At 42.3% G+C, this 144179-nt stretch overlaps 2 protein-coding genes and 2 long non-coding RNA genes across 8 annotated transcripts; 2 read left to right on the forward strand and 2 right to left on the reverse strand.

Annotated features, from left to right (window-relative positions):
• Positions 1 to 5502: 5502 nt before the first annotated feature.
• Positions 5503 to 10709, reverse strand: LOC127785789 (uncharacterized). The gene is made up of 2 exons (XM_052313184.1): positions 9173 to 10709; positions 5503 to 5830 (listed from the first exon to the last, which is right to left on the reverse strand). The coding sequence occupies exons 1-2, from the start codon at positions 10549 to 10551 to the stop codon at positions 5824 to 5826; spliced, it is 1386 nt and encodes a 461-aa protein (XP_052169144.1). The 5' UTR covers positions 10552 to 10709; the 3' UTR covers positions 5503 to 5823.
• A 36206-nt stretch (positions 10710 to 46915) lies between these two features.
• LOC127759851 (uncharacterized) lies at positions 46916 to 50889 on the forward strand. The gene is made up of 2 exons (XM_052284070.1): positions 46916 to 48463; positions 50553 to 50889. The coding sequence occupies exons 1-2, from the start codon at positions 47205 to 47207 to the stop codon at positions 50557 to 50559; spliced, it is 1266 nt and encodes a 421-aa protein (XP_052140030.1). The 5' UTR covers positions 46916 to 47204; the 3' UTR covers positions 50560 to 50889.
• Positions 50890 to 77989: 27100 nt separating this feature from the next.
• On the forward strand, positions 77990 to 102379 carry LOC127760552 (uncharacterized). Of its 4 annotated transcripts, none has more exons than XR_008015099.1 (5): positions 77990 to 78102; positions 78189 to 78434; positions 78525 to 78624; positions 79739 to 79804; positions 102167 to 102379. It is a non-coding gene; the product is annotated as an uncharacterized LOC127760552 (long non-coding RNA). The 4 variants fall into 4 exon arrangements; XR_008015103.1 differs by lacking the exon at positions 102167 to 102379 and adding an exon at positions 82549 to 82854; XR_008015102.1 differs by lacking the exon at positions 102167 to 102379 and adding an exon at positions 86100 to 86621 and having other exon boundaries at positions 78525 to 79804.
• On the reverse strand, positions 81100 to 83377 carry LOC127760551 (uncharacterized). Of its 2 annotated transcripts, none has more exons than XR_008015097.1 (7): positions 83241 to 83377; positions 82812 to 82951; positions 82061 to 82117; positions 81895 to 81958; positions 81684 to 81797; positions 81506 to 81587; positions 81100 to 81349 (listed from the first exon to the last, which is right to left on the reverse strand). It is a non-coding gene; the product is annotated as an uncharacterized LOC127760551 (long non-coding RNA). The 2 variants fall into 2 exon arrangements; XR_008015098.1 differs by having other exon boundaries at positions 81895 to 81972.
• Positions 102380 to 144179: the final 41800 nt, after the last annotated feature.

Consider the following 144179-nt stretch of genomic DNA (forward strand, 5'->3'; position numbering starts at 1 on the left):
TTATCTATGACCAAAGGCCTGTAGTTCGGGAAAACACCCCCTGGTAAATAAACTGGTCCCGTAGTTTGATGCTCAGCTATTGTGCCATCGACCACAGTCTTCACCATGTTCGTCAAGGTATTAACTAGCACTCCAGATTGGTTGACCAAAGCATGTTGCACAGCGTAGTCACTCCGATCTTGGAAGTTATTGAATTGTATTTGCTCTTGATTACCATCTTTGCCTAGATCCTCGACCGAACCGTCTTGAAGTCCATCACCTTTATCACCCGAGCCAACCTCAACACCTTTATCACCTTGGGATGAGCTTGAGCCAACCTCATCGGCTGCAACCACCTTCAGCTTGTACTTCTGTACGATTGTTCCTTTATGGGTTTCCTGGAAGGAATTCATGAACTGATCCTTCACGTTGCTCATCATCTGTTCAAGCTCGCCCCTTTGCTCAGCCGTCAATTTATCCAATGTGATTGGAACGATGTTGCCGGGGTCCACTTCAGATGACGGATTTTTGGCTCCCGTTTTAGTCACGGGTTTCTTGACTCCTGTCCCTGGTGACGGCGGTGGTTTCTCAACCATCGGGAAGAAGTCGTTAAAAGCGGTCCCACCGGGCGTGCCAAAAGCGTGTTGATGCAAAAAAAACACGAGTCCTGGGAGATCTACTTAACTCCAGTGCAGATCCAAAACCTTGCCTTTAGGTTCGTGAGCGTGCCAGTTGATTTGATCCTGCAATCAACAAGAAATAAAGACAAAGAAACAGCGGTTAAATCCATAAATGATAGCCAATCAGCCAGCTGCCGATGACATATCATTTATCTTTGAGCGATGTCATCTTTGCATCGATCGGCAGTTATGAGTAAATAAGAAAGAGCTAAACCTATTCGATCGGTTGTAGATATTAATGCTATATAGTCTCTATGTTGATATATACTTAAACCAAGTGATTGGGATAGATCGGTTTCATGCCGAGACAGTATAAATCACATAAATTGAAATATATATTAACAACAAGATTATAGACATTCATAGCATAGCCGATCAGATAGATCTGGCGTGTATCGGCTAATACTCCAATACTACTCAATATTAAGATATTAAAGCAAGCAAAATACATCAAACATGAAGCTTAACACATCTAAATGCAATAAGATCTTAATATAAAGGTCAGATCTAGCATATCAATTAAGCACATGATATATAAGGCTAGATCAGGTAAGATCGGCTGAAACCCCGATACTACCCTAATCGGTAACCAAAGGCAGGCTAGAGATTGAGATTGGAATCACGACTTACAAAGTAAAACTCAACTGATGCAGCTGTAAGTATGAAAAGATGGACAATATCTAGACAATCAAACCGTTGGATGTTTCATAAGGTGGTGGATATCATATGTAATCTAAGTCAACATTGGTATTTAACCTAATCGGCTGCCTTCTAGCGATAGATGTTAGCCGGTTGAAGGTTAAATAACAATATTGCCGAAGATTATATAAGATATATGATAACTTGAAAACTTACATAAACAAGATTAGAGTATCATAAAGATAGAAGCACTAATCCCAAGAACGCAAGCCGTCATAATAAGTTTTACCTCTAGTTGAAGATCGAAACCGATACAGCTCAACCCAAAAGCAAGAACTCGTCGAAAACAAATGAAAGTAAAAGGGTGGCGATGCGCCGAGATTGTATTTGAATGTGTGTTAATTGATTACATGGGGCTCGGGGTCTATTTATACCCGAGATTACAAAATATGTCCATGTCGGACACGACTCTTATCTCTAACAAACTCTAAGATACCATAAGTCTTTGCAGCAGACTTTTGAACAAGCTTATCTCTAAGGAAATTATATAAAATATCCTAATTAATAGACACAAATGCCTTCCCAGGACTCAATCCATGTGTGGCAATCCATATGAAGTACATTAACTCAACCCGACAACATGTACCGAGTCGTATTGTCGGAATCGGCTCGATCAGCTAACCTTGTCCGACTCGAACTCTGTCGACTCTGGTCGTAGCCGATTCGGACTTCAGCCAATTCTTGCTCTGTTTCCGGAACAATCTATCTCTTAGATTCCGCTTCAGTTTTATCTTTATCTCTGATACTGAATTTACCAAATTTGGTCGTTAACACTAGTACTGGATGGGACTTTTCCTAGTACTACGAATCCAGACAAGCAGCCTGTCCAGATTCATAGTACTAGGAAATGTTCCATCCAATCCTAGATTCTTATATTTTGGGATGGAGGGAATAGTGCTTTGCCTTGCCTGCTCGGGGATTTTAGGGTTTTGTTAGTCTTGGAATTAGGTTGTTGCGTTGGGCCAACCTGACTATTGGGTTTTTCTTGGTTACGTAGGCCTCGGAGTGAACTCCTGGTCCTGGTGTTTCTCGAATTTTTTTCATTTTTAGTTTTTTTAATATTTACAGAAATAATTTATCGGCGCAAAAAATTACAAAAATGATCTATCGGGCCAAGCTGACGTGGCAGACGGCGGCTCGACGGCGCCGTCTGCCGCCGTCTGCGAAAATTGCATTTAGCCCCTTGCCGCCCTTACAGAGAGCGGCAAGGTGCTAAATGCAATTTAAAGGGCGGCAAGGGGCTAAATGCAATTTTCGCAGCCCTAAAGAGCATTTGGCTCGTACTTTTTGCATCTAGGCCCCTTGCCGCCCTACTAGGGACCCAGATGTAAAAAGTACCAGCCAAATGATTTTTCTCTGTTATGTTAATAATAATTAAAGAATTATTTATTGGTAAAACTTGTTAATAATGTTTTAAAAATGTATTGAAGTTGGTTGTTTCGTAATTTCATATGTTAAGTAAGATATTATTTTGTAACTTATTCGACGTATTAGTATACAAAATTGATATAGGCCTATCGCGGTCTCGGTCGTAGAAACATTATATAGACTTAAACAAGGAGAATTATGTAACATGAAGAAATAGTAGTAGAATTTGAACATGATACATCTATGCGAAGGTGACCCTAGTACGGGTGACCCTAGTACGGGTGTGTGGCTGGTACCAGCGTAGGTGGGCCTGGTACGCCTCCTCGGTCTGTGGCTCTCCCTCGTGCTCCACGACCTCCTCGGTTGCGAGCAACCAGTCCTCAACAAAAGTCACTAACTTGGCAGGCGTGGCAAATTGTCATATGAGGCTTCGTAAGTTCCAAATCTCATCTCTATTATTTTCTGTTTGGTCCTCCACGCCTTGGCATAGCTAATAGTATACTTGTATGTCTCTTCGATATGTCGGATTATTGACTTTGGTTCATATGTCAGATTATTGATGACATGCGCATACATCTCAGATGCAACAAATGCACATGTAATGTTCCTGTGGTATTTCTGAACACCAGGTAGAAAACATGTATGCTTGGTAACGATTAACACTATCCAATAATCCTTCCATTTTCCCTTATAAGCGTGCACTCTCCAGGGACACCCATCTTTTTCCTTAACACACCGAACTTCATATTGCGACCGGTTGGACTTGGCAACCCAAAACTCTCTATGAAGTGACACTGCAAAATGCTTTACCGCCTCCTCATATCTTCTGCTCTAGTATAAATCGCTCCCTGATTAACCTCATTTTCTTTGTACTCCCATCTCACACTATCCTCTTAAGAGACGACCAGACCAGAAAAATCCTAACTAACCCATTCGGCTGGATTAATATCTGTCTCCTCATCATCTGACGAATCACCTTCCTCTACACGCTCGTTGTCAGAATCCTCTCTCTCCATTTCATCCACAATGTCACCGACAGTCTCCCCCTCGTCGGCCACTCCACCGGGTTGAATGCCCACTGGAGCTACTACGCCACCTTCCTCTGGTGCGTTGACCTCTTCCACATAAGTTTCATTTACTTCAGCACTTGGTCTCTCGCCATCATCCATGTTTATCTGCACACCTGGATCCTTCGGGTGAACAAACGGAACCATAGCTAGAGGCCACCCGCGTTGCAATGCATTCTCCACATACCATCTCCACATTCGAGAGTTTTGAACTGGCATTAGTTCCCAATAAAAACCCTTAGTTGCCCGACTTACTATAACATTGATTGTTATGTCACTTGTCTGTGGATCAACTCTCAAGCCCCTCATCAACCATCCTTTTATATAAGGTACACTCCTCTCAGCCGGTCTATCAATTCCCTTTGTTGTTATAATAAATTCTGACAGATCTACCCCAGTTGGCCCGTAATAGACGTTTCCTGGGCCATGGTAAACTTGAAATATATGTTTGTTCGACATATTTGTCAACGAAATAACTAGATCCTATTATTCTTTCATGTAATAAACACCTACAACGTAATATCTTCTTGTGTATGCTAATGTAATGGTAAACTATTGATTTCAAAACTAGCAGATATACGTAGTTACTGATATCTAACAATACGCGGTTCTAGATTAGTACAACTAAAACCCTAAAAATATAATGCATTTATTCAAACAAAGTTTTAAAAAATACACAGTAGTTAACTCAATAGTCACATATAGGATCTATGAATATTACCTGAAATCGGCGTCTGAATCCGGCAGGGCTTCGCCTCTTCTTCTCTTCTCCTCCCCTTCTTCTTTTTCTTTTTTACTGGAGGTGTGAGGGGAGGAAATGAGGGCAGGGGGCAGGGCGGCAGGCCTTTTATAGGCAGCGAGGCCTGCCGCCCGGCCAGAGGGCGGCAAAGGGAAATAAAATTTTCTCTTAAATTACTCATCCGATTTATAATCCGATTACACCGTTGTGTTCGTAATAATTAAATCTTTACAACAAGATCTCACATGATTATATTTTGATGAAAAAGCACAAATTACTTTTATGATATGTCTAAATTACTTTTAGATTTCACTAAGTTACTTCTTAGACATATAAAAGTACATTTAATAAAGCCTAAAAGTAATTTACATATATTATATATAAGTAACTTATAACAAAAAGAAAGTAACTTTAATTAATGTCTTTTTTCATTGAACAAATTATCATATATATTATTTACTTTTAGATTTGATTAAAATACTTCCTATACATTCATAATACTCTGAGGTGATTACTTTTATTATTGTTTTTAGTTAATTCCATAATTTGTGCTGATTAATTTAATTTCTAGATAGAGTCATGTTTTTATCTCTAGAACAGATTTACTTCAAATGACATGCCAAAGTTACCTTCGTTTTGTTCTAAGTTACTTCTATAATATATATAAATTACTTTTCGGCTTTACTAATTTATTTTTATATATCTAAAAAGTAACTTAGTAAAATCTAAAAGTAATTTAGACATATCGTAAAAGTAATTTGTGATTTTTTATCAAAATATAATGATGTGAGATCTTATTGTAAAGATTTAATTGTTACGAACACAACGGTGTAATCGGATCGTAGATCGGATGAGTGGTTTAAAAGAAAATTGTATTTGAAGTATAGATGGATGATGTCTATTATAGATAAAGTGTCAGCTACCACTTGCTGTATAGTTATGTCCAAACAACTACTCAGTACGACACCACTGACAGCATCCACACTACATAACAAACTAATAACAAACAACTCCTCAGTACAACACCACTAACAGCATCCACACTACATAACATACTAATAGCAACCGCACTACATGAATATGGCGGATCTATAGATTTAACTTAGCATAGCAATAGGAATACAGGATAGCCTGAGGGTATACAAGCTGTTCCAGACACAGTAGGATTTGAAGTACAAAATGTAGTAGTGCCCTCCCGCCTCCGGCGATTAGCAGGCATCATTCATTCCCAATAAACAAGTAGAACGTCGAGGTCCTCGAGGATTCAGGCTGCTTGTTATTCCCATGGCCTTCATTTCCTGACATAGATGAAAGTAAGTTGAATAGTGGACATCGACAATATTAAAATTTATACCAATAATGCTTGTCTATATTAGGAAATCAGCACATGACTATTAAGCAAAGATTGCAGTAATTGTAAAAAAGAAAAAGAAAAGTAAGTGTCATGGTAGCAGTGGCCGACATCTTAAAAGCATAAGCTGGTTTGAGTTTCTCAACTTGTGTATTTCCAGGAGCAGATATGGTTATAAAGACTGCCTGTGAATGTCTTCTTGTTAAACAAGATGCCCACTAAGGCTACTCTACAAAACAGCCTGCCGTGAAGCATGGGAAATCATGATACAATTGATGGTCAAAAGAAGAATACTTTGAGATGGCAACTAATCGATTATATACTGTCCAATTAGATGTCATTCAAGGATATAGCCTCCTCCAGAATCTAGATGCCAACTGATAAAATACCCTCCTGTAGTTACAGCTCTAGAGTCTAAGATATCTAGAGAGAGGAAGGGGTGGGGGGAAGAAGAAGAAGAAGAAAGGGTCATATTCTGCCAGCTAACCTGATTTTATTTGTTTTAAATATATATAACAAGCAGCAGCAGCAGTAACAAAATATATGCCTTTGAATTATCTGAACAAACATTGGTTACGACTCGCAAGTCAGATCAGCCAAACATACATGCAACAAATTTCTCTAGCACTAACAAAGGCATACTACCATGTTTGGCAAAAAGTCACAAAAGATCTTGACTAAACTTCTATCGCAACTAGATTTTTCCACACCCCTGGAATGGATTCTTTTCTATTTTCCCCCTCCCCCATCCATCGTTGCAACTTGCACGCCCCCTTCTCCCCTGCACTCCACTTTGCCGCCCTCTCCCAGGCGCCACACCGCCGCCGCTGCCTCCTCATCTTCTCCGCTGCACCATCCAAGCCACCAGCACCTCCCTATCAAAGCCGCACCGTGTCCATCGCTAGAGGAACTCGGGGGTGCCAGATCCGAGCAAGACGACGGCAGCCCAACACTTACTCCACTGCGAGCGCTGGCACTGCATCTCCCCCATCACCAATCCAGGCCTTAGCATCCTTTCCTCCTCATTCCCGCCACCGCGATAGGAGACGCTGCACCACTCAGCCATCACCCTCCGAGACTGAGGGAGCGAGAATGGCGAAAGAGAGGAGATAGAAGGGTTCAGCACGCGGCGCTGCTGCACTTAGGGAAGTGACACCGCCAATCTCCACCTCCACCTCCGCCTCCTCTCCAGCCACACCACCCGTTCCCCCCTGCCCAACGACATTCCATGTGTGTCGTTCACATTCCCGTTCCTCACCTGTCCGTCTACCACTCCACCTCTGTGTGTGTTCACTCCTCCACAGCCGCAGGTCTGCATTCTTTTCACCCCTACAGCTACAGGTGACGGCTTCTCATCCAAAAGGTTGTTGTGCAACGTATTGAGGAAATAGTGCATTCGGTAATATTTGTTAGTGCATATGATTTGTGTTCATAAAGAAAGGTAAGGGGTTACATTCAATCAATTTCAATTGTAGGGTTGAATAGACTGAACCGCATGATTGCATCCATTTTTATCCGGACTACATGTCGTTGACATCTGATTTTCAGCCGGTTTAAAATATGCTAGAAGTATGAAATTTCACTATATGGCAATGATAAAATGTACAGCACCAATGTTAATGTAAAATGGATTGTTCATGGCAGTTTGAACAGATCGAATTCCTGATTTTTCATATCATTTTCAGAATCTTAAGTATCTTTAATTCTGTGATGAGTTAATCGTTCATACTGCTGAACATCAAGGATCTTAAAGCAGTAATGGTCATCAACATTTCCTAGAATATTAACTTTGTTTCACGAGATTTGCAACTTTGTTTCTTAAACATATTACAATGTAAAATTAACGTCCTTTCTTTTTGTTCTCATCATGGCTATAAATTATGGTTGGTATTATTTTTCTGAACATTTTAACAGATTAAGCCTAATATACTGGCATTTAATGGATTGATTATCTTAGATTGCATAATTACATTAATGTTAACAAGTAATAGATTTGAACTTGCAATTTTTCATCCAACATTTGCTTGCCTGTTGTACCTTTGGTACTTATAGTGTTATACATGTATACTGAATATGCTAATAATCTGATCAAATTGCTCGTGGTTTAAACAATCATTGTCTCAACACTCGGATGATTAACAAGGCTCTTTGACTTCTATTGACTGCACAAATCGTTGATACTACTAATCCTATAGTCTGATTGTGTGCAAACAATGCAACCTTTATTTTGCAGTATAGAAATTAATTTAATTTGTTCTCTAATTGTAGCGTAGAACATTTTGTAGCAACCAACAACATAATTCTGCACTCTAGACATGTTTATCTTTGGTATGCCTGCTATTCTTAATTTGCACACTGCATATATATAGCTTCAAACCGATCAAACTTGGTACTATTTAAAATTTGCTGGACTGTCCTAAAAGTTTCCACATAATGTATGTGATATCTCAAGTGCTGCGCTATTTTCACGAGCACTTGATAGTCTGTGTATTATAGTTCAACAATACTAAATTACCGACCAAATTTCCTATAGTTATGGTTATCGTGTTTGCTCATTACCTGGTGTTAATTTCACATATTAGATGGAAACCAGAATTCAAAATTTCAATTAACAAAATAAAAACAGATATGGGTGGTACCTACTGCTATTGAAAGACTGGTCTTGCTTGATGGGTGTATCATGTAGTCTTAACGGCAATTATGTACTATATGATTCATGTCAGATTATACGTCACAATTAATGTTTAAGTTTGAACTGCTTTCGACTCTATCTCCGACAAAAGAGAAGCTGAGGAAGCTTTTCTTGTTGCTAGAAATAGTCCAATAATGAATAGTATGAGCGTAATATAGCACCACTACAGGATGATCAAAATCTACAATTGCTGATCAGGCAGCTTGAAGAGCTTCATAACTAAGAGAACAAGTGTCTCGATTTTCTAAAGTAGTAAAGGCTGGTTAGTCATTGATCTTTACTTGACAATGGCATGTCAGCCTTAGCTTCACTTGGAGTAATATCCTTTTCAATGCAGTAAATAAGGGAGGTAAATGAATATCATTTCCAATTCGAGTGTATGAAATTGAAAATGCTTATACTTTTCAATGCTTGCAAAGCACAGGATGGATAGAGTGGCGCAAATGCGCGACTTCATAAACTAGTGTATATGATCTACAATGGCAACTGATTCCAATATATTGACATGAAAGGAAATACTTAGAAGGATTAACACGACTAGCCAGTAAACAATGACGCACAGCCAGGAAAAGTTAAAGCACGAGAGCATATCATTACCTGTTATAAGCAAAAGGTAGGAATGGCTCGTTGGAGAAGAGGTTGCAGGAGGTTGTACTGTCACCATCGCCATGCTCCAAGGTTAATCTTAACGTATAAGAGTTTTGCACGCCTAGTGTCTTCCTTTGCATGTTAACTGCAACGAGGGTTGCCTTAAAATTAGAACCTTGTTTCTGGGACAATGCGAAGTAGATGACATTGGGATCTTCCCAGTCCACAAGGGGGAATGTTGGAACAATGGAAGGAAGATGTTCGTTGTTGGCAAGGGAGAAAAAAGCATCAGCATCTAGAGAGGCATCCTTTATCCACGACAGCTGATTGCGCCGACTGCGGGTCAATGTCCAGGAGGTGATTGTGAAAGGAGTAGAACAGCTTTTTAGGTTGCCTGAAAACCAAAAGTTTTTGGAAGCCACATCAACAAACTTCATGTCTCCATTTTTTGTCACACACACGCTTCTAAACATATGCAGGGATCCCCTCATGGCAAGCTCTTGATCATAGGAACCTGGGTAAGGATTCACAGGCAGCCGGACATAGCGGAACTCAGGGATTGGACTGAAAACATCACAGAACAATATGCCCCTCAAGTAATCCACCCAGCACAAAGAATCACCGAAAGGCACAACCAAGTCAGTCTCCCACCAGCACAAATCCTGGTCTTCACCCGCAGCATGACCGATTCGCAACCAATTAGTGCCCCAGAAGCCGCCAACATACTTGCACAGCTCAGCCGCCACTGGGCGAGGGATCGGCAGACCCGAGCCACCATCTCCTACTGAAGTCATCCCTCCAAGGTGAGCCACAACAAACTCTCCATTGTTGCGGCACAGTATCCCAGTGTTCCTGCTCCCGTCAATGTTGATGACGCCATGATAGCAAGGGGGGAGCCTCGTGAGATCAACCGCGCCAGCAGGCTGGTAGATGAACAGCTCTTCACGGAGGGAGGCAACGTACGGCGTTATTGGGTCCCTGACGTTGAAAATGCAGCTCAGGAGGACGGAGTTGCCGTGGGCCGCTATGACTCTGGCATCCTTCAATCCACCAAATTTGGCGGAGGGATCGCCCTTGTCTAATGTACCTCCTTCGTCGGACTCCGAATCCGAGGTCTGCCTGTTCTTGTTTGGATGTAAGGCGAACAAGAGGCGGGAAATCGCCGGGGGAGCAGCCGCGCTGAAGGCAACGGTGATGCCGTCGCCGGTGGAGGTGGTTCCTTTTGCCACGGTGATTGCTCCAAGGTCATCGTCCCCGCTCATGTCGCGGACGCGGCAATCGAGCATTACCCAGCCGGGATGGGATTCCCGGCGGATTCGAGCTCGCTTTACAGCCGATGGCATCCGGGGCTGCAATCCCTCCAGCGAGGCTGCTTCACATGAGCTCATGATGAATCGCGGCTACGGGACGGGAGGATTTCAGGGTTTCGGAGGCAGAGGAGGCGGCGGCGGCGGCGGCGGCCGGGGGAGAGGGTTGGGATCGCTTTGGTGGAGGATTTCTTAGGGTTTGCGAAGGCCGACGCTTTCGGGTGGGGAAAGTGGATATGGTCGGTCGGTCGCCACTTATGAAGCTGTCCTGAAGGAGAAGTAAAAAAAAGTCCACTCTAGGTTCCTCATATTAACGTTAAAGGAATAAGTTCATTTAAGCTCCCTTAACTTGTCAACAAATCTGCTTTTCGTCCTTCAACAGGAAAACAAGATACAACGGGTCCTCAACTATCAAAACCAGTCCTTTAACCGAAAAACCGATACAACGGTTCCTCAACTATCAAAAACAGTGCAGATGAGGTACCTCGGTGGTTTGGATGGCGGTTTTGGCCTACGCGTGGCTAATTTAACTTAGTCTTCCCTAGTAATTGGCCCATGCTAACGCTACGGAAACATTTGGAACAGCTGGCTATTAAAACCACAAATTCACAGGCAGCACTTAAGTAACATAGCAGCCAAAGAAACCAACCAAATTGGTGGTATACAACATAAGAAGTTGAGATGAAAATTCATATCGATATTGTGTTTGAGTGCATACAAAGATTATCACGAAGTTGGACATTGCCGTCCTACTACATTTCATCAAACCTACTTCGAAGAAAAAACTTGTATAGCAGGCAACAAATATGATGAACAGATGATTTTAAGCTCTTGTCTTGTCCAAGTCGCTCAATATGGTAATTGATGGCTTCGGTGAATTCTTTGCCCTCCCTTTATGAGATCAAGTCACAAGCAAGCATAAAAATCTGGGTAAACAATTTTAAAGGATTAAAAAAACACAAAATTAAACCAGAGCGATGTGACATTCCACTTAGTTTATTTCTGGCACTAATATGGATGGCTTGTTCAGAATACTTGAAACACATCTGCTCACCCGACCATCACGTAACAATATAATGTTCGGCCCCCGTGGGTTCACAAAAATGGGAGATAAATTGAAAGCTTTAGGTGCCATCACATTGGGGAAGGCAATGTTTTATTTGATAATCAAATTAAAGTCCCGCATATGCTTCATAATATCAGCATATATTACTTCTATTTTGAAATATTTAAATATTTGGAATGAGTAGCAAATTGGTTTAGCAATGTTCAATGGAACACCTCCTAGGCAAGAAAAAGTATGTACAGCCAAATTAGAACTTGATGCTAATCGAAAAACTCATGGGAAAAAATGATTGTCTACAACAATATAACAACTTGCGGCTAAGACAAAATCAAAGAGAGAAGAAATCACTTGACCAACATAGTAAGAATTCTACAAAACATGGTCAGTACTCATCCAACAAACTGGCCAAAATGATCTAGCATCAGCAAGGTCTGGTAAAGTAAACATAACTTGGAGAAACACTACATAGTCAGTGATTTTATGCGTGGCTTCTTGAATATTACACCTTTAATTCCGTACGGTACAAACCTGGAGAAAAAATATATGTTCAATAGGATCTCTTTGATTTATGGGTTCATAACATAGGTCACCCTGGAATAGAAATAGTCAAGGTATGTTGGCTTTTTAGAAAACAAGAATAAAATGAATGACTGGCTTGAACAATTTCTTTTTCATTTAAATCGCATATATATTCTTTGAAAAAATCACCATGAGGTCATTCCAAGAACTGCATTCCTAACGATGTGAAAAAGGCAGGCCTTAATCATGTGCCATTAATCCTGGTAACTTTTGAAATACAAGAAATTTGCAATAGCTGGTGAATGATCTCAGGGCTCTAATCAGCTGGATTTGAAAGAAAAAGTAATGAGTGCTTGTCTGCACCAGAGGAGCAAAGGATATGCAGAAATATACATCTGAGCAACAAAGGCCATACCTTGGTATATAATCTGACCCTATCAGAAGCATGCAAAATGGCATAGAAATGAACTAAAAATTGGATTGAGAAATCATAGCATTTAATTGGAATTGATAGCATTTCAGAGCCGCATATCAATTCAGAGCCCACTGTACTGTAGCATGTAATCAAAATTCGCACTATGACCAAGAGATAGATAGGATAAATACCTTGGGGGTGTGGAAGAATGGCTTGAGGGCAGTGGTTTATAAAGAAGTGAATGGGAACATTGTGGTTGTCAACAAGGGGAGGTAGCCCACCATACAAGGGCAGTGTTGCGGCTGGGCGGCAGAGTGAACAGATCTGCTCGACCACTCGATCAAATCAAATTAGTTATGCTATCTCATACTGCCATTGACCATCCAGAGGAGGCTCTACCAAGTATCATGTAGCGGCTAGGTGGCAGAGTGAACGGATCCGCTCGACCAACGATCAAGTCAAATTAATTATGCTATCTCGTACTGCCATTGACCATCCAGAGGAGGGATCAGGATCATTTGCAGTCGACTGCACCGTGCCAGTGTCACTAACATGTGGGCCCGATGTGTCGTGGGGCTCACATGTCAGTGACAATGGCATGGTGCAATCGACTGCAGAGGATCCCAATCCCTAGAGGAGGCTCTACCAAGTATCATCAAAATGTCAACTTAGTTCTCACTGGCATCCATCAATGGAACCCATCTAAGTCACAGAAATAGATAGAGCTCTAGATTAGACCTTAAGTTAGCTCTAAACAGATATAGCTCTAAATTAGCAAGAGCTGCAGAAGTAAGACCCTCAAGCCAAAGAACAATGCACAGATATAATTGTGACATAAGGCTTGTTGCAACTAAAAAACAATCTTCTTGATTTGAAGTAGTCGGTGCCTATCAATAAAGATAATGCAAACTTTAGGTGAAATTTTTAGTTCTGACTTTCAAGGACAAAAGTGCGTAATCTACAATTTCCATTATTGCAAGGAAAAAGGGTCTACAGAATAATATATTTGAGGGTAAGTCGAAGTCCGAAACAGAATCAACAAATGGTTGTTAGACTTAATTCTCATGATCTAATTTGCTTAGCTTAACACATGATCAACAATTCTAAATGCGGAATTGAGATGATTACTGACCGGATAAGTTGAAGCCATAAGCTTTACTAATTCTTCTGTTTTCCTCCTTCTTTTAGAGATGCCTCACGAACCTCTTCCAGTGTCTAATCGATCGGACGATTAGCTTAGGGTTTTTAGAGTTAGGTAGAGTTCGGTCGTCGATCTGCCTCCCTCCTTCTCTTTCTTTATATAGTGACACTGGTGGGGCTCGGGGGTTTATCTCAATCTAAATTAATCTATTTTGTACCGATCACACAAAACAGATTTATCTATTATTTGGTTTCTTGTTAGGATAGGAAAGCCGGTGGGATTTTATCCTTATCCTAACTAACCGGCATTAGCCGATAAAATCAACCAACATTCTCCCCTTGATTTTAAGACTAACTGACGAGTCTACTAAATAAAATAGCTCCCTAAGGCAATGTGTCACAATAACATTATGTGTCACTAAGACAACAAGATCTATAGCTCATTATATTACTCAAATAAACTCAAGCTTAACTTAGTGGATGTTGATTGAAAAATTAAGTCCCCCTCATCCAAGATCTTAGTTAGGCTCTAATTTACACATGTCCTGGCCAGAAAATAATCTTATTTAATCTTAATTTATGAGCCTTTAGAGTATGGATCCATGATCACAAGCTTCATTTAATAATTCGATCCTGGGACATATCTTTCACAACCATATCAATGTGTGAGGCAGAAAACACACAGCATGTTGCTACTAGAATAGAAAACTGTGTTTAATTAGTGCACAATTTTTAACACAGTATGTTATCAAATCAAGAATATGAAAAAAAAACCAAGGTTAATTATTAAAATAGAAAGACTAAAATTTGCATTTTGCAGTGATTTGTCTAGTATTAGGATAACTTCAGATAAGGTTTGTCTGAAATGATATAAAGCAATATGATTTGTTCAACTTAATAGGCTAACTTTTACATCTCCTGTGTATCATCAGCTATGCGACCACACTGTAGAGCAGAAGTACTGAGAGATCACTGGGGTGGTGTTGACCTTCATGGCTCCAAGGTTCTACTGGACACCAACATGCTATTTTGACAATCCTAATAGACTGTTTTCCCTCAAGTTTTTTAATATGACAAGCAATAGTTGAATATTACTGGAGTGATGGCGGTGAAAAAATATAGGAGATATTTACTGAATAAAATCCCAAACATGTTTGGCAGTTACAAGAGATCTAACAAGAAGCTAAGACTGTGTTCAGCACTCCTTTTTCCCAACCCCTCTCTCGTTTTACACGCGCACGCTTTTCAAACTGCCAAACGGTGCGGTTTTTTGCAAAAAGTTTCTATATGAAAGTTGCTTAAAAAAATCAAATTAAACAATTTTTGAAAAAAAATATGCGTGCGTACTGTTCTGGTTGGGAACTAGGAATGGTGAACACAGCCTAAATGTATAAACTGTAAAACCAGGTTATGTCGGGAAAGTGAATATTAGGGGTTATTTTACCTAGAAAGAATATATAGAGTTGCTGCACTAAGAACACCCAGGATGGCTGCAGCCTGCAAGAAGATGGGACAAAGCAAATAAATTAGACATAAATGTTCTAAATTCAAAATAACTGTAATGAACCAAATACGATGTATAATAACCGTCAAATTTCATACGCTGGCAGCAATCGACATTATATGGTGTACCCTAATACAAATACAAAGTATCTTAACATAATATCATGCGCAATTCATAGAATGTGGCCGGAATCAGAGCAAAGAAGTGGATCAGTTAAAATAAATACAGAGTTTGAGAGAACAGCAAGTTGGTGATCAGTTACGTTTAAAAGTGATAATTAAATTAATATTTATAACTTCTATTGAGTCTTCCTTGGCATAAAATTCACTCCTGTAGAATAGTTGGCCATCTAAATAACTTGAGCAATATATCACTATAATTATAATTCCCAGTAGAATATTTTAAATCTTCATCTAGAGATGTCGAAGCTTCCCAATTATTTCAGTTTTGGAACAATCCAATATAAAGCAAATTCATTTGGGGAGGAACAAATAAATAATACTTAGATGAATCAAAGAAATATTTGGATAGAAAACACGTCATCGTTGAATTCACACAATCTGCACAAGTCTGGCCCTTCCCATTTTCTCTTTCTTGTTTCCTTTTCTTTTCTTTTCCAGCTGTCACTATTCATTGTCCACCACCTGTTCGACCTTGGCCCAGCCCAATCCAAACTCAACACAGCAGCCGACCAGTATGTCATACACCACCACCAGGATCGATCCATCGTGCATGGAACCGAGCCGCCTTCCCTACTCGTGCGCCGCACCAAGCGTGCCCGTGCGCCGCACCGCGTCGTGCCACGCTCGCGCGTGGGCCCGCCGCCCGACCAGGCCACTGAGAACCCGCGCTAAAGACTGCACCGCCACGGAAGCGCGCGTCAGCGCCGTCGCGTCTCCCATCGCCTCGGAGGAGAGGGATAACGGCCGCGACGCCTCACCGCGTCACCCCTAAACCCTAGCTATCCGCCTCCACCCGAAATCCCGTCCTCACTAAAACGCCGCCCCCATGTGCGCGCACGGCGCCGTCGCATCTGTGACGCTGTGCAACGCCAGATGGGCCCGCGGTCAGCCCCGGTCAAGCCGACAATTTCGCGGATTTGCTCCTTCGAGGACCGAGGAACGAAACCGGGAGGAAGAGAAGAATGCCGCCGCCACGTACGCGCCTTATCCGACCGCCATGATGGCCGAAGCCTTCTCCATTGCAACCAGCGGTTAAAACGGAGCCCTCTCCCTCCCTAGCACTAGAACACCCAGTCTATAGGCTGTAGAAGCGATGATTAAGCCTCAGAAACCTAATGGAGAAAGAGGAGAAACCTTAGCCGCGTCAACCTTCCTAAACCTAGGCCGTAGACAGGCATTGAGCGCGCCTATCATCGACCTTATCCTCCACGCCATCCTGGCTTATCCCCAAGCCAAGCCCCCATAAAAACCCCATCACCCTCTGCCTTTTTCATCAAATACATTTCGTCGAACACCTTGTGTGCGTTCCTCCACTGACATTAGTTGAAGCCGGAGCCCGTGCCTTGACCGCGGGAGCTATGACTCGGGCCTCCTCTACTTCTTCTGCTGCCTTGGATCAACGCCGGGAGCCGCTGGATGTCGGGAACCACGCGTCGAACATTTTCGGGCGTCGCAGACCGCTAGCCGTCCCTGTTTCGTCCGCACTGAGCCGCGCGCCGCGGTACTTCGTCATCCCGTCGTCTCTCCGTAATACCTCGCTCCTATAGCTCCTCCTAGTCACGCAGAAGCTAAATCCCCCACCAATTTTGGCGATTAGCGCCCTTCGGTGTGCCGTCCCGGCCGCCGCTTCGCCATCGACGGGCTCGCCGTGGGTAGGTCACCTCGAGCGCTCTCCTTCCCACCTAGCTAGCAAAACGGAATCACCATAAGCTGTAGAAGCTCGTGCGCCAAACTAAATGGTTAGAGACCTCGCCATTCGCCGAGTCCCCTTGCACCCCGGAGCTCGTCCATGGCGGCCATGCCGCGCCGCTCGCCTCCGCGTCGCCACGCGCTGTGGCCGCCGACGGGAGATCGCTGGAGCTCCTCCGCGCCTCCCCCGGCCGTCGCCGAGCCGCCCGCCGCCGTCCCGGCTCGGGCCGGCCGCGCCGAGCCGTGCGCGCCGCGCCTCTGCTCGTCGCGTGCGGGAGGAAGAAGACGATGGGAAAAAAAGAAAGAACGAGAGAGAGAAACCGTGTGGGGCCCACATCTAGTTAGCGCACAGTAATCCTCCACCTAATGGTGATTAACCCACTCAATGACTTGTGGGGTCCCTGTTATTAAAATCTAAGAAAACTTAATTATAGATTTTGTGCCCATGACAGGTGGGACCCACCGGTGATTATATGGCCGGCTTGACCTCAGTCAACAGAGTCCGGACCCACCTGTCAATAGCACATCTCATTTCCTTTGAAAGAATAAAGATAAAGAAAAGGAAATAAGAATGGACCCACCTGTCAGCCTCTGAAGCTTGTGGATAAGGTTAGAATAAAAACAAATCACGTGCGCACAGTACACTTTCACAATTAGTTGAATTAATTCAAACTTGAATATTTAAACTAGCATAACTCACTCATTTTAACTCGGATTCGAATGAAACTTGAACCTAAATTCATCTAAAATCAAGATCTAATTGTTGGTAGCACTTTCTAAATTTACTTTGTACTGTTTGAATTTTTGGTGATTTTATTTGAATTCTAATTGAATTCAAATCAAATCATTCGCATGTACATATAGATTCCGAGATAGTGGTTGAGTTGACTGCAGAACAGGGACAGCAAGACAGTGAGCAAGGCAAGTCATCACTAATCTTTGAGCATGTTGGACCTATTGCGAACTTATTTTGATTTAAATAAAGTTTGCATGCTATTTATATGTGAATGTCCTAATTTGTTATATGCCATACCTTTGATATTGATTACCCATATAATCTTTGTAATCCATGATATCGTGTGTCTTTAGTCAATATCTGACAAATGCTTAGCCCATGCTAATTTAGATCCATGCATATTCATATTTATCAAAATGCTTTATGCTTGAACAATTACCTTATGGAAGGTAATTGAGATACGGCATGTGGAGACATGAGCACCACTTTGCCATGATATTGATGACATGATTTGTGAAAGGAAAAATAAAACTAAACAACTGTTTTCGACTGGGGCGGCTGGAGGACTTGGGTGGTGTCCGGTAAAGGCTAGTGTCGTCCCTGGTTAGTTAAGGACCGAGCCATGGAGCTAAGCATGAAACGACCTCAGTACAGCCATACTTCTCGAATGGGTATAGACCTAGTGGAGTAGATAGCCGTGGGGAGGCAGTATCCCTGCATAGTGGTTTCACTTAGGTGTGTGGACGAACAAGCAGTCTGCTGGCGGATACCCGATACGGATGGCTAGAGACTGACTTGTCAAGACTACAAGACTACAAGGAGATACCCAAAAGAGGACAGCATGGATTGGGTTCAACTACAGGATGCAATGTTAGGCTTGCGTGAGTTTTTCCCCCTCGGGAGCGCCAGAACTCCTCTCACTGCTAGAAACTTATGACGCCTAGAGTGCATGAGGATGTAAGTTCATGGAGCGGGTACTGCCAATGTGAGGTTATTGAAAGGCTTTGCCGTGGCAAGTCTCATTCGTTGGGACGTAGGCTAATTAATCTATCATTAGCAAATGTTTACTATAGCGCCACATTGTCAAATTATGGAGCAATTAGACTTAAAAGATTCGTCTCACAATTTACATGCAATCTGTGTAATTAGTTGTTTTTTTGTTTATATTTAATACTCCATGCATGTGTCCAAACATTCGATGTGTCATGGCAAAAAAATTTGGTAGGGGATCTAAACAGGCCCTCAGCATCAATATCAAGTACAACCCATGGAAAATCACTTCACCAGCACATCACATATATAGTAGTCCCTTCCAAGCATCAAATAGAGCAGTTGTTGAAGTTCATAATTATCAAGTACCAGGCTACTGGACTTGAATTGTATTACAGCAGTTCAATACTCATAATTATCAAATACCAGGCTACTGGTCTTGAATTGTCTATTACAGTAGTTCAATACTCATAATTGTCAAGTCCCAGGACACTGGTCTATTACAAAAAATTAAACTTGTCAACTACCAGCTCGGCTTGTTGTTTCTACATCTCTAATACAACAGTACTAATAAGCAGTAACTTCAGTGGCAACACAAAATAAAATGCAGCAATTAGTGAGATATGGCATGTACATCTAATAACACTGACATGTATCATATAACTCCCCCCATCTACAAGTAACCCCAACACATGCATACTTTAAAACCTCCAAAAAAGATGTCCCCATCTACAAGTAACTTCATCACAGAATTGACTTAAATCCATCAAAAAGGTGCCCCCATGTACAAGTAACTCCCTCACATTGATAATACTTTAAAGCCTCCAAAAAGGTGCCATTGCACAGCAAATCAAGTCAGTACCCTGCAGCAAACAATCAAATCAGCACCAATGAGACAACAAATGCCAAGATTTGCTGGAAGCTCTTGCATTTACTTACCCATCACTCCACAGTTGCCCCCTTGCCCCAAAGCTGGTCTGAAATGAGTGTACATGCCTTGATATGCCCCTCTCTAGCCCATGGCTCCATACGGCTGGTGTCCACAGCAATCATCTGGGTGAACTTCTCCAGTAGTTTGGTCTGTTGGTTAATGAGTTTGGCCTTGGTCTTCTCTTGAGTAGCTTGCAGCAGCAGGTTGGCTGCCTCAAGCTTCTCCTCAGAAAGCTTCTTTTGGAACTCTGTGATCTCCGCTGTTTCATCTTCTTGCCTTGCATAGGGACTTGATCAGCTCTTTGACCTCAGAAGAGCAATTAGCTTGCTTGCCCTTCTTTACCCTCTCGATACCCATAGGTCTCACCTAAGCCAGTTGCTCCTCAACCGGTGGTGCATTCACATCGAACTCGGCCCTAATCTTCCTAGGACCATGACCAAGCAAGGAAACATGAGCATTCCACTTGGGGGAATCACACATGGCCTTCCACCAGTACACCAGGGTAAATGGCTGACCCACTCTAGTTTGGTACATTTCCAAAGCTTAGTCCTGTCGACGTTTGAGATCACGACTATGGTATTTGGATGGTACGGGGATTATCGGTACCAGGGTATATGTGAGATTGAGGTAAAAAAGATGGAGATATGGATTTTTATACAGGTTCGGGCCCTTTATCTCACAGGTAATAGCCCTACTCTTGTTGACCGAAGCCGGTGTTGCTCTTTTATTCATCTAAGTCACACAAGTACAATAAATGGGATAACTCATCTAACTGTCGTCGACTTGGCGGCTAGATAACCAACTCGTAGTCGACAACAGGGTAGTCTTCCTCCTCGAATCCGCACTCGGCGAGATCAGAGATGGCGCTAGATCCCTTTGCCGGCCTTCATAGGCACTGGATGGGGTATGCCTAGGCTAATCTCTGATGTCGATATCCGACGGCTTGTCTTGGCATGTGTTGGCTTGTGTGTCGATTTGTATGTCTTGTGGCTTATCCCCTCTCCTCTTATGGGGGCTTGTATTTATACCCATAGATGCCCCCTTGTCCAAGTAGAACTAGGGAGACCAATATGGATACAATTCGGGTAGTCCTTGTCGTTTCCATATAGAACTCTATTTGTTCTTCCTTATCCGGAACTCCTTCTATATACGAGGTTTGTTTCCGTATAAGATATGGTATGTGGTGGGTCCTGCCGAGCTTAGTCAACTACTATTAGGTATGTGGTATATATAACCCTGACAGTAGCCCCTAACTTCAATGCAAATGAACGAGTTCATGTTCTCCACCGAAGACTTTGGAATAACTGTTGTCATGCTCACTTGACCGTTCTCGGTGAGATCAGAGATAGCGCTAGATTCCCCTTATCGGCCTCCGTAATCACTATATTTGATGAGGACAACCTCCACTTTACCTGCTAGCAAAGATACAAAAGTCGGGCGGCGACCGTGTGAGCCTCTGAATAATCCCACCTTGCTTAGCTTGGGAGGAGGAAACCACCTTGAAAGGGAGAGCCACCCTTCCCCTATTGGATTAGTCTTTTAGGGCGATTGGGCCTTTCCCTGAGTGGGTGTGCCTAAGAACTGTTGGGGTCCGGGCAATCTTAATTTGTTAGGCCTCGGCCAACCCTACTTGGGCCGGATCCTCATCAATTGGTATCAGAGTGCGGTTGCCCGTTAGGTAATTTATCTTCCCATAACCAGAAAATTGCCACACAGAAATATTTATTTTTTACCTAGACAATTTGAGCCGTTGCATTGTTCTACTAGATTTTGCTTTTTTGAATTCTAGATTGCATCGTTGTGTCAAGTGCTGGTTTAGTTTTAGATTTATTTACCTAGACAATTTGAGCCGTTGCATTGTTCTACTAGATTTTGCTTTTTTGAATTCTAGATTGCATCGTTGTGTCAAGTGTTGGTTTAGTTTTAGATTTATTTTTTAGTTTTGAGTATTGCATCTGTTCATCACTTAGGTCTAGGGTTCATCAGTCAAGTCTGTGTGAGTTGTATGTCAGTTTTGGGTCAAGTTTTGCATCTCGTCAGTTGTTGCTGGGACCTTGAAAAATTGAATCGTCTCGTCGTCGAGATTCCGGTTTTATACTTTTAAGACGTTTTTGTCGGTCAAGTTTGGAGTTGTGGCTAGGGTTTGCGCTTCTGCCGAATTCCCCTTTGGCTGAACCCCTCCCCATCCGCAACTACCACCTCCCCCCTCACGGCAATTTCTCCCGTGCCGCTTCCTCTATTATCAGATTGTTAGGTATTTTGGTGGTTGTAGATTTGAGATATTTTTATAAAAATGGAACCTATGTGATGTGAGCATTCCATTTTTGAGGTGATGCAATTTTAGTTTCACACTTTGTGTTTGAGTCCCTGTAATATTCATATTTACATTTGAGTCCCTGATCGAGGTCAGTGGTTAGTTCTTTTTAAAAAATGTAAAAGTAAAAACTAAATAAAGAAAGAAAAGGCAGAAAGGTGCAAAGAAAAAAGAAAGAAAAAGCCGCACCTAAAAAAAAAGAAAAAAAGCAGATAGGTGCTTAAAAAAAGTTTTACCAAAAAAGAAAAAAAACAATCATTCATCCTTTGAGTATGTTTTCAGAGTGCAGAGTTGTGCATTGATTCATATATAGTCCTTAGTGTTGTCGGGTGTTTGCTTGATTTAGAGTTGAGTCTAGGCTAGACCAGCACATTGACTAGTACTTTGAACTATTATTCAACTTTGCATTTTCTGATTAGTATAATTGCGTTCCTTTGCTACTAAATATTGTGCCTTCCAAGCTCCACATATGTACTTCTAGTCAGCACCGTTTTGATCCTTGTAATCGCCACATCACGTCCTTCAAGGTGTCACAAACCAGCCATCGGTTGTACCATCCTTAGCATCGCTGGTGAGACATTTGTAAGAGCTTGGTAAGACGCTTCCATTTGCTAGCCTCCACTACAATCCATGTTTTGTAGTTAATATGAACAATATTGTTATGTTGTTCTCTCTTTTCTACTAACAATGGCAGGTTACATCTCTTATGGATATGAGATAAAGTTGGATGGGAGACAAACCATAGCTGCTACATCACTTTCCACATATGCACGTAATGAAAGTACTTTGGTGCAACAAGTGCTAAGTTCACAAATAGAGAAAGTGGAGCAAAGGCAGTATCACGAATTATTTGAAACAATGTTTGTGGTTAAGGATAGAGCATGTCGTGTTATAATCGATAGTGAGAGTTGCAATAACTTTGTGAGTTCAGATTTGGTTGAGAAACTCGAGTTGCTTATACAACCGCATCCTCATCCATATTACATCAAATGGTTCAACTCGTATGGTAAGTTCAAGATAAATAGAATTGTGAGAATAAAATTTTCGATTGGAAGTTACCATGATATTGCAAATTTTAATCTTGTCCCTATGCAAGCATGTTCTTTGTTGTTTGGTCAACTAGGGGTGGGTATTCGGTCTAACCGAAAATTTCGGTCTCGGTCTTCGGTCTTTCGGTCTTTTCGGTCTTTGAAAAGTGAAGACCGAATTTCAGTGCAAAAATGTCAGGACCGACAAATTCGGTCTCGGTCCTGACCGAAATTCAACAATATTTTCATATATGCAAAGAAATAATGGAAACTTTCAACTCAAAAATCACAAAAAAAATTCGTAAGTACTTATGAGTAAAGACTCTTATTAGGTTGCATGCCTAGAAGAAGGTGAGATGTGAAAATTAGAGTTTAATCCTATTAAACATAGTGGATTGTAGGTTGTATTTAGACATTTTTTGGTAATTCGGTCTTTTCGGTCTATTCGGTTACCCGAGGAGACTAACCGAATTGACCGAACAAAATTCGGTCTTTCACTACCTAGGACCGAATTGATAACCGAATTTCTCGGTCTCGATCTTTTCGGTCTCGGTCTCGGTCTTTTCGGTTCGGTCTTTTTCTGTCCACCCCTATGGTCAACCATGGGTATATGATAATAATGGTTTGCGCAATTTTATTGCTAATACATACACATTTAGACATAATGGTCAAAAAATGAAATTGGAACCAATGAGTTTTTCTGAAATTTTCGAAGATAATCTTGAAAGGGTGAAGAATGGAATCGAAGAAATTTTCAAAGATAGTATTGAAAGGACGAAGAATAGACTCGATGAGATTTTCAGAGATACTGGGAATAATACTAATATTGTGATGCCTTCAACTTAGTTTGAGTTATTACAAAACGAACGTAATGTTGTGCCTATTGCTTTGGATACTAATATTTCGCAGGCATCTGAGAACAACCAAGGTAATGAGGAAGAGTAGAAAGACGGAGAGGAAAAAAACCTATCTATAGTTCCATGCATGCTGGAAGAATGTTCAATTGACCAAGCGCCTATAATTTCTAAAGAGGAGAATAAAGGTAATGATAATGATGCTACAACTACTCAAGGTATGCATAGTTATGATGTGCCAACTATGTCCACTACTTATGCTACATTAGAGCAACCCATAGTGGAAACAATTGCTGAAATACCTTTATCACAAAACAATTTGCTTGATGTTTCTTGTGATAAAGAAGAGTTGTGCGATGCTTCATTTATATCCATGCCACAACTAGTGAATGAACATGTTAGTTCTACAGTAGAGCCACCATGTGTTGAGTTTGAACATATTATTCACATTGCTAGAGAGAATGAAGAGCTTAAATTGATATCTTTTCTAAATACTTCAGGTTATATTCAATTTGATGATTTTTGTCCACTTAACTGTTTAGAAAAGAAATTATTTGCTAGATTTAAATTGCCATACCCTTCTGATGTGATTTTTCATATTATTAGCAATTATGATAGTAAAGGAAAATATAATGTGCATCAAGTATATATTTGTTCGAATTTGACTATACCTCCTTTTCATGATGAAATGTATTTTCTAGAGGACCGCATGCGTATAAGTAATTCTCTATCTAGTTCCTCTAGTTGTTTAAATGAGTTACATGTTGGTTTGCAAGAAGGGGAGTGTTGTGCTTTTTCGACGACAAAGAATTTAGGATCCAACCATATGGCCATCAAGAAATGTTCCTCACTGGATGTTGTGATAGATAAATATAAGTTCAATATGTTCCATGACAAGGTGAAACCGAGGACGGTTTCCAATCAAGAAGGGGAGGATGATGAGGACACAACTAGCTCAGATATAACCATGACTACCTTATGTATTAATCAACCAAAGGTGCATATGTTCTATATTAGAATTACATGTTATATATTTGAACAAACGTTGTTACACAATGAGTAATGAGTTTCGTGTGTTTTTGTTTGCAGAGGTACTTGCTTGGGCGAAGGATAAGAGACCGAGCGTAATGAATGCATAAATGATCAAAGAAGTTCATTGGGGACCAAACCAAAACCTTCTCCAAGTCTACTTCTACCTCACCACGTCACTTTTGGTCCATAGAAGACAAGAGATGAAGTTCTACACGTTTTGGATTCGGATTCGGGCCTCCTGATAGCATCAACTTCAAACTGACCTAGCCGCTGATCTAGAAGGAATTTCAGAAAGCTTATGGAGTCTACTTCAGATGGTTTTGGTCCCATGTTAAAATTCCTACCGAGCTGCCAGGAATCTGCAAAACAAGCCACGTATCTCATCCAGTCCGAATCTGATTTGGGTTTTGGGCCTTGTAATTGTGTCGTAGGCTTAGCCTAAGGGGGTGTGCGCCCTAGGGCAATCCTAGGACATCCCTAATCATTTTTATTCAGTAGCCGTCATTGTTTATAGTCGGGTTTTGCTTAGATTATTTTGTCGAGAACAGATTCGCCGCTAGATCGGTTTGTAAGACCCCAACTTGTGAGCTTAATCATTCATCTGCAATTTCGGTTATTCTATCTTGTTCTTATTTGTGTTCTTCGATTGGTGAATAGGGATTAACCTTCTCGGTGAGGTCATCCGCGTTTCGACACGGGTGATAACCAGAGGAGATGTGGTACTGCGATTCGGAGCTCAAGAGCGTGCGTGTTCAAGAAGCCGGATCGATTTGTGTCGTGACTCCGCCCAAATAGTTGTTTATCAGAACCTTTCGGAAGATTCGGAACCCTAGTGCACATCAAGTGGTATCAGAGCTGGGCCCTTGTTTAAGGGGGTGGAATGATGAGGACATCCTCCACTATTACCCGCTGGTAAAGACGCAAAAGTCGGGCGGCGACCGTGTGAGCCTCTGAATAATCCCACCTTGCTTAGCTTGGGAGGAGGAAGCCACCTTAAAAGGGAGAGCCACCCTTCCCCTATTGGACTAGTCTTTTAGGGCGATTGGGCCTTTCCCCAAGTGGGTGTGCCTAAGAACTATTGGGGTCCGGGCAACCTTAATTTGTTGGGACTCGGCCAACCCCACCTGAGCCGGATCGTTATCATTTGGTAAACACCTGACTCTAAACGATGATGGCTACTGAATAAAAATGATTAGGGACGTCCTAGGGTTGCCATAGGGCGCACACTTTCCAATAAGTACTCATAGGCCCCAAAATTCTTTCTAGATCAGCGGCTAGGTCCGTTTGAAGTTGATACTGTCAGGAGGCACGAATCCGAATCCAAAACGTGTAGAACTTCATCTCTTGTCTTCTATGGACCAAAAGTGACGTGGTGAAGTAGAAGTAGACTTGGAGAAGGTCTTGGTTTGGTCCCCAATCAACTTCTTTGATCATCCATGCATTCGTTATGCTCGGTCTCTTATCCTTCGCCCAAGCAAGTACCTTTGCAAACAAAAACACACGAAACACATTGTGTAGAACCGTTTGTTCAAATATATAACATGTAAATCTAATATAGAACATATGCACCTTTGGTTGATTAATACATAAGGTTGTCATGGTTATATCCGAGCTAGTTGTGTCCTCATCAATATTGGGTTTGTCTAGGTCCCAATGTCGACCGAGAAGGTATGGAGCATGCGACTAAGTCTCCCGTCTTGCTGTAATCGAGAATTTCGATTGGAGTCAAGAAATTCCATATCGGCAGGTACACCATCGCTTCGTTCAATATTCCTTATCGAAATCCAACAACCGTTCTCGGATAATCGAGAAGGCGCAAAGTTTGTGACAAAGCCTTGAAATATGACTTTCCTGAAATCAATACTCAGAATAGATTGTTAGATACAAATAGCCCCCGAGCGAACGCTCAAAGGGTAACTTGTTATAATATGTATGGAAAAATCGAAAATGATTTGAATCTGTGTGTGATAATAAAAGAGTATACTCGCTAGAGTTGCCCTCGGCAAACAGAGTTTGATACTCTTCCTTGCCCCCAGCTGTTTTTATGGAAAAACCATTTTCCACAAAGGCAGCTTAAATCTTATAACAAACCATGCTGAAGCTGACAAATCCTAGCCCCTGTTGATGGTCGTTAGCGATCAGTTTCGACCATCAATATTACCAAAATAGAGGATAACTAGTTATGCTTGCAATGCATATTCATGTTAGAATACTAATATTCCACTAGTATTAGGTCTACTAAATTTTTGCAGAGAATAACCATGAAGTGGAGGAGAATCGACATCAAATCAGACGATAAATCAATCGGACGATGTCAAGAATCAGACTTATGAATGAATGGGCCAAGAACTCAGAAATGACACGACCAATTGGGCCAAAATTCACAAGTTTGCAAAGAGAGGAAGTCTAAGAGGCCGCCAGCCAAAAATGGGTTGGATTGGACCAGCCCATGGTTGGACCGAACAAGGGGGTTCGGCCGAACCCCCATCTGCTCCGTTGGATGCAGGGTTTGGCGTGGACGTACAGGATTGCTCCCCAATGACGGTTAGAGGGCATTTCCGACCATTCCAACTGCCATAACCGTCATTGGGAGGCTATAGAAGGAGCTCTCATCCTCACTCTCTTCACACACCTGAAGCAAAGCTCTCTCATATTCTCTCAAGTTTAGTTTAGTGTTTATTAAGCTAGTGGAGTAGGAATAGAATAAAAATCGGAGTCCGGAAGCCTTTGGAAGAGTACGGGTATGGCTCTAGTAGTTTTCCTTTCCTCTTTTGTAAGCTTTGTACTTTTATTAGAATACTCTTCTTTATACATTTATGGTATTGAAATACTTTCCGAGTATATGAATGCCAACTTTATTTTATGTTTGTGTTATACTGATTTTGGAACAGGGATCTACGTAGTACGACATCAAAACAGACAAAAGACAAGGATTATACTGGTTCAAGCCCCTTATCAGGTAATAGCCATAGTCTAGTTTATATGGGATTGATGATAATGAGAACAGATTACAAAGAGAGTACCGAACAGACGGTACTGATGAGATCGTAGTCGAGGGATTCGACGAGATCTCCCAGCGAGTTGGCTCCGTGGACTCCGGCTTCGTAAACTTTGGTGGGTGTGTTGGCGATGAGATGCGATGCCCTTTGCTCTCCCTAGGGGTCCCTTTTATACCGTGTGATACCTTGACCCTCAATTAAGACTTGGGGATATGTAAACCGACATGATATACTAGAGATTTTACTCTTTTCCAGTAGGACTTTTGTGATTCCTTAACTTCGTGGAGATATCTTCCATAATCTGGGACAAACTCCTTACGGCGTATACGGAAACCAACCGTATTCGTGAAGGTATACCTTATCAGTATATTCCGTAAGTCGTAGGATAGAGGGTATGCCTTATCCGTAACCCTGACAGTAGCCCCCGACTTCAACTTAAATGAATTCATGTAACCGTAGAGATATAGAGTTATCGATAATGCTTTTCAGGGAGCTTATCTGTGCGGGTTTTGAATTTAAATTGAAGTCTGAACAACAATCCTCAACGAGCCTTAGGATTTTTCGGCGGCAATCTCTCTCCTTTCCTCGAAATACGAATCGTCAGGTAGTGCGCCTATTTAATGGGATTTTGGGATCCATTTCGAGTCCGCATGCCAAAAAACCTTCACTGTTCCCCAGCTTCTTCGGACTATTCATTTCCCCAATCTTCGACACCTTCCTCCGGCGATCCTCTCCGACGATCTACACTCGATGGCGGACCTCGACCAATTCTCCTCTGATGCGGCTGCGCTGAAGAAGCTCTACAAGGAGGGAGCCATCCTCCGAAGTAGACCTTGGCCAGGGAAGCAGGAGGTACTGATCCTTCTCCCGTTCTAGGTCGCATGGTAGCGGTAGAGGATTTCGTCCGGTGTGGCTTCTTGCCTCCTCCTTTCGAATTTCTTCTATTGATCTTAAACTTCTACGGCATTTCTCTTCTGCACCTAAACCCCAACTCCATTGCTTTCTTGAGCATTTTTGCTCACCTATGCGAGGCCTACATTAGGGTAGTGCCTTTCCTCGACCTCTTCCGCTTCTTCTACGAACTCCGGTGGATGGAAGCCAATAGGGTTTCGGGATGCTGCGGGTTTCGCCTCCTTGATGGCATGAAGGCGAAATACATCCCTTTCCAATGCCATACATCCCGGAGCAAATGGAGGTCGAGGTGGTTCTACCTCGAGCTCAAAGAACTCAACACGTTTCTTATCGTGCCCGAGGTCCAATCGGAGTGTTCCGAGGACTGGACCTTGAAACCACCCTTGACCGCCCCTCTCTCCAAGATTTTGTCGATGCCATGAGCGATCTCCGCGAGCGAGGACTGACCGGCTACGAAGTCGTTGAAGATTTCGTTAGTCGTCGGATCCAACCACTGCAAGCCCGAGCTCACCCTGCATTCGACTACGCCGGAACTGAGGACGTAACTCGGATTTCTTCGTGGGGTATTCGTCCTTGCATTGACCTTCTTTTTACTCCTGAAGTTGAAGTTGTAGACAAGATCTAACCACACTTATTTCCATTTTTGCTTGTTTCAGATCTTCCTGACGACACGGTGGTGCAGCGGGTCAGGGAGGTCTGATCAGCGTGCCCTCCACGGCCGAAGAGGTTTCGGCCCCGCTTTGCGACAAGTCAGCGGCCGAGAAGGCTGCCGTCATCAATGTAAGCGAGAACTGGGATGCCTCATATCTCTTATTCCTTTGAAGGGCCAAAGTGACTTCAACTATTGCAGACCTTGCCATTGACAGATGTAATCGACCCTCTTGTCGATCACCAGGCCTCTACCTCGCTGAAGGAGAAGGTCGACGCGGAAGTCGCCAAGGTCTCCTCCATCCCCGCTGCCGCCGGGAGTAGCGGCACCAAGCGGAAGCCGTGGGCAAGATCGAGTGCTCCCACCGGTTCTCGGCAGAGATCTGCCGGCTCCGAGGTAAGACGCACTGTCTTCGCTCTTTAACTTCCTTTCCGAAGATGTCGATAATGGGACCACGATTTGCTATCTTACGCAGGACATGAGCAGTTTGGCCCCTCCTCCGAAGAGGAGGACGTTGAAGCTGCCCGCCGGCAGGTAAGTGAAATTCTTGACCGATTTTGCTGTCGTGTTTTTGGTCCTCGCTGACGACGTCCGTTGAACTTGTCAGGAAAGCGGTAGTCTCCTCTCCAAGCGGGAGTGAGGTGGCAATAAGTGGATCTCCTGCCGCTGTCGCTCCTCGCGTGGAGGTTGCTCCCGTCGTTGCCGAGTCTACGGGGCCTGCTGCTGCTCCTGTGGTCGCGGCACCGCATGTCGTGACCACTTAGTCTGACATGGTGGCGGAGTGCCACCGCCTCCTCGACAACAGCTCCCGGGCGGTGGCGGCCTAGATAGATCGGGCGGAGGCCTGCGCGATGGCGGCGGACGGAAGGGTGGCTCAGCTAGAGGCGCAGCTCGAGGTCACCCGTGAGGACCTTCAGAAGATGAAGGAACTCGTGGCCGGCAACGAGATGCAGTGCCAAGGTTTGGAGAAGAGGATGAACGATACACAAGACATCCTCCTTTCCCTTCGCGATGCCCTCCGCAAGAGCTTCACCAGGCTGCACCAGCTGGCGTTGTCGTGCGGGGCGATGTCTTCTATCCCGACGCACCCCGACGAGACATCGCTGACGTCGGCGTTGTCGGAGCTCGCGGGCGAGATGGAGACCATCTCGTCGCGACATGCTGCCCACGTCGCGGAGGAGATCTCTAATGGGATCCACACAGGGGCGTGTCACGTCCTCGCGTGCGTGAAGCTGGCTCTCCCTAACGTCGATCTCAAGGAGATCTTGGCGAAGGGGGTAGCTGATACTACGCGGGAGAGCGTGATGGCCAGCATATCGGATCTCGGGGAGAGTGTCGTCCCCCTTTTTGAGGAGTAAATTTCTCCCGTCTTGTATTATGGTCTTTGTAAAAACACTTTCGTTGTTCTGCAGCAGCTTCTCTTTATGCGTCGTTTGTTTACTTGTCGCGTTCCTTTGCCTTCCGTAGCTGTGTAGATCCCGAGGACGTCCAGCAAGGCGGACATCCTGCTATCGAGATGGTTGATTTGCCTTCCTCGAGCGATGCTGTCAAGGACGGGGGATTAGACACGACTCACTGCCCGCCCGAGGACGGCGAAGTCGGTTCCCCACGCGAGAGTTCGGGTGTGATGTCTTAGAGAAGTTCCTGTTTTAAACTTGCGAGTTTGTTTTTAGGAGGTAGCAACTCTCACATCTTCTACCGTCTGCAGATCTTGACCGTGTCATCGCTGAACGGGATAGGCGTATCGACTACTGGAGGACGAAGTTTGAGGTCGCTGAACTCGAGCGATCACTCGAGGCCGTAAACAAGGACTAAGCCGTAGAGGCTCTCCGAGGTCGCGAGGTCTGGGTGAACTCATATCTCAAGAGCTGCTGCAGTGCTATAGCTGATATCTACCGTCAATTGAAGGTTGACCACCCGGAGCCCGAGGAGAATACGGCCGGCTACTTGTCTTGGATGAGGGGGGTGTGTGCTTAGCTCGAGGGCATAGGACAGCGTATCGACATCAGCCTAAAGGAGGAGTGTCGTCGTGCCAGCCGCTATGCCGGAGGCCACGTCCTTGCCTGCGTCCAAGATCATCGCCCGTAGATGGATCTCAGGTTCCTGCGTGGGGGTTTTTGCCGTTCTCGGTTGTCGGCGCGTGAGGTTGACCACTCGGCGCGATCCCTTGCGCCTTTTGCCAAGGAGGTGTTTGCTTCCATGGACTGGCAATGGCCGTCGTGGTAGATCTTAGTCCCTGTAAAAGAAACACCTGGCAAAAACTTTGTAATATATTATTATTGTTAAGAATTTGTAATCGGAAAGACCCTATCTACTGAATGCGTAAACAGGTCATGTCATGTGTGGGTACTACTCTTTTTACAGGCTGTCCCTGGCCCGTTGTCGAGTAAGTTACCCTCCCTAGCCCCCAGCCTTGTCCTCGGGGAAGTCCGTTCTCGCAGGGGAAGGCTCAATGACCCGTAACTTGCCTATCTGAAATTGCGATTTGCCTAGCCCCCAGCCATGAAGTTGGAAAAACCAATTTCCGATTACACGGCTTAGTTAATACACCTTTTGAGCACTCTTACATGACCAGGTCTTACATGGTTCGTTCGGCTCTTCGAATCAGACAAGCCCTTATCTGCTCTGGGCGTCCCCAGCCGAAATTCCCGTAGGTATGTCGGAGGTCTTGTCAAAACGACGTAAAGGGTCAATAGGTTCGTTTTCAAGAGTAGGTGTTATCGTGGTAAGGGATCTCCGGGAAAGACACTGATATATAAGAAGATCAAAATACCTTTAGATATTTGATTTGTACATGTTTGGGATACATTGACTTTATACATAGAATTTACGTAATTGATCAATGTTCCATGAGTTGGATAACTCGCGGCCATCGCCATCTGCAATCTTGAACGCACCCGGTCGCAGTGCTTGAACCACCGTGTACGGTCCTTTCCACTTAGGCGAGAGTTTGGTATGCCCTGCCTGGATTTGAACTCATCGGAGGAGGTAATCGCCGATGGAGAGTGTGTGAGCTCTAATGCGCTTCTCATGATATCGGCGAAGGGCCTGCTGGTATGCGGCTGCTCGGACGGCAACTCGTTCACGATGTTCCTCGAGAAGATTCACATCATCGCTTCGCCTTTCGTCCTGTTCCTCATCGATATACTTCTGTACGCGTGTACTCTGATGTCGTAACCCCGTTGGGAGCATGACTTCAGATCTGTATACGAGAAAGAAGGGTGTCTCCTTGTTGGATGTAGTTGGCGTGGTTCGTACGGCCCATAGGACTGAGGGAAGTTCCTCGACCCACTTTTTATCATAGGCCATGAGCCTATCGTGGACGCGAGTTTTAATCCCTTGTTTTACTATTCCGTTGGCCCGCTCGACTTGTCCATTGCTCTGAGGATGGGACATTGAGGCGAAGCAAATTTTGACCCCGAGTTCAATGCAGTAACCATTGTAGCATTTCACCCGAGAGTATTCCAAGGGTATCGTATTTATTTTATCACGTGGGAAGATCATGTAGAGAGAACTTGACTAATAATTTATATATTGCTTGTGATAATCATATTCTAAGAAGGGGTTAAGATAATCCAAGGGTAGAGTGACACACAAGCATTAACTACTCATTCTCATAATATATTATCTAAGCTAAGTGGAAAGAAAAGAGGAAGATAATCTATTCCTATACTTCTAATATACATAGTATACATACATTCTAGTTAACCGATATACTAGGTAATACCCTCTATCCGATGCTCTCCTGGTACTTCGAGAAGCCACCCCTAACTACCGAGTTCCTTACGACAGCCCGTCATGACCATACAATCGGGGCTAAATACAGAGGAATACCCTCCCCAGGGAATTAACTTAGGATTATATACCGGCGCGGAGGAATACCCATACTGAGCTGTCACCATCAGCGGCCCATCTCTCATCCGCAATATATAACCCCAAATAATGATATCCTGTAATCTAGACACCATGTCTAAACTAGCAGATACTACTCTAATATCATCGTCATGGCATAGAGTAATTGCATAAGCAAACACTATACCCGCACCAAAGCATCTCCCAGATAAGCTAGCCGTATATTCAGTATAACATGAACATAATGTAAAGTAGGTACTCATATACTCGGAAAGTATTTCAATACCATAAATGTATTTAGAAGAGTATTCTAATAAAAGTACAAAGCTTACAAAAGAGAAGAGAAAAGCTACTAGAGCCATACCCGAACTCTTCCAAAGGCTTCCGGGCTCCTAATTTCTACTCTATTCCTATTCCACCAGCTAGATACTACTAAACTAAACTTGAGAGAAATGAGAGAGCTATTGCTTGAGGTGTGTAAGTGAAGTGAGAAGAGGAGCTCCTTTTATAGGCAGGTAATGACAGTTGTGACGGTTGGAATGGTCGGTAATACTCTCCAACCGTCATTGGGGATCAAATCCAGCCGCCCATTCAAACCCTGCATCCATCAGCGCCACGGGAGGTTCGGCCAAACCCTATGGTTCGGCCGAACCATGGGCTGGCCCAACCCAGCCCATCTTCGGCTGGCGGCCTCCTTTGTTGTCCTCCTTCGTAGACTTGTGAATTTTGGCCCAATGTGTCATGTTATTTCTAAGTTCTTGCCCCATTCAAACATAAGTCTGGTTCTCGACACCGTCCGATTGATTTATCGTCTGAGTTGATGTCGATTCTCCTCCACTTTATTGTCATTCTCTGCAAAAGGTTAGTATACCTAATACTAGTGGAATATTATTATTCTAACAGATATATGCATTGCAAGCATCACTAGTTTTTCTCTATTTTGGTAATATTGACGGTCGAAACTGATCGATAACGACCGTCAACAGTGCTCAACGATTGTGCCGTCAACCAAAGACTTGATCATATTAGTTAAGGTGTTAACAAGCACTCCTCATTGATTGATCAAAGCTTGATGGACGGCGTAGTCAACTTGATCCTGGAAATTCTTGAACTCCAAGGGTTCTTCTTCCTCTGATTTGTCATCCTTTGGTTCATCATCCTTGGTCTTATCACTTTTAGCCTTACTATCCTTGGCGCTTTTGTCACCCTTAGATGTTCTTGACTCAGAATCATCACAGCAACCACCTTTAGCTTATACCTCTGCATGATCGTACCTGAACAAGTCTGCTTGAATGAATGTAAGTACTGACTCTTCAGATTGTTCATCATTTGTTCAAATTCTGCCTTCTGCTATGGCGTCAGCTTATCCAGTGTTATGGGGATGATGTTCTCAGGGTCAACCTCAGATGGCGGCTTAGTTGCTTGCTTATTGTCCACCATGGTGAAAAACGTCAAACCCGTGTCCCACCGGGCGTGCCAAAAGCGTGTTGATGCGAAAAACACACACTGGCCTGAGAGATCTGCTTAACTCTAGTGCAGGTCCAAAATCTTGCTTTCGGGTTCAAGGCGTGCCAGTTGCTTTGATCTTGCAATTAACAAGAAGAAAAGACAGAGAAAATAAGATTAAATCCATAAATGATAACCGATCGGCCGATAGCCGATGACGTATCGTTCATAATCTAGCCGATGTTACGCAAATCAGATCGGCCGTAATATATAAAATAGAATAAAGCTAAATCTACTTGATCGGCTGTAGATATTAACTATATATAATCTAGATCTCAAAGTATATTTAAATAAGTGATTGGGATAGATCGGTAGCGTACCGAGAGAGTATAAATCACTTATGTCTAAAAGTACTTTAAAACATAGATTAGATATGTTTACAGCATAGCCGATGTAGTAGATCTATACTACATCAAACCAAGATACTACTCCGATACTATTCAGATATTAAGATATTAAGATGCCTTAATAGATTAGTAACAAGCTTAATGTATCTCATCACGTCAATATCTTGATATAAAGGGCAGATTTAGTATATCAATGAAGCATATATTAAGTTAAATAACTAAATCAGGTAAGATCGGCCGAAACCACGATACTATCTTCATTAGTAGTCATAAAACAAGCTAAATATTGCAGTTATGGATATTACTTAATAGATCAAACTCAACCGATGCAGTATTAAGCATAAGAATAAATACAAGATTTAAGCGAGATGATGAAAACCTCAAAAAGATGGTAGATATAACTTATAATCTAAATTAACGACAACATCTAACTCTATCGGCTATATTCTAATGATATATATATTGGTTGGTTTAGGGTTAGACTATGATATTAAAATAGATTATAAAGGATATATGATAAGTCGATGATTTACATAAACAAGATTAGAGTGCCATAAAAATGTAAGCACTAATCCCAAGAACGCAAGCCGCCATAACAAGTTTTACCTCGCGTTGAAGATCGAAATCGATGCAGCTCAACCTAACAGCAAGAGCTCGTCGAAACAAAGTAAATAGAAAAAGTGGCGATGCGCCGAAAGTGGTATTGAACTGTTGTTGTAAATTACATAGGATCGGGTTATATTTATACCCGAGATACATGATATGTCCTTCTCGGACATGACTCTTACCTCTAACAAACTCTAAGATACATATGAACCTTCACGGCAGATTCTTGCCAAAACATATCTCTAAAGAAACTATTTAAAATATCCTAATTAATAGATACAGTTGCCTATCTGCGAGCTTATCTCTATCGTGGCAATCCTTGTGCAGCACGTTGATCAATCCCAGATACAGTTACAGCACTTTATCCACGAAATCGGCTATACCGGCTACATTGGCTATCTTCTATCCTCCAGCCGATGCCATCGCAGCCGATACGCACTCTATTCTTCAAATACAGTCCTCCGTAAAATCCACTTTGATTCCGATGTTGAACCGAGTTCATATCTTACCAAATTTGGTCGTTAACACAGGTCTAACTCAAACACTTGGCCAACAAGGTCCAACTCAAACAAATAGCATGACATGTATGTACTAAACTACAAGTGCATGCACATTAAAAATAGTAACCAGATTTAAATATAGAAATACTATTAAATAATATGGGATGCACGCTCCTCCTATTCCAACAAGAATTATGAATTAATCTTGCGTAGCTTTTCTTTAGATCGATAAATATCCAGCCAGAATGCTAATTACGTTGGCAGCATATCATCAACGTGCACTTGCATAGCTCCAATGTAAATATATTTTCTCTGCTTCTTTTCTTCCCTTTTCTTGTGAAAATTAACGCCTCTGAAAATATATTTGATGATAGACCAGCGCTAGTAAATTTCTCCATATTTTTACCATATTTCTCATCAAAATAAACAGCTCCAAATTGAAGACCAGATGATATTAGAGAATTACCGGCTACTATATTTGAATTATCGCTAGACATGTCTCCATGAATATCTTAAGGAGCTATGTGTTCATCATCCTGTCCTCCTTGAAACAAAGCCGTCCTCGGCTTTGGATTATCCTTAAATGGCTTCGTCATTTCAGCAATGATTATATTTTCATCATTCTTCCCACTTTCAACTCACAGATGTAGATAGAAAGCTAGACTGTAAAGATGGTTTATTAGCAACGGTCTTTGCTATTTCAGACCCATTGCAATAACGTTCAGAAACATTATCTAGAGAATTAATCATCACTATATCTTCATCTTCCTTACTAGGGATTTTATAATTACCGGCCATAATTTTAGGATCATTGCATGTGGAGATTATGGGTACCCCATACCCACACGGCATGGTTATCCGACTGGTTATAGGGGATAACTTATATCTATGAAATATGTAACGGATCATGACTTGGGTATTATGTTTCCATGTATATTATAAGATTGTAAAGTAGATTTAGGAAATCGATACCGTATTGGTTAAGGTTTCTATCTTGTAATCCTGCCCCCCATCCTATATAAGGTGGGCAGGAAGCCTTCTATGGGGCATGAGACACAACTAGATCGTCATATCTATACTACACCCGGCAGATTCAAATCCCCAAACAGGAGTAGGGTATTACCTCTCATTGAGAGGGTCTGAACCTGTCTAAATCCTTGTCTCCGAATCCATCCACTTTTAGGTCTCGTGCGCTACCCCTTTTTATTATTGCCGAATTCATGTTTCGACAGTTGGCGCGGCAGGTAGGGGTACATCGAGTTCCTATCAAAGAAGTGCGATGGAATCAATTCCAAAAGAAGCGTCGAGATTAATCTCAACAATTTCGACCACTCCAAACGTCTACTGGTTTGTCGTTTCAATATATTGTTAATCAGATTGATTTCTAATCATGGATTGCTCTTCTGTGAGACGCTTTGTTTGTGTGCATTCCCTGGTGGCTGATGAGATCTGTTGATCGCCTCCGCATAACCGTAAGCACCATGGCTTGGCGCTGGCGGAGAGCTTCTGCGTCCGATCTTGCCCAACGATTTGGCTGAAGTCGGCCAACATTCAACGGCTGATCTAATAGAGATCTATAATGAGATTTCGGATAGCATCGCCGGCTGCCGTGTCGAGTTCTCAACCGATCATCTGCCCGATTACAGCGATCATATTAATTAATTAATTACTATTTTTCACTAATCACAAGTTAATTTGTGATATATCTTTTTGCGTGTCTAATGAACGGTTGAGTCCGATTCATAAGAAGACAAGCTTCCTGACTACGGAAACATGGATTGGTCGGGTGATGTGTGGATGCATATCAAGCGTTCATGCTACAGGAGATTCATTGGCCAATCAATATATGCGAGCTGCATATACGCATTGATAAATGCAAACATGCATACACAAGCTTCTTTATACCCGTATTTATTTTATGTGATACTAAACAGATTAATCTGTTAATTGATTTATTTTACATGTACCCACGCCAATTGCCTCTGTCGCCGCTGCTGGGCATCCACATCTTCAGCAACCGGCCGCCTCGTCTGCCGCCGCCGACTGGTGTCTCCGCCTGCACGGCTAGTTTGTTATGCCACCGTTGTAGGACGTCTACATCTTCTCCGACAGGCCACCTCGTATGACGCCAACTGGTGCTATCGTCTTCACGGCTGGCCACGTTGCGGCCACCGCAAATAGGCGTCAGCATCTTCAACACAAGCTATCTACGTCTGTTGCCGACTGGTTTCTTCACTTCCATGGCTGCATGATTTTGCCACTAGTTATTGGCCTTATCGTCTTCACCGCCGGTCGTCTCGTCTGATGTTGATTGGTGTCCTCGCCTCTACGACTGGTTTATGTCGCTACCACTACTGATGGACGTCATCGTTTTTATTGCTGGTCGCCTTGTCTGATGCCTACTAGTTTGTTCGCCTCCACGGCTGCACGTCTTCGTCATCATTGACTGGCGTCATCATCATCGCTGGTTTGCCTTTGCCGCCGCTCAAGGACGTCTTCATTTTTGTTATCATTCTACTTCTTCCGTCGCCGACTGGTTATGCCGCCATCGACTGGTGTTTTTATCTTCACAACTACGCGTCTTCGCTACCGGTTTGCTTCTGTTGCCACCGACTTGTGTTCACTTCATCACGGCTGTGCAACTTTGTCACCATGGTAGAGCTACTTCATCTTCATTATTTTCGGCACCGACAAACTCTATAGCCTCTACTTCGCATGATTTGCCACTTCACCAACCACGACGTCTACAAGAGCCTCGACATCTCGGCATGTGTCACGAAATATGATGCCGTGTTATTTTACTACAACAAGTGGTGTTCCAATCTTCAGTATTTCTACTCGAACATCTTCAACACGTATCTTCATTCAAGCAATGACTTCTCAACGACAAGAAGCTACAGTTCTCGACTTTATGTTCAGTTGTTTCTCAACTAACCAAAGAGTCGGGGGCTACAGAAATACAAGACTCTCAAAATTCGACAAGCTTTATGTCAAGATGAAGCAATCAATCAATCAACAAGTCAATTCGGGGAGTTATTATCTTCATCTTCGCTTTAGAGCCGACATTTAATTTCAGCGACTCCAATTATTACACCGGCAATTTTGGCTTCTTCATGCCGCCACAATCTACTCCAAATTTTTCCAGTATCAAGTTTGAGATTTAATCTACATGTTCGGGAGTTTGGAGTTATCAACCAATCAGCTCAGTTTTGACGAGTTGGACAACAGCATCAACTCTCCTCCAAGTGAAGCATCTACAACAGCTATAACATTAATATGATGGATTATTGTCACTGACATCATCACCAGCACCTCTGCTTCATTGGCCCTGACATCCCCGCTGTTGCTAAAGGATGACTATGTGTTCGCCGACTTATTATTTCACCTTCACAGTTGACCTACTACACAAATGCTGATGAGCGTCTTCTTCATTATCATTGGCTGCTACACCGCTATTGACTAGATCGCCGACATCGTCATCTTCATCAACATCCTATCAAGCCATTTCAACATAGCCTACTCTGCTGCCGTTGATGGGCAACTTCGTCATCATAGCTGGCTATTTCTGTTGCCACTAATCATCATTACCGTCGGATGCGTTTGCCGTCGCCGACTATTTTCTTCATCTTCATGATTGGTGGATTTTGCCATCACCGTTGATTCGCGTCTACATCTTCATCGTCGGCTTGTTTTCATCGCCACCGACTGCTCTGGCGTTGTTTTTGGGCGCCTTCATCTTCACTGCTAGCTGACCTGACTGCTGCCGACTGGTTTCTTCGTCTGCATGGTTATGCGACTTCATCACCTTTGATTGATGTCATTATCTTTACCACCACCAACATCTTCGTCACTTCTGACGGGCGATATCATCCCCATGTTAGTCATCTTGCCTTCATGTCGACTGCATCAGCTATTGCCAATGGACAATTTTGACTATGACAGAAGGATAAGCTATATATGCTCAGGGGCTTATCAAACACAAGGATCATACCTTCAATTTGGACTTGTTCTGGATATATTCAACATGGATTCCTTGTCATGAGTCGATTTCTCATGCTCAACGACTGGACCACTCATTATTCCCCGTGAGGACCATCAGCTGAGTATATGCGCCAGTCGGGATTCAATTATCACATTTACTTTGGTATTCTCTACGAGGGATAATTACTCGGATCAGAAGCCATTCATATGAGCTACACTTGGTCTATATCACCCGGAAGATTTATTACTCGGGACATGTTACATGCGTCATCCTTTAAAGGGTGTCGAAGACATATTTTTGGCCTAGGCCTAATATGTCTGCAGCCCATATTTTCAGGTGTGGCCTGTCACGTTCTTTTAGGGACTTACGTATTTTTTGCATAGGCCAAAGTGCGCGTGATCAAGTGCCCAATACCTTAAAATCTTTTTATACCGCAGTTACTCAACTTTTTAGGAGTTGGTACAATGCATCTTAAAAGGTGTCAAACAGTAAAGCTTTATATAGCTGCCTCACTGACTTTTTTATTATATAGTCAAGGCGCTGTTTGATTTTATCAAGCAATTGATAGGATATAATATCGTTGCTTTTCTGCCACGTAAGTGTGCATTTTTATTGACCAATATTATGGCTTAGACTGATTATATGTTGTGGTTATTTTCCAGGCGGTTGGTAAATCCTTGATGAGTTTATTTACTCGGATGTTACACTACATATGCCATATATTTCCAGGTGTGGTGAAACCATGTGTCTTTTAGGGACTTAAGCACATCTGTTAAAGCAGTGTGCGCATGGTGAGTGCCCAATACTTTGGAAATTTCTTTATTCACAGCATTCAAGCTTTTTTATAGCTGTTTTGCTATGTGACTTTTTAATGATGTTGTCAGCTTTAGGTTGCACGCATTATATTTTACAAAGCTGTCGGTATATCACTCGGATCATGTTATTCGGAGATTGACACCGCATATGCTATATATTGATATCAAGTCACTTGGTTGACTATAATTATCGAAAACCACTCAGTTGGTTGGATTATTTATTCCTTGACTATATGCTTGGTTTGTTCAACTAACCACATAGTCGGGGGCTACACCTATTAGGTGCATCTAGTCGATGCACCTAAGTCTACATTCAATTATTTTTCAGCCCTCCACAGTCTTTGGATTTGGTAAAAGTTCTTGGGAGATCATGGCGAAGATGATTGAAGCACTCGGCTTTGGAGTAATCAAGTTCGAGAGAAGATTATCTTTTCGACTGTGAAGGTCTCAGGGGCTACTGTGGAGATTATGAGTACCCCATACCCACACGGCATGGTTATCCGACTGGTTATAGGGGATAACTTATATCTATGAAATATGTAATGGATCATGACTTGGGTATTACGTTTCCCTGTATATTATGGAACGGCTTAAAGTCCTAGTTTGATAAGATTGTAAAGTAGATTTAGGAAACCGATACCGTATTGGTTAAGGTTTCTATCTTGTAATCCTGCCCCCCCATCCTATATAAGGTGGGCAGGAGGCCTTCTAGGGGGCATGAGACACAACTAGATCGTCATATCTATACTACACCCAGCGGATTCAAATCTCCAAACAGGAGTAGGGTATTATCTCTCATTGAGAGGGCCTGAACCTGTCTAAATCCTTGTTTCTGCATCCATCCACTTTTAGGTCTCGTGCGCTACCCCTTTTTATTATTGCCGAATTCATGTTTCGACATTGCATAAATTCCCAGGTGAAATAATTCCAGCACTTATAGTCACATCATTCTCTCCCACTTGAAGCAAAGCCGTCCTCGGTTTTGAGGTAATTTCAGGAGCCTTTTTCTTGACTTTCACATCAGCAAATACCTCAGCATTAATAGCATTTTCAGGCATTGGTTGGAGCACATGATGAACTCCCTTGTGCACAAACGAATAATTTTTTTATTAGAACGACCACCATGAGTAGCATTAAGATCAAATTGCCATGGTCGACCCAACAACAAAGGACAAGCACTAGTCGCCGGTGCGACATCACAGTCCACTATATCAACATATTTTCCAATGGAGAATTTAACTCTCGCTTTATGAGTAATTTTGAGTGCACCACTTTGATGCATCTATTGGATATAACGCGGCATTGGAAGCCTCCGCGTAGACAAAGACAAAGCATGCACAAGATCTGTACTTATTGCATTTGTGAAACTTCCACCATCAATAATGATTTTGCATACCTTCTCTTAGAATTTTGCATGCAGACTGAAATATACTAGATCGCTGCCCCTTCACAGCAACAACAGATCCATCACTATGTACTTCTCGTGCCATCTATATCTATACTAATATATAAAGGAGGAGTTGTCTTCTTGCAATCGTACAGGTGAAATCAATGTAGTTAATCCCATCCGTCCATCTGCATATCTGATCTAATCTCATCCGTCCATCGCTATCTCATCAATCCCACCTGATTCCTCTCCAATGCTACAGTCAAATCATCAATACCCCACACCCTAACGTCGCACGGCATTCCCTCGGTCCCACTCCCACCTCCCACCAAAATCAATCGCGTGATTTCCTCCCAACCCCCACCACGCGATTTTCTGATTTCCTCCGCCTTCATCGCCGCCTCCTTCCCACTCCGCCACTCCGGGTGGTGCCTCTCTCACATCGGCTCCTGTGGCCGCTCCCGTCTTCGCCGCCGCCGCCGCCCGCCGGTGCCTCCCTCCACCACCACCTGGGCCCCGCCTCCTTGCCGTTCACGAGCAGGAGTTTCGGCGGGTTCGTGCGGGCGCCGTCGCGCCGCCACATATCGAGACTCGCTGTCCGTTTGCCGGGTAGCCCGCCTCCTCCACGGCCGTCCAGTCTGCCGCCCTCAACGCCGATCGTGCTGTCCAGTCCGCCCGCACCCTCCGCCGCCATCTCCAAAAGGTATAGATCCCCTCCTCCTACCCCTTCTCTCTCTTCCCCCATCTCTAATATGTTCTCTCTATCCATCAGTAGCCCTGCCGCCGCCACGAGATCCAGGTGAGCATGATGGAAGACGTGGATGCGGCTCCAGTGGTTGATTGGGTGGCAACGAGGATGAACCGCAGCTGACTGCACCCATGCACAACCGCAACCAACTAGCTAAAGGTACGACTACTAGTCCTTCGAGCAGCTAACCACCATGACGCAATTCCGTTTGAGCGGTGCTCCATGTGGCTTTCTAGTAGATTTGACCCCCAAATCGATATGATGTAGCATCAAATGATGTGAATACACTTCATGAGTTTTGCCTTTGATCGAGACGAACTCCTGATTATAGCGTCCTAAGCCCCATATGGTGCATGTCGGCATCCCTTTGTCTGTTCTAGGCCAGAAATTGGTGAAAGGTTTGTCAAGCGGTCTACTTTTGATTGAAAACATGGCTACTTAATTACTTATATTAATGTTGTTTATATGTGTGACTGATGTTCTACAGCTACATTTTGGTTATCTAATATAACTATTTTTTCTTTTAGTTTGGATAGATTTGGAGATGAAGCTTATTAATTTTTATATTTTGGTTCCGAAAAAGAAATAGAAATAATACATGTTGTTTTTCACGATCATTTTACATTGAAACAGAAATAAACTGACGACATCCTTTGTTTACATCAGATGTGATCTTTCTAAAAGATTATGTGTTTATGCTGTTATTGCACTTGTCATACATGTTAGAATAAGACTAAAATCAGGCCTCAATTTTTGACATCCAACTATTTGTTTTGTCTGTATAGCAACGAAGCCTATTCTCTTCAAAAAAAAAATTGGCATAAATATGCTGAAAATGAGCTTATGCTAATCCTGAGATAAAAAGGGGCTGCAGGGATGTTGGGGCTTTGGTCCTTGAGATCATGCATATTGCAAGAGAAACATAATCTGAGTTTCAAAAGTGGATGGTGCAGCTGTTCCGTTTGATTGCAAAATGCCCGAATAGCTTTGACTTTCAAGTAAGTTTCTTTCCAAATTCAGAACTCTAATTTCATATATGCCTTGATTAATATTTGTTCATGATCCTCTATGTATCATGCTCTGCATTTATGTTTGCAACTATCCAGTATCCGCTTCATGATTTAACAAAGGGTTTGATTATGATTGGTTACTATCAGGTGTTTGGGGTCAAGTCTGTAGTTTGCAAGGAGTGAACCTCATTGTCCGTTCGTTGGGGAGACCTCCTCCTCCACCGCTGTCCAGTCCGCTGCCCCCAGTTCGCACGTTCGAGGGGGAACATTGATTTGTTCTTTAGAAATTCAATAAATAGGCATTTGTACGTGTGGCATCCGATGGTTATATGCTATGGTCATTTTTCATTAAATGTTGACTCAACTTTGTGGTATGTTTTCAGTTTCATTTAGCCATTAAACTCTGGAGGAACTACAGAATAAACTTGTAGATGCAGAGGCCAGAATGGATTTGTAAGAGGCAATGGATTTTTGTATTCAGTAATCTTTGATTTCAGGTAAATTAAAGATCATTGCACAATCAAGAAATATATTTTGTGAATGTTTGCAATAACTTGCATGGTGGTAACCTTCTGTTTCAGCTTGTCAATTTGATGCGTAACCTTCTGTTTCAATTTGTCAATTTTTTGTTCATCCTTGTTTTTATTATGATCCCAAAGATCACCACTTTGTCTGGCATTTGAGATGGAAGAAAGTTAACATTAGGATTATCATTTTGTATGTTGTCCTAAACTGAGCACAATGGCTGATTTCAGATAGAAACAACACCTTTTGTCAGTTGCCAGGCTGAAGCATTAGAAGGGGTTTGTCTTATTTTTAATATTGAAGCCCAACGGGTAGATCTTGGAAGATTATTTGGGGCTTTCCAAAAAGAACTGTTTGAAAAATATTTTGATTTTTAGATTAGAGACATGAAGCTGTCTTGATCAGAGGCAATTCTCCAAGCAGTTTGGATTAAGATGCTTTGATAACCTGCCTGCAAATCTCTAATACCGAAGCCACCTTCAGAAATTGGCTCTAGCTACCAATGTCATTCCAATATTTAATATGCATACCTCCATCCTTTTGAATGCCAGTCCAGAATTTTCTAACGATAGCTGTGAGCTTTGAAATAAGGGTTTTGGAATGAAGAAATGTCAACATGTTATAGGTAGGAATGGAGGAAAACACATATTTTCTGAGAGCTAACCTTCCAATACGATGTCTAGAGCATGTTGTTCTATAAGGACTTATTGGTGGATTGCTATAAAGTTGTACATTACAAACTAGGTTACTGGGCGGGTGATGTACTCCCTCCGTTTCCCAATGTAAGTCATTCTAGCATTTCCACATTCATATTGATGCTAATGAATCTAGACACGGAGGAAGTATATACTTATGTCGTGAGCATTAATATGAAGAAAAAATGTGTTATTTGAAACTTTCCAAACTCTTAATTTGGCATATTCCAAACATTTTTACTTCCACCAGTGTATATATAAAAATTTTACATGATATAAGCTAACATTTGGCTTTTCCACGATTGGCCCAAATTCAATAACAGTGTGTTTGATGCAATTTCCTTGAAATTGAATTTTCAAAATTATGCAATATGGTAGATTTGTACGTTAGTTGGAGGCAAGTATTTTTGGAATTTATATTGGTCATGACGTGCATTGCACATGCACGATTACTAGTCATGGATAAACCATCACATCCATGCAGGTCAGGCACTTCACCCTTTAGCAATATTTGAGAATCTCTTCTTGGATTTCTGTAGAACGATAAATTGGCTTGGTAGCTAGAGATTGTAGGACAGCAGCAGCAACAACCTTTTCCAGTGAATCAAGTGAATAAACAAACTTTCGTCGCAACACACACGTCATATCTTCCCATGTCCGACAAGGGTCATCCACATGAAGCCACCATAGCAATACATCTTTATCAAATGTCTCTTCTGCATAATACATCTTTACCACTAATTTAAAACCACGACCCTCAAAAAAATTCTCCATCTTATGTTGCCAATCAAAATATTCAAGAGGACGTGTTTCTAAAGATAGCTTTGGCATAAATTTCATTTTCTCGAGCAAACAAAATTGATCCATCTTAACAAAGAAGCCAAAAGAAATACCAAGCTGTATCGTGAGCAACCCAAAAACTGGCGCCACTGTTGGTGATGGGGTGGAGGTGGGTTTCCGCGTAGGTTGCAACTGCTTCTGGACAATGGCTGATTGGAGACACGTAGCAGCATGCGCATAGTCACGTGTAAGGCTGACGCCCTCCTCTACCGCCGGCTGCCACTGCCTCTCCGTTGCGAGAGAGGAGAGGGGAGATAGTTGGAGGGAGATGGGGAGATGAGGAACAAGAGGAGGGCTGAGAATTACATGTGGGCCTCACGTGGGCTCACCTTTTAAAAAATAATTTATATGTGAAACTGACATGTGGGTCCCACGAGGTTTATTATTTTTCCAGATCAAATTGCCACGTAAGCGCCACGTCAATGCCACATCAAATGAAGACTAAGTCAAATTAGACACATAGGCTAAAACCGCCATCCAAACCGTCGAAGGATGAAAATCGGATTTGGTTTTGACAGTTGAAGACCGTTGTAGTCTCTGGTTCTGGTTTTACGGTTGAAGGATGAAAATCGGATTTGGTTGACAAGTCAAGGGAGCTTAAATGAACTTATTCCTTCAACGTTAACATGAGGGCAGCTTCATAAGTGGCGACCGACCGACCACATCCACTTTCCCCACCCGAAAGCGTCGGCCTTCGCAAACCCTAAGAAATCCTCCACCAAAGCGATCCCAACCCTCTCCCCCGGCCGCCGCCGCCGCCGCCGCACCCTCCTCCGCCTCCGAAACCCTAAAATCCTCCCGTCCCGTAGCCGCTGATTCATCATGAGCTCATGTGAAGCAGCCACGCTGGAGGGATTGCAGCCCCGGATGCCATCGGCTGTAAAGCGAGCTCGAATCCGCCGGGAATCCCATCCGGGCTGGGTAATGCTCGATTGCCGCGTCGGCGACATGAGCGGGGACGATGACCTTGGAGCAATCACCCTGGCAAAAGGAACCACCTCCACCGGCGACGGCATCACCGTTGCCTTCAGCGCGGCGGCTCCCCCGGCGATTTCCCGCCTCTTGTTCGCCTTGCATCCAAACAAGAACAGGCAAACCTCGGACTCAGACTCGTTGGACTCGGACTCGTCGGACTCCGACTCCGACGAGAACGATTCCTCCGCCAGAGGCAGTCATAGCGGCCCACGGCAACTCCGTCCTCCTGAGCTGCATTTTCAACGTCAGGGACCCAATAACGCCGTACGTTGCCTCCCTCCGTGAAGAGCTGTTCATCTACCAGCCTGCTAGCGCGGTTGATCTCACGAGGCTCCCCCCTTGCTATCATGGCGTCATCAACATTGACGGGAGCAGGAACACTGGGATACTGTGCCGCAACAATGGAGAGTTTGTTGTGGCTCACCTTGGAGGGATGACTTCAGTAGGAGATGGTGGCTCGGGTTTGCCGATCCCTCGCCCAGTGGCGGCTGAGCTGTGCAAGTATGTTGGCGGCTTCTGGGGCACTAATTGGTTGCGAATCCGTCATGCTGCGGGTGAAGACCAGGATTTGTGCTGGTGGGAGACTGACTTGGTTGTGCCTTTCGGTGATTCTTTGTGCTGGGTGGATTACTTGAGGGGCATATTGTTCTGTGATGTTTTCAGTCCAATCCCTGATTTCCGCTATGTCCGGCTGCCTGTGAATCCTTACCCAGGTTCGTATGATCAAGAGCTTGCCATGAGAGGATCCATGCATATGTATAGAAGCGTGTGCGTGACAAAAAATGGAGACATGAGGTTTGTTGATGTGGCTTCCGAAGACACTTGGTTTTCTGCAGGCAACGACCTAGAAAGCTGTCCTACTCCTTTCACTATCACCTCCTGGACATTGACCAGCGATCGGCTTTCGTGGATAAAGGATGCCTCTCTAGATGCTAATGTTTTTTTCTCCCTTGCCTGCAATGAACATCTTCCTCAGATTGTACCGGAATTCCCTCTTGTTGACATGGAAGATCCCAATGTCATCTACTTCACATTGCCCCTGGAAGAAGGTTCTAATGATAAGGCAGCCTTCGTTGCACTTGACATGATAAGGAGGACTCTAGGCTTGCGAAACACTTATACGTTAAGAAGCACCTTGAAACCTGGTGACGACAACAGCTCAACCTCCTGCAACCTCTTTGGCAATGAGCCATTCCTACCTTTTGAATTCTCCAACTACCTGAATTTGGATGCAGCTTACAGCAGGTAATGATGCACTTTTGTACTTTAACTTTTCCTGGTTGTGCATCACCTCGCTGTCTAATGGCTAGTTGTGTTAATTTTTCTAGGTATTTCCTTTCATGTCAATATATTGGAATCAGTTGCCATTGTAGATCTTATACATTCTGTATCCTCTGGACAAGCGGACAGTACAGATGTATATTGGGTGGACCGGCCCAGAGTGAAACTAAAATTGCAGCCCTTAGTGTAAGATAAAAAATTTGTTGCTCGGTGGACATGACATGATACCAAGTACAGGCTAATAATAGAAAAAAAAAGTACATATTAGCGGTCAAACACAAACTCATTAATACAAAATGATAAAAAATATCAGATTAATTAAAACAATCTTACCAATCATTATGTTGAACTAGCAAATCGATCACTCACTATAGTATGTATGATTGTATGCTTGATTAATCAATTCATCCCTTGATGACTTATTGTAATTATGTGAAAAACAGATTAATCATCCCTTAGTTTGGAACTCTCACTAGAGGACACTGACCCTTTTGGGTTCCTAATCCCGTCACCCTGATTATCACATATATGATTAGCAATCCCCAACATGAAGTAATGAAATGGAATTGAAATTCGACTCACTCTGCAAGATTAAAACACTGACTACATGTAGACAAAATGAAGAAGCGAGATTATTGTTTGGAACCTTGGACGTGGCAGCCGGGCAGGGCTTGATCATTTAATCCCAGGTATTCCACAGGGGGACGAGGAGCTTGATCGCGATTCAACCGGCAGGGTGGCACAGAGTTGTGATGGCCTATGCTGTCATGTGGCACGGTGGAATTGGGAACGATGCGTGCAGCACTCAAGGCGCAAAAACCTACTACACGCTGCAAGACAATAAGGCCCTAAACTTGTTGATCTGACGACCTGCGCTAGTACTAGGTGGGCCCCCCTGATTTCTGGGGGGCCAGAGTGGGTCCCCCTCTTGCCCCCCTCAGGGCTGGGCTGATATCGAGTCATGTTATTTGGCACTCGCATGGCCCTACAGCACTATGCTGCTTGGCTCCTCAAGATTCTTTGGTGGTGCTACATTGCTTTCTTGCTTCTCTATAGTGCTTCTTAAGTGATCTCTTCAGAGAGGGAACATTTTTTTGGGTAGTCTGTGGATTGTTGTTTTGGTTCTATACCGTATTTTGTTAACCTATAGGAGGTGAAAATTATGTATACAAAGTAAGGAAAAGAACAAAAAGATCTTCCATGAAACATACTTGCGGTTTTCCCCATCACAATTCACTTCTTATGGCATATTCCCATTAATAAATGGTAGTATGCCTTTGTTAGTGCTAGAGAAATTTGTTGCATGTATGTTTGGCTGAGTCATAACCAATGTTTGTTCTGATAGTTCAAAGGCATATATTTTGTTACTGCTGCTGCTGCTTGTTATATACATTTAAAACAAATTAAATCAGGTTAGCTGGCAGAATATGACCCTTTTCTTCTTCTTCCCCCACCCCTTCCTCCCTCTAGATATCTTAGATTCTAGAGCTGTAACTACAGGAGGGTATTTTATCAGTTGGCATCTAGATTCTGGTGGAGGCTATATCCTTGAATGACATCTAATTGGACAGTACACAATCGATTAGTTGCCATCTCAAAGTATTCTTCTTTTAACCATCAATTGTATCATGATTTCCCATGCTTCACGGTAGGCTGCTTTGTAGTTAGCCTTAGTGGGCATCTTTTTTAACAAGAAGACATTCACAGGCAGTATTTATAACCATATGTGCTCCTGGAAATACACAAGTTGAGAAACTCAAACCATCTTATGCTTTTGAGATGTCGGCCACTGCTACCATGACACTTACTCTTCTTTTCCTTTTTTACAATTACTGCAATCTTTGCTTAATAGTCATGTGCTGATTTCCTAATATAGACAAGCATTATTGGTATAAATTTTAATCTGATCGATGTCCATTATTCAACTTAGATTACATTATAAGTACTAGGATGTAAAACATATTCATTCTTCTAGTTGATAAGACATGATTGGTGACAAAGCTAGAATACGTTTTTAACTTGATAATTCACCACTTACTTTCATCCATGTCAGGAAATGAAGGCCATGGGAATAACAAGCGGCCTGAATCCTTGAGGACCTCGACGTTCTACACGTTTCTTGGGAATGAATGATGCCCGCTAATCGCCTGAGGCGGGAGGGCACTACCACGTTTTGTACTTCAAATCCTACTGTTGTGTCTGGAACAGCTTGTATACCCTCAGGCTATCCTGTATCTCTATTGCTATGCTAAGTTAAAACTATAGACCCCCATATTCATGTAGTGCGGATGCTATTTGTAAGTTATGTAGTGTGGATGCTGTAGCAGGCGATTTTGAGCACGATTCGCTGGGGAAAATTTGGGGGAAAGGAAGAGATTAATTATTCCCAATCAATTTGGAATGGTGGCAAATTATTTGGCCGATTTAGGGTTTCATGGGGGAATAAGTCCACTTTGACTCCCTTAAAATTGACGCGAATCTAATCCGTGACCCTAAACCTCAAAACCAAGATATCTTGATCCGTAAATTGGTAAAATCAGTGCAATTTGACTCTCTCGGAGGTATTGGAGAGCGGTTTCGTTGACATGGCGTGCACGTGGTGGTGTTTACCTGGTCTTCGTTCGACGTGGCGCATATAGGCGGCATTAGAATTGAAAACATATACGTGGGACCTATTCGTCATTCTCACACAAGAAAAATTTCTAGGGCCCACTAACATGTGGGACCTACATGTCAATCTATCCCTTCTTCCTCCCTCTCCCTCCTTCGTCGGGTAGGGGCTAGTGATGGCGGCAGGTGGGGGTCTGGAGTGGTTGCGGCGACAATGTGGGACCTACCTGTTGGCAGCTTGACGCGTGCGAGGCCAGCACCTTGCTCCGCCTACCAAATCCAACAACGAGCCCATTTGCTGCGTACGCTGCTAGCTTATCCTCCTCCAGTTGGCTGCTCCCCTGTTGTGAGCCATCGACAACAGAGAGAGTAGTGCGGTGCTTGCCATGGATGCGAGCCGCCATTGTTGATTGGGGTGGGCCAGGATTGGGGATTGGGGGAAGAAATGGAGGGATGGTGAGAGAGAGGCGGCGGTCAAAGGGAGGGGCTAACATGTGGGTCCCACATAATTAGTGGGGCCCACAATATTTTTTTAATGACAAATAGGTCCCACATATATTTTTTTAATCCTAATGCCATATGAGCACCGTGTCAATACCACGTCGGACGAAGACCAAGTTAACACCGCCACGTAGACCGTTAGTGAAACAACTCTCTAAAACCAACGAGGGAGTCAAATTGCACCGGTTTTAACAGTTTACGGGTCAAGATATCTGGTTTTGCAGTTCAGGGTCATGGATTAGTTTCAGGTCACTTTTTAAGGGAGTCTAAGTAGACTTATTCCTTTCACTGGAGAGAGGTGGGAGATGGGTCCAATAGGCGAGCGGCGCGAGGGGGGGCGTGGGCCGGTCGTTTGCTGAGCGAGGGATGGAAGTGGCCAAGGAAAGTGGGGCCACGGCGCAAGGTGGGCTGAACGGAAGGAGGAGCAGGCCGGGCCGGGGCAAGCCGATGAGGAGGGTGGGAAGGAAAAGTGAGGAGGGGGAGATGGAGCTCGGACCGGGACAGTAGAAGGAAGAAGAGGGATGGGAAAGGGACTTTGGTCTTTGGCGACGGGCCGAAGGAGGGGACTTTGGTCTTTGGGTCATAGTGGGAGGAAAAGGACGATGCCCGGGAAGGAGGGAAAAAGAGGGATGGGGAGGAGACTTTAGTGTTGTTCTGGGAAGGGAGAGGGGGATAACTTTGGGCCAGATTTGGCTGAAAGGAAAGAGGGGAGTTCGTTTTATCTTTTTCTTTTTATAAACTCTATTAATTATTTTTATTGCTTAATAACTATTTCCAATGCTCTGAGAATTCAAGTAAAAATTGAGAATGTATTTTGGACCATGCTCGGCGCCACTGCCGGTGACAGAGTGGAGGTGGGTTTCCACGCAGGTTGCAACTTCTTCTGGACGACGGCTGCTCAGAAACACGTAGCAGCATGCGTAGAGTCACGTGAAAGGCTGACGCCCTCCTCTACCGCTGGCTGCTGCTGGCGCTACCTCTCGTCGCGAGAGAGGAGAGGGGAGAGAGTTGGAGGGGGATGGGGAGAGGAGGAAGAAGAGGAGGGCAGAGAATGATATGTGGGGCCCACGTGGGCCCACCTCTTTAAAAATAATTTATGTGTGAAACTGACATGTGAGTCTCACGAGGTTTATTATTTTTTCAGATCAAATTACCACGTAAGCGTCACGTCAATACCACATCAAATGATGTGATGGAAAAGTTGGAAGTTTGAAGAAAAATTTTGAAATTAAACACGGCGTTACTAGATGTAGGGGCACACCATTGGCACGCCTCCTGTACATAGTTTGGAATTAATAATAAGTCTTTCAGTCGGTACGAAGTAAACCGCAATCATACAGCCCATAAAGTAAGCACGCATATGCAACTGTAAACACCGCGAAAATAAAAGGTAGGGACCTCAGATTGACCAATTAACAACACACCATACTCACAATCACACACCGTGTCTCTTAAGGAGCAAGCAGACACCACCCATGGAAGACGGAACACAATATCATAAAAATACCAATGTAGAAACAAACCAAGATTTGAAAGTGCTTAACCTGCCTAAGGTGGGGACAAGTTTCATTTGCATGTCCGTCTTTACGACATCCATCCATGATAAATGAAAGAAAGAAATAAGGCAATTGCTAACCGAATGTTTATAGGTACAGAACCTGCAAACTTGAGTTGTTGCTTACTCAGTTGCACTTGCTAATTAAAGCAATTTGCTTCAACTAAACCTGTGTGACATGGGCCCCTTTCTTTTCTAGATTTCTGTTTGCTGATGTATCAAGCTGGATATTGTGAGATGTCAGAAAGCCTTCTGCCAAACTTAGGAAGGAAATGAAATTAATTAATTATGAACATAAAAAACAAGTTAGCATGAAATAGAACACCAACAATTTTGGAATGACTAATTTGAAGAGGAAATACTCCTCTTTTTTCTCTGAAGTAGAATATGGTTTCTATTTCACAGTAAACTTGGCAATAATATATGGATATATAGAAATATTCTGAATCAACAAAGATATAAACTCCAATCCCTATCCTTCGTATCATGTGCAGTTAAGAATGTGATATCACGTTATGACAATAACCCCAGTGATTGCAATTTTGGAAATTTCAGACCCCACCAACAAGTCAATATATTGACCAAAAATTTTGGATTTTCTCGATTCTTTGTTGTATTTGGTCAAAGTTTATTCAATTCTAAAAAGGAGTCCAAAAAGTTTCAAAAATCATGAAATTTCATAAATTCCGGTCCTACCAAAATTCGCAACGAAATCAAAAGTGCAAACCCTAACCTAATTTGTATTTCACATTATGAATAGCAGACCACACATACGACAGCATTAAAATAATGGCCAGCATTGGTATATGGATAATGGTCAGAATATTTGCTGAACATTAAGAACACCATCTTCTATATGTGTGCTTGAAATGAAAAACCTTCAACATGACAAAATAGTTAACCTTTTATCTACTACAGATAAATTACCAAAATATTTGATTTTTACTGTCTAGACAGATTTGAGTTCCTCAAAAAGTTAAGACGATGGTGCACTGCTTGATTGCTAACTCAGGCTGAGTTATTTTGGTCACTTTCCCAACCCATCTCTCTCATTTTCTGCTTGCACACTTTTCAAACTGCTAACAATGTATTTTTTTGCAAATATATATATATATATATATATATATATATATATATATATACACGAAAGTTGCTTTAAAAAAATTATATTAATTCATTTTCAAGTTTTTTAGCTAATACTTAATTAATCACGCGTTAATATATACATCATTTCGTGTGCCAGAGACAACCCCTCCTCACCGAACATAGCCTCAGTGACTCTAGTAGTCTAGTTTCATACTCCAATTGTTTCATAGGTGAAACCGTAAAAGAGGTGTACAAGGCAAGAAACCAACATAACAGTAGTAGAGCTCATAAAAAATAACACAGTAAAACAATATGCCAAGACATCTGAATGGATTGGAGAACAAGACGATGTAGAGGAGGGGCTGCAGGAAGTTACCATGAAACTTATCTTTAATCTGGCAATTCCCGAGTAAACCTGCTTTGTGGCTGACCATGTCGTTAATTTACATCCACTGTCTCGCAAAGCGTGGGCGTCACTATGGCTGCAACAGTCATTGTCGTTCCTTGGGATAGGGGTGGATATCGAGCTGGCTCAGCTCGGCTCGACTCATTAGGATAACAAGCTAGCTCGGCTCGGCTCGTTACCAAGCTCGAGCTAGCTCGTTTAGCTCGCGAGCTTGATCTAGCAAGTGTTGGGATTGCTCACTCACAGCTACAAGTGTTAATCACAAACACTTTTGTCTCTCTTTGGTGGGAAATCACTTCCTCTCTCTCTCTACCGTGTTTTTGCCACAAACACACACGCACAAAGGCTTCTCAGGTGGACACACACAAGCAGCACAAGATGTAAGTTTCTGTTGATTCAACCACCCACGGCCTCATCATTTTTCTCATTATATATAGACTCAAATTACATGCAAAGGATAACAACCAGCCAATTCTCTTGACCGGGACTCACGCCATGCACTAACAAACCAAACCTCTATTCAAGGCTGCATGTATACCTACATGCAAGCTAACAACCAGAACGTGCATCTATCCACTATTGCGTGCATACTGCGTTTCCACGCCAACGAATGACACAGCCATCTCGGTCACTTCGCGAAGTCATGGCGCACGACGTTCTCCCGCAACATCTCACGTACCCGGCTGTCTTGCACGGCTTCTCGGCCATCTTCGCGTACGCATCTCGCATACAACCACAAGCTTCTTCGGGTACCATATCCTGCTACCTATACATTTATTTTCTACATGCGACCAAAGTAAACATGCTAATGCTAATGACAAGATTATTTCTAACAGCAACAACACGCCCAGTCGCGTAGAACAGCAGGGACGAGCGAGCAGCGCAAGTAGATAATCAGCAATCAAGCAGGAGGACGATGCACCTAGTGCCACAGCTGCGCCGGCGGATCACCTCGTGGGAGTGGCGGGTTTTACGGCACCGCATCTTGTCATACGCCACACTATGCTGCCTTGGATGCATGGATGGGAAGAATAGGTACGACGGGCGGCGAACGCCGGCGGCTTGACCGGAAGGAGATGGAGGAGTTGTCTTGCCCAGGCGAGCGAGCTGGTGATGGTGTCGAGTGCTTGTGGTGCCGAGAGTCGTCGACGCCAAGGGCTTGTGGCATTGAGCTGCCGGCTGCTGCTACGTACTATGGGCGGTCGGCCAGTGGGCGGAGGTGCCTCGACGTGGCGCTTGTTGCCGTGGTGCGGATCCGCGCGGGCTGCTCCAAGCTGCGCTGCTGCCGCTGCCGTCGTTGGCCATCCATGGCTGGCCACCAACTTGCGGCCGTCGTTGGCCATTCATGGCGACGGCTATGTGGTTGTTCAGTGCTTTGACTGCTTGTGCAGTTGTGGCTTTGCTTGTCTTTGCCTGTGACGATGTGAGGATAAGGTTTGGTGTGGGGTCATGGCATTGAACTGAGCTGTTGCGTAGCACATGCTGTGTGGTGGGCTACGGTTTGATGTATGCTCGCCTCAGCTCGTTTGGCTCGCGAGCTAGCTCGAGCTGGCTTGTTATTTCTAAGCTCGTTAGGAAAATACAACGAACCGAGCCGAGCCGAGCCGAGTTAGTCATGAGACGAGCGAGCTAACGAGCCATGAGCTTTTCGTCCACCCCTACCTTGGGAGCAGGGATAGCTGGGCCCTGCTAACGGCGCTGGCACCCCTTGCAGTGGCGAAGCATGCAGTACCAACCGATGCCCTCGCCATCACAAGAGGATCATGAGAACAGCCCATATTCGTGGAGTTGGACAGTAGAACAACTCCCTGCAGTCCTGCACCTAGGGACGGAAGCGGAGATGAGCAAGCTGAATAATTATGTTTCAATTAATCCCAAGTAAAACCATAAAAAGAAAACTACGCTGCAATATGAAACAAAACATACATATGCTAAATACAGAAGTATCCAGTATCATGTTATGTTTACAGGGATCCTAAGGACCCAGGGTAAATTATTAAATTCTAGCTAAATTACATAATGTTAACTACTATATCGGTAAATAGTTACATAATCACTATGTAATGGATTCATGGTATTTTTTTTCAGGGTTCGCTGCTGAAAATATCTATTAGCACAATACAAGCAGGTGGAAACTGTTGGCAACTTTTTATGACAAGTTGACAAGCATGATCGCAACACCTAACGCTTTGCGGTGATCTCAGCGTCGCCAACCACCTAAATCTAGCAAAAGCTAAACCAAGATGGGTTTTGATAACTAAACCGGCTAGCGGAGCCGATTCTAGGATAACTACCCGTCTCGTGGACAAAACGGAAGGTTTTCAGGACAAACCTACAAAGAGGTGTCGCACTCTCGCAGCGGCGGCGGATGATTTACGGCGCAAATCGACAAAGATGGACAAACTAAACTAGAACTAGAAGTAAAAGTAAAAAAAACGATTCGATCGATTGATAGATTACAATTGAACCGGCCTTACCCCCTTATATAAGGGTTGGTCTTGCCCTCTACAGGCCCTCCTCTACATCCAACTCGGGATAGAATCCAAAGGAAACCCGAAACATGCCTTCCCGAGTAAGGAAACCCGAGACCCGACGAAAACAGACCTGGACTCGGACTTTGCCGTTCAAACCGGCAATACACTGTCGGTCTTATCGGCCCTCTAGCGGCGGTCTGACCGGCCAACATATGGCAGTCAGACTGGCCCACCCTGGAGGAAACCGGCAGAACCCTAAACTCTGGCAATTTTTCCTATTTCGATCCTAGGTGCCAAATTTGGGTGTAAACACATGCCCCTTGCCTTTTTGATGAACAACTTGAATCTAAAAGCATAGAACATGTTTTGGACTTAGGGCGATAATCTAATTACCGGCCATAGAATCTCCTGAGCATCTATAACATCCTGAAAATTCCTGACAATAAAAATCACTAAAATTTTGAACTTTTTAAAACTTTTTCATCATGCTGGTTGTTATGATTGCTATTGCTTGCCAATCCGTAAATGATCACAAAGAAAGTAAAGAAAGGATCTACATTTAAGCAATAAATATAATTTACGAGAATATGTTATTTATTATTAACCATACAAATATTAGTGCGCAAGAAAGCAAGCCAAATCAAGTATAAGTCAAATATTAATTTCTATTATAAATTACAAATCAGACATTAAATATTCGAACCATGATTGATAGCTTGATGTCACAATTAGCTTAAGAAATAGCAAGATTAGATCTAATTCATTTGAATCCAATCTCACATGAAATATAAGAACACATGAAATGATGATCACCACTATAATGATCGTGTTTATAAATAAGTAATTCACCGGAATATATAGGTTGATACTTACAACATTTCGCCGAGTTCCTCATGACATGAAAATCACTCATATAAAATAATGGTCATATAAACAAATTAAGCTTTATATATAAATAAGAATGCGTTGGTGTTTAATTAAACAATTATATTAATGTTGTACTGAGTCTCAATTTATGTTTATAAAATAAATAGATTCAACCTATCCGTGTAAAAAAATATTGCTATGCAAATAAGTTCAACCAATGTGCTATTATGTCAATATGGATCACATTAAAATATTTTAGTTAATTCTATAACTATCAAAGCCTAGGAGTTATATAGGATAATTCTAGGATAAATTAATTGAAAGCAAATTCATTTAGGATGAAACAAACAAATGAATAAATAAATAAATATTCAAATAAAATATTTGAATGCCCAAAACCAAAATGTATAGATTGCATCTCAAATCAAAATTCCAATCCAGCAATTTTTCACTTTGGACCCTCCATCTTTCCCTTTTTCCTTTTCTCCTTTTTCCCTGATTTTCCAGCCGGTCACTGTTCGTCGTCCGCCATCTGCTCGATCTGGGCCCAACCCGACCCAGCCGCATCCGCTCTTGCCGCGTCATGTGCCACATCGCGCCCCGCGCGCGCCGTCGCCGTCGCCCTCGCCGTCTGACGCCGCGCGGCCCGCCGTCCCGTCGCCGCGCCGTTCCATCGCCGCGCTGCGCGTTGCGCGCCGTCGCCATCGCTGTCGCCGCACCGCGCCACTACCACCTGCCGCGCCGCGCGCCGTCGCCGTCGCATCGCCGGTCGCCGTCGCCGTCGCGTCATCTCGCGCCCCGCGCCAGTGCGCCGCTCGCCCGTCCCATCGCCGCCTCGCGCCCCACGCCCGCGCGCCGCTCGCCCATTCCATCGCCGCCTCGCGCCCCGCGCCCCGCCGCGCTGCACGCCCGTCGCGTCGCCGCCTCGCGCCCCGTGCCTGTGCCGCGTCGAGCCCCGCGTCGCGCCACCCCGCCCGACGCCATGAGGCCGCCGCCTCTCCCCGCGCCCTTATAAAGCCGGCTCCTCCCCTTCTCCACCCCACACCCATCCCCCTCCATTTCTTCCCCTCTCCTCCTTCTCCCCCGCGCTGCCGCCGCCGTGCCGCCGCGCCGACGCCTTTGTGCGCCGCGCCGTCACCTTGAAGCCGCCGCGCCGTGCCAAGGGTGGTGCCGAGCGCCGCTGCCTTGAGCCGCCACCACCGCCGTCACCGGTGAGCCGTCCACTTTTTTCCCCTCGCGTCCACCGCCGCCGCCGCCCGGGTGGGAGGGAGCCGAGAGAGAGAGGGAGGAAGGAGCCGGGAGGGAGAGAGAGAGAAAAGAAAAGAAAAGAAAAGAGATAGAGAAAAGAAAAAGAAAAGGGAAAGAGAAAAGAGAGGAGAGTTTAGAGTGGGCCCCACCTGTCAGTCACTATAGCTTGTGGATAAGGTTGTATTATAAATAAATGAATTAGGAACAGTACCATTTCACAATTATTAGAATTAATTCAAATTTGAATCTTTACACTAACGTAACTTAGTCATTTTAGCTCCGATTTGAGTGAAACTTGAACCTAAATTCATCTAAATTCATAAGCTTTCCAATGGTATATAATTCACTATTTAATAAAATATATTTATAATTATTAAACAATTAATATCAAGACAATGCATAGTGGTGAACTTAAAAGTGTGCTAATATATAAAATTGGTATTGTACGATAGGGTAGATATAATAATATTGGTCTTTAACATGTTTTGTCACTGTAGCAACCACATAAATTAATTATAATAAATGTTTCAAATTAATAGGTGTATAGGAAAGTATTAGTGCCATTTATTAATCTATGTCCAAATATAATTAAAACCCATGACTTATTAGTTATTTAAATAAAGTTAGCCATATAATTATTAGGTAAGTAAAATATAGATACACATAGATCGGTCCTAAGCTTGTTTATGGCAAATAATAACAGAGCTAGTGTGATTAAATCACCTATATGAAATTAATCAACGACATATCCCATATAATAGCATATAGTAGGAGAGGTGAGCAACCCTTAGTTAACCAAGCAGTAAATAGCAACTATTCAAATAAATGATTCAATATATTAAGATATTGTGCACACATATATTGTACGTCCCATTATAGATATATGGTATCGTATTAATTTGCTTGTTGCATATATTAATTTAGAGGGAGTATATGACAAACATGAATATTAGATAAATACTAGTTATACATCTTGTCCTCGTATAATTACAGATCAATTGTAAATTTGGATTATTCATTGTAAAATTATGTGATGGGATAATCCGTAACCATAATATGATTAACCTAAACAATTCTAACATACAAAGCATGGGTAATTGTTAACCTTTTATAATTTATTTTGACAAGTAAAATATGTACATAATTAAAATAAAGCCTCCATTAATAAAATAATAATACAAATGATTCTCAGTAATTATTTGACCAATCCAAAATCCATCCAGCAACAGAACCTCTAGTGTATAACCGTTCTATTTAGATAGATGCATGTGTAACCATAATCCTTCCTTAGCCATTAGCTAGACTGAACCACCATGACAACAGAAAGACTAAGAAACCTTAGCTCTTAGCTTGATTAGAGTCCATTAGCAAGCGCGAATAATATGAGCAACCTTAGGTTCGACCTCAACAAATATATTTTGTTTGTGCATATTTGATTGTTGCTTGAATATTGGTTTTTCTCGCGTATTATAGACTTTGTGTATCGGTTAGTCGTGAAGCAACGTCTGCAACTTCCAGGAGGTTAAGGTTGATCAAGATTATATCGAGAATAAGGACTATCCTGAGCAGGCAAGTCATCACTATTCCTTGAACATGTTGATCCCAATTGTGAAATTATTTTGTTTATAAATAAAATTGCATGCAATGATGAACATCCTACTTGTGATTATGCCATACCTTGATTATTGTTTATCCCTTATTCATTCGTAACCATGTTTACGTATGAGTCCCTAGTCAATTATGACAATTGCTTAGAAATGCTATTCTAGGATCATGCATACTCATATTTATCAAATGCTAAATGCTTGGGCAACTACCTTTGGGAAGGTAATTGAGATGCGGCATGTGGAGACATGAGCGCCACATTGCCATGAAATTGATGACATGATTTGTGAAAGGAAAATAAAGTGAAAACAACTGTTTTCGACTGGGGCGGACGGAGGATTTGGGTGGTATCTGGAAAAGGCTAGTACCGTCCCCGGTCAATTAAGGACCGAACCATGAAGCTAAGCATGAAACGACCCCTCGTACATCCGCACTTCTCGTATGGGTATAGACCTAGCGGACTAGATAGCCGAGCGGAGGCAGTATCCCTGCATAGATGGTTCACCCCTGAGTGAGGCAGGTGCGCTACGGTGGGATAGCCGTTGAGGTAGGGCCGAGAGGCGAGCCCTACATCGGTGTCGCCATTGGTAGGACTGCCATGAGTGTGTGAGAGATAGAACTTAACTTGAACCATAATTTAATATGTGTGTGAGACTTCCCTTTCCTGGGAGCGCCAGAACTCCTCTCACTGCTAGAAACATGAACGCCTAGAGTGCATGAGGGTTTAAGTTCATGGAGCGGGTACTGCCAACGCGAGGTTATCGAAAAGCTTTGCCGTGACGCGTCTCATGTGTTGGGATGAGGCTCATGTGTTGGGCAGTCGCGGATTGCGGGTAAAGTGTGCATCCACTGCAGTGTGAGTAAACCAAATCTATTCGAGTAGCCGTGCTCGCGGTTATTGAGCATCGGGACATGTATTACACTTGGCTAGACTCTAAATTCTTTAACTTGTGTGTGATGGGTTATTGCATGATGATTTTATGCTGTTGGAGCCACTTCCTAAGAGGCGGGAAGGTGGACGTCCTCAGAAAACCATGACGACTCAATGGCGGGAAGCTATCCTTGGGATTACAATGGATGGTGGACAGAACTGTCGTTGTTTAATGTGAACACTGGTATTAAAACTTGATTAGTCTATGCTAGGTCTTAGGCTTGTGAAAAGAATTGCAAAACTAGCTTTATGCAAAAGAACCTGAAGCCATTCCTTGAAATACCTTCTATCATACGCATTGTTGTTGTGGTGGCTTGCTGGGTACGGTTGGTACTCACCCTTGCTATTTATATATCTTTTAGGAGAGTGTTGAAGAGAAGCCCTTGTCGGTACGCTTGCGTATCCAACAAGATGATCGGAGTGCAGTCTTGTTCTAGGTCTCGTTCCCCAGTCGACTGCCTGTGGCATGTTAACCGGGCCCTTATATTATTTTGTCCTCCGCTGTTGTTCTCTGATAGTTGTTGGCCTACCTGGCCTTAATGTAAAGTATTTAACTCTTTTAGCCTGAATTCATTCGTGATATGTTGTGATCCAACTATGTATGTGTGTACCAACTACTGATCCAGGGATTGGTATGGATAGACACAGGAGATTTCCGATTTCCAAAATCGGGGGTCTACAGCATCTTGCCAAACGCTCGGAAAGTATTTCTTCAACTATTTTCCGTTGATTGCTCGCTGAAAACGCTCTCCTTGAAGTGTCTCCAAAAAATATGCGTTCCCCCGAACAATGCCGCATACTCGATAAGGATCCTCCCAACTAGGAGACCACTTACCGAACTCCCTGGACTGAGTACCCAAAGGCAAAATTGTCTTCCAAACCATGTCTCTAACTTGAAACAACTTTGCTTTAATCCTTTTATTGTACGCCTTGGCCACTCTCTTCTTTTCTTTTTCTATTTCTTCCAAAGCCTTCAAGCGCTTGTCGATGACCTCATCAAGATTATCTCCCATCAAAGTCTTGTAGTCTTCACTTGACAAATCATCTTGCTTGATATACCAAAGAGAGCCAAGATTCTCCTCAACTGGCAAAACGGCTTCTTGACCATAAACCAACTCAAAAGGAGTGACTTTAGTAGCACCATGCTTAGATATCCTATGTGCCCATAATGCTTCTGAAAGTACCTCATGCCACTTCTTTGGGTGTTCCGCAATCTTCTTTTTTACTAGCTTCAACAACATCTTATTACTCGACTCGACGTGTCCATTAGCCTGAGCGTAGTAAGGAGAAGAACTCAACAATTTCACACCATAAGATTCAGCAATACTCTTCACTTCCTTAGACATAAAAGAAGCTCCTTGATCCTGTTAACGACCAAATTTGGTAAGATACAAACCATGTTCGGCATTAGAATCGAAGCGGATTCGGCAAAGAGTTAGATTCGAAGAACAGAGTCTGTATCGGCTGCGAGGGCATCAGCTGGGTTTGCATTGGCTGAGGTGGATCAGACATAGGACAGCCGATAGAGTCAGTACAGCCGATTTCGATGGGGATGGCTTTGAGGTTGTTTCCAGAATTGATCAACATGCTTCACAAGGATTGCCGCAATAGAGATAAAGCTCTGAATAAAGGCAATTGTATCTATTAATTAGGATATTTTATGTAATTTCCTTAGAGATAAGTTTGGGCAAAAGTCTGCCACAAAGACTTATGGTATCTTGGAGTTTGTTAGAGATAGGAGTCGTCTCTGGCAAGGACATATCATGTATCTCGGGTATAAATATAACCCGAACCCAATGTAATTAACAACAACAGTTCAATAACACTCTCGGCGCATCGCCACCTTTTTACTTTCATTCTAATTCGACGAGTTCTTGCTTTCGGGTTGAGCTGCATCGATTACGATCTTCAACTAGAGCTAAACTTGTCATGGCGGCTTGCGTTCTCGGGATTAGTGCTTCCATCTTTATGACACTCTAATCTTGTTTATGTAATTCGTCGAGTTATCATATATGCTTTGTAATCTCTGTTAGTTGCGCTATATAACTCAGTATCGGCTGCTTTTTACTGTTAGAAAGTAACCAATAGAGTTATGTTCTGTGATTAATCTAGATTATATCGTGTATCTACCATCTCTTAGAGACTTTCATTGTCCTTCTTAGATCTTGTTCTTATCTTCATGCTTAATTGTGCATCGGTTGAGTTCAATCTATTAAGTAATACTTATAATTATGATATCTGACTTGATTCATGGTTGTCGAGAAAGATAGTATCAGGGTTTCAGCCGATCTTACCTGATTTAGCTACTTTATATTTCATATGCTTGATTGATATGCTAGATCTGCCCTTTTTATTAAGATTTTATTGCATTAAGGTATATTAGGCTTTTTTGTTTGATATATTTTACCTGTTTTAATATCTTAATATAGAGTAGTATCGGAGTATTAGCCGATACATGCTGGATCTATTTGATCCGCTATGCTATAAACATCTATATAATCATTGTTTTAATGTGTGCTTCGACTTAAGTGATTTATATTGTCTCGGCATGGCAACCGATCTATCCCAATCACTTAGTTTAAACATACATCGAAAGAAAGATTATATGCTATTAATATCTACAGCCGATCGAATAGATTTAGTTTCATCTTGCTTTTTTTTGACTGCCGATCGATTCAAATATGACATCGGCTCAAAGATAAATGATATGTCATCGGCGACTAGCTGATCCGCTATCGTTTATGGATTTAACTGCTATTTTCCTGTCTTTATTTCTTGTTGATTGCAGGATCAAATCAATTGGCACGCTCACGAACCTAAAGGCAAGATTTTGGACCTGCACTGAAGTTAAGCATATCTTCCAGGCTAGTGTGTGTTTTTCACATCAACACGTTTTTGGCACGCCCGGTGGGACCGAGTTGCAACAACGTTTTCTCATGGCTGACAAACCACCACCGTCACCGGGAACAAGAGTCAAACCTCCAGTAACTAAACACCCGGGAACTAAGCATCCATCACCTGAAGTTGAAACTAGTAACATTGTTCCAGTTACTCTAGACAAACTGTCACTGGAACAAAGGAAGGAGCTCGAGCAGATGATGCAGAACACTCAGGAGCAATTCATGAACTCATTCAAGGAGACCCGCCAAGGAACAATTATCCAGAAATACAAACTAAAGGTGGTTGCTGCCGATGAACCTGGGACAAGCTCATCCAAGCATGCTAAAGCTAAAGGTAGCACAACCTCAAGATGGTGAAGTCGAGGATGTTGATGAGGATGAAGATGCTGAGGAGCAAGAGCATCCAAGGTGCAACAATTTCCAAGACCAAGTTAACTACGCTGTTCAACATGCCTTGATCAACCAGTCAGGAGTGCTTGTGAATACTTTGACAAATATGATTAAGTCTGTGGTTGATGGTACGATAGCTGAGCATCAAAACACGGGGCCAGTTTTTCTACCAGATGGCGTCTTCCCACAGTACAGGAATTTGGTGACAGGCAACCAACAACATACCACCAATGCACCATCGGTACAGCCGACAGCAGCGATCTCAGCTCCAGCACCAGCTGCACCATCGGGACAAAGGCAGGTGGTCAATCCTCATGTTTTAACCAGAGAACAACCACAACATGTTGAACAGAACATCAATCGGCTGACCTAGGAGCAGATTGCAGCAACGTTCAGACTGAGCCAGCTGATTGTGGAGCCAATTCAACAAACACCAATCAGGCAGCAGGTGGTTCAGCCGATTGGGCAGCAGACAGTGCAACAAGTACCAACAGGGCAGAGGACACCTGTTGCTCAGCAAAATCTACCTGTTGGAGCCTAGTTTATCCCTGGACAGCAGGTGTACAATGTGCAATAGACTCCTCAGAACTATCTTGGTGGTAATCTCAGTCTCCAGTATCCACCTCGGTCACCTCAGGTTCAATATCAAGCAGGAGGATCACCTCAGACCCAGTTTCTGTCCCAACTCAATCAATTTGATCCAATGCAGCAGCAGATGCAAGGAGTGCCCCAGTAGAAGCCTTGGGCAGACATGATTGCAGATGTAATGTAGGAGCAGTTTGGGCTTAAGCCGAAGGACACTGGAAATTTGTATCGGCACCCGTATCCCAAGTGGTTTGAAAGAGTTCCATTGCCTAACCGACACAAGGTTCTAGACTTCTCAAAACTTTCAGGACAAGACAACGTTTTGACATACGAGCATGTCAGCCGGTTTTTGGCTCAATGTGGAGAGGCATCGGCTGTCGACGCTCTCAGGGTTCGATTGTTCCCTTTGTCTTTGTCCGGGTCAGCCTTCACATGGTTTTCTTCATTGCCTTATAATTCTGTTCAAGGATGGGCCGATTTGGAGAAGCAATTCCATAGCTACTTCTATAGTGGGACCCATGAGATGAAACTTTCGGATTTGACAGCAGTCAAGCAAAGGCATGATGAGACTGTGCAAGATTATATTCAGAGGTTCAGAGATATGAGGAATAGGTGCTACAGCTTGGCTTTGACCGATTTCCAGTTAGCCGATCTTGCATTCTAGGGTTTGATAGCTACGATCAAAGAGAAGTTTTCATCTCAGGAATTTGAAAGCTTGTCTCATCTTGCACAGAAGGTAACTCTACATGAACAAAGGTTTGCGGAGGCTAAGAAGAATTTCAAGAAAATCAATTATGTGTATCCTTATATGTATGACTCTGATGAGGAGGATGATTCCGAGGTAGCAGCAGCCGAGTGGGTCAGGAGTAAAAAAGTTGTGCCATGCCCATGGGTGAGGAGTTCTGGGAAAGAAGAAAGTTTTGATTTTGATATCACCAAGGCTGACAAGATTTTCTATTTGCTGCTTCAGGAGAAACAGATTCAACTTTCTACTGGTCATATAATCCCATCGGCTGAAGAACTAGGCAAGAGGAAGTATTGTAAGTGGCATAATTCTGGTTCTCATACTACTAATGATTTCAAGGTCTTTAGACAACACATCCAGGTGGCCATTGAGGAAGGAAAGATCAAATTTGACGATTCAAAGAAGCCGATGAAGGTCGATGGTAATCCTTTCCCTATCAATATGGTGCATACATCTCGGAGAGTAGCCGATGGGAGGAAGAGTCGGAACTCTCAGTTAAATTCAGCTAGGATTATTAATAAGAATCAGAAAAGGCATGACAAGTAGCAGGAGAGGTATTATGAGGAAGATGATGGTGGTTTTGATCCTCATTGGGATTGTGAATTCTTCATGTTTTGCTGGAACGAAGGGATTAGGCTGCCATCAATAGAAGATTGTCTTGGATGAAGTGATAATGCAGGGAGTTCAAGCCGATCTTACAGCAGAGGAAATCGGCTGAGTCAAAAGAGGCTATCTGTTCATCAGAGGTTGGGCCCAGTTAATCAAGATCGTTACCAGGATGAGGATGAGGATAGGAAAACACAATGGTGTCCTTCTGGTATTTTCACCAAGGATCAGAAGAGAAGGGTTCAAAGGATGAGGAATAGGGAACGTTTTCAGGAAGTACGGCAGGAGATCAACCATTGGCTAAAGAAGACAAAGGCCAAGCAAGAGTGGCGTGTTAAGAGTAAGGTTACAACAGCCGATGAGATTGAAGCCAACATGGAAAAAAGGTTAGCTAGAGGAAAAGGAGTTGCATCTACATTGGTAAACATGGTGTTTCTGTTACCTGCAGAGTACGAAGCTAAGCAAGCCGATGTTGATGATGTAGAGGAGGCTTCTGCTAGATTAATTTTGTTGCCAGAACATGCGATCTTTGAGAAGCCAGAAGGGATAGAAAATCGGCATCTTAAGCCATTGTATGTTAATGGATTTGTCAATGGGAAGCCGATGTCCAAGATGACGGTCGACGGTGGGGCTGCTGTAAATTTGATGCCCTATGCTACATTCAGGAAGCTGGGCAGAAATGCAGACGATCTCATCAAGACAAATATGGTTCTCAAAGATTTTGGTGGCAATCTTTCAGAGACTAAGGGAGTTTTTAATGTGGAACTGACAGTCGGCAGTAAAACTATGCCTACAATGTTTTTTGTCATTGATAGGAAGGGTTCCTATATCTTATTGCTCGGAAGGGATTGGATTCATGCAAATTGTTGTATTCCTTCAACCATGCACCAGTGCTTGATTCAATGGCAAGGTGACAAGATTGAGATCGTGACAGCCGACAGGTCAGTTAATGTTGCTAATGCCGATTTAGCTCTTTGGGAGATGGATGAGATTGATTGCCTATCTGGAAAAGTTTGGGAAGCAGATTATCTAAAAGTGTCCGATTCTGATATACAGCCAAATGAAGATAGAGAGTCCAAATTATTGCTTTGAGGGCGTCGTGGAGGGTTCAAATTTCTACACCAAGGACACTGTAGAAGATCTCGATGGCATGCTTGGACAAGGATTCATATCGGTCGATGATTTGGAGGAAATTGATATAGGACTAGGGGATAGGCCAAGGCCGACATTTATAAGTAAGAATTTAACTCCAGAGTTCAGAACCAAGTTGATAGAGCTATTGAAAGAGTATAGACATTGCTTTGCTTAGGAATACTACGAGATGCCGAGAGTCAGCCGATCGATCGTTGAACATCGGCTTCCTATTAAGCCAGGATACAAACCATACCAGCAACCTCCAAGGAGATGTAAAGCCGATATGTTCGAAGCTATCAAGGCTGAAGTTGCATGTTTATATGATGCTGGTTTCATCCGTCCATGCCGATATGCGGAGTGGGTTTCCAATATAGTCCCGGTCATCAAGAAAAATGGCAAGCTTAGGGTGTGCGTCGATTTTCGGAATTTAAACAAAGTTACTTCTAAGGATGAGTACCCAATGCCGATTGCCGATCAATTGGTTGATGCTGCTTCAGGGCATAAGATTATAAGTTTTATGGATGACAATGCAGGTTATAATTAGATTTTTATGGCAGAAGAAGACATCCATAAGACAGCTTTCAGGTATCCTGGTGCAATCGGCTTGTTTGAGTGGGTTGTAATGACTTTTGGTTTGAAAAGTGCTGGGGCTACGTATCAGAGGGCCATGAATTAAATATTCCATGATCTGATCGGCTTATTGGTTGAGATTTACATTGATGATGTAGTTGTTAAGTCAAAAGAGGTAGAAGACCATATAGCCGATTTAAGGAAGGTTTTTAGAGAACAAGAAAACATGGCTTGAAGATGAATCTCACGAAGTGTGCTTTTGGCATTTCGGCTGGCCAGTTTTTGGGCTTTCTTGTTCATGAGAGGGGAATTGAGGTAACTCAGAGGAGCATTAATGCAATTAGGAAGATTCATCCTCCGGAGGACAAGAAGAAGCTGCAGGAGTTGATCGGCAAGGTGAATTTTATTAGAATGTTTATTGCTAATTTATCTGGTAGATTAGAGCCTTTTATACCTTTGTTGAGGTTGAAAGCCGATCAAGAATTCACCTGGGGGGTAGAGCAACAGATGGCCTTGGACAATATTAAAAAATATCTTAGCTCTCCTCCGATTTTAATACCTCGACAGAAGGGGATACCTTTCAGATTGTATTTATCAGCTGATGAGAAGTCAATCGGCTTAGTTTTGATTCAGGAGCTTGAAGGGAAAGAAAGGGCTATATTCTATTTGAGTCGTAGGCTCTTGGACGCAGAAACAAGGTATTCTCCGGTGGAAAAGTTGTGCTTATGTTTATATTTCTCTTGCACAAAGTTAAGGCACTATCTATTATTCAATGAATGCACTGTGATATGTAAAGTCAACGTGGTTAAGTATATGCTATCGGCTCCGATTTTGAAAGGAAGGGTTGGAAAGTGGATATTTGCTTTAACAGAATTTGATCTTCGGTATGAATCACCAAAGGCAGTTAAGGCTCAAGTCGTAGCCGATTTCATTGTGGATCATCGCGACGACTCAATCGGCTCAGTTGATATTGTGCCCTGGACTTTGTTTTTCGATGGATCGGTTTGTACTCATGGCTGTGGTATAGGCTTGGTTATAATTTCCCCTAGGGAGGCAAGTTTCGAGTTTGCCTATACTATTAAACCCTATGCAACTAATAATCAGGCTAAATATGAGGCGGTTCTCAAAGGGTTGCAGTTGTTTAAGGAAGTTGAAGCCGATGCTGTTGAAATAATGGGGGATTCATTGTTAGTCATCAGTCAATTGGCAAGGCAATATGAATGAAAGAATGATGTACTGATGATCTACAACGAGAAGTGCAGGGAATTGATGGATGGTTTTTGGCTGGTAACTCTAAAGCATGTGTCTCGGGAGCAAAATGTTGAAGCTAACGATTTGGCTCAGGGGGCATCAGGATACAAGCTGATGGTGAAAGATATTGAGGTAGAAGTTGCCACAATAGCAGGCGATGATTGGAGGTATGTTGTGTATCAGTATTTATAGAATCCATCTCAATCGGTTTCTCGGAAATTGCGTTATAAGGCTTTAAAGTACACTTTGTTGGATGATGAGCTATATTATAGAACAGTTGACGGGGTGTTGCTTAAATGTTTGAGTGCCGATCAAGCCAAGGTCATAATGGGAGAAGTGCATGAAGGCATATGTGGTACTCATCAATCGGCTCATAAGATGAAGTGGTTGCTTCGGCGTGCAGGGTATTTTTGGCCGACAATGTTAGAGGATTGCTTCCAATATTACAAGGGATGTCAAGATTGTCAGAAGTTTGGAGCAATTCAAAGAGCACCGGCGTCGGCTATGAATCCTATCATCAAGCCATGGCCGTTTAGAGGATGAGGTATGGATATGATCTGTCAAATCAATCCTCATTCAAGTAAGGGGCATAAATTCATATTGGTTGCGATCGATTATTTCACCAAATGGGTTGAAGCAATTCCTTCGAAGAAGGTTGATTCAGGGGATGCTATACAGTTTGTCAAAGAGCATATAATCTACCGATTTGGTATTCCTCAGACGATAACAACCGATCAGGGATCAATCTTTGTGTCCGATGAATTCGTTCAGTTTGCCGATAGCATGGGTATCAAGTTATTGAATTCTTCACCTTATTATGCACAAGCTAATGGGCAAGCCGAGGCATCTAATAAGAGTCTGATCAAATTAATTAAGAGAAAAGTTTCTGATTATCCTCGGCAATGGCATACAAGGTTAGCTGAAGCATTATGGTCTTATCGGATGGCTTGCCATGGGTCGATTCAAGTCCCTCCTTATAAGCTTGTTTATGAACATGAGGTAGTTTTACCATGGGAAATTAAAATCGGCTCAAGAAGGACAGGTTTACAAGAAGAGTTGACAGCCGATGAATATTATAATCTCATGGTCGATGAAAAAGAAGACCTCGTTCAGTCCAGATTGAGGGCCCTTGCAAAGGTAACCAGGGGTAAGGAACAAATTGCTCGTCATTATAACAAAAAAAGTGGTGCCTAAGTCCTTTTCAGAAGGGGAATTAGTTTGGAAATTGATTTTGCCAATTGGAACGCGTGACAGTAGGTTCAGCAAGTGGTCACCAAATTGGGAAGGACCATTTCGAATCCATAAGGTTGTATCCAAAGGAGCTTATATGTTGCAAGGACTTGACGGTGAGGTTTATGGACGAGCACTTAATGGCAAGTACTTGAAGAAATACTACCCAAGTGTATGGATTAATTCATGATCGGCTGAAGTTTGCCGATACATGCAAAGCCGATGTAATTAACGTCGCCTTCAGATGGCCGATATGAGTTATATCGTCCTTCGCAGTTTTTATTATCATAATCAGTTCAATTCTGCCGATGTATGATGGCCGATATTTGTCATATCGCCCTTAGTCCAAATCATAATTTTATCAATGTCTTTAACATTGCAAAATTAGGGGGGCAACGATATAGAAAAACATGGATTCTGACGGAAAATTTAAAAGCAAAAGTTTAACTTAGAATTCATTACAGCCTAACAGTTTGCAAGTTTACGGCCAAATTTACAAGACTTAGCTCATCCAGATACAAATCTTTGGATGGCCGATATTGCCCTTTGCCTAATTTGATCTACTGCATCTATTATTTGGGCATCGACTGCATCAGTGCTGGAGATTGGCTTCAAAGACTTGGTTAGTTCAGTAAAATGCTTGATAGATGCCTTCAACTTGGATTTTTGACCTTCAATGGCTTTTGGTAAATCGGCAAGGTTTCTTGTTCAAGAGCAAGCTGTGTATTGCATTGCTCTAATTCCGCTAGGAGTTCTATCTTCCGATTATTCAGCCAATCAATGTTAGCTTGAGTTGCACATGGACCAGCCTCCAATTCATCCAGCTTAGCTTTTTCTTCATTGATGGCAGCTCTGTTAGGTTGGATGGTTGCTTCAAGGTCTGTTCTTTCGCGCCGATCGGCAATCCTCTTTTGAGATTTTTCAAGTTTAAGCCGACGTTGCTCAAGGTATGCGGCTGGAGTAATGGCATCGGCTAGTTCATCTGGGATTTTGTCATCTATTTCATGGAGTCTATTCCTAATAGACCCACAGTTGGTTATCAAAGTTTCCAGAGAACCCTCTAGCCGATTCGAAATATCTAGTAAGATTATTTTTACATCATCGGCTAGAGGTACCAAAGCTGCGCTCGTGGTCTCTTCTTCTTCATCCATATTACCGGATGTCAAAGGAAAACATGTCGGCTAGGATCTGGAAAAGAGTACAGATATATGTTGTTAATCATATGAAAGCCAATATGATTTGAAAAGGTGAAGATTGAGACTTACAAGAATGGCTGGAGTTGGTGCTACCACTTCTTCTTCTCCTTCTACATGATGACTTCCCGCAGCGGATGGAGTCTGCTCACTAGATTCAGGAATTGGAGTTGGAGGTCGAAAACAAGATTTTTGGTCATGTTAGAGTGTATTGGGTGCGTTCGTGGCAAAAAAATCACTCCGTGATTTGCGCAGCGAACTTTTGTCAATCAATGCCAATATTGGCACATGTGGCTCTGATGTTTTTCAACGCAATAAAAAAGTTCAAAAGGCACCAAAACAATATTTTTGGACATATTGGACATATGTTTTTGACAGGAATAAAAAAGTTCAAAAAGAACATGATTTTTGGACATCTTGGAGCGTACTTGGTGCGCTCGTGGCAAAAAATCAATCCGTGATTCGCGTAGCAAACTTTTGTCAATTAGTGCCAATATTGGTGTATATTGGCACACGTGGGAGTGATGTTTTTCAACGGAATGAAAAAGTTCAAAAAGCACCAAATCAGGATTTTTGGACATATTGGAGTTTATTGGGTGAGTTCGTGGCAAAAAATCAATCCGTGATTCGCGCGGCGATCTTATGTCAATTAATGCCAATATTGGCGTATATTGGCACATGTGGGTGCCATATTTCTTCTGGGAATGAAAAAGTTCAAAAAGCACCAAAACAAGATTTTTGGTCATGTTGGAGTGTACTAGGTGCGTTCGTGGCAAAAAATAACTCCGTGATTCGCGCAGCAAGCTTTTGTCAATTAGTACCAATATTGGCATATATTGGCACACGTTGGTGCGATGTTTTTTTCGGAATGGAAAAGTTGAAAAAGCACCAAAACATGATTTTTGGACATCATGGAGTGTATTGGTTGCGCTCGTGGCAAAAAATCAGTCTGCGATTCGCGCAACAAACTTTTGTCAATTAGTGTCAATATTGGCGTATATTGTCACACGTGGGTGTGATGTTTTTCAACGGAATGAAAAAGTTCAAAAAGCACCGAAATAGGATTTTTGGACATATTGGAGTGTGCTAGGTGCATTCATGGCAAAAAATCAATCCGTTATTCGCGCGGCGATCTTTTGTCAATTAATGCCAATATTGGCACATATTGGCAGGGTGCGATGTTTTTTCCAGGAATGAAAAAGTTCAAAAGGCACCACAACATAAATTTTGGTCATATTGGAGTGTGTTGGGTGCGGTCGTGGCAAAAAATCAATCCGTGAATCACGCGGCGATCTTTTGTCAATTAATGCCAATATTGGCACATGTGGCTGTGATGTTTTTCAACGGAATGAAAAAGTACAAAAAAGGACAAAAACAGGATTTTTTTGACATATTGGAGTGTATTGGGTGCGTTCGTGGCAAAACATCACTCCGTGATTCGCGTAGCAAACTTTTGTCAATTAGTGTCAATATTGGCACATATTGGCACACGTGGGTGCGATGTTTTTTAACATGTTGGAGTGTATTGGGTGCGTTCGTAGCAAAAAATCAATCCGTGACTCGCGCGGCGATATTTTGTCAATTAATGCAAATATTGGCGTATATTGGCACACGTGGATGCGATGTTTTTTCCGGGAATGAAAAAGTTCGAAAAGCACCACAACAAAATTTTTGGTCATATTGGAGTGTATTGGGTGTGTTCGTGGCAAAAAAATCACTCCGTGATTTGCGCAGCGAACTTTTGTCAATTAATGCCAATATTGGCACTTGTGGCTGTGATGTTTTTCAACGGAATGAAAAATTTCAAAAAACACCAAAACAATATTTTTTGACATATTGGAGCGTATTGGGTGCATTCGTGGAAAAAAAATCACTCCGTGATTCGTGTAGCGAACTTTTGTCAATTAAAGCCAATATTGGCACACGTGGGAGTGATGTTTTTCAACGGAATGAAAAAGTTCAAAAAGCACCAAATCAAGATTTTTGGACAAATTGGATTGTATTGGGTGCGTTCGTGGCAAAAAATCAATCAGTGATTCGCGTGGTGAACTTTTGTCAATTAATGCCAATATTGGCGTATATTGGCATACGTGGGTGTGATGTTTTTCAACGGAATGAAAAAGTTCAAAAAGCACCAAAACAGGATTTTTTTTTTGACATATTGGAGTGTATTGGGTGCGTTCGTGGCAAAAAATCAATCCGTGACTCGCGCGGCGATCTTTTGTCAATTAATGCCAATATTGGCGTATATTGGCACACGTGGGTGCGAAGTTTTTTCTGGGAATGAAAAAGTTCGAAAAGCATCACAACAAAATTTTGGTCATATTGGAGTGTATTGGGTGCGTTCGTGGCAAAAAAATCACTGCGTGATTTGCGCAGCGAACTTTTGTCAATTAATGCCAATATTAGCACATGTCGCTGTGATGTTTTTCAACGGAATGAAAAATTTCAAAAAACACTAAAACAATATTTTTGGACATATTGGAGCGTATTGGGTGCGTTCGTGGCAAAAAAATCACTCCGTGATTCACGCAGCGAGCTTTTGTCAACTAAAGGCAATATTGGCACACGTGGGAGTGAACAAGATCAAAAAGCACCAAATCAGGACTTTTGGACATATTGGAGTGTATTGGGTGCGTTCGTGGCAAAAAATCAATCCGTGATTCGCGTAGCTATCTTTTGTCAATTAGTGCCAATATTGGCATATATTGGCACACGTGGGTGTGATGTTTTTCAACGGAATGAAAACGTTCAAAAAGCACCAAAACTGGATTTTTTTTTTCACATATTAGTGTGTATTGGGTGCGTTCGTGGCAAAAAAAATCAATCCGTGACTCGCGCGGTGATCTTTTGTCAATTAATGACAATGTTGGCGTATATTGGCACACGTGGATGCAATGTTTTTTCCGGGAATGAAAAAGTTCAAAAAGCACGCAACATATTTTTCGACATATTGGAGTGTATTGGGTGCGCTCGTGGCAAAAAAATCACTCCGTGATTTGCGCTGCGAACTTTTGTCAATTAATGCCAATATTGGCACATGTGGCTGTGATGTTTTTCAACGGATTGAAAAAGTTCAAAAAAGCACTAGAATAATATTTTTGGATATATTGGAGTGTATTGGGTGTGTTCGTGGCAAAAAATCAATCCGTGATTCGCGTAGCAAACTTTTGTCAATTAGTGCCAATATTGGCGTATATTGGCACAAGTGGGTGTGATGTTTTTCCACGGAATGAAAAAGTTCGAAAAGCACTAAAACATGTTTTTTTGACATATTGGAGTGTATTGGGTGCGTTCGTGGCAAAAAAATCAATCTGTGACTCACGCGGCGATCTTTTGTCATTTAATGACAATATTGGCATATATTGGCACACGTGGGTGCGATGTTTTTTCCGGGAATGAAAAAGTTCAAAAAGCTCCACAACATAATTTTTGGTCATATTGGAGTGTATTCGGTGCGTTCGTGGCAGAAAAATCACTCTGTGTTTTGCGCTGTGAACTGTTGTCAATTAATGTCAATATTGGCATATGTGGCTGTGATGATTTTCAACGGAATGAAAAAGTTCAAAAAGCACCAGAACAATATTTTTGGACATATTTGAGTGTATTGGGTGTGTTCGTGACAAAAAATCAATCCGTGATTCGCGTAGCAAACTTTTGTCAATTAGTTCCAACATTGACGTATATTGGCACACATGGGTGTGATGTTTTTCAACGGAATGAAAAAGTTCAAAAAGCACCAAAACAGGATTTTTTTTTTCACACATTGGAGTGTATTGGGTGCGTTCATGGCAAAAAAATCAATCCGTGATTCGCGCAGCGAACTTTTGTCAATTAATGCCAATATTGGCACACGTGGGAGTGATGTTTTTCAACGGAACGAAAAAGTTCAAAACGTACCACAACATAATTTTTTGTTATATTGGAGTGTATTGGGTGCGTTCGAGGCAAAAAATCAATCAGTGATTCGCGCGGTGAACTTTTGTCAATTAATGCCAATATTGCCATATATTGGCACACGTGGGTTCGATGTTTTTTCTGGGAATGAAAATGTTCAAAAAACACCAAAACTATATTTTTGGTCATGTTGGAGTGTACTGGGTGCGTTCATGGCAAAAAATCACTCCGTGATTCGTGCAGCAAACTTTTGTCAATTAGTGCCAATATTGGCAAATATTGGCACACGTGAGTGTGATGTTTTTGACTGGAATGAAAAAGCTCAAAAGGCACCAAAACATGATTTTTGGACATCTTGGAGTGTACTGGGTGCACTCGTGTCAAAAAATCACTCCGTGATTCACGTGGCAAACTTTTGTCAATTAGTGCCAATATTGGCGTATATTGGCACACGTGGGTGTGATGTTTTTCAACGGAATGAAAAAGTTCAAAAAGCACGAAAACATTATTTTTTGACATCTTGTCGTGTAATGGGTGTGCTCGTGGCAAAAAAATCAATCCGTGACTCACGCGGAGATCTTTTATCAATTAATGACAATATTGGCGTATATTGGCACACGTGGGTGTGATGTTTTTCAACGGAATGAAAAAGTTCAAAAAGCACCAAAACATGTTTTTTTTAACATATTGGAGTGTATTGGGTGTGTTCGTCGCAAAAAAATCAATCCGTGACCCGCGCGGCGATCTTTTGTCAATATTGGCACACGTGGGTGTGATGTTTTTCAACGGAATGAAAAAGTTCGAAAAGCACCAAAATAAGATTTTTTTTTTGACATATTGGAGTGTATTGGGTGCGTTCGTGGCAAAAATCAATCCGTGACTCGTGCGGCGATCTTTTGTCAATTAATGCCAATATTGGCATATATTGGCACAGGTGGGTGCGATATTTTTTCGGGGAATGAAAATGTTCAAAAAACACCACAACATAATTTTTAGTCTTATTGGAGTGTATTGGTTGCATTCGTGGCAAAAAATATAACAGCCCTATATTCATAACCAGGTATTTAGAAGTGTTTTTGTTGTCCTTAAGATTTCATATTTACTGTATTGCAATTTGATCATATGCGATAACAAAATTAACTCTGATCGGTAAAACTGAAACCACTTCTATTTGAACAATAACTTGAAAAGTAGTATACATGTTTAATATTTTATTAAAATATTAGTTTATTTATAATCATCAAATATAAATTTTGTGGAATTTTTCCTCTCTTTTTAGACCTCCTAAAAATTCAAACTAACTTTCAGCTTAACCGATTTCACTTTTTCACTAGAATTATTTAGCTCAAGATTTTTGAGTGAAACAAATTGGATTAGAAAGCTTGTTCCAAGACCCATCTCTGGACCAGAGGCCAAAATTTGAATTCCTTTCTAACCAATTCGAATTAGCAGGTCATGAGTGAGAGAGGGAATAAATCTAGTCTTGTCTTTTTTTTCTTGTTTCTTCCTCTCCAACCCCTCTCTCTTTGACATGTGGGTCCAACCAGCAGTCTCTAGCCACATGGCAGTGGCCCAACCCTCTCATACTCAGGGGACAAGCAGAAGAATAGCCATGCCACGTTTTGGCCATGCAAGGGAGAGAGATAAGGGTGACACCCCTCTCTTTACTCTCCTTTCTCCTCTAAGCTTCTGGGCACTTTCTTCACTCCTACTCCCTTCCAGAGAAATAAACGCAGAGTGAGAGCACCTCATTTCGCCCCCATCTTCCTTCTTCCTCCTTGTCGGCCGAGAGAACTTCGTCGTCGCCACCGTGTTTCTGGTCTTCTTCTTCGCCTTCCAACCCTCGTTCCATGCTCTCCAATGCATGCCCTAACTCCCCTCAAAATTTCATCGATTTTCATGCAGTGAATCTCCGGGAACGCACATCTCTTTTTGGAGGCCCGGAGCGCGGCCGGCGTCGTCGCGTCACCCAAGCTTCCAGTGTTCCCGACGTTCCAGGCCGAGATACAGGGTGGTGCTGCTCATTCTAGTTCATCCTCCCGGATGTAACACCGTCAAGAATCAGCCCAAGCCGAGCTCCAAGCGTGGAGAACGCTTGCCTTCTTTCCTCAGCCCCGATCTAGACCCGTTGGCTTTGTTCCTCCCTGTCCGGTGAGCTCCAGATCCTTTACCTTGGCCAAAAAGACTCTGCATTCAATGTTCTAACTCATTCAAGCGTTTATTTGGGGGTTTTATGGCCAGATCTAGTCGTTCTCGGGTCGTCTTCGTGTTCGTTGTGTCGCCGGAAATCTCCAACGCCGTCGCTGCTTCCTGGACCTCTCCGACCCCTTTCAGCTGCACGGTGAGACACTGCATACCCCTGAACACCCCATGCATGCACCCACTTAGCCCATTCCGAGCTGTAGCTCGACATGCATGCACATCCCAAGAACCGCCGCCGCTGTAGCTTGTTTTTCGCGAGCTACAGACCACCTCTTTCATCAGCGCGGACACCTACGTGTTCGCATGGACCTCCTCTACAGTTTCTCTGTTGAACTCGACCCCATCCGAGCCTCCGTTCGCCGCCGGCAAGCTCTAGACTGAGCCCAGCCATGGCTGCCTCCCCGTGAGCTCGAGCCAGGGACCTCATCGGTGAATTAGATAAACTTGAGGGTTCTTTCCCAAAAAAAACAGACCAAGACACATAACACTGTAACTTGGACCGCTCTGTAATATCCAGGAAGTTCGAGGACTCTTAATGGAAAACTGTTTTCAACATGTGCTGAAATTGTGCTTACTTCATAAATGTGTAGAAAATTCATATGAAACTCCGTTTGAGCTGAACCAAATTTCTATGGATTAATAAAAGCGTGATCTTCAATGTTGTAAAATAAAAATGACCAAATTTTGTACTGGTTTTCCCCGTAAAAATATAAATAGCTATATGTATCCCTTATGTGGTCTAGCTTTTAATAAGTTCGTAAGAAATTATTGGTAAAAGCTAAAATTGTGAAACCAATTTTGTTGAGCTTATATTTTAGTACTCTTTGCTGTTGTGGTGTTGTTTTTGGCAAAACTACCTCTTAAATCATGCCTAGAAGTTTATTTAGCATTCCTATGATTTAACTTTTAAAATCCATAAATAAATAATGACAACACTTATGGTTGTGAAATAATTTTTCTTAGGATCTGTGAGTGATGTACTTTACTCTAAAAATAATTATTACCATGAAATCTTGGTTTGAAATGCATGATACCTGTAATGTACTAAAGGAAACATCAATATTTACAGAACTGCCATTTTCAGCACCTGAGAGCTTGTCATAATCATATCTCCCAAACTATAAGTGATAATCTGGTGATTCTTTCACATGTGATCTACCCACTGTATTTATTTCATAATTTATTGATCATTTTGCATGTGCATATTTATTTGGCTCTTATTCGTATATTGCTTCTTTTCGATGGATTCGGAGATTTCGGAGAGTAACGAGCCATATCCAGAGGAGGATAGTGACTACCCTCAGCAGCAAGGCAAGCACGTAAGCATATAGAACCTATGCTTTCTCTAAAAATGATTTGGTTGCAATCTATAATCTATGCATGCATTGCCTGGATATTAATATTGTCAGTTTATGTTGTATGGGTAGAACCTATTTATGCATTTAGTTCTTGTTATAATGCTGTCCTTATACCCTATTAACACGGTTGGGATTACTTGGGATGTCTTATTCATTAATGCTTAGCCATGCTTAGTGCTAATAGAACTATAGCGATGCACAGTGCTATTAATTGTGGTATATAGACAACTTGCATTATTGGGCATAAAACTTGAGCACTTACACTAAATAATGGTTGATGAAATATGTTGGACTTGGATGGGTGATAAGGCGATGATGGGAGGTTGGTTTCCCCTGATGCAAGTAGCCCCGTCTAGGTCGTTAAGGACCGAACATTTTAACATCTAATCAAGCACCCTACGTACTTACCACATGTTTTATTTGGGACCGGCTTGTTCTTACTAGTTCTACTGTGATCATTTATACCACGTTGGAGAGTCGTGAGGCAGGTAGCCTTTGGAGGGCCTCGGGTGCCTAGGTTTGGCCGGGGTGCCTCCCGCGTGGCGCGCCCGCCTTGGTCACATCACGCACGCACGTGACTGAGTCATCGGGAACCCCAGCATGGTATAGGTGGTTGGGGTGGGGGCTAAGAAAGGGCATGTAATGAGCTTGAATCACTACTGTACCGCACTCGACGGGGTGTGTAGCATTCACTACAAGAGATCTTATGATAGATGACGCTTCATTTACGTCACAAACATTGAATTTCTCGTCACGTTTCGTAATCTGTGACGCTCGCGTGACGAAAATTCATTCGTCACCTATCATGCGTCTCTAATGGCGTTCTATGACGAAACCTTATTTTTTCGTCATTAATCTAGTGACGATCCTTCCATCGTCATAACTCTATGACGTCCATTTTCGTCACCATCAAGCCTAGAAATCGTCATAAGATGCCATGTGGCCTATTAAGGCCCATGTAATGAGCAACCTGTTTATGGGCTAGGCCTTGTTAAAGCCCATGTAGTGAGCAAACTGTTTATGGGCTAGGCCTATTGTAAGTCCGATTAGATTTTAATAAATTCTGCCCAATTATACCATATCCATCTATATTGAGTGGCCCATACATATTCAAAAGGCCCAATAAGTCCAAGCATTACAATTAAATTGCATCTGGGCCATGCACTCAAGAAGCCCATATATCAAACAGATTTAGCCCAATTAAAATCCAATACAACCCAATTAACATCCACGCATCTGACATCTTGTAGCCCAATTAACAATATTCAGCCTACATGCACTAGCTCACATTTAATACATATTCACAAAACAGTCGATCACAAATTCAGAAAAAAACAAACATCACAGGTTATCCACAAGTCAGTTACATGATCAACTAATTACATCCACAAATCGCTATCCAAAACAAGTTCAATTACATCACAGGTTCACTGACCAGGTCAATACATTTGGAGTGTTAGTCCCAGATGGGCCACCAGTGGACTGAGTCAATGACCTTTCACAGATCTACAGAATAGGAATGGTGTCAGGCAACATTTAATACAACAGAAACTGAGTCAACGACCTTTCATAGATCTACAGAACAGGAATGGTGTCAAGAAAATGAAAGGAAGCATTTTGTTTAATGAGCTGACAGCAGGCAATTAAAGATCAAAGTAATACCACAAGACTCCCATCTTCAAGTCCACTAGTGTAGTAGCGTCCAAAAGTCGAGTGGTGCCACCAAAGTTGTTGGTACATAAGTCTAAGGAATTAAAAAGGGCAATGGTTATTACCAAAAACAAAGAATAGCTGTGCTTGAGAAAAATGCAACACATGAATCACAATCGGGTATACTTACCTGCATGTAGATTAGCTCAATGGTTCCACCATTACCCGTAGGGATAACATGGATGATATCAATGCTTCGGCAATCACAGTACCAACATGGGCGATCCTTGAGGATCTCCGCAACCTAAAGTGAAGCTTATAAGGAGTTGTATCATGACAGTTGATGGGAAATGTAACGCAGTGTCAATGTAAATATCTGAAGAAAAAAAAGTAACTTTCACCATCTTATTGATCTGGATCATCTTCACTCCACTGTCATATTTCCTGAGCATTGACTGGGTTACTCTACAAACCAACATCTATAAGTAAAACATATAACCAAAATTAATGGCTGGTAAAAAAACCAGCTAAGACTTTTTAAATTATTATACAACACAGCATACATACACGTCAAATTTCTCAAAAGGAAATAGGCTTGCAGATGATCCTTTGGTGAGATCAACTCTACACAAAATACAAGAGAAAAACATATCAGAACCATGTAAGAAAGGAATTCCAAACAAATATTTAGCAGAAAAGCACATGCATATCCCTCTATCACGGTTATAGAGACAATAAACATCAATTACTGAATGCCATCATACCACCCACTTTCTCAAGTGCTGTTCTAATATAGTCAGCCAACTGGTAATGAATTATGAATATAACAGATTGAAAATAGCCTTAGACTGATCTAACCGGGAATATTCAGAAGAAGATAAAAGCTCTTCAAAACAGTGAATTACACACGCATGGGCGTTTTTCATTTTTGTGTGTGTATGAAATGAAACAGAACTGGAGTATAAAATCTAAATCTGTAGTCTATTGTTGCAAGAAACGAAAATCCTATGAATTATTCCCAAATGTGACCCAACTAATGACTAAGCACTTAGCAGTGTGCAGCAATTCAGGCATAGAAGTTAACAGAAAGTACTGTTCAATCAAAAAAGAGACTACAGGTGGATGGAGGAAAAGGACATGCACACAATTCATCCTGAAGATCCTATGGCGATAAAACCTCTCAAGTTAAAGATTTGGTCTAGCTGACATGATATTACACAAAATACATGCACCACCATCACCATCACAATTGAGCTCCACAGACAGTGAAAACTCCTTCACAATGAATGTAGGTAGAACATGAACAAGCATGTATTACCTGGTTCATGGTTTGTCAATGAATGTATAAATTGCTCGGTGACAAAGCTGGAATCTGTCTCGCCAAGAGTTACGTCGAACTCTGCAGGATCGTGCGTTGTGCAGAGGTAGCAGAACGCATCTGAACATGGTAGCTGAATCCTGAAAAAAAAAGAAAGTGAAGAAACTAAAAATCATGTAATATTTCTCTGCAGAACCCAACGTCTGCATTCTGCAAGCTGATTCATGTTGTTGGGGCTTGATTAATCGGTGCTTGCTTGTTGCCCAGCTGCTACTGTGCAAAGCCATGTTACTGATTAGATTTTAGGGAAAATCTTGCAATTTGTACTGAGTACTGAATCGTCCCGTTTTAGATTACAATTCCCAGGCCCAAATACGCAACAAAAAAAAAAAAAAAAAAAAAAAAAAAAAAAAACCAACGCGAACTCACCTGTCACCACGACGCCAAGCTCCCCGGCTGGCCGTGCGCTCGCGAGCAGCAGCAGCCAGCTCAGAGGAGGTACGGCGCCGTCGATGAGGAGGAGGCCGCAGGCTAGGGAGTGGAGCAGAACCGCTAGCCGTCGCGCCCTCCAGGCGCCATCCTTGTCAAGGGCTCGAGGAGGACATCGCCGCGGCGACGGCAGCGGGGCCCAGTGGGAGATGAGCGGTGGTGGGAGGCGGGTAGGAGGACGGCGACGAGCGGACAAGATGGAAACGACGGCGAGCGATTGGGAGGGAAGGAGGCGGTCGTCGTCGATGCTGAGCTACAGCAAGCAACCGCTTGACACCACCTCATCCCCGCCCGTCGCCCCCTCCTTCCTGCCGTGTCTCCCACCGCCGGAACTGCCCCAGATCTGATTACTGGGGAGGGGAGCCTGCTTGCCTGTGACTTTCTGCTCCCTGTCGCCTGCCCTTCTCGGCCTCCTGCTCCCCTCCGCCAGGTCTGCTTGCCGATGCGGCCTCCTGAGGTGGAGTGGATGTTGGCGGTGGGGGAGTGGATCCTAGCGACGGCAGAGTGGATGGTAGCGGCGTCGTCGCACGAGCCGGCGATAAAGGGGATGGTGGTGGCGGCGGAGCGGACGGTGGCGGCGGCGGAGTGGATGGCGGCGTGGGGGAGGGGATGGTGGATGGTGGATGGCGGCGGTGCGGAAAGAGGAGAGGCGATGGTCGGGCCCGGCGCCGCCGTCGCCGCCACCGAGGATGCCGAGGCCGACGCGGTTGGGGGGGGGGGGGGGGGGGGCGGAACGAGATTTCGAATCGGCTAGGGGCGGAACGAGATTTCGAATCGGCTAGGGTCGGGAAGTAGCAATTTTGATGCGATTTTACCAGAATAACCTTGCTATCTGGAAACCTATTATACAAGTTACTTGTACAAAATGGTCATTTAACCTGAAATTTTCAAAATATTAAAACTTCGAATCGAATTTTATCATACTAAATGAACTTATGAAAAAGTTACTAAAAACAAAGTTGTATAACTTATTGAGATCTACCAATTTTATTTTGGTTATTTCTCCATTTGAGTTTGATTAACCTATATAAAATTTGAATTTCAAATTATGATAATTTCAAACAATATTTTTAAATACTAAATGATTTCAACTAAAAACGTCATAAACAACAAAGTTGTATAACTCATCAAGATCTAGAACTTTTGTTTTGGTCATTTTGCGATATGTCTTTCTTTCAATACTCTGAATTTGAATTTCAAATTATGACAACTTGAAACAAAATTTTCAAATATTAAATGATTTCAACTGAAAAAGTCATCAATAACAGAGTGGTATAACTCATCAATATCTATAACTTTTTTTTGGGTCATTTCTTCATCTGATAAAGTGATTTGTAACATTGTTCACAAAATGTATATATCTCTTATAAAGTTTATAAACTATAATAGAGATATGTAAATTTTGTGAACAATGTTACAAATCACTTTGTCGGATGAAGAAATGACCAAAATAAAAGTTATAGATATTGATGAGTTATACAACTTTGTTTTTGATGACTTTTTCAGTTGAAATCATTTAGTATTCGAAAATATTGTTTGAAGTTGTCATAATTTGAAATTCAAATTCAAATTATTGAAACAGAGTCATATAGCAAAATGACCAAAACGAAAGTTGTAGATCTTGATAAGTTATACATTGTTGTTGAGAATTTTTCATTTGAAATTATTTACTACCTGAAAATTTATTTGAATTGAGAGGAGGGAGATAAAATGGACTTCTTGGTGAGGGAGGAGCAAAAGGGTTGGGCCGGCGGCCTGAGGAGGGAGGAGGGGAAGGGGAAGCCGACCCAAGGAGGGAGAGAGAGGTTGTGGGCTGAGGAGGGAGAAAATAACACTTGGGCCGAAAAAGGCCCAAGGAGAGAGGGATATTTATTTGTTTTCCATTTATTTTATAAGATTAAATGAACTTTGTGGTATTAAAATTAGTTATCGAGCTTCGAAAATTCACGAAAAATTGCAGAGTAATTTAGAACATGTAGAATATTACAAAAAAATTTCCGGCCATGATTTTTAAAGGAAAATTTTAGTTTCCTCATTAATGCACTTGATTAAATTGCTTCACCTTTTAATATATTTTTCTAGAAATGCATTATATAAATCTGTTACGTTTACTTTTTGCCGCTTATGACAAATTAATATTCGTCACAACACCCCATTGAAATACTTTATGACGATTTCTAGTTGGTATTAACGACAAACACCTTTTTTCGTCACTAAGCCACCCCATCTCATATTAATCGTCATAAAATGGAATGTGCTAATGACGAATAGCTTCGATGTCAGGAGGAATTCGTCACAGAAGGTCATATTTCTTGTAGTGATTTGATCCTTGTTCATTTCGTGTGGGTCCAGTTGTACACCTCTGATCAGAGTATAATCTATTCGAATAGCCGCGTCATCGGTTATGGACAATGCTTGATGTGTTAGTCAGTTATGTTAGCATTAAATATGGATTATTATGAATGGGATTATATTTGATGGTGGTGTTGGCATGTTGTGCCATGTTGGTATTGACTTTGGTAGTCCATGGTTGATGATGAGAGCGCCGTTTGGGCTCATTTGCTTATACATTTCAGAATATATACTTGCTATCCATAAATTAAAATGATGCTAGATTTACTTGTCCTTGCTTATTTTCCTCATTAATTGCTCAATAAAATTAGCTTTATGCAAATGTTGAACCTAGAGACCCACTATAGGCTAGAAAGCTTGCATACTTCTCTCTCCTTAATGTATATATAATTTTGGGTAAGACTTGCGAGTACAATCTTGTACTTAATCCGGTGTCCGCAATTTCAGGAGAGGATTCTGGTTATGAGTTATGCTTCTTGTGTGGTCATTGCTCTACCGAGGGCGGCGAGGGCAATGAGTGATCTCACCAAAACAGTTCAACGGAATGTTTTTCAACGGAATGAAAAAGTTTAAAAAGCACCAAAACATGATTTTTTTTTCACATATTGCAGTGTATTGGGTGAGTTCGTGGCAAAAAAATCAATCCGTGATTCGCGCAGTGAACTTTTGCCAATTAATGCCAATATTGGCACACGTGAGAGTGATGTTTTTCAACGGAATGAAAAAGTTCAAAAAACACCACAACATAATTTTTCGTCATATTGGAGTGTATTGGGTGCGTTTGTGGCAAAAAATCAATCAGTGATTCGTGCGGTGAAGTTTTGTCAATTAATGCCAATATTGCCATATATTGGCACACGTGGGTTTGATGTTTTTTCCGGGAATGAAAAAGATCAAAAAGCACCAAAACAAGATTTTTGGTCATGTTGGAGTGTATTGGGTGCGTTCGTGGCAAAAAATCACTCCGTGATTCGCGCAGCAAACTTTTGTCAATTAGTGTCAATATTGGCATATATTGGCACACATGGATATGATGTTTTTGACTGGAATGAAAAAGTTCAAAAAGCACCAAAATATGATTTTTGGACATCTTGAAGTGTATTGGGTGCGCTCGTGGCAAAAAAATCATTTCGTGATTCGCGTAGCTAACTTTTGTCAATTAGTGCCAATATTGGTGTATATTGGAACTCGTGGGTATGATGTTTTTTAACGGAATGAAAAAGTTAAAAAGCACCAAAACAACATTTTTTGACATATTGGAGTGTATTGGGTGCGTTGGTGTCAAAAAATCAATCCGTGATTCACGCGGCGATCTTTTGTCAATTAATGCCAATATTGGCGTATATTGGCACACGTGGGTGCGATGTTTTTTCGGCAATAAAAAAGTTCAAAAGGCACCACAACATAATTTTTGGTCATATTGGAGTGTATTGGGTGCGTTCGTGGCAAAAAAATCACTCAGTGATTTGCGTAGCGAACTTTTGTCATTTAATGCCAATATTGGTACACGTGGGACTGATGTTTTTCAACGGAATGAAAAAGTTGAAAAAGCACCAAATCAAGTTTTTTGGATATATTGGAGTGTATTGGGTCTGTTCGTCGCAAAAAATAATCCGTGATTCGCGTAGCAAACTTTTGTCAATTAGTGCCAATATTGGTGTATATTGGCACACGTGGGTGTGATGTTTCTCAATGGAATGAAAAAGTTCAAAAAGCGCGAAAACAGGATTTTATGACATATTGGAGTGTATTGGGTGCGTTCATGGCAAAAAATCAATCCGTGATTAGCGCGGTGATCTTATGTCAATTAATGCCAATATTGGCGTACATTGGCACATGTGGGTGCGATGTTTTTTCCGGGAATGAAAAATTTCAAAAAGCACCACAATATAACTTTTGGTCATATTGGAGTGTATTGGGTGCGTTCGTGGCAGAAAAATCACTCCGTGATTTGTGCAACGAACTTTTGTCAATTAATGCGAATATTGGCACACGTGGGAGTGATGTTTTTCAACGGAATGAAAAAGTTCGAAAAGCACCAAAACAATATTTTTGGACATATTGGAGTGTGTTCGGTGCGTTCGTGGCAAAAAATCAATCCGTGATTCGCGCGGCGATCTTTTGTCAATTAATGCCAATATTGGCACATGTGGCTGTGATGTTTTTCAACAGACTGAAAAGTTCAAAAAGCACCAAAACAATATTTTTGGACATATTGGAGTGTATTGGGTGTGTTCGTGGCAAAAAAATCACTCCGTGATTGGCGCAGCGAACTTTTGTGAAATAATGCCAATATTGGCACACGTGGGTGTGATGTTTTTCAACGGAATGAAAAACTTCAAAAAGCACCAAATCAGGATTTTTGGACATATTGGAGTGTATTGAGTGCGTTCGTTGCAAAAAATCAATCCGTCATTCGCGTAGCAAACTTTTGTCAATTAGTGCCAATATTGGCATACGTGGGTGTGATGTTTTTCAACGGAATGGAAAAGTTCAAAAAGCACCAAAACATGATTTATTGACATATTAGAGTGTATTGGGTGCGTTCGTGGCTAAAAATCAATCCGTGACTAGCGCGGCGATCTTTTGTCAACTAATGCCTATGTTGGCGTATATTGGCACACGTGGGTGCGATGTTTTTTTCGGGAATGAAAAAGTTCAAAAAGCACCACAACATAATTTTTTGTCATGTTGGAGTGTACTGGGTGCGATCGTTGCAAAAAATCGCTCCGTGATTCGCGCCGTAAACTTTTATCAATTAGTGCCAATATTGGTATATATTGGCATAAGTGGGTGCGATGTTTTTGACCAGAATAAACAAGTTCAAAAAGCACCAAAACATGATTTTTTGACATCATGGAGTGTATTGGGTGCGCTCGTGGAAAAAAAATCAATCTGTGATTCGCGTAGCAAACTTTTATCAATTAGTGCCAATATTGGCGTATATTGGTACACGTGGGTGTGATGTTTTTCAACGGAATGAAAAAGTTCAAAAAACACCAAAACAGGATTTTTTTTCACATATTGGAATGTATTGGGTGCGTTCGTGGCAAAAAAATCAATCCTTGATTCGCGCTGCGAACTTTTGTCAATTAATGCCAATATTGGCACACATGGGAGTGATGTTTTTCGACGGAATGAAAATGTTTAAAAAGCACCAAAACATAATTTTTCGTCGTATTGGAGTGTATTGGGTGCGTTCGTGGCAAAAAATCAATCGGTGATTCACGCGGTGAACTTTTGTCAATTAATGCCAATATTGGCACACGTGGGAGTGATGTTTTTCAACGGAATGAAAAAGTTCAAAAAGTACCAGAACATAATTTTTGGTCATATTGGAGTGTATTGGGTGATGTTTTTCAACGGAATGAAAAAGTTCAAAAAGCACCAAAACAATATTCTTGGACATATTGGAGTGTATTGGGTGCGTTCATGGCAAAAAAAATCGCTCCGTGATTTTCGCAGCGAACTTTTGTCAATTAATGCCAATATTGGCATATGTGGCTGTGATGTTTTTCAACGGAATGAAAAAGTTCAAAAAGCACTAAAACAATATTTTTGGACATATTGGAGTGTATTGGGTGTGTTCGTGGCAAAAAATTCACTCCGTGATTCGCGCAGCGAACTTTTGTCATTTAATGCCAATGTTGGCACACGTGGGAGTGATGTTTTTCAACGGAATGAAAAAGTTTAAAAAGCACCAAATCAAGAGTTTTGGACATATTGGAGTGTATTGGGTCCGTTCGTCGCAAAAAAATAATCCGTGATTCGCGTAGCAAACTTTTGTCAATTAGTGCCAATATTGGCGTATATTGGCATACGTAGGTGTGATGTTTTTCAACGGAATGAAAAAGTTCAAAAAACACCACAACAAGATTTTTTGACATATTGGAGTGTATTGGGTGCGTTCGGGGTAAAAAATCAATCCGTGATTCGCGCGGCGATCTTATGTCATTTAATGCCAATATTGGCGTATATTGGCACACGTGGGTGCGATGTTTTTTCTGGGAATGAAAAAGTTCAAAAAGCACCTCAATATAATTTTTGGAGTGTATTGGGTGCGTTCGTGGCAAAAAAATCACTCCGTGATTTGCGCAGCGAACTTTTGTCAATTAATGCTAATATTGGCACACGTGGGAGTGTTGTTTTTCAACAGAATGAAAAAGTTTCTCATTATTAATGTATATTTCAATCTAAGTGATTTATATTGTCTCGGCAAGGTGACCGATCTATCCCAATCACTTGATTTAAGTATATATCGATATAAGGATTATATATCATTAATATCTGCAGCCGATTGAGTAGATTTAGTTCTGATTTGCTTATTAATATTTGTCGATCGATGTACAAATGACATCGGCCTAACGATAAATGATATGTCATCGGCACCTAGCCGATCGGCTATCATTTATGGATTTAATCACGGTTTCTTTGTCTTTGTTTCTTGTTGATTGTAGGATTAAATCAACTGGCACGCTCATACATCCGAAGGCGAGTTTTGGACCTGCACTGGAGTTAAGCAAATCTCCCAGGCCTCGTGTTTTCTGTCAACACACTTTTGACACGCCCAGTGGAACCGATTAGAAGTCAGAAAGCAGTTTTCCTCATGGCCAAGAAACTGTCACTATCACCGTCCTTGACTAGTGCTAGTACTGTTAAAGAAAAGATCCAGAAGCTGGGTTTGACTGAAGTCAATGAAGGAAACATCATAACCATTGATCCAGAAAAGTTCACACCTGATCAAAAGAAAGATTTTGAAGCAATGATACAACAAGCGCGAGACCAATTCTTAAACTCATTCATGCAGACTCGCAAAGGAATGCTTGTTCAGAAATACAAGATAAAGGTAGTTCTTGATGATCCTAAGACTAGTTCTTCTAAGGCGGGAGAAAAGAAACAAGTTGTAGATGGCTCGACTCAACCGAGTGACAAAGGTGCTACAGATGGATCGGCTCAGGAAAATCAGGGTGACCACTCTCAAGGAGTACATTGAGTTCAAGGTAATGGCGCTCAGGGACCGCAAGGAGGAAATCTTAATCAGGATGGCAGTGCATCACAGGATTTTTTCAATAATTTCCAAGACCGAGTTAACTATGCTGTGCACAATGCTTTGATCAATCAGCCTATGGTGTTAGTCAATACCTTGTCAAACATGATGAAATCAATAGCCGATGGTTCGATAGCTGAGCATCAGGCTGCAGGCCCAGTTTATTTGCAAGGAGGTACCTTTCCAAATTATCGGCCTTTGATCACTGATATTCATCCACCTATTCAAGCAGTTCCTCCCATTGCACCACCAGCTCAGCCGACGGCGCCAGTATCGACTTCCCCACCTGCTCCATCAACGTCGACACCAGGCCAGCTGGTTAATCCTCGGCTGTTGATGAGAGAGCAGCCACAGCATAGTGGGCAGGTTGCGAATCGGCTGACGCAAGATCAGGTTGCTGCCATGTTTCTACCACCTCAACATACCGTTGATCCAATCCAGCAGCAGCTGATTCAACAGACACCCCCAATCGAACAGGTTGTACAACCAATTCAGCAACAGATCGTGCAGTCAGTTCAACAAACGCCACCAAGGCAGCAGGCTTTGTGGCCGATTCAGCAAACGCCGTTAAGACAGCAAGTCGTTTAACCGATTCAGCAGCAAGGCTCAATGAACGCATCGGCTGGGTTTGCGACACCTGGTGGTCAGCCTGTACAGCAAGTTGTAAATCAAGTTATCCCAGAGCACTTGGTTCACCACTTACAGCCAGATGGCACAGTGATGCCTCAAGTTGTTCCTGAGCATTTGGTACGTAGTATTCAGCCGAACCTTCAGAATTACCGGGGGGCAATTTGAATTATCAATATCAACCTCCTTCCCCGCAAGCCCAATATCAGCAAGGGGGGCTAACTCAACCTCAGTTTGCTCCTCAGTATGGTCAATTCGAGCCCATGCAACAACAGTCACAGGGAGTAGCTCAGCAACGACCGTGGGCCGATGTGATTGCTGACGTGATGAGGGAACAGTTTGGGCTTAAACCAAAAGATACTGGAAACTTGTATCGGCAACCTTACCCTGAGTGGTTTGAGAGAGTTCCTCTTCCCAATCAGTTCAAAGTTCTAGACTTCTCTAAATTTTCGGAACAAGATGGTGTGTCAACTTGTGAGCACATTAGCCGATTTTTAGCTCAGTGTGGTGAAGCATCGGCTGTGGATGCTCTAAGAGTTAAGTTGTTCCAGTTGTCCTTGTCTGGATTGGCTTTTACTTGGTTTTCTTCTTTGCCATATGGGTCCATCAACAGTTGGGCCGATTTAGAGAAGCAATTTTACAGCTATTTCTACAGTGGGGTTCATGAGATGAAATCGTCCAACTTGACAGCGATTAGGCAAAGGCGTGATGAACCTGTGCATGAGTATATTCAGAGATTCAGGGAGATAAGGAACAAGTGCTTCAGTTTGAGTTTGACTAACGCCCAGTTAGCCGATCTGGCCTTTCAGGGTATGATTGCTCCGATTAGGGAGAAATTCTCATCTGAGGACTTTGATAGCTTATCACATCTGATACAGAAGGTAACCTTGCACGAGTAGAGGTCTGCGGAAGCTAGGAAGAACTCTAAGAGGGTTAATCATGTTTGTCTCTACATGTATGGATCAGATGATGATGATGATGATGACTCTGAGATAGCTGAAGCCGAATTGGTAAGGAGTAAAAAGGTTATACCGTGCCAATGGGTAAAGAATTCTGGGAAAGAAGAGAGGTATGATTTTGATATTACCAAAGCTGACAAGATTTTTGATCTGCTACTCTGAGAGAAGCAAATTCAACTCCCTGCTGGTCATACGATTCCATCGGCTGAGGAATTGGGCAAAAAGAGGTATTGCAAATGGCACAATTCTGGATCTCATTCTACTAACGATTGCAAGGTTTTCAGACAACAGATTCAGGTGGCCATTGAGGGAGGCAAGATTAAGTTTGATGATTCCAAAAGGCCGATGAAGGTCGATGGTAATCCTTTTCCTATTAACATGGTACACACAGCTGGCCGAACAGCCGATACGGGACGTATGAGAGGTTTGCAGGCGAATTCGGCCAAAATTATAAACAAATATCAAAGAAAATACGACAAGCAACAGGAGAGGCGTCATGAAGAAGATAATGGTGGTTTTGATCCTCATTGGAGCTGTGAGTTCTTTAGGTTCTGCTGGAATGAGGGTATGAGGCTACCATCTATCGAGGATTGTCCTGGATGCGGTGATGTTGCAGGGGGTTCAAGCCAATCGTACAATGGAGGCAATCGGCCAAAGCAAACAAGAGTTCCTGTTCATCAAAGATTGGGCCTTGTATACCAACATGGTGACTTGGAGGACGATGAAAATAGGAAGACTCAGTGGTGTCCTTCTGGTATTTTTACAAAGAATCAGAAAAGAAGGGTTCAAAGGTTGAGGAGTAGGGAACGCTTCCAGCAGGTCGAGCAAGAAATTAATCATCGGCCGGAGAAATTAATCAAAGAATAGGCAGTCTTTGAAAAGCCTGAGGGGACAGAGAATCAGCATCTTAAACCATTGAATATAAACGGCTATATCAATGGGAAGCCGATGTCTAAGATGATGGTCGATGGTGGGGCTGCGGTAAATTTGATGCCTTATGCTACGTTCAGGAAGTTGGGTAGAAATGCCGAGGATCTCATCAAGACAAACATGGTGCTCAAAGACTTTGGTGGCAATCCGTCAGAAACCAAAGGTGTTCTAAATGTGGAGCTGACGGTCGACAGTAAGACTATTGTTCTTACAGCTTGTCGCTTGGAAGGGATTGGATTCATGTCAATTGTTGTATTCCTTCAACCATGTATCAATGCTTAATTCAGTGGCAAGGCGACAAGATAGAGATCGTGCCAGCCGACAGGTCAGTCAATGTTGCCAGTGTCGATTTAGCTCTTTGGGAGATGGATGGCCTTGATTGTTTATCTGGAAAAGTTTGGGATGGAGATTTTTTAAAAGTGTCCGATTCTGATATACAGCCAATTGAAGATGGAGAACCCAAGCTATTATTTTGAGGGCGTCGTGGAGGGTTCAAACGTCACAACCAAGGACACAGTAGATGATCTCGATGACAAGTAAGGTCAAGGTTTCATGTCGGCCGATGATTTGGAAGAAATAGATATAGGTCCAGGCGATCGGCCAAGGCCGACAATTATTAGTAAGAACTTATCTCCAGAGTTTAGAACCAAGCTGATAGAGCTCTTGAAAGAGTTTAGAGATTGCTTCGCTTGGGAGTATTATGAGATGCCAGGACTCAGCCGATCAATCACTGAACATCGGCTACCTATTAAACTAGGGGTTAGACCGCACCAGCAGCCCCCGAGGAGATGCAAAACCGATATGCTCGAACCCGTCAAGGCTGAGATCAAACGTTTGTATGATGTTGGTTTTATTCGTCCTTGCCGATATGCTGAATGGGTTTCTAGTATAGTTCCTGTTATCAAGAAGAACGGCAAGGTGAGGGTATGCATTGATTTTAGAGATTTGAATAAAGCTACCCCGAAGGATGAATATCCAATGCCAGTGGCCGATCAGTTGGTTGATGCTGCTTCAGGACATAAGATATTAAGTTTTATGGATGGAAATGCAGGATATAATCAGATCTTCATGGCTGAGGAAGATATTCATAAAACGGCTTTCAGATGTCCTCGTGCAATTAGCTTGTTTGAATGGGTAGTAATGACTTTTGGATTAAAAAGTGCTGGAGCCACGTATCAAAGGGCCATGAATTACATTTATCATGATCTGATCGGCTGGCTGGTTGAGGTCTATATTGATGATGTGGTTGTTAAATCTAAGGAAATAGATGATCACATAGCTGATTTGAGAAAGGTTTTCGAGAGGACCAGGAAATATGGCTTGAAGATGAATCCGACAAAGTGTGCTTTTGGTGTATCGGCTGGCCAGTTCTTGGGATTTCTTGTTCATGAGAGGGGGATTGAAATAACTCAGAGAAGTATCAATGCGATCAAGAAGATTAAGCCTCCGGAAAACAACACAAATTGCAGGAGATGATCGGTAAGATAAATTTTGTTCGAAGGTTTATTTCTAATTTGTCTGGAAAGTTAGAACCTTTTACACCATTGTTGCGATTGAAGGCTGATCAACAATTTACTTGGGGGGCAGAACAACAGAAAGCTTTGGATAATATTAAGGAATACTTGAGTTCTCCTCCAGTTTTGATTCCTCCAAAAAAAGGATTCCTTTTCAGTTATATTTGTTGGCCGGTGATAAGTCAATCGGCTCGGTCTTGATTCAGGAGCTAGAAGGAAAAGAGAGAGTGGTGTTTTATTTGAGCTGTTGGCTCTTGGATGCCGAGACTAGATATTCCCCTGTGGAGAAGTTATGCTTGTGTTTATATTTTTCATGTACAAGGTTAAGGTATTATTTACTATCCAATGAATGCACTGTTATATGCAAGGCCGATGTTGTCAAGTATATGTTATCGGCTCCTATTTTGAAAGGAAGGGTTGGAAAGTGGATATTTTCCTTGACTGAGTTTGATCTTCGGTATGAGTCACCGAAGGCGATTAAAGGGCAAGCTATAGTCAATTTTATTGTTGATCATCGTGATGATTCAATCGGCTCAGTTGAGATTGTGCCATGGACTTTATTCTTTGATGGGTTAGTTTGTACTCATGGTTGTGACATCGGCTTAGTTATAATTTCCCCTCGGGGGGCATGCTTTGAGTTCGCTTATACTATTAAACCATATGCGACTAATAATCAAGCTGAGTATGAAGCGGTTCTCAAGGGGTTGCAGTTACTCAAGGAAGTCGAAGCCGATGCTATCGAAATCATGGGGGATTCTTTGTTGGTAATCAGTCAATTGGCAGGAGAATATGAGTGCAAGAATGACACGTTAATGGTTTATAATGAGAAATGCCCAAAACTGATGAAGGAATTTCGGCTAGTAACGTTGAAGCATGTATCTCGAGAGCAGAATATTGAAGCTAATGATTTAGCCCAAGGGGCATCGGGATATAAGCCGATGGTCAAGGATGTTAAGGTGGAAGTTGCTGCTATAACAGTCGATGATTGGAGATATGATGTCTATCGGTATTTACAGGATCCATCTCAATCGGCTTCGCGGAAGTTAAGATATAAAGCGTTGAAGTATACATTGTTGGATGATGAGCTTTATTATCGGACGATTGATGGGGTGTTGCTCACATGTTTGAGTGCTGATCAGGCAAAAGTTGCAATCGTTGAAGTCCATGAAGGGATATGTGGCACTCATCAATCGGCTCATAAAATGAAGTGGTTGCTTCAACGTGCTGGATATTTTTGGCCGATGATGCTGGAGGATTGTTTCAAATATTATAAAGGATGTCAAGATTGTTAGAAATTTGGAGCGATCCAGAGAGCGCCGGCATCGGCTATGAATCCTATTATTAAACCATGGCCATTTAGAGGTTGGGGAATTGATATGATCGGCATGATTAATCCACCATCGAGCAAAGGACATAAGTTTATATTGGTGGCAACCAATTATTTTACCAAGTGGGTAGAGGTGATCCCTTTGAAGAAGGTTGATTCTGGGGATGCTAGTCAATTTGTTCAGGAACATATTATCTATAGATTTGGTATTCCTGAAACCATTACGACCGATCAAGGTTCAATCTTCGTATCCGATGAGTTTGTTCAGTTTGCCGATAGCATGGGTATCAAATTGTTGAATTCTTCACCATATTATGCATAAGCTAATGGGCAGGCCGAGGCATCTAACAAGAGCTTGATCAAGTTGATTAAGAGGAAAATTTCTGATTATCCTCGGCAATGGCATACTCGTTTGGCCGAAGCATTGTAGTCTTATCGGATGGCTTGTCATGGATCGATCCAAATTCCTCCTTATAAGCTTGTTTATGGACATGAAGATGTTTTGCCATGGGAAGTTAGAATCGGCTCCAGAAGGATAGAATTGCAAGATGGTTTGACGGCCAATGAGTATTATAACCTATGGCCGATGAAAGGGAGGATTTGGTTCAATCATGTTTGCGAGCCCTTGCTAAGTTTACCAAAGATAAGGAACGAATTGCTAGGCACTATAACAAGAAAGTGGTATCCAAGACTTTTTCGGAAGGTGAACTTGTATGGAAGTTGATTTTGCTAATTGGAACTCGGGATAACAAATTCGGCAAGTGGTCACCGAATTGGGAAGGGCCGTTCCAAATCTATAAGGTTGTGTCTAACGGGGCATATATGTTGCAAGGGCTTGATGGTGAGGTCTATGGACGAGCGCTCAATGGCAAATACTTGAAGAAGTATTACCCAAGTGTTTGGGTTAACGCATGATCGGCTAGTGTTGCCGATGCATGATAGCCGATGTGTTTAGATCGCCTCGAGATGGCCGATATTGTTATATCGCGCTTAGTTGTTTTTGTATTGTAATCGGTTCTGTTTTGCCGATGTACAATGGCCGATATGGTTATATCGCCCTTAGTCTAGATTATAATTTTCTCAATGCCTTCGTCATTACAAAATTAGGGGGACACATATATTCACAAGTTGCAAATTTAGCGCATTTTTGAGAAAATGTGGAAGTTAGATTACGATTAATCGGCATAAAGGATTGTTAGGATAAACATCGGAAGTATCTTAGCCGATTACAAAAAGTTTTCTAAGGTCTATTACACAGAAAGTCATCGAGACAAGTATTGCTGGATAGCCGACATAGCCCTTTGCCTAATTTGTTCTACTTCTTCAATGGCTTGGGCGTCTTGAGCATCGGTTCTAGGAATGATCTTCAAAGACTTGGTCAGATCAGCAACATGCTTGATAGCCGATTTGAGTCTTGCTTTCTGCTCTTCGATAGACTTTGGGAGATCGGCTAGTTTTTTGTGCTCTATGTCTAGCTCGGCGTTGCATTCTTCTAGTTGTGCCAAGAGTTCAATCTTGCGAGCCTCTAGCCGATCAATATTGGATTTGATTGCGCCCTCAGATAGTTGATCAAGCTTGGACTTCTCTTCGTGCACAAGTTGCCGATTATCTTGGATTGTGGCTTCAATGTCTTTGCGCTCTCGTCGTTCAGTCAGTCTTAACTTGGCTTTCTCCAGTTTGAATTAGTGTTGCTCAAGGTAAACGGTTGGAGTAAGGATATCGGCTAGCTCATCTGGGATTAGAGCTTGAATCTCATGAAGCCGAGTCCTAATTGAGCCACAATCAACTACCAAGCTATCCAGCGACGATGCTTCTAGCCGATGAGAAATATCTTCTAGAATTTTCTTTACATCATCGGATAAAGGGGCTAAGGCTTTGCTTGTGGTGTCTTCTTCTCCTTCATCAAGATAATCTCTGATGTCAAAAGAGAAAAGATCGGCTAAGACCTACAGCAATGATTTAAAGAGAGTTAGAGATCAAATGGGCATAGCCGATCTGAATGTTTTTTGTCAAAGAAAAGTTACTGGGATAGCAGGAGTAGTTGGTTGAAATTCTTCTTCTACATAGTGACTTCCTACAGCTGATGGAGTCTGGTGACTTGATAATTGCTGTACAGAAGGGGAAGGAGGAGGAGGAGGCTAAAAAGAGACAAGTGTTAGACAAAATCGGCTGAGAATTGACTAATGAAAAATTGAGACTATCTTACTGGTGGAGCTGGTTTAGATGTTGTTGCAGCCGATTTCTTCTTCACAGCAGTCTTCTTTTTCTGCAATTACTAAATCTGTAAGTAATCGACCATAAGGTAAAATGATTACAAAAGGGATCAAAGAGAGCTGCTTACTCTTGAAAAGTGGACTGAAGCAGAAGGAGTTGGAGGGGTCTGTTTGGGTGAAGCTGATGGTGTTCGTTCTGTATCGCTTACTTCGACTGCGGCCTCATCAACGTCGTCTTCAATTACTTCTTCATCCAGAGCTTGTTCATCAGGTGGTGTGGTTTTCTTTGTCTTAGTTTTCTTCTTTGGAGCTGGGGCTGAAATATTTACGGCCGATGATCTGGTTTTCCTCTTCTTGCCGGCATCGGTTGGTTCTCTGATGAGCCCTTGAAGAAGAGCTGAAGTCTTAGGGGCATTATAGCCGATGACGGGGGGAGATAGCCCACCTCCGTTGGGGATCAATCCTAGGGCATACTCAATATCCTTGCCATTGTTGCTCTGGCGAGGGGGAGAGGATTCTGTTGTCTGCACGTCAAAAGGAAAGTTAGCCAAGGATTAATCGGCTAAGCAGTTATTCAAATAAAAATCAAGTGAGTTAAGACTTACTTGAGGGACAACATCTGGAAAGAGGTCTGTCATATACATAGAAGCCAATTGATGGAATAAGTGCAGCTTCCATTCGCCCCACCATCTGTCAAATGCTTTGCTCCTGAAGGTTGCCAGCTTTATGTTGTCAATGCTGCCTAGAGGAGGTCCTTGGAGATTGAGCAGCCGATCTATCATTAAGGTTGATGAGATTTCTCCTCGGCATTGGATCTTATCGGCAAAGAATAAGCCGATTGGGAGTTTGCTCATTCCAAATTGCCTAGCAGAACTCATTGGATGATAAAACTCATAGGAAACTTGGATGTTTCTCCCTTGATGAATGCCGACGGGAAGGATGCATGGAGTGATTGCAGATGAGAAGATTTCTCTGGGCTTTTGATATCTGTCATTGTTGATGTCTTCAAATCTGAAGTCCAATGGATTTTCCAGAAGTGTTGAGTCTCCATAGAGAAACCAGACTCGAGCATCCTTTTGGAACCCCTCATAAAAGCTGCAAAACCAATCCTTGAGCAGCTCAGCCGATAGTTTTGCTCCTGCGTCAGTTGGTGTAGAGGTATACTCTCCATAGGATGTGCATCTCCGATGAGTGAGTTCTTCTCCGTCATTGTTCACAATCGGTTCTAATCTTGGGAATTCAGCTTCTGTTACAGATGGCCGATTGACGAACCTCATGACTACCAAGTTTAGCCAGGATTGCAGTAGCCACCATGGTCCACCTGCTCCGACTACTGAGCCAACAGCTAACTTAGCCGATGCACTATTTAGCATTTGGTACAAGTAGCCGAGGAGGATTTTGCCTAAAGGAAATTGTCTTTTTGTCTCCAAGGCTTCGGCTACGAACTGCCAATTGGTTGTAGGACCGCAGCTGGATCCACAAAAGAGAAATTTCTCTAGCCACATTAACAAGAAAGCCACATGTTCTCGAGGGGTGACCGAACCCTGGCCTATGTATGCTGCTACATAGCCTGACCAGCCGCCTATGCTCTTGGTCTTGAAGTCGTATTGATTCTTCGTGTTTAAGCCCACAGGGTTAGCCGATGAAGTGACGTCCAGACCCGTGATCATGCTGATATCTATGAGAGTTGGAGTCATCGGCCCTTGGTTAAACAAGAAGGCATTGATGGTGTTTGACCAGAAATAAGAGGCAGTTGCCATCAGGGGTTCATCTTTGGACGAGTTTGCTTTGGTGAGGTCGAGTGCTTGGCCGATTCCAATTTCGTCCCAATGAACTCTTTTGCTGGCCGACATACGCTTGAACCATGTAGTCCAACTTTTCTCGGGTGGGGTTTTCTCTAGAGACGGCCAAGATTTTAAGGTGTTCTTCCAGTGGCCTAGATTTGGGTTGGTTAATCTGAAGGGAATCCTATTGGTTTCACCAATGATGAACTCAGTGGGATCAGGATTGCCGATTGGGCCGAGAAAGTAGTAGTTTTCATGCGATAGACTGGGAATCGCAACTAGGTTGGAGAGATGCTACAAATCCAAAAGCAATCGAGAAGAGGAAAGTGATATAAGACAAGAGAAAATCGATTTGCTGCTAAGAAAGGTGATCTAGCCGATGGGGACTTACCTCAGCATACATGGCTGATGGTGCATCAGATGGGCTGGCAGAGGACGACATCGCTGCGGGCGGAGATCTCGTCGAAGATGGAGTCACCTGGCAATCGCTTTTGCGCCGGAGGAATCGCCGGAGAGAGAGAAGGCAGAGCTTTGCTTGAGCGGTGAAAACAGAAGTAACGGTGTGAGATTTCTCGGGGGCGGCGGTTAGTATTTAAAGCGCTTGGAAAACGGTAGGAAAACGGCAAAGTGCGAAACCGGTTCGGAGTATGTATACGGCAAATCCGGAACATTATCAAATATCCCGGACTTGGGGGCATGTGTTAACGACCAAATTTGGTCATATCAGCATTGGAAAAGCAGGGTAGATCGAAGCGGAGTCAAAGGCGATGATCGATTCAAGAACAGAGCATGAATCGGCTGGAATCCGGATTGGCCACGAACGGGATCGGCTAAGTCAGAGTCAGACTAGGTTGGGTAATACAGCCGATTATGACAATATGACTCGTGTACGATACCGGGTATGAGTTGATGTGCTTCAAGATGATTGCCGTACATGGATAGAGTCCTGAGAAGGCAATTGTATCTATTAATTAGGATATTTCATGTAAATTCCTTAGAGATAAATGTGGGCAAAAGTCTGCCGTAAAGACTTATGGTATCTTAGAGTTTGTTAGAGATAATAGTTGTGTCCGGTATGGACATATCCTGTAATTCTCGGGTATAAATAGACCCCGAGTCCTATGTAAATATTAACACACGTTCAATACAATCTCGGCGCATCGCCACCCTTTTACTTTCGTTTTGTTTCGACGAGTTCTTGCTTTCGGGTTGAGCTGCATCGGTTTCGATCTTCAACAAGAGGTAAAACTTGTTATGACGACTTGTGTTCTCGAGATTAGTGCTTCCATCTTTATGACACTCTAATCCTGTTTATGTAATTCGTCGAGTTATCATATATTTCACATAATCTTTGATAATATCGTTATCTAACCTATAATCGGCTAGCATTTGTCAATAGAAGGCAGCCGATTAGGTTAAATAACGACGTTGACTTGGATTACGTGACATATCTACCACTCTATGAAACATCCAGCGGCTTGATTATCTAGATATTGTTCTTCTTTTCATACTTAATGCTGCATCAGTTGAGTTTGATCTATTAAGTCGTGCTTAGAACCATAATATCTAGCCTGCCTTCTGGTTGCCGATTAGATTAGTATCGGAGTTTCAGCCGATCTTACCTGATTTAACTAATTCTATTCTACATGCTTGATTGATATGTTAAATCTGCCCTTTATGTTAAGATCTTGTTGCATTTAAGTATATTAAGTTTCTGTTTAGTATATTCTACTTGCTTCAATATCTTAATATAGAGTAGTATCGGAGTATTAGCCGATACATGCTAGATCTATCTGATCGGCTATGCTATGAATACATATATAATCTCATTATTAATGTATATTTCAATCTAAGTGATTTATACTGTCTCGGCAAGGTGACTGATCTATCCCAATCACTTGATTTAAGTATATATCGATATAAGGATTATATATCATTAATATCTGCAGCCGATTGAGTAGATTTAGTTTTGATTTGCTTATTAATATTTGCCAATCGATGTACATATGACATCGGCCTAAAGATAAATGATATGTCATCAGCACCTAGCCGATTGGCTATCATTTATGGATTTAATCACGGTTTTTTTGTCTTTGTTTCTTGTTGATTGTAGGATTAAATCAACTGGCACGCTCATACATCCGAAGACGAGTTTTGGACCTGCACCGGAGTTAATCAGATCTCCCAGGCCTCATGTTTTCTATCAACACACTCCACCAATTATTATGTTGGACTAGTAAATCACCTAGTTTGTGTATGATTGTATCTTCCTTGTTTTGATGTAATTCTGTGGTAGACAGAACGTTAGTCTAATCACATATTAATATTATCGATATAGTGATCAGCATGCAACAGCTAAGCAAGCTACTCACCGTAATCGGCAGCCACACCCACAGCCCACAGGTGTTCTCTCTGGTTGGTCCTTACCTTGAGTGCTGGCAGGCCGTCCCGTTAAATTTGGTAGCCCTGTGCAAAGTGGTAAAGAAGGATAAAATTTCAGGCTGAAAATCAGTGTCTGAACTGTCCAAAATGACATGTACACTACTGTCATCAACTTTATCACCATCACCATGATTTTCCACTTGTTCATTTTTAGATAATGGAAATGTGTTACATCTCCGACCTCTGCCCGTAGGCAAATAGCCAAAAAATTCAGATGTGAACAGAAAAGTTAAAAAAGGCGAGATGGGACAAACCCCCAACTTCTACCGATGATATGATCTACTAAAATAATATTTTTTTCAAAATCACGTAGATTTTATCACGAAATTCTGTAGGTACTACGCCATCCAAAATGAAATAAAAATTCCTTGGCTACTAATTCCAAGCGTGTAGCACCATTGCGCATAGTATCCTATTGTTCCTGTGAAAGTATCATACACCAAGAGTGGAGCCAATTGGAACACATGAAGATAACCTGCATGATGTTAGGCATTTTTTTATGGTTAAAAACTATATCATTACGGCAACGCCAAATTGACCAACATAAAGCACTAGCTCCAAACAAAATCATTTTTTTTTGGGTCTAGGCACTCCTCTTAGCCAGTCACCAAAAATATCTTTTGCATTGTGGGGAGGGGGGATGTTGAAGGCAAAGAAGACACATCGCCAAGCAAAACGTGTAACATGATAGTCAAAGAAAAGATATTGGATGGTCTCTTGTGTATTACAAAAATAACATTGCTTGTTTCCCCTCCAATTTCTCTTTATGAGATTATCTTTTGTTAAGATTACTTTTTTGTGAAGAAACCACATAAATACTTTGATTTTTAGTGGTACCTTTACCTCCCATAAGATCCTCTTGTGGATTCTTACATTGGAATTGATGATTGCATTATACATGGATTTGACCGAAAAATGGCCATTTTTATGTAGCGACCAAATAAAGCAATCCTTTTCATTTGACAGGGTTATGTTAGCTAGTCGAGAGATCAGATCGTTCCACTCAACTAACTTAGGTCCTACAATTGATCGTCGGAATGAGACATTCAACGGTGTTGTGCTCATAACCTCTGCCAAAGTAGAATGTCTTTTTCGGACCACATTGTACAGTGAAGGATATTGATATTTGAGAGGTTGCAAGCCCAACCATGTGTCTTCCCAAAATCTTATTTCCATCCCATTACCAGGTTTAAAAGATCCATACTGAAAAAATTGATCTTTTACTTTTATTAGGCCAGCCCAAAATTGGGATGTTCCTGGTTTGTGTGACATGTGGGAGAGGGGTTTACCCTTTAAGTACTTGTTGCGCAAAAGGTTTTGCCATAGGCCATCACCATTAAGAAGCTTGAATAGCCATTTGCTCAACAAACATCTATTCATGATATCAAGATTTAGGACACCCAGTCCACCTTGATCTTTTGGCCGGCATATATAATCCCATTTTGTTAACCTATATTTCTTTTTCTGGCTATCATTGCTCCAGAAAAAGCTCGATCGGTAGTAATCCAGTCTTTGAAGTACACCTCAAGGTATTTCAAAAAAGGATAACATGAACATGGGAAGACTCGAAAGAACCGAGTTAAGAAGAACTAATCTCCCACCATAGGAGCTGTTTTTGCCCTTCCATGTGCTAAGTTTTCTTTGAAACCTATCCTCCACACATTTCCAATCAGAATTTCTGAGTTTTCGATAGTGTATGGGGATTCCTAAGTATTTGAATGGAAAGGAACCAGAATTACAACCAAACAGTTGTCTATATTGGTCCTCCATTTCCTTGGCTCCCCCAAAGCAGAAAATTTCGCTTTTATGAAAGTTTATTTTCAGCCCCGAGAGATGTTCAAACACACAAAGAATGGCCTTCATGTTTTTTTGCTTGTTCAAAATCATGTTCAAGAAATATTATTGTATCGTCGGCATATTGGAGAATGGACAAACCATCATCCACTAAGTGTGGAATTACCCCTCTAATTTGGCCATCGACTTTGGCTCTTTCAATAAGAATAACATATCAGCCACTATGTTAAAAAGAATTGGGGACATTGGATCCCCTTCTCTCAAGCCTTTGCATGTCCGGAAATTTTTTCCTACATTATCATTGACTTTGACACTTACAGTTCCTCCTTCAACCCAGGTGGAAATCAAATTGCACCACGATTGTGAAAACCCTTTCATTCATAATGTCTACTGAAGGAACTGCCATTTAACTTTGTCATAAGCCTTTTCAAAGTCAATTTTGAATATGATACCATCCATTTTCTTTGTGTGTAACTCATGGACAGTCTCATGCAAAATCACCACCCCTTCCATGATATATCTATCTGGCAAAAACGCCGTTTGGGTTGGGCGAATGACTTTGTGAGCAATCGTTGTAATCCTATTGGTGCCAACTTTTGTAAAAATTTTAAAGCTGACATTCAGTAGGCAAATAGGCCTATATTGTTGAATTTGCTTTGCATCAGCCTTTTTTGGCAGTAGCACGATGATCCCAAAGTTTAGGTTATAAAGGGATAATGTTTCCACTTGTTCATGTGTGCTCTCACTAAGAATATTGTCAACAGTGGTTTCTATCTCTGTTTCACCATCATTTGGTTCATTGGCAACATCACTGTCAACTGTCTAATAACCGGACGAACCTTATGATTCTTTTATAATATACCTAAACATAATCCCTCTTTAAGATTGAGTTAGGTCTTCTATTCTACTTTTCTGCTTACACTTTTCATAACCGGAGTCATATTTCCTATTCCGATTTGTTGAAGATATGTCTTTAAAATTAAAATACCGGTTGTAAGGACGAAAATTGATTTAGTGTATAATATAGTAGATGAACCTAAAACTGAAAACCTAATAATCCATACTCTAAAATTAGGGAATATGGATTACATTGATTACCTGATTAGGGCACTAGGGCAGGCGTAGGGGACAAGGGTGCTCAGGCGCTGCAGGCCTGCAGTCGGCAGGGACTCCGACAGGCAGGCAGGTAGGCTGGGCCTGGTGATCGTCGGTATCAGGCGGCGACGGCGGACGACGTCAAGACTCGGCGGCAGCGCGGCAGTGTGCCAGACGCCAGTACTGCGCCGCGAGTCGCGAGAGCAAAGGGAGAGAGGCGAGGCGTCATTTTCTTTCTAACTAGTTGATACCCCGTGCGTTGCTACAATTATAGAAATATAACTATCAATGTACAACATTAGTGCAAACAAACTAATTAAATTTGCTTATAATTTGCTGAGAATCTCTTAATGATAGTTCTGATCCCACCGATGTATGATAGTATATGAAATCTTCATCTGCTGGCCAAAATTTCGAAATAGAGAAACAATAGTATACAAAGTAAAGATCTGATTGCTTGTGAACGTTTAGAATGAAAGAAACAAAAGCCTAAAAAAATTATATATTTAGAAGGCATCATTACTATAATTCATAAAATTGTATTCTTCCTCATCATGGATTGCTGCATACCTTAGCAACACTAGTACAGATCCTTCTATCCGTGACGGGCTCTAATATGCTTAGAAATAGCGGGCCGTCACAAGAAAGTCATCTCAATCAGACCGAAAAGTTCCCGATTGAGATATGGTCGCACAGATATGTTAGATGGGCATAAAACTTAAGCCCGTCACGGATGACACCTATCAGTGACGGGCCATAGTTTAGGCCCAATTGAGATAACATTCCATATCTCAAACGGGCCTAAAGTTACGGCCCGTCACAGATGACCATGATCTGTGACGGGCACCAACTTTAGGCCCGATTGAGATAACATTCCATATCTCAAACGGGCCTCAAGTAGTGGCACGTCACAGATGACCATCATCCGTGATGGACCATAACTTGCGGCCCGTTTGAGATAACAACTAGACCTGTTACAGATGACTCATCAGTGACGGGATATATACTTAATCTCTATCGGGCATTAACTAAAGCCTGTCACCGATGACTATTTTTTCATTTTTCGTATGAAATGTTTATATTTGTAAGTTGACTAGCAAAATAATTAAGTGCAGCATAATAATTCATTTTATGAGTCAAAATAATTTTACGGGTAGTAAATGATTTCAAATGGAAAAAATGTCAACAACAAAGTTGTATAACTTATCAAGATTTACAACTTTTAGTTTGGTCAATTTTTTATATAACATTTTATTGAACAGTTTGAATTTGAATTTGAAAATATGACAACTTCAAACAATATTTTCAAATACTAAATGATTTCAATTGAAAAAGTCATCAACAACAAAGTTGAATAACTCATCAGGATCTAAAACTTTTATTTTTGTTATTTCTTCATTCGATGAAATGTTAGTAATATTATTCACAAATTTTACATATATGTGTTATAGTTTATGAAACCAGATAAGAGATATGTTAATTTTGTGAACAATGTTACTGTCACTTTGTCGTATGAAGAAATGACCAAAATAAAAGTTTTAGATCTTGATGTGTTATTCAACTTTGTTGTTGATGACTTTTTCAGTTGATATCATTTAGTATTTGAAAATGTTGTTTGAAGTTGTCATATTTTCAAATTCAAATTCAAACGGTTAAAAAAATGTTATATAGAAAAATGACCAAAATAAAAGTTATAGATCTTGATGAGTTATACAACTTTGTTGTTGATGACTTTTTCAGTTGAAGTCGTTCACTGATCTAAAATTCTATTTGAACTTTTCAAACTTTGAATTTCAAATTTCAATTTATTTAAATAGAGTCAGATGGAGAAATGACCAAAATAAAAATTTTGCACCTCGATGAGTTCTACAACTTTGGTTTTGGTGACTTTTCCATTTGAAATCATTTAATAACCCCAATTTGACATCCTGGCCTAGGGCTTAATAGGATTAATAGAATACTCATACCAACAAGTTACAATTACTTTTCTGAAAGCCAACCTCCAAAGAACTTTGATGTTAGGATGGGTGACCGACTGGGAAGTTTGAATTTCCCGCGTGGGTGCACACGAGTGAGGGCAAGGCTAGCCAAAAAATAAAATTTATTTATTTTTGGATTATACTCATCTGTGACGCGCATTAACTACTATAGTTAATGCCCGTCACAGATGACTCATCTATGATGGGCTATAGTTGATGCCCGTCACAGATAAGGGTCATCTGTGACGGGCGCTAGTTGTGGCCCGATTGAGATAGGTCATCCGTGACGGTCTATAGTTTGACTGGTCGTCTGGGTCAAAGCTATCGGTGACGGGCTTTAATTAGGACCCGATTGAGATAGATTCATTCGTGACGGCCGTTTGCCCGATTGAGATAACTCTTCACATCTGTGACTTCTAGCCTGTGACGGACGCTGTGCCCGATTGAGATGGGGTTTACCCCCGATTGAGATGATGGTATCCCTTCTAGTGCAAAAATAAACCTTCACCTAATGTGGATGGTTCAAAATCTAAAAGATAACCCAATTTTATATATGAGCATTGAGGGAAGCATCAACCATGCATAGGAGTTGGGCACTTGACATCCGGATCACTCATAGTATATGTTAACAGATTACCAACAAAATAATTCCATTTAATCAATTGAAAAGCGAATGGGATCATGGCACTTGAAAGCTTAACTTTCTATATGCCCTCAATCTGTCTGAAATATATAGCTCAAATTGTATACCAAATTACCAACTGCATATATGACTGATGAAACAAAAGCAGTTACAAATTAGATGGAATATCATAAAACAAATATGTGCAGATTGATCTGGCTCTGGCTTTAGAAATACAATTACATATTACATATATTTGAGTATCCAATTTTAAGAGTTTTTCAGCTCATCTGCAACAGAAAAGATCTGAAGTCAGAATTTCTTTCATTTTAATGAACTGGCAGCGGTGTGCCAATTTCATTGAATATAGTGGGAAAAAAAGGCAACAATTACACCAAACCTGCCACAAAATTTCGCTGTAAAAAAGAACCCATCTAATGGGGGGTTAATCAAAGTATCCAGATAGTTTCTCAAATAGAAATATTTAACATGGGATATTTTCAAAAAGCTTATATGAAATGGAGAAAAACAGCCGCACCTAAAATCTTAGCCAAAGAACAATATATTTTGGATCCACAGATGGCCTTCACCTGAAAATCCTGTTAGAACTCTGAAGTAAATGATGCATGCAGACAATTAGAGACTGAAGGTTACAAAGTCAAGGTCTTAGCGTAGCATCTATTAACTTGTAATCAACAGGAAACAAACAGGGATCATCAAAGAACTCACGAATGCTTAGAATTTTAGGAGCGGATGATTCGATGGCTGCTTACCACCTCAATTTACTGGCAGTGCAGCTTTAAAGCCCATGAAAGTGGACTAGGATAGGAGATAAATAACAGAAACATGAGACATATCAGAGATGATGTAAAAATCTCTATGCAAAGCAACACAACAACTGCTTTGTTTGGTGCCTACAGATTGCAACGTATATCAACCAATCAGATATGGGAACAAAGTATCATCAAGGAAGGTCAGCTACATGGGTATCATCGATCAAAGAACTTAAGAACTTCCTAGACCTGGTTGGCGCTATATATCGTTGATGCGAGCGATAAGATGAGGGCGAGAGAGACATCGAGCAGTGCTGTCTCCCAATCTCCCATCGATGCGCTGAACTGATGAGGCTAGCTAGGACAGCTAGCTGCTGATAGAAATGTATGTTGCCAGCAGCAGATCAACGATGATATCGCAGAGATTAGTGGTGCCGTGGTTGAATAAAAACATGCGTTAGGTGACAGGAGCATAAAAAGGAATTAAACATGGCATTAAAATTTAAACATAACCCCTTGGCTTCCCTTTGATGGCGACGGTTTCATTACCGGAGAATACGATTATTATTGAATCGGTTTCATAAAACAAAAATATCATAGAAGAAGAGATCATGCCTGGTCGATGGGAGGGAGACGGCAGATGCTATTCATGGTGAGCTGAAGAGTGAAGAGGATGCACGACGCTACACCTCGCCGCGCGCTGTCCCTACCACCACCTGCGCGCGAACACGCCGCACCACGCGCTGCGTAGTGGCGTGCGCTATGGTACTTCTCTCCACAACTTCTTTACTTCTTTGCATTTGAAAAACAAGTGCCCCCGTCCTCGTCAAAACGCTGACAGATCACACACCGTGTGTCAATGTCCATCCCCTTACCTCCCAGTTTCACCCACAGCGCCAAACTATTATGAGCCAACCTCCATAGGAAATGCTTAAGCTTGCTTGGACATTTTAAGTTTCAAAGTTTCTTCCATTCATTTTGTACACTCCCTGCGTTCCCTGCCGTCGATGCCATATCCTTTCTGCAGTTTCTCCTTTCAAAACTCTTCTGTACTTTATATGCTAATCTGACTGAGAAAACTCCATGATTGTCAAAATGCCAAGCCACTGTATCTTCCAAATCCGGATGAACAGGGATAGCTAGAATTGCTTTTGCATCATCTTCATTGAACGTCTGTAGGACTAAATCCACATCCCAGCCATTTGTGTAAGGATCAATTAGCTCACACACCCGGTTCAAGAGATGTCTGCTCCTTTGGGTAGTTGGTCTTCTAGTCCACTCTCTAGGAATCCAGGGATCTTCCCAAATTTTAATGATCTCCCCACTCCCAACCCTCCAAATCATCCCATTTTTCAGTGCTTTTAGTCCCTTTAAAATGCTTCTCCAGGTATAAGACATACCATTCTTTGTTGTGGCTTCCAAAAGCGAAGAATTTGGGTAATATTTTGCTCGAAGGATCTGTGCACACAGGGATTCCGGATCATGAATAAGCCTCCAACATTGTTTAGCTAGCATAGCTAAATTAAAAGCATGTATATCTCTGAAGCCTAGACCATCCTCTCCTTTTGGCCTTGTTAGCTTCTCCCAACTAATCCAGTGGATTTTGTTATCCTTTACCTGGCTACTCCACCAATATCTACAGATCATTTTACTAATCTGTTCACACATGCTTTTTGTTATATCAAAACACGCCATAGCATATGTCGAGATAGCTTGAGCAACTGCTTTTATAAGGATTTCCTTCCCTGCTTTTGAAAGCATCTTCTCCTTCCACCCCTGAATCTGTTGCCAAATTCTGTCCTTCAAATAAGCAAAGACTCTTTTCTTATCTCTGCCGACAAAGACCAGCAACCACAGATATCTTTCATTCATCGTCTCCTTTTGGATATTCAAAGCCTGCATCACCTCCCTTCTTTTTCCCCCGACAGTGTTGGTGCTAAACATGATTGTTGATTTCTCCTTGTTGATCATTTGTCCCGAACACTCCTCAAAAGATGTCTTGTAGATATCGTGCATCACCTCCATCTGCCCGAAACAAAATTAGTGAGTCGTCGGCAAACAGCAAATGTGACACACTGGGAGCCCCGTGACAAATCTTCACCCCCTGTATATGCCTTCTCGTCCTGTTGATGTTGGCAGTGAGACGATGGATGCTACCGTCTTAATGGCATGCGGATGAGGACGGACGAACGATGACGATCTACTTAAAAAAAATCTCATGTGGATCTCGGGGTGGGCCCTCCGAGCCTAGTACTAATCACAGCATCTCATGATTAGTCGATGCTAGTTTGTCCCTACTGTCTTCCCTATATTTACGAAGTAATCACAATCAGCAACACGGCTTTAGTGTTATGATCTTCACAATGTCACGGTTAGAGCAAGTTCAATAGTATAGCCAACTACTAGCTCCAATTCATCTATAGCCAATCTAATAGCTTATTCATATAATAGTTACATACTAAACTATCAATAACTGGTCCTACCTATCATGCACACACTGCGTCTTGGAGTCCGTACTATAGCTGGCTACAAATCTGTAGTCCGCTACTCTTCTCTCTCCTTATTTATCTCCTTAAAATATATATGTAGTGGGCGTTATCATCCCTGAAGTCAAATTAGTCAAACGACCATTCACCGGTGAAGAATAAACATTGAACAAGAGCTTGCAAAACTTTGGTAACCTTTAGCATGATAGATCTGACGGTAATCATTACATCTCATTCTTGTAGATGTCCAGGCCTCCACAGTGTGAGACTAGCTTGGAGTGATTTTTAGCTTAAGAGGTACAACTTATATGGTAAGCTACAACCAGTTTAGCGATTAGATTAGAAGAAAACGGTTCGATATTATCATCATGATTCCTACAATTTAATCATCGATTTCCATTTTGTCCTCCGCCTTAACAGTCGGCGACTCCCCCTTCACTGCCTCTATGACTGGATCTAGTTGTGGAGGCGTAGCTTATTTGGAACTTGACGAAGGCACATCGGCTGTTGGCTGGGCGCCTGGATCTTGTGGAGACGCGGTCTCTTTGGAGCTTGCATCTAGCATAACTTCCTCTTTGGGAGTAGTACCATTTTCATGGGACCTCAAGATGCGACTAATATCTTCGCATACAGCTTCAAACTTATGGAGGCTATTGGCTAAACCGGAGGAAGCTGCCTTGTCACCAAAATGCGAGTTGAGTGCAGGAAGAGCACTGTCTTCAAGCACAAAGCACATCTGCATATCATAGATGCATAGAAAGTTGTCACTCAAGGAAATTTTCAGGCCAGAGTTAGCTTAGGAAAACTTTTCTTTGAGAGGATCCCCTTAAACAAAAAAAAAAAAAAACTCTGTTTCCAGCATGTACCTTATTGTAAGAGTTTTTTTCCCATCCTTAAGGAGGTACCACCTGGTACCAGGTACCAAGAGATACCAATTAGATCTGGCAGTTGATTAGAGAGGGGCACGATTGGGCTAAGAATTCCCCCGTCCCACATCCCTTCAGCGTAACTGCGTAAGAGTGGGTGGGCCTCCATCTCTGCGCTACAATTCCCCACTGTGCTGAACGGCGCCGCCGCCGGTCGGAGCGCCCCGCCGCAGTCCCCCTTGGCCCCTTCACGAACTCATCCCGCCACCGCCGCTGCCACGACTGCACTCTGACGAACTCGTGGACACCCTTCATCATCGTGATTCGTGAACCCCCTTACTTCAGAATTTTGGATCCCTTCCCTGCAGCTAAATCGACTGCCTGCATCTGTCGTGACATGTGAATCGTGATGTCGTCCATAGCACAAGACTGTGAGAAGGAACTTTGTATGCGTACAGCACACACATAATTTGTCTCCTCGATCTGAGACTATAATGTCTTGAATTTGTTCTTGTTGTGCCGCTAGAAGCTTGTTTTGTTGAATGTGGAATGCATTTTTGGCCATTGTTGACTTCGAACTCTATGAGAATCAGCATCATCCTTTTATTGTCTGTTGGAATCGGAGTTGATGCTTGCAGACGGCGGCGGCGCCGTCGAACTTCCATCGGTGGTTGTGGATTTGATCCGAGCATGCTGAGTTATCTAGGTTTTTACTCAATGTGCGTCTTAGCTTGGATGAACCGATAGAAGGCGGAGGGCCGGAGGTAGGAGAAGAATGTTTATGCGAAAGTGCAATTTTACCCTCCCACCCACAACACGAAATTGGTACCTCCTCTTTACGGCGGTGCGGTACCACCCGGTATAGAGAAATTCCAACCGTGAGATCGCGGGAGATGGACGGCGTTGATTTTGTACCGCTTCCTTTCAAGGACGGTAAAAACTCTCTTATTGTAAAGATGGGAAACTTGTGACTGATCAGTTGTGCCATCAGATTATTATAACTCAGATTATAAAGAAAAATGAGATTGTTACGACGAACAATCAAATTTCATATATCTTGATTACACTACTCTTTTGGCCGTTTGTACAGCCTATCACTAGTACAGATCCTTCTATCTGTGACGGCCTCTAACATGCCTAGAAATAGCGGGCCGTCACAAGGAAGTCATCTCAATCGGACCGAAAAAGTGCCCAATTGAGATATGGTCGCACAGACATGTTAGATGGGCATAAAACTTAAGCCCGTCACGGATGACACCTATCAGCGACGGGCCGTAGTTTAGGCCCGTTTGAGATAACATTCCATATCTCAAACGGGCTTGAAGTTGCGGTCCATCACAGATGACCATCATCCGTGATGGGCATCAACTTGAGACCCGTTTGAGATAACATTTTATATCTCAAATGGGCCTCAAGTTGGGGCCCGTCACGAATGACCATCATCTGTAACGTGCACCAACTTGAGGCCCGATTGAGATAACTACTAGACCCGTCACAGATGACTCATCAGTGACGGGCTATATACTAATGCCCGATTGAGATGACTTAATCTCTATCGGGCATTAACTAAGGCCCGTCACCGATGAAGGATAATATGGTTCTTTTTTAGCATAAAGCAATTTTTGTTTGCATAAATTCATGATTTAGCCTTACACCAGCACGATACGTGTTACTCCATCCTAAGCCATACACGCTATATGACCTAGAACCATTAAGTGGCGGGCCCATCTCACGTCTCTCTCCCCCTCATCTCTAGACTCTCTGCCTCCCTTCTCTCTCGCTGCCCGCAGCCGGCGACTGGCCGGCGGAGGCGACAGCGGTGGTCGCGCCCTCCCCTCTGCCAGATCCGGTGAGGGACCGCCCAGTGGCGGGAGGCAGTATGCGGCGGCGAAAGAGAGGGGGGATGTTGCGGCAGCGCCCTGGCGGGAGGGGAGGCAGTGGTGGCCTGGCGGCGAGAAGCGCTGGCTGCCCGGCGGCAGCGCCCTCCCTCCGTCGGATCTGGAGGGAGGGCAAGCGGCGGGAGGGGAGGTGGTGGCGGCTCGGCAGCAGGACGAGAGGTAGTGGCGGTGCCCTGCTTGTTAGTGAATGATTTCTGTGAATGTTAATGAATGATTTCTGTGATGTTCATCAATGTTAGTGAAAGATTTCTATGATGTTCTTCAATGTTTCTTGTTTTGTGATGTTGTATGATTGGGGGCTGGGGATTGTGATTGATTTCGGAGTTCTGTGATGCGGCATCGAGCCTTTTTTTTGGCTCGTGAGTGGTCTCAAAGGTGCAGGTTTTTAAAATGGGATTGGTGCCGGAGCACTCATCAGTGCCGCCTCCATGGTGCCGATTGGAAAAACCGACACCTAAGAGGTTTCTCAACTGGCACTTTTCACATGTTCTGTGGTAGTGGTATAACTTTATGTGTGAATGAACAGTACAGAATGAATATTGATGTACTTAGAAAATATTGAGACAATCAATGGTCTAATGTTATATACACTGAACAGTTACAGTTCTTGTTGCAACCAGAAAAGTAGAAAAAAACAATAACTGACTAAATTAGCGATTTATTCAAAACCACAAGGGATAAATATGATAAATTGATAATATGCTCGTCAGACGAAAACAAATTGCCACAACGAAAAATCAGTCTAAAAATTGTGAGTGGTTTCATTTCGTGGCGTTCATGGCCGGCTAGCCATATACGGATCGACAACCGAGATCAGCTATATATTCCAAATTAAACCATACCATCGGGGTATATATGCACTCATGGAAAGACAAAATCTGCAATGAAGAGATTCCCATTCAATCGATCGCTCAAGTCCCCGGGGAAGCCAGCAACGTTTTCTGGGCCATCAGCACAAATGGAATCACCGCAGCTGCCACGAACAGGTGTGTGAAGAAACAAGCGATCTTGGCAGAAGCATCGACTGGTAGCTTGGGTAGGTTGTTGCGGTGCGTCAGAAGCCTCCACAGGAGGCCCCAGATCACCGCAGCTGCCGTCAGGACAATGAACGCATCAGTTGTGTGGCCTCTAACCGGGTAGCCACTACCATTGCCCAGACTGGTTATCGACACGGCCAAGAATTAAGCCGGTGAACGTGATCTTGGTCAGCTCCAGCGACGCCGGCTTATCAAGTTCTCCAACACCAACATTGGCATCGAGGACCGTCTGGTTCGGCTTCGTATCCGAATCCGGCTGCGTTTCCGTCTGGTTCGGCTGCGGTGGGTTCTGAGAATTGAGTTCATGGCGGCACCAGTAGATGGCGTAGACCAGGAGCATGACGAGCCATGGGACAGCCACCACCGTAGCTGCTACCTCCTCCGGGAGAGCCATGACGACAATGGTGAACACGACGAGGGTGACGAACGCGGCCAGGACGAGACACAACGCGTCAAAGAACGAGCACATATTTGTCCGCTGCCGGTCGTCGTCCTCGATAAGCGGCGGGATCGCACCCAGCAGCATGATGACCGCTGCCATGACGCATGTGGCGAAGCCGAGGTACAGTGCGGTGGCAGACCGGCTGTTGAGGCCTACTTGCTGGCCGATGCTGGCTTGCCCCTCCAACGCCATGCCTTCCAGCGCGAGAAACAGCATCGCCGTGACGGTGGCAGAGAAATCCAGGGAGTCCTCGAGCTTGATGTGGCAGTTCCTGTTGTATACCCTTTGGTCGTGATCTTTGTCGTTTTGCGAGCACCAGTAGCAGCGCCACAAGATGAACATGATGAATGGGACTAAGAAGACGAAGAACAGCTTAGCTTCCATGGTGATGAGAAGAAGAATCAGGTAGGCAAGAATCATCTGGACGATGGCACAAAAGTGGACAAGCACCTTAGAGACACGAAATAGGCCGTCTGAAAATCGTTCCAAAAGGCCCGCGAGTACCGCCGACATATTGAGGAAGAGGAAAGGCAGCAGGCATAACCACAGGCTAGACGCAGCGATTGGGGATATTCTTCGTACAAGTCCATTTCCTTTGCTCTTGACGTCAACTTTGTTCAGAACGACGGCAAGAAGAACCGGGCATGCCATGAGGACGACGCCCTCGGATAAAGAGCGGACACGATTCACCAGGGGATCCTGAAATTCGCAAAGGCAATGCTTATAGTTTATTTTTCAATATGAAAAGAGAAGTAGGGCACAAAACACTATTACAATACCCCAAATATGTAGCGGCTCATAGATTCTGGTTCATTCAAAACCGATGCCTACCGACCATTTTCCACCTCTCACAAGATAGGAAAATATAAAACCAACACCTTTAAACATACCGGTTCTAAATAAAAACCGGCATATATAATAATGGTGTCAGTTCTTATAAAAGAACTAACACCTATAACATATAATATGTGTCAATTTTAAAGAACCAGCATGTCGGTTCTAAAAAGAATCGACACCTCTGAAAGGAAAAAAAATGATATGACGAGCGGAACGGAGCAAAATACCTTATCTACTCACAAGACTCGTCCTTATCATCAACTCTCTCTCTCTCTCTCTCTCGCGCGTCTCCTCTTCGGCGTCTCTCCCTCTCCAGTGCGTCTTCATGCCCTCCATTGATGCCTCTGACTCTCTGAGCCCAACGGTTGGCGACTCGCGTTTCTTGACGATGCGGCGGTGGAGGCGATCTTGCCCTATGTCCAAGAAGTGCAACAAAGGCTAGTCTAGAGTGACCTGACCTATTTCCCTAGCGACCAGAAGATCTCCTCTGGAGGTGGCCAGATCCGATCTACCCTAGCTAAGAGGCGTTGAGATATGGCAAGAGACTGCACATCCCTCACCGTGATTGGTCCATTTGATTTGGTTTTTTTAGACTGGTCGATTATGGTTGAATATTTTATTCTATGATGTGAACTTGTTGATGAAGGTTTGATTGTGTGATATGTGATGTGAAGTTGTTGATTCTCTAATGTGAACTTGATTTTTTTGTAGTTTTTTTTCTTTAATTTTGGTGGCTTTGAAGCATGAACTCAAATTGACCCAAACCGAATCCTTTTTTATTTCACAAACCGTACATCCCATAGGTGCCTGTCCGCACATAGGTACCCCTGTTGGGTGCCGGTTTGGAAACCGGCACATATGATGAGTTTTCAACTGACACCCATTTAAGGTACCGTAGTAGTGATAGGATTAAGTTTATATATACAGTAAAAAATAGTTAGAATAGTTTTGAAAGTTACAAAAGTATTGTAATGCAAATTTCATAAATTCTGAATAACTTGAAAGAAATATATATTGCTAACATGCAATCGATCATCTAGGCAAAAATCACGTTGTTTTTGCAATCAAGATGGATAACTACATTATAATTTCTATATAAGTTGTATCTAAATATTAAAAAACTAGATGATGCCCTACGTCTTGCTGCGAGATATTCATTAGATATTGGAGAAATGATGAAATGATTAGGATTGAAATATTACAATAAGTTGAGCACATACATGTATATGATCATGCATGCATGCAACTGGGGAAGAAGAGGTTGAGAGAGTGCAAGCTTACCATCTGAAGGGCAAAATAGCGATATTGGGGGTGAATGAATTTGTAATCCCTTGAGGTAATACAAGGACAGATATTGGGGGTGCAAGTCCCGCTTCATTAGAATGCGGCTGAAAAGAGAGAGCCCGCCCTTGTTACATAATAAGGATCTTCGGTGCTGCTGCAGGTTGCTGCATATAGCAATAATTGATACAGTATACATAAGTAAGTTGCAACGGGCGACGACCACGGGTTGCAAAAATAATCAGGCCGAAGTTTCCAAACAGGTAGTTATCAAAATTAAAATGACAAAGGAATAGATCGGATCACACTCACATATTTATATATTTGCATGTGTGCATGGAAACCACGTACACACATGAAAAATATATTCAGTCAAACCTTTTTCTTTCGTCGGGGCACAATACTATAGTATCATCATCAGGACAACTTTGAATACACTATGTAACTTTTTATCAGAGAAAAATAACTATGTAACTTGTGTTAGTAGGCTCGTCTGCCGAAAGGATATTTGAAAAAACACGTATACTAGATTAGCTAGTACGCAATTAAGACTCTCTCTTTAAGTTATATACTAGCTCTAACGCTTTAGACAATATATAGCACGGTGTTCATCGTGTTCTAATGTCTTCGTCTAACTTATAATTGTTTAACCTACGGAACGTCAGAGACTCAGAGGGAGTATACAACACGTATATCGGTATATTGGTTGTCGTACCGTGTTCTTTTAGACTTGGAATGGGAAAAATATAAAGTCTGCTGATGGTACGTACGATGGTAACGTGGAAGCGTACAAGTTAGAATTATTAAGCCAAGCTACCAACGCAATTGCATAGCATGACGGTATATGCTAGTTTTCTTTGGAAGCAAATAGATTTGAATATGCATATAATAGAACAAATTAATTATCAATATCTAAAATATTTTTCCAAAATTTCGGAGTGCATTGATTGAGAGATACTAGTATACGAGAGTTGGCAAAAATATGTAATTCCAATGAATTAATGAGAGCAAATGCATGCTGTTCTGCTTGTTCATTTTTCTCCTATATATTGAGAATCTTAGATTGCGCGCCGTTGACAGATAGAAATGCTTAGTGTACTAACTGATCGACAGCCGTGTGAGCAGAGCGTACACAAAAAGTATACTCAATCGGGTCCATAGACAGATACATGAGGAAATTCCTGTGGGCAGGGGCCGGAAAAATTCAGTGGGGAGAGACACTAAAATAAATAAATTGGTGCGGAGTAATATGTACTATGGCAACGAATCACCTTAGGAGGGGAAGTCATCCTAAATCTATACAGCTCGCAAGGGCAGTCAGATATTTCGATGGCTTTGACATGAGCTGCCTGCTCCATTATTGCCTCGCTAAATCCTGTGGTTGGGCATAGACATGCTTAAATTGGGACGTTATACTTCATACGAGACTACCTCTATACCTGAATAAGTTAATCTAATACAAAATTTGACAAATATAATGTAGTACTATGAATCTGCTGACTATACCATTAAACATGATCACCTAAATAATAATTTTTGTACGAAATTTTATGGTAAAATTGATTGGATAATTAAGGAGATGGAGCCAACAGCCCCATACACTAGCACGGGATATATAGGTCATCTCAATCGGGCGGACAGCTTCATCATTGTCAGGAAAGGCTACCGTCATTGAGCAAAGGTTACTGATGTGAAAAGTTATCTCAATCGGGTATTTGGTCGTAACGGATGATATAGTTATCTCAATCGGGCTAAAAATAAGACCCGTCACAGATAGGTTTGACCCAACATATGAGTCAAACGAGGCTAGCTAGTTATGGCGTCCGTCATGGATGACTAATCTCAATCGGGCCTACCATCAAGCCTGTCACGGATGACTAGTTATCTCCATCGGGCCAAAACATAATACCCGTCATGTTTGACCTTACAGATAAGTCAAACTAGGTTTGAAACGGCACCCGCCACGAATGACTAATCACTATCGGGCTTAACCATGAGCCCGTTACGGATGAGGTTGTATCTATCGGTCTTTATCATATGCCCGTCACGGATGAGGCCTTTTACCCCTACTATGGTAAACATAAAGTAAACATTTTGTATTTTTATCCACCAACGAAATTAATGGTGAGGGACCTATGAAAATCATTTTTTATAGTTGCACAACGATAGAACAACATAAGGCATTGTGTAGAAACAGGGTGCAGGGATACAATACGATCGAATAGATGAAGGGCGGAAAAATTCAAAAGAGTAATTTGATATGACATGTTATTTTTTATTGATTCGCAAGTATTCATGTATCGTAAGAGGCATTTCGCAAGTTTGTGTACTACGACCAGCGTAGTTTACTTTTTTATTTAACATGAACTTTTCATACAGTACCATTCATTACAAGAATATGTATCAGCATATATATATAAATAGAAATGGCAACCGTTGTTGGACCATTCGACGACCAAAATAAATTTGGAGTTACAGTACAAAAATCTGGATCGATATATAACCAGAAATGAATTGATCTTTTTGTAACTTTTTTTTTTTTGCACGGAGGTAGTACTGGTGTAGTAATGTGGTAATAAAAGTGAATAGCTACTTTCTGTATTTAATAGTATTAGAGTTTTTACTTTAGCCATGTTCTTTTCTCCAGCAAAAGTTGGATGAAAATTTGGATATTTGAGGCACGCTTTTCAAATTGCTAAACGGTGTGTTTCGTGCGAAAACTTTCTATATAGAAGTTGCTCTAAAATATAGGATAAATATATTTTTCATGTTTGTAATAATTAAAACTCAATTAATCATATTACGTAAAACATTTAATCTTTATGTACATACGTTTCAAACACCGTACCACCTTTGTGTAAGTCAAATTTATTTAAGTTAGCAGTGTTTATGAAAAACAGAAACATAAGACATAAAACATATATATTTTATATGAAATATTTTAATAAGAAATTTAATAAAACTAATTTAGTACAATAAATATTATTTTTATATACTTGGTCGAACTTAAAGGTTTAACTTAAAACAAAATGAAAATGAAAATGTCTTGTCATAAATTGGAGGGAATATGCACCCCAGAGCCTTAACGCAGGATTTATTTGCTTTCTCATCATAATAGAATCGAAGTTTTAAATAATTAAGGGAGCACTAAATAACTTCTTCATCCCACAGCTAATATAATTGTACTAAGGAAAAAGTACGAATTACCTCCCAAACTATCGTGGTCGTCCGAATTATCCCCCTGAACCACAAAACCGGAAATTCTTCACCCCCAACTATGCAAATCGGACGAATTACCCCCCCCCCTCGATCCAATCCCCAGTGGTTTTAGTCCACGTGGCGTACATGTGGTAGTCCAGTCAGCATTCTATTTTATAGAAAAATGTGGGACCCACATGTCATACTCTTTATCTCTTCTATCTCTCACACACACACTCTCTCTCTCTTCTCCCGGCGACGGCGGAGGCAGCTAGCGCGGCAGAGGAGGCAGCGACGAGGCAAGGCATGGCTGCAGCGGCGGTGTAGGAGGCGGGGCGGCGGAGAGGCGAGCGCGGCGGTGAGGTGCATGTCGCACACGCGCGATGAAATGGGCAGCTTCCGGTCGTGCCTGCGGTGGATGTGCGTCGAACACTCGGGCGGCTCCAGCGCCATCGCGTCGTGGCTCGTGTTCGATCACGCTGCTCGCTGTGCCCGCCCTCACGCGCCGCCATCCACCGCTCGTCCCTGCACACCCCGCCGCAGCCTCCTGCCCCGTCCACTGCCCGTCCCCGCGCGCCCCGCCGCAGCCTCCCGACCCCGTCCGCCGCCCGTCCGAGAGAGGGGGGAAGAGCTACTCGCCGAGTGCCGTTGCAGCAGTTGTCGCCACTCGCCGAGTTCTCTTTCTCAGGTGGCCAGTGACGGAGGTGGACCTCGTTCGTGCGGGCAGCAAGGCAGAGCGAGCTCGAGTGGCCGGCGGTGGAGGCGGAGGCAGAGGTGGAGCGAGCTCGGGAAGCCACCGGCGGCGGTGGAGCTGGCGGCGGAGCGAGCTCAGGTGGTCGCAGTGGCGGCGGCGAGCTTGAGCGACTGATGGTGGAGGCGGAGGCGGAGCGCATCGTCCGCGCGGCCTCCGACCCCACCCGCCGCCGGCCTCCGCGCCTCTCCCGCTGCCCGCAGCCGCCTCTGGCCTCGGTTCCTCGCCGTGCTCGCCCGCCGCCCGTAGCCGCCTCCGCCCCCGCCTGCCGCCCACTGCCGGCCTCGCCTCCGCGCCCGCCAGGCACGGCTTTAGCGCCCGCTCCTGCCGCCCCTAGCCGCCTCCGCCTGCATCTGCTCACTGAGAGATAGAGGGGGAGAGAAGGAGATTAAAAAAATAGGCTGATAGGTGGGCCCCACCTGCTTTTATTTGTTTTTTTTGCTGACTGTATCGCCACGTGTGTGCCAGGTAGGCTGAAAACCGCTAGAATCGAGTTAGGGGGGTAATTTGTCCGGTTTAAAGACTTTGGGGTGTCAAATGTCCGGTATTGTAGTTTAGGGGGGGTAAATCGTACTACCGCAATAGTTCGGTGGGGGAGGTAATTCGTACTTTTAATACGATAGCTCACTAGAACGGGATTGGTCATCTCTAACGGGCTTAAAGCTTCATCTCTTTCGGGTAGAGCCCCCGTCACTAAGCAAAAGTCACTGATGTGAGAAAATATCTCAATCGGGCACAGGCCTGTCACAGATAAGATTGTCCGAGCAACCCGAGTCAAAGCAGGTTACGAAGGAGCCCGTCACGGATGACTAATCTCAATCTGGCACAGTACTAAGCCCGTCACGGATGACTAAATCATCTCAATCGGGCTTTAAGAAGAAGCCCGTCACTGATAGGTTTGACCTACCTGTTGAGTCAAAATAATCCCGGTTCGGATGACTTATCTCTATCGCGCTTACACTAAGGGCCCCCCACAAATGAATATATCTCTATCGGTCTTTGTTAGAGCCCGTCACATATAAGTACTTCTCTTTCGGGCATTTTAAAACTGCCCGTCAAGGATGAGTTTGTCAGAAAAAAATAAAATTTATTTTTTTGCTAGCCTCGGGCCGTTGCTAGCCATGCCTGCTACAAAAATGATAGAAGCATATATATATATATATATAGTCCCATTCCCAGCAACCTAATTCCCAGCATCCATTCACATATTCCATCACAACATTCACATATTCCATCACACCATTCACATATTTGCATCCCATTCACAAAATCAAACATATATACATTCACATCCACAGACTCATTCACATATATATGTCATTCACATCCTTTTTTCTCTCCAAACCGTCGACAAGCATCAAAACCTGCAAAACTAAGTTATAAATTGGAACAAGTTTATATATGTAATTAGAAATGCAAACATATACATAACATCATGGAAAATTTTATTACAAAGAATATTTACATAAATCAGATGTTTGTCGCAAGCAGTGCAAATGTTCAGCCATTTAGAGACGAGCTAGCTAGATCTTGACTCTAAACAATCCTTGGGGTGACAAGATATCGCCTAGTATGAATCGTGCTATCTCCTCTCTAATGATATCAAAGTTGTTTTCCAGCATCCTGTTGGCAACTTTTTGACAAGTCGACAAGCACGATCGCAACATCTAAACGCCTTGCGGTGATATGGAGTCACCAACCACCTCAACCTAGCCAAGCAGACAAATCAAGATGGGTTTTGTAGAAAAACAGCTAAACCGGCTAGTAGAACCGATTTAGAGATCAAAATCAGCCTCTAGGCCGATTTAGATCGATATGAGGATAAGTACCCGTCTCGTGGGCAAAACGGAAGGTTTTCAGGACAAACCTACAAAGAGGTGTCGCACTCTCGCAGCGGCGGCGGACGGTTTACGGCGCAAACCGACAAAGATGGACTAAACTAGGGTAAAATGGAAAACATAGTAAAAGAACGATTCAAGTAGATTGTATTCGGGGGGTTTTACAATGAACCGGCCTTGTCCCTTAAATAGGGGTTGGTCTTACCCTCTACAGGCCCTTCTCCACGTCCCACTCGGGATAGAAACTAAAGGAAACATGAAACATGCCTTCCCGAGCAAGGAAACCCGAGACCCGACAAAAACAGACTCAGACTCGGACCCTGCCGGTCTGACCGCCCACATACCTGTGGTCAGACCGGCCCTACTAGCCGGTAAGACCGCCCACACACCTATGGTCTGACCGGCCCTATGAAACTTTCCAAACTTTGGCAATTTTCCCCTATTTCGTCCATAGGTGCCAAATTTGGGTGTAAACACATGCCCCGCTGCCTTTTTGGTGAACATACGTGAACCTAAAAGCATAGAACATGTTATCTTAAGGCGATAATCCAATTACCGGCCATAGGACTTCTTAAGCATCTTACCAAATGCTCGGGAAGTATTTCTTCAAGTATTTCCCATTAATTGCTCTATGAAAACACCGTCTTGAAGTGTCTTCATCTCCTTCAAAGTCTTCAAACGCTTGTCGATGACGTCTTCAAAATTGCTTCCCATCAAGGTCTTGTAATCTTCAACCGACAAGTCGTCTTGCTTGAAATACCGAAGAGAGCCAAGATTTACCTCAACTGGCAAAATGGCAATTTCAACAATATTTTATTACTCGACTCGGCTTATCCATCAGCCTGAGCGTAGTAAAGAGAAGAACTCAACAACTTAATATCATAAGATTCGGCAAAACTTCTCACTTCCTTGGACATAAAAGAAGCTCCTTTAACGTTTGAGGAATACCGAATCTATGAACAATATGCTTCAAAATAAAGTCAATTACCTCCGTACAAGTAATATTCTCGAGCGGCACGGCTTCGGCCCACTTAGTGAAGTAATCCATTGCTACTAGCACGAACCAATGCCCTTTTGATGACGAAGGATAAATTTGACCAATGAAATCCAAAGCCCAATCTCGGAACAGCCATAGTTTAATGATAGGATTCAACACAGCGGTAGGCGCTAATTGAACATTGCCGATCCGTTAACAAGCTTCACTCCCTCTATAGCATTTGAAACAATCATCAATTATTTTCAGCCAATGAAACCCCACTCTCCTAAGCAACCAATTTATCTTACGGGCCGATTGATAAATTTCACAAATCCCTTCATGTACTACTCTCCTAGCAACTTTAGATTGATCATTATCTAAGTACTTCAACAATATTCCATCTATTTTTCGGCGATATAATATTTGAACGCTTGCCACCGAATCTTTCGATCAACCTTAAGTGTAGGATCTTTCAAATATCTAATCAAAGGGATTCTCCAAGCTATTTCTAACTCATGGGCACAAATGTCCGAATTCGCAATTAATTCGGCCTTTTAATCAATTGTAACGTGCCCCCCAATTCTCTGCCTGGGATCGGTCAGACCGGCCACGCACTGTCTACCTGGTCAGACCGCCCTGTCTACCTGGTCAGACCGGCCATGCAGAGCCGGTCAGACCGGCCGTACAATGCCGGTCAGACCGCCCCAGGTCTATGACTTTGCCAATTTCGTCCAAACTTTTGCAATCAAGCATCGGCCTTTAGTATATAATTTTAATTCACATAATAGCCAGATGCTTGGTGTATCAAATTATTGGACCAAAATTCCTTCTCTCTAGACATATGAAAAACTATAACATCCAACTAACATGTCTAGATGAATATTAATTCAAATGGCTTTTGAAACAATAATCATCATGATATCAAAACACTTAGCCAATTGAAGCATAATCAATAATGAATCACCAAAGTCATATGTGTCGCATGCATAGATTCCAATTAACTACAAATGTAAGTAATCGGCTTGAGCATGTATGCAAAATATTAACAATGCAAATGTTCCTAACTAAAATAACTATAGAACAAATCATCACATTGACCATTGATATTAGCCGAATTACTAGTAAGCAAAACTTTCATGGTGCAATAAATATAAAATCTATATCTTATATGGTGATCCAGAAAAACACATATGATTTGGCTTTAAATAAATATCAAAGAGTCATGAGCCAAATCATACTTCAAACAAATTATATGCCAACCTACCAATTCTACTACCTAGAACTGGCATTTGCAACATATAGGTATAATATCAATTTGATAAGCAAAAACACACATGTGCTAGATAGCAAGCAATGTTCTAACATGGCATAGGCATATAACGGTAAACACAATAAACTCATACCTTGCCTTAGCATTCAACAAACGGCGGTTCAAAGATGTGATGTTGTATCCATCGCCGTTCATCTCTCTTGATTTCCTCATAAGCAAATTGATGTCTTGCCCCCCGAGGAAAATCGGCTTTCTCGACTGCACGATTTCAAAGGCAAGACGAACACCGCACCAACATCCATAGTATCATGCGAAGGAGACTTATCTCTAATGACCGATGATTCTTCTCTCATCAAATTGGATTTATCTCTACTATGGGAAATCACCGGTCTCTTAACTTTTACCTCTTTGGGTCTCCACACTCACTTAGGTGTCGTTCGAGGCTCTAAATTATTACATGTTTTGTTCTCTACATCTTCGGCCTCCTTTTCTTTTTGACCTATGGCCCGAAGACGCTGTAGCCTCCTCTTTTGAGAGCGAAATAAGCCGGAAGGTATCCACTTTGGTTGTGGTTGTTTTCTAGGAGCCAAGCAATGATTCTTGATATTTTTTGTCGAAGTGAAAGCTCCTGTAATGCTCTCAATTTTCCCACTCTTCTCGAATGCCCTCAGTCAGACCGGCCTCTGGGCCCGGTCAAACCGGCCAAAAGCCGTCGGTCAGACCGGCCAGGAGGGTCGGTTAGACCGGCCGTTGTCTGGCGGTTAGACCGGCCAGCTGTTTTGGTCAGGCCGCCAATGTTGACAGTCACGGCGTCGGCTTCGATCTCCTTTGCTTGCATGGTTTCCACCGCATCTACAGTAGGTACATGAACATCTTGAGACTCCTCCTTGACAGCAACGACCTCCGGAGCTTTGGCTTCTTTCCTCACCCACACCTTCTTCACCTTTTTCACCTTTGATCCACCGGACCGATTCTTTTGTGGGAAACGGTCTTGTCTTGAGTCGGATGAATGATTTGGCACTGACCTAGGTGATTCCTTCCACTCTTGATAATACGGCATAGGTGGTTGATGCATCCAAGGCATGTAATACATAAAAGGATAACCATATAGTGACATTGGATATGGATACCATGGCATCACAACCGGAGGTTTGTATGGAGTTGGTATAGTTGATGGCTCCGATTGCTTTGATGTTTGACCCAATCTCTTCCTACGAGATCATCTTGGTCTTTTTGAATCACTAGTTTGATTATCAAATCGTTGACCGGCTAATCCTTTCTTGTACTTAGCCATAAGCATCTAAAAAGTGAGCTTCAGCTTTTTGGTCCTTTGGAAACTAGATGACTCATCATTTGCAACTTTATGATCTTCGGCCTTCGTATTTTTGATCCTATTCTTGGGCCGAGGATCCCCAATAATAACACTTTCCCCTTTCTTTTTGTCAACATCAATAGTACTATTAGGGAGAGAATTACTAACAATTCCGGTCTTAGGCATAGGTGTAACCGAAATAGTTTCACAAGTGACCGATGAAGTATCAATCGGTCTTTCCTCCATCAAGCTTGCATCTTTGAAATAATCATGAAACTCATGCTCCATTTGTGACCATGTAGAAATTGAACTAGGAGCAAGTAAACTATACCATGTAGATGCAAAGTTTGACAAAGAGGAAACAATTTTAACTTAAGCAAATCATCACTACCGGCCTTACCACATTGTTCAATAAATTGACCGATATGCTCCATTGTTGTTCTAGCATCCTCACCTGTGAATTTTGTGAAGTTGGGTTCCTCAAATCCTTGCGGGTACGGGACCGAATCTACATGTTTAGGATACGGCCTTTGATATGTATGCATGGCTACTTTGGATTCTATTTCACTACTATCCCGCACAACATTGTCATCATCTTTTTCAACATCCACATGACCGATTTGTGATTCGGTCTTAGGTGACAACACTATTTCACTTTTGCTTGTGATACAATCCGAACTGTCACTTAGTTCGGCTATATTTTCAATTATGCTATTCTCTAAGCTAGCAACACAATCCGAACCACCACTTGGTTCGGCTATTCCATCATTGTCTAAACTAGTAACACAATCCGAGCCAACACTTGGTTCGGCTATAATGGTTGTTGCATTATCATCCAAGCTAGTAAGACAATCCAGACCAACATTTGATTTGGCTATACTTGTCACGGCATCATTGCACAAATTATTAACACAATCCGAACCATCGCTTGGTTCGGCTATACATGATATTGCACTTTCATCTAAACTAGCTTGTAAGCTATTGTCATCCACTCGGCTTTCCTGAGCCAGAGCTTCATGCAACACATGATCAACATCAAGAAATATCTGGCCATTCAATTTCTCTTTAATAGAATCAAGCAATCCATCATATGCAAAGTTGGCCAAATCTTTATCAGTTATTTTCAAACTAAAACATTGGCTTCTAATATCTCTAAACCTTTCAATATAATCAGCAACAGATTCATTGCATTTATGCCTAACCGATGTTAAATCAGATAACTTAAGCTCAGTTTCATTAGTGTGAAAATAATAATGAAATTTTTGTTCTAATTGAGCCCAAGTATCAATAGAATTTGCCGGTAAAGAAGTAAACTATGCAAAAGCAGTACCGGACAAAGATAAAGAAAACAAGCACAATTTACATGTATCCCAATTAGCCTCACCACATTGCGCTAAAAATTGATCTACATGCTCCCATGTGGTCCTACTATCCTCACCACTAAACTTGGTAAATTCAGGAATTTTATAACCACGAGGATATGGGATCATATCATAAAAATCAGGATACGGCTTTTGGTTCTCCCTAGCACGATTCCTTAGATTTGCGAAATTCTCCCTGATAGTATTTCTAAACCAATCCTCCACAGTTTCAGGCCTTGGTGGGTCTGGTGGTGGACTTGGTGGCCTAAAAGGTGGTTGTTGCGGCACAATATTGTTATATTGGCCATACCTAGTATCGGGAGGATATCTCCTATTAATATCATTGTAGTCATTAGGGATATGTGGAATAGCATGACTAACAGTATTAATAGGTGATGAATAATAATTAAAATCAGTACTGCTAGTCGTGGTATGAAAACTTGGAGAAATTCCCAGGGAACTAGTCTGACCGGCCCATGGCCCGGTCTGACCATTGGTCAGTGGTGCGGTCAGACCGGCCACAGGAGGCGCGATCTGGCCAAGATAGGGCACGGTCCGACCGGCGTAGTACACGGTCTGACCGGCCATGGTGGGCACGGTCTGACTGGCCATGGTGGGCACGGTCTGACCGGTAAAGGATGCGGTTAGACCGGTGTCACGACCGGTCATACCATCAGCTCAGTTTTGCATATAGCCGATTCCTGTGTAATCGGCTGTATAATCACCCATTGACCCCCCTAGCATTATAAGCATATTGTATAAGAGCAAAACTAGAAGTAGCATATGCATCTACACAATGATTATTAACGTTTTGAATAGTAAAGGATGGGTTGGGCGAACCGGAGATTACCTTTGGTGAAACTACAACTTGAGATAGCGGGACGCTTCCTCTCACGACGCCTTAATCGGTTCTGATGTATTGTGTAGTAATATTATTGAACCCGTTCCCGCTCGTTATAGTTGATGAAGAAATTCCTTGATTAAAGACATATAGCTTATAGCCAAAATATTTGACCGAATAAATTAATATACGGTCTTGATTTCCTTTGAATATAACAAGCGTGTGTGCAGCTAGCAAAAAGTTAGAAAAATAAAGCTCCACAGTAATAGCCGATATAATCTGAATCGGCTTTTGTTTTTGTTTTTTTCTTGCACAGTAAATCGGCTCTGAATCACAGCCTGATTTTTTTTTAACTACCAACAGATCGATCTAGGTTTGCTTCAATGATCGTACTGTTGTCCCTTGATTCCTTAATTGAAACTATCACGTGCTAGGTGACACGCAGGAAGATGAATAAAGATGACTAAGATTTCACTTTGCACGTGTGAAGCTTCGGTTGGAAACAGACCCGGCGAGGGATAATAACCGAATAATGTCACCTCCGAATCAATCAATTCGGCGAGAACAACTATCCGGTGTCAGATTGATCTCTTAGAGCCTGAACAATAACGCCGTCGAACTGATTAATTCAGCAACAAAGTATATGCGGCAGTGGAAATTAATTTCGGCCGAAACTACTTGGGCTCCCATCGGTTGCCATTTTACCCAAAATGGCTTATTTGACTTATTAGAAAATTAAAATTAATTTATAAGTAAAACTTTTGTAGATTTGTTCGTAGCGACTTAAAAGCCAACATTAACAAAAATTACGTTAAAACCATTCCAAAATCAACTTCAAAATCAAGTTCAAAAATTCAAATTTTGGCTTATTCTTTGGCTCTTTAGGCCAAACGATGGGGCTGTTGATTTGGCGAACAAGATATTAAACGAAATTCGGCCGTGATATGGCCGATTAGATCGTTCCTCAGCTGAGTCGCTAAAAATCGTGTTGGCAACTTTTTTGACAAGTCGACAAGCATGATCGCAACACCTAAACGCCTTGCGGTGAGATGGAGTCGCCAACCACCTCAATCTAGCCAAGCGGGCAAATCAAGATGGGTTTTGTAGAAAAACAGCTAAACTGGCTAGTAGAGCCGATTTAGAGATCAAAATCAGCCTCTAGGCCTATTTAGATCGATATGAGGATAACTACCCGTCTCGTGGGCAAAACGGAAGGTTTTCAGGACAAACCTACAAAGAGGTGTCGCACTCTCGCAGCGGCGGCGGACAGTTTACGGCGCAAACCGATAAAGATGAACTAAACTAGGGTAAAATAGAAAACATAGTAAAAGAACAATTCAAGTAGATTGTGTTCGGGGGGTTTTACAATGAACCGGCCTTGTCCCTTAAATAGGGGTTGGTCTTGCCCTCTACAGGCCCTTCTCCAAGTCCAACTCCGGATAGAAACTAAAGGAAACACGAAACATGCCTTCCCGAGCAAGGAAACCCGAGACCCGACAAGAACAGACTTGGACTCGGACCCTGCCGGTCTGACCGCCCACATACCTGCGGTCAGACCGGCCCTACTAGCCGGTCAGACCGCCCACACACCTATGGTCTGACCGGTCCTGTGAAGGAAACCCGTCACTTTTTGGCAATTTTCCCCTATTTCGTCCATAGGTACCAAATTTTGGTGTAAACACATCCTTGAAGGTTTTTCCTGCATGTGAGGCCCAAAGTTAGTCTACATACTTGGAAAATTGTCGTCCTATGTCTATAATAAACAATTGAAGCACACACCTCAAGGTCGAGCAATGTCGCCTTGTCTGCGAAGCTCCTCATGTTATGGCAGACATGGAACCTACACTGGTCGTCAACTTGTTGACGTATTGGAAGTGTGACCGAGTGTGGGATGCCTTCCTTATGCCTACCGCCTTTTGCCACGTATTGGTCCTAGGTGTCTTTCAAGCCAGCTTCGATCACCGACCAATCGTATATTTCTTTTTTGATATTAGAGTTAAGGTAGTATACCAAACTCCACTCTGGCACTATGACCAGAAGAATTGATGTGACCATGGCTACTATGGATATAACCATTGCACACATCATGGTTGAACAAGAAGACATCAAGGTCAAGGCCTCCAAGTGCTGGAATACGATTCGGCCACCTGCTGCACTGCTGATTTCAAACGACCGCCAAATCTGCGTACGAGCTCCGTTTTTGGCTCGTGAGTACTTCATGGAAAGCTTTCGGAGTCCTCTTTCCAACGGATCTAGCCTCATTGCGAAATTAAATCTCAGTGAGCCGCAATTGATAGAACAAGGTGTTACGTCACCTGTAATGGGCCTATGGACTTGTAACTTCGTCTGGTACCCCGGCCCAAGTAGGGCCCATGTGGGGTGCGCCCCAACCAGGTGGAGGACGACCTAGGGTCCTCCCATCTCCATAAATAGCTTGGTACCCCTTCCAGGTTTCTTGGGTTTTGTTTAGATAAAAGTTTTGCTTCACTACTTTTCCGTGTAATCCCGTGATCGGTTAGATCGCCGATTTGCTCATTACGGAACCCCAACTTATCATTTGTATTCATTTCCTATCTGCAATTCAGATTGCTTTTATCTTGTTCTTGCTTGTTTCTTCGATTTGCTTGTAGGAATAAGGTTGGTCTGCACCGGCAAGATCAACAACCCACAGAGAGGTGTATCGATCGCTAAGGCGCAACACAACAACGTCTCGTACGGTTGTAGTCGGGTCGTCAACGTTTCTCCCAAATCGTAGTTATCCAGAACTCACCGAAAGATCAGGCCAAACAATAGCCTTGAGTGTCTCGAGTGGAGCTCAGGGTTCATCAAGAATCCAATGACAGCTGCGACATTAATAAATTGCGAGTTAAATATTAAAGCTATACGCGTCGCGCATTTGATTCTAAGTAGGGTACACACTTACTATTGATTGTAGGCACACATAATAAATTCCTTGTCTTGATGGGACCATAAGCAGTCCTTGATATATTCTACCATGTTGGATCGATCGCTATTCATAGTTGTCTCATTGACGACAGCTGGATCGAGTAAGGCAACATGGGGTGCATGACGATGAACATGCTTCCAAGTTAACCTACAAGGAAGAGAATAATCCGGGTAAGCGTAATATATGGAAAGTTATTACCATATCTCGTACGCAACAATACTTACAAGGAGTAGCACTTAAGGAGGTTGGTGTCGATCGCTCGCACCCTATAGAGGTTCGATAGATCTTTAAAGTCTACGACAAAGAAGGCTTCAGGCCCGAGGAACGGCTGTCTCTCGTGGTGGCCCGTCATGGAGTTCTCTCTATTCTTCCTCCCTGCGTTGAACCTTTGCAAGTAGTACCCGTGCATCTCCTCGCTTGTATCGAGAAGCCTTGTAGACAGGACAAGCATCTATGTCCGCATATTGCTTGTGGTACAATATGCAGTCGTCTGGACAACCGTGAATTCTACGGACCTCTAACCCAGGGGACACAAAACCTGCTTTGCTTCATATGTCGTCTCGGACAATGTGTTCTCTTCAGGACGCATGGCCTTCAGTATTCCCAAAAGTTGGGTAAAACTCTTGTCTATCCATCCAGTACTTGCCTCAGCTTCATTAGGTCCAAGGTAGCTGACAATTTGGTGTGTTTTGACTTGCATCCGGCATATAGAGGTGTCTCCGAGTCACTGACCAACCTGCTAATCTTCATGGAATTTCTCTCATTCAGAGCTGGGACCTCAAAGTCACGTAACATGTCTTACAGCAGATCAGGGTCCACATCAACCATTTCACCACCCAATGGAGATGGTACAAACATTTCACGATCATCTTCACCTCCTTCTTCATGATTGTCTGCACTACTTCTGTTTGCAACTGCACCATCACTTCCCGATTCTTGCTCTCCATGCTTCATCCAACATGTGTATCCCTTCATGAATCCCCATCGTATCAAGTGAGCGTGTATGTCCACTCTGTTTTCAAACATAGTCTCATTCTTGCAATCCCTATATGGACAACACATGTATTTGATGTTTCTTCTTCTCTTATCCTCCTCCGCGGCATTCATAAAACTTAATACGCCATCTCTATACTCTTTATACTAACGCTTCAAAGTAGTCATATACATCCAACTTCGATCCATCACTAAAAAAATGAACAAAATATTAGTTAACATCTTATAAGATAAAGTAGTACTAAATTAATAAGAAATAATTAGTACCTTTTTACTTACTCTTATAAAGTAGTACTAAATTAATAAGAAATAATTAGTACCTTTTTACTTACTTTTATGATTTTCCTGCTTTTCTTTGGAAAAAAGACAAATATTCGCCCCCTTCAACCTCCCGCCAAAACAGTGAACAGTGGGATAACTACAGACAACAGATTGATAGAGTATTTATAGTGTGCAAAATATATCTCAATCGGGCCAAAGAAACGAGATCTCTAACGGGCACACAATTATCTCTAACGGGCATAAATAAAAGCCCGTCACCGATATGAATCATGGGTGATGGGCGTTAAACATATCTCAATCGGGCCTTTTTTTTGAGCCCGTCACCATGACGGGCCTAGTAGTTGCGCCCGATTGAGATATAGGAGGTAATCTCAATCGGGCCTTACGGTGAGCCCGTCACTGATGAGTGTCATCGGTAACGGGCTATAGATATATACACCTCGATTATGTCTGTACGAGTACATCTACAACGGTGTTAATTTAGATCCGATTGAGATGATTTTGTTCTGACGGCCCACGTTACCCAGGCATGTGAGGGGCCGTCACAAATGAGAGGATCTGTAGTAGTGGCTCTAACAGTGTTGATAGTGTGACTTCACTTATATCTTGTTTTATTGAAGTGAAATGTCCCTCGATGGATTGCAACTATATACAATGGTGTTGGTAATTAATTAACAACCATGTACTTTCCTTAAAGAAAAACAACCATGTCAACGATTTGACATTTGGACATAGCGCTAGCCCTATATATATTCTTGCCTTTACTTATTGTGAATCAGCTGCTTCTAGTCTCATGGTTGCTTGTACAACATTTTATCGTGGTTGCTTGTACAACTTCTTTGTTTCTTTGGAACGCCCGTTGCCTCGATGTCAATCTGAATAATTGTTTCCCCTCGCGAATAAAAAAATAAAAAATGAAAAAAGATTATTGCTGGTCAGTGCGGCAAGCTGCGTACCTGAATTGATCGCGTCATGGTAACCTCTGGCACATATTGCGTCCATAAATGGGGTATGATCGCAGCCGAAAATCTCATATACATGCACGGTCTATTTGATCCAAGCGTTTGCTTGTCCCCATTCATTTGATTGAAACCACACAATTAAAGCTTGCATATCAAAATGATGAACACTACTAGAAAGGAGTTCAAAGAGACCAATCGTCTGGGAAGAAGACCGCTCTTTTCTTCCGCTTAAAAAGAAGATCACTCGATTTACTCCAGTTCAGACAGAATTTGAAGAAGCCAAATCATGGATCAAGCGTCCTGTAAGGTAAATTAAGCGCTCATATATCTTCATCCTGGCTCTTTCTTTTCATGCACCATCGACGAATATAGTTGTTTGTTAGCGCTTATACCAGAACATTTATTACAAACACCCTCATCATCGATCATTGATTGTTATTCTCGACATGCTTTTCTCCCTTGATTCGGTTCCTTATTACTCTCTCCATCTACTTTTGATAGTTATATTTTTAAATCTGAAAAATTTATTTTTGATAGGCGTATTTCAATCCAACAACATATCCTCTGAATGGCTTTCTTGGATTTAATGTGTGACTCTCCATTCTTCTACACAAGATTAGCTACATGAGTTTCGAGAAATGTAAATATTAATGAATAGCTTGTTTACGATGAATAACTAGTAGCATATTTAAATAGATAATAAGTAGAAATCCTTATCCTTGATCTATGTAACAAGATGAAATATGACTATCAAAATAGATGGAGGGAGTAGTACTGAATGCAGCGGCGATCAATTTTGTGTACTTAGAGCAGTCCCAACCCTCCACCTAGGATGGTTTCTATGGCATTAACTATATTGTCATGTAGGATTTTTAACTTATGTGGCACTATATTAATTAAGAGAGAGAGAGAGAGTGAAGAGAGGAAGAAACTGGGTCTCATGCAAGACCCAGCTTCAACACGAGAACCTATGCACTAGATATTATCAAGTTTTGTATTGGGAGAGAATAGTGTCTTCATAATAGATGAAGAATAAATATGATTGGTAGAGAAGAGAGATGATGCATTTATTAATGACTCACTTTAAGAAATCATTGGTTGTGGAGTATAGTTTCTATTGTGATATCTTATTAATATGGCACCATAGACACTGCTTATGGACATTATGGGTTAGGACTGCCCTTATTTAGGCCTCGTCACGGATTTGAGAACCCATGCATGCATGCACTGTGACCAATAATCTGAAACAGAAACAACGTGTAGGTTGTGAAACAAGAAAAAAGTGTAGGTTGTGAAACAAGAATTTTTATATTTTTTTTATTATATTCATAGTCTCAAAACTATTAGAATTTTTATATTTTTTTTATTATATTCATAGTCTCAAAACTATTAGAATTTTTATATTTTTTTTATTATGACTAAAATATAATAAATTTGACAATAAAATTTAACATATCAAAACTTTTTTGAAAATTGTTAGTTAGTGTGCATGGTATATACACGAAAAACTTACCTGTACATGATATGTTTCTGTACATGATATGTTTCTATGAAGAAAGGGGAACATAAAAAACTAAACCATGTGATACTGTTGGTCCGTTCTTCTCTAAATCTTATTACAACATGCGGACACCTTATTAGTCATTCATGGCAAAACGTAATCATGTTATTTGTGGTTAATTGTTTGTTTGTTATTATTTTCGGGGTGTACTAGGGCAGAACATGTGGAATTAGAAGAAAAAAATGTTTTGCTAAAAATATGGTACCATATTTTTAGCTGGACTTCAGGCCCTTTTATATTTTCTTTATATGTAAGTAAATTTGTATCTCCAAACTCTTCTTTTTTGTCGTTCTTTTTAACTTATGTTGTAATTTAACAATCGTTCAAGTTGATAATCAACGTTTTTGTCCTAGTTCTCCTACATAATGAGGATTATAAAAATTACAAATTAAGATTTAAAATTTACACTGTACATATATGGATATTTCAATATAAGAAATGAATTTACAGTTTAAAACTGTAAATACATGTGGAAAATAACTTTGCTTAGTAGAAAACATTACACCATTTATTTAAAACATGAGCAACTCTCAAACGAATGCCTTTAGTAATGATATATATACATATCCTAGTATCCTAGACCATTAGTTTAGAAAAGAGTAAACGTAAAACCTGAGCTGCTACCATACTAGACATAAAATCCTATCAAGTCTGGGATTTATTAAAACTTTCGATAGAGAGTTATATTTTCTGTTTACAAACATCCATGAGACAGGACTTAAGTAAAGACCCACATCATAATACATGAATGTGATATTATAATGCCTTCTGAGAAATATTATCAGGACAGGAGTAAAACAACCCAACAAAATCTAACTACAATGATAATTAGCACTCTATTATTATGAATATGAAATATGATTTTGGTATATCCAAAAGTGTGAAGGTAAAAGGGTACTAATTTCCTGCCAATGCATACCGCTGTTGTCCCTTGGATCAAAAACCAAATAAGAATGAGTAAAGAACACTCAGCAAGTATATATGTATGTAAGAAAGTATAAAAACATATACCGATAGCAAGTTGTAGTTTATAATAAAAAACTATTTTTTTTCTAGGCATAAGAGACTTATTTTCTTATTTTCGAAACAAAAGATATAATTTAATTTCTTGAAAATAAAAGGAGGGAATTTATGAGATAGAAGTGTCCATCGGGAACAAACATGAAAACAAAAATACATTTTTTTCTCTTTGAAACAAAAAAGGTAGGAGTTTATGAAATATAAGTATCAACATAAGTCAAAACCGTAGTTCCGGTGTGAAAGTGCACAAACGCGCGTGAACTGAAGTAGTAGTTTTTCATCCTAGATAATCGTGAATTAATCCTTAGAATTCACCAGTAAACATGCATAAGTATGGCCAGAACATACCGATAAAAACGTGAATAAAATCAAGGCAAAATTTGCTACAGGACACTGAAAAAATATGTAATTAGCTACGGGACATCGCAAATACGTTAATTTGCTTGAGGACACTCTAAAAATGTGGTAATTTATTACAGTACACTAGACGTATTAAAATATAATATTCACCTAATTGATGAGTGAGAAATAACATAAAATGACAATTTTGCCCTTATCTTCTTCCCTCTTCTCCCGGTCTTCTTCCGATGCTCCTTTTGGGACCTCTTCGTCGACATGTACAGTCGCAGCAGGGGGCGCGCAAGAGGAGCATCCGAAGAAGACCAAGAGAAGGGAGAAGAAGATACGGATAAAACTGTCATTTTATGTGGTTTTTTTCTCATCAATTGGATAGATATTAAATTTTAATGCATCCAGTGTCCTACAGCAAATTGCCACATTTTTGGATTGTCCTAGGGTAAATTCACGTCATTGCGGTATGTCTCACAGCTAATCACATTTTTTTTTATCATGTAGCAAATTTTGCCAAAAACTAACTGTACGTAGATCACTAACATGAAACTCGAAATGTTTAACCAGAATAACGAAACTGCACATCCACGGTTAGATTCCTCGATGGCAGGACATCAACCGCTTGATTATGGCAAAACGTTGAATTTTTCTCTGAAGTTCTTGTAGTGATTGAAATGTATATACTCCCTCCGTCTCAATATGTAGCAACCTCGGATGGATATCTATCCTAGAACTACGAATTTGGACCTAGGGTATGTCAAGAGTCTCAGGATGGGACTAATCCTATCCTAGTTTGCTACATATTGGGACGGAGAGAGTATCTATTAAGTACTAACACTGTGTGCTTGATTTTTTCTAGTTTACGGAGTCTCCATTCATGATTTTGTACCCTCTACATTTCATAGCGGCGACCAGCAGTTTTGTCCACAAATTTCAGTCGAAACAATCAACAAACGGGGTCCAATGGTTCAGGTGTATACTTCCTATCGTTGTTGGCTGTATAAATGCTCTATTATTTGTTGATTCGCTAGCAGTGCCCTTAAATTGGGGGAAAATTATTGTTAGTCTTCCAGTATATGTCCACGCAGCCGCTGTCGTGGTGATGGCTTATGTTACACTAGTTCTAATCAATGTCAGGTATATCTACCTCGCAATCATTCCCGTTATCATGCTCGTGTTCATAAGTGCTCTTTGCAACGAGATATCTTTGAAGAGCAAATTAAACCGCATCAGTAGTAGTGCTGAGGCTAGGGAAGTTGGAGGCAGTGGATCTAAGAAAGCAGATGAAAATTGTGACGATGCTACGAAACAAGATGTCAACAGCTCTAACGAAGATGAACATAATCATGGTAATGACAAGAAAGCTGAGGTGATGGTGACAATAGCAGTGATGCCGTACTGGGTGCTATGCTTGATGGGACAGTTCTGTGGTGCCGACAATTTCGTCACCTAGTACTTCCTTCTTTTCCTCAGTTCCAGCTTAGGAGCACTAATGCTGACGATCGCGAGGCTGGCGTCTGAAATAGCCCCACGGTTAGCACCTGTGCTGGACTTGCTCCACAAGAGTACACTAGTAGTGTTGCTGCTAACAGCGCACACCATCGCCACGGAGTTTCTGGGTCAAGACATGGTGGTAGCATTCATGCCGGAGCTTCTTGCAGTTATCCTGTGGCTTGGCATTCACCTCGACAATGGCGGATCTTCTACCATGAGCATCCAGAAAAAGGTCACTTCATCGCAAGAGAAAGAAAAGAAAATAGACATCACATCATACGCAAATGGCGTAGTGGCCATTCTCATCGTCGTCACGGCTGCTGCTTTGGCATACCTGGCCGGTATGGATGGATTGGAATTGGAAGGACGGAAAATGTGGTCATCTTGGGTTGGAAGGGTGTTCCCTGCCGGCTGCATTTCGGGTTTCCTGCCCTACTTTACTGCCCTGATGATAAGTCACTGGCCGGGATTAAGCCCAGACTCGTCCAAGGGGGCGGTTCAGTTGCTCTGGTTTTGGGCAAACGTTTCATTGGCAGCAACAACTATGATGCTCATATGTGCGTGTACGCTGCTGGCTGCGACATACTCCTTCCGTCCCAAAAAAAGACAAACCCTGGGTTTTCGTGTCCAACTTTGACTGTCCGTCTTATATGAAATTTTTTTATAATTCGTATTTTTATTGTTGTTAGATGATAAAACATGATTAATATTTTATGTGTGACTTGTCTTTTTAATTTTTTTCATATTTTTTTCAAATAAAACGGACAGTCAAACGTTGGGCACGGAAACCAGGGCTTGTCTTTTTTTTGGGACGGAGGGAGTATATATCATCAAGGCGTTGAAGAACGACATGCCTTATAACAACCGAAATTCTCAGTGGCCGGCCGGTGGCAGTTTCCGACTCACGCTTTTTATATGCAAAGCTTGCAGTAGCATGCATGTACATGCTTTCCTTTCGCTAGCAGTTTTTAATTTACGAAAGGAGTAAAAGTCCATATATATATGTATTTCGCTTTCCAAAATGTCCCTGGACAGATGATGTGTGCTATTTAATTTCTGTATTGACCAAGTAATAAATGTGCCTAAATTGTGCTGATGTGTAGTTAGAGTCGCAAATTAACCACCAGAAGGTTGGCTATCAGGTTGATGGTGCTTCTGGTATAGCTAGGGCTTGACCAACTCTAGGACTGAAATTTTGACTGTTTGGTCCTACTTAAAAACTTATGTAAAATCTAGGCCTCCTTAAAAACTTCATAAGAAATAACCACAACCTCACCGTCATCGATCGAGTCAGTTGCTAAGATCCAATATCTCCGACTAACTACATTGGCATTGACCCCGACCGCACCACAGTGGCGAGCGTTAAGAGTCGACAAGCCGAGTTGCCAAAAGATTAGCACCAAAGTCTCTAGCATAACCAATCTTATCCCTCACAAAAGTTTTATAGGCTGAATTTAATTTTCGGACTGTCTCCACCAAGAGGCCTTTTGTTTGGGTATAGAAAAATGTGTTAAGAAAATAAAAGTGTCCATGTGGTTGCTCTTCTGTGATAAACAAAACGCAAATGACATGCTTCATAGAACTAGACGACATGCATTGTGGACAAAAGATGCATATCTCTGTTCTTCACAAGGGAAAGAGAAACGTTAAGACACTTGTTCTTCACATATCCTTTCAGCACAGCTTGCCAGGAGAGAATTGGCTTTTAGTTGTGTCGGTGTTATGGATAAGGCATACCTCCTATGCATGGAGTCATAGCGTATGGGAATACAACATAAGTAATATTATACGGAAAGGTATAGCCGAATATGGGGATAAAGCGTGTCAGAAAGGAAATTGCTTTTGTCGAAATAAAAAGTGCAAGAGTCCAACCCAAAGAAGGCAAGGTTTCCTCCTGAATATTTTACAATTTCATCCTTGTTGAAAACTTATTTCACAACTAGACCCTAAAAAAAAGTTATCCCAGAAATGGTTCTTTTTGGGGCGCCAGAGTGGCTGGCTGGTCCCAAAAAGGATCATTTCTGGGATAAGTTTTTTCAAGGGTCTATTTGTGAAATAAGTTTTTTAAAAGGACCAAATTGTGAAAAAAAATCCAGAGGTTTCCTCTGCCCTTATCCTAACAGTGTTTCCCAAGTTCTGCTTGAAGAACAAGACGACTGGCCATATAATACGCCCCGAATAGATGATGGCATCAAATGACAAACCTTAGCTAGGACCACATTGAGAGATAGTCGCTGGTGTCAACTCATCAAGACATACTCGAGGGATCCTAACCGACGGGTTAGAATAGCCAACTTGCTCCCCCATTAAATCGTTGTAATATTTTCCAGAGCTATACATATAAAGTGGAGTAGGGTTATTACTCACCTTGAGAGCTCAAACCCGTATAAAAATCCTTGCCCTCCCGTCTCTTTACTAGAATCTCGCTTATTCATTGGTGCCAATGACACCTATACCACAAATATTGTTGTCGGGTATACCCATCGATAAGGTGGAATTACAATCTGGAACTTTTCCAACAATTTTCCTTGCTAGAATATTCTATTCATCCCGGTAGCACTAAGATGTATCAAGATCTCAAGGAGAAATTTTGGTGGGTCAGCATGAGGAGAAAGATAGCTGAATTTGTAGTATTGTGTGATGTGTGTCAACGAATAAAAGCAGAACACTAGAGGCCAGCAGGATTGTTGCAGCCCCTTCCGATTAGGAAATGGAAATGGGAAGAAATTGAAAAGGATTTTATAACAGGATTGCCTAGGACAACGTCAAGGCATGATTCCATTTGGGTGATCGTGGATTGACTCGCTTTATTCAGGAAAGAAGTTGGCAGAACTTTATTTAATAAGGATTGTTTGTCTGCATAGTGTTCCAAAGAAGATCATGTCCGATCGAGGGAGTCAGTTCACCTCAAAGTTTTGGCAGAAGTTGCAAGAGGAACTAGGAACACGTCTAAATTTCAGCACAGCTTATCATCCTCAGATCGATGGTCAGACCAAGAGGGTGAATCAAATTTTAGAAGACATGTTAAGAGCTTGCGCCCTTGATTTTGGTGGAGCTTGGGATAAGAATCTACCGTATGCCGAGTTTTCTTATAACAACAGCTACCAAGCCAGTTTATAGATGGCACCGTTTGAAGCACTCTATGGGTGAAAATGCTGCACGCCGCTGTTCCGGGATCAAACAGAAGAACGTCAGTTGTTTGGAATAGAGGTGTTAAGTGAAGCAGAGGAAAAAGTTAGAACAATCAGGGAAAGATTGAGGATTGCATAGTCTCATCAAAAAAGTTATGCGGACAATCGTCGTCGAGAGCTCAGTTTTGAGGCAGGAGATGTCTATCTTCGTGTCACTCCATTCAGAGGAGTCCATTGTTTTCAGACTAAAGGCAAGTTGGCACCACGTTTTGTGGTACCATACAAAATCCTCAAGCGAAGAGGGGAAGTTGCTTATCAGTTAGAGCTTCCACCCAATATGGCCAGTGTCCATGATGTGTTTCATGTGTCTCAATTGAAAAAAGTGCTTGAGAGTACCTGAGGAACAAGCAAGTCCTCATAGCATTGAAATTCAAGAAGACTTGACATATGTGGACGCGTATCGTTGAGACCAGTGAGAGAAGGACCAGAAACAAGGTGATGATTCTCTAGAGTTAAGTGGAGTCACCATTCGGAGGAATAAGTAACATGGGAAAGAGAAGACGAGTTGAAAGCCGCCCATCCACATCTCTTTGCCAGCTCTTGCGAATCTATTATTAAACCTACACGTTTAACGGGTAGGTTGTCACACCCGGAGTTTTCCCCTTTCCCTTAGTTTTAATTTATTATTAAATCACTCGAAGAAAATGTTATGTTTAGCCTGGAGTAAATCTTAATTTATAATGTGACTAATAATCGGAATGGCCATGAGTATTTTTTTTTCGAATTCTTCATGCTCTAATCCACTAACAATATTTTCAGATGAATATTCATAGTAGAGGAAGTAACCCTGTTAACCAAATAAAAATCGTCATGGTTCAATCTACTAAATTATACTTCCTCTTCCTCCTTTGGCCGTGGACCTTTTTGGTTCGCTTTCCGCCCGCGGTCTACAGCATCGTCTAACCCCTCGTCGTTTTCAGCCTCGTACTGTGTTCGCGGGTCGAGTCCCTGTCTTATACCGATTCCATCGCCCGTTTTCTTTTTCTTTCCTAAAATGGCACCGCCTCCTATTCCCCTCCCCTCCCTCTGCCGCCACCCCAGATGCGCGCCCCTCCCCCTCCTTCTTTGCCGCGCCGTATCCGGCCCCACCAAATCCCACCACCACCTATATAAGTACCACACCCCCACTTATTTTTGTTCTGTTTCCAAGCCACCCTAACCCTATCCGCCCCTCCCCCCTTTCCCACACCACGCCGCTGTTTGTCGCCGCTGTGCCGCGCCCTCGCCTCCCTGCTGCCGGATCACCGTATCCAGTGAGCCCTCTCCTTCCACCTGTCCCTCACCGGTATGGTTCACCGTCGAGTTACCCCATCTAATCTAATCTATCTGGGTTGTGCCCTAGTGGTTGTCATTGCCGTCCGTGTGTTGCCGCCAGATCGAGGCCGTCATCGCCCCTCCACTGCCGCCGTTGTTTCCCAGTGAGGTACCCTTTTGTTTCATCTCTCTGTCTGGTGCATCGCCGTCGCGGTGCCGCCATTGCCGGTGCTTGCCCCAGCCGCTGCGTTGCCGCCGCTGCCGCGCCTGCCATGCCGCGCCGCCGCTGAAGCCGCTGCCCTAGCCGTAGCCTGCCGCAACCCTAGCCGCGAGTCTACCACCGCCGCCGCTGCCGTGCCGGCCTCGCCTTGCCGTGTCACGTCTTGCCGCGTGCCATGTAGTGTGTCGATGTGTCATCCCAGTTGGGACAAGCCGAGTCAGTAAATCCCTAGAGTCATTCGGTTGGTTCCGTGGCCGATCCGAGCCGTCGGTTTCGTTCGCCGGTTTGGTGGATCGTTTGTGTGGTGCCATGACATGGTAGGTCAATTCGTTTAGTCGCTAAACCGTGGGGCTCGTCTACCGGAGTTCTATTATGTTGATCTTGTCTGCCCTCAGGTGCTAATGTTTAATAAGGAATAAGGTTTCCGGTTAATAGTAGTTACACAATGCATATTCTAAAATTCATATCTAAAGCATCCGTGTTCCGTTTTAATCCATTCAAGTCTCAATAAATTCATAAAAATGTCTAGAATCCACTAAAAATGGTTTCATTTGTTGTTTCAGTAGACTTATAGCATTTTTGGTTGTGTGCTTTGTTTGTCGTATTGAATTCGGCAGTTCCAATGCTTCGTTTACTACGAAGTGGTCGCCGAAGTCCCATCAGCTCAGGAGCAAGGCAAGTCATACATGCAGCATTGATCATATTGAACCTACTTTCTATTAAACTACATTGTTTTTATAATGTCATGGGGG

Source organism: Oryza glaberrima, chromosome 1 (assembly GCF_000147395.1).
Source record: "Oryza glaberrima chromosome 1, OglaRS2, whole genome shotgun sequence".
Lineage (NCBI taxonomy): Eukaryota > Viridiplantae > Streptophyta > Magnoliopsida > Poales > Poaceae > Oryza > Oryza glaberrima.

Coding starts and splice junctions, on each gene's coding strand:
- LOC127785789 (XM_052313184.1), bottom strand. CDS start 10,551: ATGAGCTCATGTGAAGCAGCCTCGCTGGAGGGATTGCAGCCCCGGATG.
- LOC127759851 (XM_052284070.1), top strand. CDS start 47,205: ATGACCTTGGAGCAATCACCCTGGCAAAAGGAACCACCTCCACCGGCG.